The sequence below is a fragment of the Diceros bicornis genome, chromosome 8 (assembly GCF_020826845.1).
Source record: "Diceros bicornis minor isolate mBicDic1 chromosome 8, mDicBic1.mat.cur, whole genome shotgun sequence".
Lineage (NCBI taxonomy): Eukaryota > Metazoa > Chordata > Mammalia > Perissodactyla > Rhinocerotidae > Diceros > Diceros bicornis.
The window spans coordinates 12,178,851-12,323,029 of record NC_080747.1 but is presented as its reverse complement, the minus strand read 5'-3'; the positions used below and the strand labels follow the sequence as shown (position 1 = coordinate 12,323,029).

The window sequence follows — 144,179 nt, the reverse complement described above, 5'->3', positions numbered from 1 at the left end:
ACTCTCCTGGACATCTATTCCCACCTCCCTCACCCACAAGACACACCCAGGCTGATGACCCATCCTCTCATTACCTGCCCAACTCACTTGATCTTGGGGTGGGGGTAGATGAAAAGATCTGTTGCCTGTTGCAGTACATCATCAGCTGATTTAATTCTTCCTTCAACCCCAGAGGTAACTGTTTTAGTTTTTTTCCAGCTTTTTTGAGGTATGACTGACAAATAAATACGTATTTAAGGTGTACAATGTGATGTTTTGGTATTCGTATACATTGTGAAATGATGATCACAATTAAGCAAATTAACATATCCATCACTTCACATCATTACCCTTTGTGCGTGTGGTGAGATCACTTGAGATCCACTCTCTTAGCAAATTCCAAGTATGCAATACAGTATTGTTAACCATAGTCACCATGCTGTACCTGAGGTCTCCAGAACTTACCCATCTTATAACTGAAAGTTTGTACTCCTTGACCAGCATCTCCCCCACCTCCAACTCCCAGACCCTGGTAATCGCCATTCCACTCTCTCTTACTATAAGTTTGACTTTTTTAGATTCCACATACAAGTGAGATCGTGCAGTATTTGCAGAGATAACTATTTTTAAGAATAACTCCACAAAGTCCTTTATTTTTCTTTTATTGTTGTATAATACATTTATGTCTGTTATAAATACATTCCAAACTGGAGATTCACAGATATTAATGAACTTGCCCAGTTAATGAACTGTCTCTTAATTCCACAGTTTTCACAGCTTGTGCTGCTTGCACTTCGATCAGAGGATGAGAATGGTCATGTGCACCTATGTGAATCAAGTTCAAGGATAAATGCTCTGTGAGGGACCAGTTCAAAGCCGTCTGTGCTTTGTTGCTGTGAGCTGAGAGCCAGCCAACCACTGCCTCTCAGGGCGGCACCCGGGCAGCACCCAGCTACTGAGTCCCCGAGAGATTGTTATATATATATTAAAATGATGACTCTTAGTAGTATAAATAAATTAGTTCCTTCACTATTTTTAAAAGACTGGGTTAACAGGAAAATGTCTGGGTTAACACTGCACTTATAAAACGCCTTTCAAAGTTATATCATCCTCTAGGTTTACTTTCACATTTTACTTTACACAATTTTAATTTGCTGTGCAAAACATTTATCCAATGAATATAACTAGTGGCCTTTTAAAAATGCACAAAAACAGAGTCCTCCTGTGTAGCATGGATCCTACCTGAGAGCCTCATGTCACAGTCTCAGGAACTGTTTTAAGGAGGAGCGGGATGCCGAGAAGCAAGCTGATGCTGCTCCTGCTGTGTCCGTCTAGCAGGGAGTGTGCAGACCTGGGCTGAGCTTGATCCAACTAGAGCTAAAGGCCTAGAAAGCTGTCAAGCCAAAGCCAAAGAAAGAATGCATTTTGCCGAAATATTTGATATATACCTGGCTCTTTCTGCCAGGTATGTAGGAGACACTAAACACGTCAACACAGTGCTGCAGGGCTAAAGAAGGACTCATTGAATGTAGAATTACTGGGGATTGAGAGATGTGATTTTTGGATCATGAAAGGATGTGTCTATATTGTATACACACATATACATATGTGTGCACGTGTGTGTGTGTGTATCCTTTCAAGTATTCAGTCTAAAATTTCAGAACTGTATCTGAAAGTGTACCACAAACATTATATGGTCAAGAACCATTACAGGAAAAAAAATAGTGAGCCTCAGGGAGTTAGAAAAGGGAAATTAAGGCCTGTTCCCACAGCCTTTGGGTAAGTATGATGGTGGGTGCAAGTTGGGATGGTAAGAGGATTTTCAAGAGCAAACAAGAATGGAGTAGGAGACAGGAAGTAGCAAGGTTATAAGTAAAGCATGAAGTTTATAAGCAATCAGTAATTCAGTAGAGACATCACTTAAAAGAAGAGGGATATGGAGGATCTATTCCTATAAGGAGGCCAGAAAGTCCTTAGGGCTAGAGATGGCAAAGGTACAGAGTTGGAACTATAGAGAGAGATTGGGGCATCATGGTAATGAGGATACAGAGGTGGTACAGGAGAAAAGAGCACCCAGCCTGTAGCCACCTCCTCCAGGGCTCCCCAGGGCCCTCTGTGGCACAGTGTGAAACCTTGGGACCAGCCTCCTCTTAGGTCTCCACCAACTTTGAACTTGAACACTCAAATGAGTCTTCTTGGGGAAAGCCTCATACAAATTAATTTCTACTCTGTTTCATCTTTGGAAGGGGACATAAAGAACAAAATTTTTCTGACACGGGCAGCCACTCCAAGAGGTATCCTGGTGAACAAGGAAGATATATTAGAGAGTTGAGAAATCAGCAAGTGAGCCCGACAATAAGGCAGAGTCTTGAGAGAAAAATAGCCAGGTCACTCAGTGGATTAGTAGGACCCTATTTCTGAAGACATTCTGCAAGTAGAGTTAATTGAAACTTGTTGCAAATCTGAACCGGTCCCAAGCACCCATCCTCCTGTTCAGCCAAGACTAAATTCCCATGAGGACATGCCTAAGTGCAGAAGGGGCTAGTGAAGAACTTCTGGACTGATCACAGTGGCTGTAGCTGCAAGGTCTCCTGAAGAAAACTGGATTGTCAATCAGGGGCAGACAGAAAGGAGCCAACCTTGGTCGAGTGCTTGCTTCCATAGAATGCACTGCACCAGAGCGTCAATTTTTCTCACCACAATTTACTTCTCACCACACTTTAATGGGGGTAATTTTATAATCCTTATTTGAATGGCAAGGAAGCTGAAGCTCAGAGAGGTTAGGTATTTTGTTCAAGATCACAGAGTGATGCCAAAATATGAACCTAGAAATGCCTGACTCCAAAATTTATGCTGTTTTCAACAAACTAAGTGGGTTTCCCAAAGGAGTCTCAAATTAGTTCATCAATTCTTCATGTAACGCATCTATGTTTAAAAAAAGAAAACTAGAAAATCTCCAGATGTTTGAAAATTAAGCAACATCTTTCTAAACCACAATGAAATTAGAAAATATTTTTAACTGAATGATAATGAAAGACATGTATCATAACTTAAGAGCTGCAGCTAAAGCAGTGCTCAGAGGAAAATTTGTAGTACTAAATGTATGTATAAGAAAAAAAACAGGCTGAAAAATCAATGCTCTAAGCTTCCATCTCAAGAAGCTCAATAAAGAAACCCAAAGAAATTAGAAGGAATTTCTACATCTCTAATAATAAAGAGAAGAGCAAAAATCAAATTAAATAGAAAGAAAAAATCAACAAAGCTAAAGATTGGTTCTTTGAAAGAGTAATAAAATTGATAATCCCCAAGCAAGACTAATCGAGAAAAAAAGGGAGAAACATAAATTGCCAGTATCAGGAACGAACATATTTTAACTGCCTACTACATATATAAGACACTGAGCACAAGGAGGAGGGAGAGGAGGAAAAAAAATGTATCTGTTTGAAGTCATGCAGAAAAATCACATTCCAGATTCTATAGTATTCAATTTAATCCAATGTGCATTTATTAGAAGAGAACATAAGGTGCTGTAGGTTTGGTATTGAGAAATATCAAAAATATCTTGAAAGAGAGAGCACACGTACTTTGGAGTCAGACAGAGCTGAGTTCAAATTCAGCCTCTACCTTGAACTAAATGCATGACTTTAGGCAAATTATATAACCTCTCTGAGCTTCCATTTTCTCATCTAACAAATGGGACATAATAATGTCAACTTTATAGGGGTGTTGGAATGGTTAGAGATAAAGCATCAAGTACATAGGTAGCATATATTCTACAGAATACTTTTTCCAATGACCCATTACCATGGAATTTATAGTTTAACTCTCTGTATGAAGGGTACAAAAATATATCCTGAGACAAGGTCATTCAATTGGAAATGTAACATTTTCTGAACAGCTTGAGCATTTACCTTTCTTTCCTTGCCTCTGCCAATAAGAGAGGTTTGGCGTAGTCGTTTTTCAACAGAAAGAATGTTACCAACATGTAAACAACATAAAAGCATCATATAAAAGTTAAAATGAAATAAATTAATATAAAAATTTCATTCTAATTTTATACATTAATTTTTTTCTTGATTATTAGGAGATCAAAATAAAAACTAGGCCGATAACATGCTATTTTAAGACTTTGGAGGAAAAGGTTTCCATCTCTAGTGTTCACATGATGACAGACGATCCCTTCAAGTCCTCTGCTATCCACCAGAGTGTCTGCTGAGTCATACATGTTGATGTAGACTGCAAGCGCTCAAAGATCTGAAACAACCGTGAGATTGGCTCATATCTCGGATGTACAAGATGAATGCTCAGGATTTTTCACACACTGAATAAACTTGAGAGGCCTATGGCAAGAAAGCAAAAAAGGAGATCAAGCGGCAGTTGAATACATCTATGGTTCAATTCACCAGGAAAGTAGCCCCTTCATTAGCAGCAAAAGTACGCATGGAACACTTAGCACCCATGCAAGTTCCTCTCCTACAGTGACAACATGGAGAAAAGTCAAGTCCAAGAGTGAATGGCTTAAAGTATGGCTCAGTTTAGCTTCATTTCACTTGTAAAGCCATAGAAATAAATACTGAGAAGGCATGTTTGATGATAATATGTGGACATGAAAATGAATGTCTGGCTCTTGCATGTCACAGATATGTGCTATGAATGTCAGCTGATGATGAAGAAACAGCAGAAGGAATAACCCGAGATGAGGGATCCCCATACTTTCCATTGATGATTTGCTTTCTTCTCTTCAAAAGCTTCTTAAGGCAGTGTTGGCTCAAAGGCAGCCCAGAGGCTGAGAAGGCTGGAGGCCATCAGCTAGAGAACCACACCACTTTTGCACAGAACTAATCCTAGATAAATATCTAGCAGGTGAATGACTCTTATTTTCATAAATATAAGATAACAAAGTGACAGGGTCCAATGGGAGTGCCGAGCACTTGGAGGAGGGGAGTGGAGAGTGGGGAAAGTGTTCATTAAATTGGAACTGAATCTGATTTTGCTAAATGTGAGTCAAGGAAGAAAGAGATCCTTAGAAGCAGCTACCAGCACCTCTGTGCTTCTGGGATGGGCCATCTCAGGCTTGTCTCTAGCCAACTGTCATGACCAGTTGGGCACAGTGGCTCTAAGTTTAGAGTCACCCCATCCTCACCAATAAGGTAACCTAGGATCCCCCACATCAATACATCCCAGGGAGGGAGAAGTATCTTCTTCCTTAAGGAAATACAGCTATGGAAAAGGAATCTTTCTAAGATTATTTAGGATTTTTGAAGCCACCTTTGCTTTATGTTAAGTGAAGAGAATATGAATATGCTTCTTAATTAGTTTCTAGTTTATTGGGAATTCAGTTTTGGAAAAGAAGCAGCAATTATGCTGTTAAGATGATCTCTCCCATAAATATGTAAACATTAATATTCAATGTCCCAATAAAACAGACACACTTTTCATATGTTGGGTAACACATTGATGGATAGAGACAGAGCGTATTTTAAAGTAACGCAGAGGGAGAAATGTGCCCTTTAGATTTTTTCTTAATACGCCACTAGAGGGCACTAACCAGAATAAGCATGCCGACCATTTGATATTTTTATGGTAATCCAAAAGAATATTTTACCTTCTTTTCACTCCACTAGTTAAAACATATGTTAAGAAATTCTGTATGCATTTTATCAGAATTGTTAGTGTGTATATGGGAAAAAAAGGAAAAAGACTCAAAGGATATATAGCCAAATGTTAATAATGTTTGTCTGAGTGGTGGGATTTGTTAAGAGGTAACAGCGGAATCATTAGGAGGTCTAATCTATATAAATGTAATTACATTCCTGTTTGCTCATTAAACAATCGCACCAAGACAGCTGGACAAAAGTTTGCTAAAATTGGGAGGTATGTTTGGGATGGAGTGATTTAAACGACAGTCTATGTCTATGTCCCTATGGTCCACTTTGGGTTTCCCTAGAGACAAGCAGCTGTCTTGCAAAGCCACCAAACTCTTAGATACAACAAGGGGCCCTGCGGGTCTGGTAATTCAGATAGCCATGCGAATATATTATCCCCTCATGGATGGAGAAAACAAACAGTGATTTCAAATCCGATCCTCAAGTTTAAGGTCACATGAGCAGATGTTCTGAATGACAGGTGTTGGCTTACAAATCACTTCTTTCCTTTGTGGGCCACTATACAAGTCCAGATGGAAGGTTATGCTTATATATTCTTCCCAGATGGAGAAAGAGTGAGCTTATCTGGAGCCTACAGTAGGCCATCAATGAAAGAAAGGGGAATGTTTAATGCAAGAAAAAAGATAAAAGAATGTTGGAGACAAAACTCATCTACATCCCCCAATCTTCTCCTAGGTTTTAGTATTCTATTTTCCCAATGCAAAATATCTTTGAATAACTCAGACTGGTCAGATGGCTGCCACATTTCTTTCATAGCTGTTCCTTTGTTCTGTCTGTTTTCCCATCTAACTGCTGTAGAAGGCTTGTGTTATTTTCTAAAGCCAGCTGACTGATGGGGAATTTGGATCACTTGGGAGACAAAAGCTCTCAGTGAATGTTCCTTGAATCTGTCCTTCTGCCTTTCTGATATGGTCGGTGGGAGAGGGTGGTGACAGGAAGGAGAAGGGAAAAGCATTCTAGCATTTCCACTTCTACATTCTTTGAGAAAATTTCCTCTCTCCATCAGTCTTTTTCTAAGCTACCATATGCGGGAAAATCTTCAAAGATGCTTCTAGCAACGGATCCCTGCCTATATTAAGTATTGGCCACAACTACTTAAAAATGAGGGACAAGGTCCCAGTTTTGATAACAGAGTTGCAGGTGACTTTAAAAATATATACCTATCTGTAATTTTAAGCTTTTCTCCAATAAACATGTATTACTTCTAAGTTTTTAAAAAGATTTTACATTTTTTCATTAGAGAAAGATAAAGCTTGGTAAACTGCCATGTGGCAACTTACCAAGTGTTAGGCATCTACACTGAGATCCAACTAAAGAAACTTCACATGCAAAGTTACGTCGTCACAAGAATTTTACAAATACTTTACATTTGGCAAAACGCACTTCTGCTCCCAGAAAGCTTAGCAGGCCTGTCAGCCCTGGGTCAGGGGAAACCAGAAAATATGCCCTCAAAGGCTGGGTCATCTTCAGAGGAAAATCGCTGCTTGGGCCGGGTGGGGAAGGAAGAGAAGGAGGGGGAAAGGAGATCAATTGAAGGCCATTGGCTGGGAACACCTTCTGGGCTAAGCTGGGGGAAGAACAGAGATTACCACAGGTCACCAGCAAAGCCCAAGGGAAAATGCCTGCAGATGGCGAGACACCATTTCTCTTTAAGAAGAAATCAATTACCTGTAGTTATCCTGGCAGGTAAATGTAATATTCCTTTCATTTATAATCGTTTTCAGATTAAATATGGAGGAACTCGAACATGAGATGCTGGGCAAGAAAGAAGAAAGTGTTAAAATAACAAGATCTCGCAAACATTTCTTGAGTCTCTTAGTTTCTTCTAGGTAGCAGGCCCTGGGCAAGGCCCTGGGATAAAGAGGTGAAACACAGGTGGCTTCTAAGAGCTCACGGGGTAGCAGGGGAGCCAAAGGTGTGAACTAGGTAGACACCTATCATGGAGATAAAATTAAGAGGTTGTTGGGATGGGCTGAATGTAGCGTAAGGCCCCTTCATTTCCTGAGCCAGTCTTTTCTCAACGCATTCTTGTGACTGTGGATTCTTTTGTGGACTGATTCCTAAAGTAACCCTGACACTAATGGGTACAAAGCAGTAACATATACCTGGCAATTCCTCCAATGCTATGCATCACCCAAGCCTGCAGTGTATGAACCTTCTGTGGATGCAAATTACGGATTTCCACACGTCCAAAAGTGCTAAGATAGAAGAGACAAAGAACATTTAACCCCAGATTAAATTGTTCAGGCACCCATAGCCCCTGTGAAAAGCCCACAGGCAGGGCACCACTGCTTAGAACCTACCCTTTGGAATTGACCCCTGGTTTGCACTAGAAATAGCCACTTTTACTCATTTGACGTGACCCTCAATGAATAAGATTCTCAAAATGAGATTGTTTATCTGTGCCCTGATGTTGATTCTTTACGTACTTGCTATTCCAAGAGTGGGCCTTAGACCAACTTAATGAGCATCACCTGGGAGCTAGTTAGAACTACAGAACTTCAGCCCCCCACCACCTGCTGAATCAGAATGTGCAGCTGAGCAGTCCCCAGGTGACCCACATGCTCAGGGAAAGTTGAGAAGCTCTGCTTTGAAAGACCCTGATGTCCTGCCTGAACCCCAGTCCTGAACTTTCCCCGTTAGTCTCCGACAGCTTGGACCCCTAATACCAGATTATAAAATTCGAGAACGTTAACACTTTCACCCAAAAGCCCATATGGCTGAGGTCAGAAGAAGACAAGAGAACAAATGCTTCTTTGTGGAATTAAATATTAAAACAGGAGAGAAGCAAAATTAATTTGGCATACCTAGAGTGCCAGGGGCACATTAATATATGCTCCTGCCTCTCAGTCCAGCCTTATCTAGGGAAAGATTAGAGAACAAAGACTGAAAAGGTAATCAGTGGGGTAAAAACTGTAAATATAGAAGGCGGTCAGAGAAGAAAGGCATTGGTGTGGCCAGACTCGGTGGTGTGGATTAAATAAGAACAATAGCTGATACTCATTGAGCACTTCCTCTGTTGTCAGGCACAGAGCCCAGCGCTCTTCAGACATTATCTCAGCTGCTCTTCACATCACCATCACCTCTTCAGGTGCATGCTACAGGGGCTCTGTGGCCCTGCCTAAGGTCACAGAGATAATACATCATGACCTCTGGAGTCCCCGCCTTTAACCACTGCGGTAAATTGCTGATAAGGCCTGCCGAGAGATCATGAGGGCCAAGAGCCCAGCACCGCCCCTGATGTTCTCAACAGTAGCTTTACTGCTGAATTGGGACTCACATCATTCATGGAAGAGAGAGGAGTCAGGCCAGATCTTCATGGGGGTGAGGATTTAGGCAGAAGGATGGAGGGGGCAGGTCATACAGAGGAACAGCATCAGCAAAGGTGGGAAATGGGCAGGATGGAGTATATGGGAGAGAGAGCTGAGAAAATTACACCAGGCCTCAAAAAGTCAAGAGGAGGAGCTGGACACAGTGCAGGGACCATTAGGACATTTAGAGGATTTTAGGCAAAGTAGAAACCACACAAAAGCATTGACTTAGAAAGACAAACCTCTCCAGAGGATACAAAAATTTTACCTTTTTTAGCCCAGATCTTCAGTACCAACCTTAAACATGAAAAGCATATTCTTCTAGGAATGAAATATCCAATAGGAGGCTGTGCTAACACTTGTAAATAGGATGCAAAGAAATGAGTACCTTTTTTCATCAAAGGCTTTAATGAGGGAACCATTGAGCACCACATGGACCACACCACAGGCATCTTCTGCAAACTTAAAAAAAAAAAAAGCCCACCATTCTTCAGCATGCAAACTTAATCACCATGGCCCAGCAGTTCCAACCAAAACAGCTCTTAGCAGTAGCTAGAGAAGAAGGGAATAACCTGTAAGGCTCTAGCTCAGTAATGCCAGGTCTATGTAATTTTCATCCCATGCTATTGAAAGGATTATGCTTCACATGAGTGTTCTGGAAGCAGTTGCTCCAACCTGTGTTTGAACAATGAAGGTCAACATCATTGTTCATGGGGTTGCTTAATTGGTGGTTCAGAAGTGGGAAGTCCAGATGAGTAAGAAAAACATCAGTGAAGGAGGAAGATGAAAGCGCTTTTGGGGGCCATGCACTGTAGCCACTGCACATTTCATTGAGTGGGAGCAGGGTTGACAATTCAGGGGTCAGGGAAATGGGGAACATCAAGAAAGGGGAATCTGAGGAGAGAAGGTGACACTGAGGCCTGCACAGGCACAAAGAGAAACGGGGAATGAGTGAATGAATATTATTCAGCAAGGAATTTTATTTCTTCACGCAACAAACATTCAGCTGGAATCTTTGCCAGGCACTAGGAAAAACACAATGAACAAAACAAAGCAATCCACCCGGGCCCCTGGGACCAGAGCAAGCCCCCTCCTCACATTATCCATCTATGTATGGCATTGTGATGATGAGCTCAACGTAGGTTTAGCTGCTGGTACTGCGAGCTCTTTGAGAGCCATGAGCCTGGCTTGTCACTACCGCCCTGGAGCCTCATAGCTAGTGCATGGCAGAGTGGGCACCCAGTGAAAATCTGTGGAAGGAAAAGAGAGAAGGAGGAAGGGAGGGAAAGAGGAAGCAAGAAGTCCAAATACTCTGAGACGGAGATTAGGAAAGAAATAGAAAAAGCGTATCAGAGGCAACAAAAGCCAAGTCCTAAAGGAGGAATAGGATTCACCTGGTAAAGGCTGAGGCAGCTGCGAACAGAAAGGCCTGGAGCTTGAGAGAACAGCGGGGTTTGGGAGGAAACTTCAGTGGATGCTAAAGTTGGGTAGATCAGTTAGTTCATGGAGGGCCACGAATGCTCTGCCAAGGACTCTGGCCTCTATTCTACAGGTGATAAAACACCACTGAACAATTTGAAACTGAATTGTGAAGATACAATGCGGCTTCTCTTTTTCCGCTGTGTGATGAGCAGAGGACAGAGGCCCAGTTATTATCAATCTCAAGGGCTACCTCAATAGGGTGCTTACAGGGTGCCAAGCACTGACCCCACAACACATAATTCTCAACATCCCCCACGAGGTAAGTATTGGGTCAATGTTCCCCAAGGTCACGTTACTTGAAAGCTAGAAAGTGAGATGGGGTTCAAACCCCAAGCAGCACTGCCTCTATTGTCAGAAAAAGAAGGGTCTAGTCTGACCAAAGAAGGCCTTCCACATACATGTACGAGCACTTGGCCAAGATAAAGCTGTGGTCCCAGGACAGCTCACAGTGTAGGGCACCCTCCCTCACCTTCACCACCACCCAGCTTCAAGGGCAGTGTGGGGACCACTGGGAGGTGCTTGACGTATAAAATATGACTTGGCTTTAAAAGTTTTTAGCAATAGCACTGCCCCAAAATATTATAGAGTGATCAAATAAATAGAAACTTTTCTCAAAAAAGCAAACAAACAACAACAAAAAACTCTACAGTGCCTCCAATTTTTCACCACACATAGTAGGTACTCAACAAGAATCTATTAAAGGAATGCCTTCTGAGTGAGTTCATGGGATGGTGGTATCTTGTTTAAATATTGCAGTAACCTTACAGGACCGGCATTATTTTTATCCCCATTTGACAAATGAGGAATCTAAAGGTCAGAATGGTTAAAGAATCTGCCCAAGTGTAAACGTCTCCTTACTTCAAAAGCCAGGTGATTACCCTGTCTCCGCCACACCAGGGTGTACCCGAATCTCCTTCAGGTGGGTCAGGCCCTCAGCTCTGCTACTTACTAGCCCACTGACCTTGGACGAGTCACTTAACCTCTGAGTCTCAGTTTCTTTACCTGAACCGTGGAGATGTGTACCTTCCCACACCACCTATTGTGAGGACTAAATAGGACGACACAGGTAAGGCACCTGCCCAGGACTTGTCATAAATACACACTTAACAAATGTGAGTTTCCACTTGCCCAGACCCCTTAGATGTCTAAATTTAATTTTGGAGAATTATAAGTAGTAGAGTTTTACTTTCTCCCTCTTTTTTTTTCCTTCATTTCCTTCTTCCTTCCTTTCTTTCCCTTTCCTTCCTAATCCACTTGCAAAGAAGCAACTTATAAGAAAAATAAATATGCACAAACGCAGCTTAGAGTCAAGTCGGAAAAAGATAGAGAGACTGGGGAGAGGGAGGATGGGGGGTATGGCCCAGCCTAGAGTCTGGATCTGGAGTCAGACCATTTGGGATAAACTTCCAGATCTGCCACTTACTAACTTTGTACACTTAGTGGATTGCTTATTTACCCATACCTCCATTTTCTCATCTGTAAAATGAGCGTGAAACTCACAGTACCTACTTCACAGGGTTCTTGTGAGGATGAAAGGTTTTAATCCATGTAAAGAGCTGAGGACTGTGCCTGGCCACACAGTAACTGTTCTATAAATATAGATTATTAAGACTGTTCTAGGAATCTCAGATTGGCCAATACCTGGATCAGAGGATTAAACCAAGCCCGAGCTTCCTGGTAGCCAAAGCCAGAGAGCAGGAATTCTCTAACTGGAGCCCATGGGTCCTCCACGAATGCCCTAAACTTTATGTGGAAATCTTCTGGCATGTGCTTAAGAACATTTTTCTCAGGAGAGAATCCAAAACTTTTGTTCCTAAAAGGAACTGTGACCCAAAAGGAATTAAAACTAACCAGTAACTGGATGATGTCTTAAGTTCTTCGGTCTCCAAAATTCTAGAATTTCAATTTTAGTACTTACCCTTTTGGAAACCGCGTTCCAGAATACAGAAACAGAGTTGTTGAAGCATTCTTCCCTCCAGTCTGGACAAGATTTATAGTTTATTTCTAAAAGACATAGTTCATAGAAAATAATTAAAGTAGAAAAGAAAGGGTATAATTCAGCTTCACTCTCCCCGGCTAGTGGATCATAGTGGAGGCTTTTCCCAATGGCATTGCTGCCAAGTTGGAGGCTGGAGAATGGACACATCTCTACCTAATTTAACTAAGTGTCCCCTAAATTGCTTCCAAGTCGTTGCCTTACCCTCCAAATCCCAGACAGGAACACAGTGACCCACTTTGAGTCATCATTCTGGGAAATTTCAGCAAAGCTCACATGATAGAGAAAAGCCCCCAACAGTATCCCCAGATCCAGGAGGAGTTAGAGATACAACTGGGCCCTCAGGGGCTGCCTTGGCCAAGCACTCCTCCTCTCCTGCTGACAGCTTTCTTCCCCCCCCCTCAGTCCCCACCCCCTCAGGCTCAGATGGCCTCAGAGTCTTTCTACACTCTCCTGGTCAAGGCTGGATCAGCCACTGGTGAGCTACAACAGAGAGCATGAATACATAGTTCTTGTGTTACTTCTCTGAAGAATATCTGCCTAATGCACAAATATTTATTTTTATTATTTTTTATTGAGGTATAATTAACAAATAAAATAAGATATTTAGAGTGTACAATGTAACGATTTAACACATCCATCACCTCATATTCTTTTTTTCTTTTTTTTTTGGCGAGAACATTTAAGTTCTCTCTTAGCAAATTTCAATCGTTCAATACAGTATTATCAACTATAGTCACCATGTTATACACGGTATATACATAGTTATACAATAGATCCTCAGATCTTATTCATCTTACAACTGAAAGTTTGTACCCTTTGACCAACCTCTCCCTACGTCCCCCATCCCCTGTCAACCACCTTTCTACTCCCTGTTTCTATGAGTTTTACTTGTTTTTTTTAGATTCCACCTATAAGTGATACCATGCGGTATTTGTCTTTTGTCTGGCTTATTTCACTTAGCATAATGCCCTCCAAGTTCATCCATGTTGTCATATACGACAAGATTTCCTTCTTTTTTAGAGCTGAATAATATTCCATTGTATGTATGTATGTATGTATGTATATACACATCACATTTTCTTTATCCATTGCATTTGACTGCAGGAACATTTATCAAATGTTAGTTCCTGGGGATAGAGAGATGAATTAGATAGAAGCCCTGCCTTCAGAGGCCACATGATCTAGTACACATGATCTAGTCTAAATCAGAGAAAGATCAACTTGGGTTGGGGGTGCAGCACTATTAGGGAAAGTTGATGTTGAACTTGGTTTTGAAGGATGAATGGGAGTCTTCAGACAGATGAGACAGAGGAAGGTGTTCCATGCAGACAGAACACGTGCAAAGGCACAGAGTTGTGAGACAGCCTAAGGGGCTTAGATTAGTACCGCCAGAGCAGAAGGGATGAGGAAAGGGATGATGGAAGATGAGGCATATGAAAGACAGAGGCCAGGCCTTGTTAAGGAATGTAGACTTTATCCTAGAGGCAAAAGAGCTATTGAGGTTTTAGGTAAGAGACGGAAACAATTCCACTGTGGTGGCCAGTCAGAGGCTGACCTAAAGGAGTAAGGAGTGAGCAGTGAGAATCTTACAGCAGTCCAGCAAGAAAGGAGGGTATGTTAGTGTGCTGGACTCAGGCAGTGGTAATGCCGATAGAAAACAAAGGATGAATTACTAGGTACATAGATTAGGTTGGTGACTGATTGGAGATGGGTAAGGAGGGTGGAGTAAGAATGAAGGCAGAATCTGGGGATGTCTTACCTCCACTTTGCATCATCAAGCAGGTAGGGGACGTGCATGGAGAGAGGCCCTGGAACACTTTCTTGTGCCCCAGAAGTCAAGCATGTGGCAGCTGCCTGTTTCCTCTATGGGTGTGAGTACAGCTGACCCTAGAGAAACACCTGTCTCCTTCCACCTTGCTCTGGGCTGAAATGTGTCAACCCAAAAGATATGTTGACGTCTTAACCCCTGGTACCTGGAATTGTGACCTTATTTGGAAAACGGGTTTGTGGAGATGTAATCAAGTTCAGATGAAGTCATTAGGGGAACTGGGTCCTAATCCAATATGACTGGTGTCCTTATAAGAAGGGGAAGTTTGGTCACAGAGACAGACATGCACAGAGGAAAGACGCCGTGAAGACACACAGAGAGAAGACAGCCATGTGAAGATGGAGGTAGAGGTTGGAGTGATGCATCTACAAGCCCAGGACCACGAAGGATTGCCAGCAAACTAGAAGCTAGAACAGGCAAAAGATTCTCCCCTAGAGCATTCAGAGAGAGCATGGCCCAGCTGACACCTTGATCTCAGACTTCTAGCTTCCAGAACTGTGAAAAAGTAAATTTATAATGTTTTATGCCATCCAATTTATGGTACTTTATTACGACAGCCATAGGAAACTAATATACACTTGTAGACCACAGTCGTGGGCTTGACTGCCAGTGACAGGAAAGAAAGTTCTAGATTATAAATCCTTTGAGGGATGAGGAAGTAATTCTGGGAATTTTTATAATAAATAAATGCTTTAAAAAGAAAATCACACAAATAAAAAAACAAACATTTTCATGTACAGATGTAAATAATTACTGTGGAGTCAAAAGAGAAATCTGAATCATCTCCCAATAGAGGCAAAAATGCTGATGACGAGAAAATGAGCATACATCTTGTGAGGTGCTACAGAGGTGCTACCCTTCATAGGTTTTCGTGGGCATAAACCTCTTTTATCTTCACAACCACATCTGGAGAGCAGTCTCCCAGTTTGTCACCTCCCCTCTCCCCCCAAGGACATCTCCCCCTTGCTGCCTGCCATTATGCAAACACACCACTAAATAAACTTTAAAGTTAGAGGTAAAAAGAAAAGGAGGTAAATTTTACAACCAAGCAAGAGAAATTAAATTAAGCATATAAAAAAAGAAGTAAAAAGAGATTAGAATTTTATAACAGAAATTAAGACTTCCATAGTAAAACAAATAAACAAGGTACAACTAAGTCAGGTAGAAAAAAATGTGTAAGCCAGAATATATAACAATTAAAATATAAAAATCAGGAAAGACAGCAAATAAATTGGAAGAAAAGGTTAAAATCAATAAAAATTAAGGCCAAAGAAGAAGAAAGTAGGCAAAATAAAACAACCTATACAGGATTCAACTGAAAAGAGAGCAAAAATAAAGAACTCAAATATAAATACATAAGAAATAGATTTTTTTATTTGCTATAACTCCATTTTATTCTAAGAAAGAATTGAGGTGCTGAATTAAAAAATGAAACCAAAAAAGAAAAGTTTTCAGTAAACACATTTAAAAGCTGAAAGAATTAAATGAATTATCAAGAAAAGCTAACTTACAGAAAGAGAAATTAAAAAAGGGAAGCAGGAGACATGGCAAAAACTATAAAACTTAACTAAAAAGGAAGTGAATAAATGGAGAGAGATATTCGTATGCCTTTATTCCGGGTGGAAAGACTCCAGATTAAAGAATCATTTAAAAATTACAAAAATAAAAATACTAGATGAAAATACAGAAGACTCTCCACTCCTGAGTAAGGAAAATCTTTTTCTCATAAGGGGAATATGAAACCCAGAAGCCAAGTAGGAAAGGATCGACAGATTCACTGCATGTCTCTGTGGCCGACGACAGAATAGAAACAGTGTTGAAAGAAAAACATAATCTAAGGAAAATAGACTTGCCACCTCTGTGCCAGAAAACAGGCAGGATGACGGTTAAGAACACAAGTTCTCCAGCCAGTAAGCCTGGGTTCCCTCCCAGCTCTGCCACTTACTAGCTGGCAACTTACTTAACAGCCCTGTGCCTTGGACTTCCCATTTGTGAAGTGGGATCGCCATAGGACCTCATGGGGCTGTGAAGGACTGAACCAGCGACTACTCATACAGTATGTAGCACAGCAGCTGGGACTTTGTAAGGGCCCAATGAGAATTCGCTACTATTATTAATTTATATAGAGCTTCTATAAATAAGAAAATAACAGACATCCCAATAAAAATGGTGAAGATAAACGAACTGCCAGTTTACAAAAGAAATAGAGGTATTTACCATAAAATACATAAACAAGCTCAGCCTCACAATCAAAGAAACGCAAAATAAGCCAAGGTATTATTTCTTTTTCAAATTGACAAAGACATTTTGAAGTATTAATATTCAGTGTTGGTGAGAGTATAGGTAAATAAATAATCTCAGATATTTTGATGAATGTATAAATTGTTACCACCTCTTCAATGACAATTTATCAGTTTCTATCACAATTTATCCACGCCGAAATACCATTTGTAAAAATTTATCTTTCAGAAATGCTTCCACACGCATGCAGATGTACGTGTGTTGTGGTGTGCGTGTGTGTGTGTACAAAAGTGCTCCTTGCAACAGTGGTTGTGATAGCAACAACATCTAAAACAACCTAAATGTCTGTCAATAGGAGATTGGCTAAATAAATTATGATGCATCCATAGAGGAGATATGATGAGGCCTTTTTAAAAAATATGGCTGTATTTATACCTGCTCATTTTAAATAAATAAAGCAAATTACAGAACAGTATGTGTACATTTTAAATGTATATGTTTGTATGAGCATAAGGAAATGTCTGGAAGGATGTACACCAAACTGTTGACAACAGTCCTCCTTTGGGAAGTGGCATGGAAATTGAGGAGTGAGGGAAGAAGGCAGGGTGACCTTCGCTTTTTACTTTTATGCATTTCTGTAATATGCAAGTATTTTTCAAATAAGCGTGCACCATTTTTGTAATTGGAAATAACGCAAATCTGGAATGAAGAAGCTACGATAAGATAAGCTGTTAATAACAATCAAAAGCAATAACAATAACAATAAATCAATATAAAGTAAAAATATCCACAGTATAAAGGAAAAAAGAAGTGAAAACAGGCTCAGTAGGGTTTCCTGAGTAGAAAACATCTTCCCACAGCGAGGTGTTCTGGGTGTTTCTGGGCAAGATAAGATAACCTTTGAAAAATGACAGCAAAGCCACAAAGTGGCCTGAGATGCTGAGAAGCGCACCTCATGGCCACAGTGGCTGTTCTGTGGAACAAGCACTGCGGTTTGGGTCCCTCTGTGACCTCAGCCTGCTCTAGAATTCTTTGGTCCTGAATGACGCCCTTATAGAAAACAAAATGCCAACCATTCAGAAGCAGGTTCCACTTGCACTCAGAAAGGAGGGAATCAGGGAGCATGGACAGCCCCAAATTCTGAAGTCAATTTTTCTATAAAACAGGAGTTGATCTAAAGAATGCTATTTTACATCAGCTTGAGTTGTCAAGTGAGGGTATAGATGGCATCAGGACGGGCGCCTATGGCTCCTTGCTCCACACTGATTCTTCAGGGCCCCCAGCAGAGCTCGGGGCTCCTTCACCCCACACATCCCCGAGCAACCCCAACCCGCACGGCCCAGATCCTCACCAGAAGAGCCCGCGTCTCCACACCACCGGAGACCGTCGACAATGTAACCCAGCAGCGTGTTTTCCAGGGTGAACATCTCCTGCTGGATCTCCGTGTACTGATGCGCCAGCTCCTTTGTTTTGCTCCAAAAGACAGTCTAAGAAAGAATAAACACAACTTGTTATTGAGATCAATTTAGTAAGTCAAAAAAACAAACCCACATTTTTTTTAAATGAAAGAAAAACATAGAAAATAGAGTAAATCACATATAGGGAGGGTAAGTGTTGTTGAGTGCATCACTGTTTTCTGTGTGTCAGTGAGCGAGAGCGTGTGTGGAGGGTGTTCGTGTGTGTGTGTGTGTGCTTTCCACATCACAGTGTAAAATGAATTTATTATTCTGGATTGCAGTAAAAAAGTCTGAAAGGCACTGATCAAAATCTTAGAATAAACGTAGGCTTGGAACTCATCTGGAGAAGGCATTAAGAAGTTCCAACATTCCTAAAGCTATCTGCAAAACAATTTTGTCTACACGCTATTTCCTGGGAGAAGTGCTCTTTGATTCTTAAAGAGCTCCATAACCCTATTTCTTTCCTCAAATCTCCCCTATCCCCACAAAAAGAAGAAAAGAAAAGAACAAATATGGTGAGTCTTTTTCAGGATCCCTTTGTAAAGGTACAGAAAGTCAAATTTCAGAACAACGTCTGCTCCGTGGGTCTGTTCCTTCTCCAGAGGAGGCGGTGGAGGGTGTAATCTGAAACACGGGCCCTGGAGTCACGCTGCCTCCTGAAGCCCAGCATCACTACCTACTAGCTGTCCGACCTTGGGCAAACAAAGCATCACTAAGCCTCACTTTCCCCATCCGTAAAATGGTAAGATAATAACTATAAGGAACTCCTGGGATGCTGAGGAGATTAAATGAGACAATGCAAATGAACTGCTTAGTCCCACGTCTGTGGCACAGTCACTTATTCAACAAGTGTCACCCAGGGGGTTATTTACCAAGCAGCTCCTCTGTGGAAGGCTTTGTGCTTGGTGCAGCAAGCAGGAGCTCCATAATCACTCTCGCTCTCTGACGATGGGATGAGAGGCTGTGATCTGTGGCTAGTTTAAGGGCTTCACAAAGAGGATTTGGGGCACACTGAATTTTCACCTTAAATGCTGACTTTAGAAAAGATGCTCTCCATTACAGACCTTTCATGGCATCATCAATGTATCAAAATCAGGTCTCTCCAGCTCCAAATCTTGTGCCATTGACATTTCAACTGGTCACTTTCAAGACCATCAAACTTGAGTGATCACTGGTTACCTAACTCACCAAGCCTCGGTTTTCTCACTTGAAATGGGAATGTGACACCTGACCTGCCTATTCCACGGGATGGCTGTGAAGACCTAATAAGATAAAGTTTAAGAGAGTCCTTACGAAGCAAAGACAGCATTCTACAGTATTATTATTATCAGGGGGAGGGGAGAGTTTTATAGTTATGTAAGGCTGGGTTACTTTTGTTTGGGTTGGGTTTTGTGTTAGGTTTGTTTGGCCTGATTTTTGGCCAAGTATCCTTTTGTCTTTCCATGTCCCCACTTCTCTCTCTTATCTCCCCTCCCCAGGTGTCCTAAATCCTGATGATATCCTGGTCCCCAAGTAGCCCCACAAACGCCATCCCTGCCAACCGCAGCTATGCTCTAATGTCCAGATTTTCATCTTCCCTCATCCTGGTCCAAATCTGGTCCTGTGACCTCTTCTCTCCGCTCTTATCCTCAGCTTTAAAGTGAATAATGTGCCCCAATTACCTTGTCGCAGGGTACAATTTCATTCGTCAGCTCTATGAACAGTTGATAGTCTTGTTCTGTAACGTTGCAAGGGTCCTTAGAAGTAAATGACTTTATGAACGCCTCCTGTATCTTTTGGCAGTCTTTATCTCTGTGAAATAAAACGTGGAAAATAAAATAAAACAGGAATAATCAGATTTCAAACATATTTTTGGAGCATAATTACCCAAAAAATCTCATGTAGGAGGCATTTATTGAGTGCCGAGTAGTTCATATACATCAATCATCTTGGCTGATCTGTGCAATATTGTTATGAGATGAGCATTCCCCTCCCTGCCCTACAAGGTCCCTGCCCTCGTGGACCTCACTCTGGTTAGAGGCACATACAGTACACAAACAAGCAAATAAGTTAGCAAAATAAGTACAGATGATCATATGTATGCAAGAAATCAGTGGGGAGGGCCTCCAGGAGAATACTGAGGCAATGACACTTTAGGGAGGCTGGTCAGGGAGGGTCTCCCTGCCAGGTCATTTAAGCTGAGACTAAATGCTGAGAAGGAGTGAATCCAGATGAGGGTTCTGCAGTACAAAGGCCCTGAGGCAGGAAAGACCTTGTTGATTGGGGGGAAATGAGAGAAGAACAGCATGACTGCAGTGTAAAGGGACAAAGGGAATAGTGAGAAATCACGTCAGAGAAATAATCGAGAGGCAGATCACTTAGGCCTTTTGGACCAGGGAAATAATTTCAAATTTTACTCTAATGACAGTGGGAAACCATTGGATGGTTTTAAGCATGGAAGTTGCCTTGGCTGATTTTTTTTTTTTTGCTGAGGAAGATTCACCCTAGGCTAACACCTGTTTCCAATCCTCCTCTATTTTATATGTGGGTCACTACCATAGCATGGCTGCTGATGAGTGGTGTAGGTCCATGCCCGGGAACTGAACCTGGGCTGCTGAAGTGGAGTGTGCCAAACTTAACCACTAGGCCACCGGGCCAGCCCCTGATTTTTGTTTTTGAAAAATCACTCTGGAAAACTCTGAGCTGGTCCCAAAGGAGAAAAGTCTCTGAAATAGAAATTTCAGCTCCACATCCCCTCCAAACAGCCCTTGGCATTGAGAAAGCAGGCAGGCAAGGAAGAATGATGGAGGGAATGGCAAAGATGTCTAGAGAAGACAGCAGATGGAACTTTCTTTGCGTGTTTGTGTTAACAGTGCACATAGCTCATCATTTCCTCGGGGCAGAGAAGTGGGTTTCCACTGGGAGAGCTCAGTTATCATTATCAGAGTAAACTCCAGCCTTTGCAGCAGGGAGTCGAGGTACAGTACCAGGTCAGGCAGCTTGACCAGGAGAAGTAAAGACAAGACCCCTAGTTTTCTATTCTCTTCTGAGTCTGCTCTCCCATCACGGAGCACACACAGTAGGCCATTCCAGAGGATCTCCTGCCTTCCTGACTCAGACTGGCTTCTCTCCAATAAGCCAAGGAATCAGAGAATATTAGCATGGCACTGGCCCTTCCACAGAAGCCTCCCTGCCCACCTGCTCTTTTGGGGCAGGAATCAGGGGAAAGCCCTTCTGTTTAGGGCAGGGAGGGAGACCCTTGAGTTAGGCTGCCTGTCGGAACTCTGGCTCTGCCAGTTATGCTGTGTGTCCTTGGTAAAGTCACTCAATCTCTCTCTGCCTCTGTTTCCTCATCTATAAGGTATCTACCTAATACAGATGTCCTAGAATTAAGTAAAACACATGTTAAATTCTTTCAGGACAGTGCCCAGCACAGCATAACCAATATCAGCATTACATTTCCTTCCTTTCTTTCTGTGCCCCTGGCTCAGACCTTCCTGGCTGTGAGCAGTCACTCCCAGCCAGCAGAGGCGGGCATGGCCCATGCCCCATGCGCTAACCTAGAAACATGGCTCATCCTTACAAGGGCCTGAAAGACATTCCGTATGCCCCACGCCTGGGGTGGGGACAGCTGCTTGGGGTCAGATCTAGGGCACAAACACAGGCCGGAGGTTAACACCCTGCTTATCTCCTTGTCCACATGCAATATGAGTCTCACTTTGCTCTCAGTTTTGGATGGATTTAGGAAGAACCAGCCTAGAAAATGTAATAGCTTTGATGCAAAACAGCCACAGGACAAAATTCCAGATCAGCCATCTAATATCTGGGTGTGCTGGGGTGATAATAATCATAATAACAGGTAGCATTTATTGAGGGCTTAATATATGCATCACATGCATATCTCATTTAATCTTATAACACGTCTGTGAGCGTGTGTATCAGGATTTGATTTGAGTTAGTAAGACCTAAAACTACAGGGACTTAAACAAGACAGAATTTTACTTCTCACTCGTATATCAATCTGGAGGCTAGTATCTGGGACTGGTATGACATTCCACATGTCAGAGACCCATCTACTCAGTCCAAAATGGCTGCTCCAATTCCAGCCATCATGACTACATTCCAGCCAGCAGGCAAGATTAGGGGGAAAAAGAGGAAGAGAAAGAAAATGAAGTAAGAGGAGGAAAGAGCAGCAGCAGCAGTGAGCATGTGCCAGCTGCCTTTTACAGATAGGTACTAGAAGATGCTCTTACTATTTGCTCTTATCTCATTTGCTAAAATGTAGTCATATGGCCACACCTAGCTGCAAGGGAAAATGAGAAATGCAATCTTTAATTTTGATGTCCATTGCACCTCTAAAATCATGGTTTAAATCCTAGAGAAGAAGGGGTCAGCCCACAGGCTCTGTCACAGGGAGATACCACCACTGTTCCATTTTACCGAGAGGAGGAAACCTCAGGCTGTGCATTTAATCAACCTGCCTGAGGTCACACAACTAGGAAGTGGTAAAGGCGGGACTGGATCCCAAGTCTGTGAGCCTGAAGGTCAGGCTCCCACTCTGCTATTACAGCATCATTGCCTACGAGGCAGGCTATTAACTGCTCCAGCCTCGGTTTCTCCATCCATATGAGGGAGATACTGCACTCACGGGAGGCGTGCGAGGATTAAATGGGGTAACACGTGACATGCGCCTGGCTCCTGGGGGCTCTCTCCACGGGCGCCCTTCCACTTGCCCAGTCTGCACAGACATTTCAACTGCACTGACGTCAAAAGCTGTGCCAGGAAACCATCGTCAGCCTGGCGTTCTCCATATATTATATATTTAAGGAAAAAAGTTATTACATTACGTACTTCGGTGTCAGAGAAAATTTATGGGGCACCGTGACGGGGCGTTTAGGGAAAAGGCGTTTGATGTACACCTGAAATTTTTGCAATGTTATAAACCAATGTTACTGCAATAAACAAAAAATTAAAAAAAAAAAAAAAAAGAAAAGGCGTTTGGCGGCTATTTCTCTATAGAGGACCATGTTTTAATTCCATTTATTTAACACAGTGGCCCTCTCAGGAATTTCCTGTTCCAGATTCCAACTCCATGTAAAATTCTTCTACCTCTGTCCTTAGCAGCACATACAGGACTTGAGGCGGACAAAAGGTGGAGAAGAAACGTTTCCCTGAGACAGAAGAACAAGAGAATTTTCCACAACAAAAGATGTGGCAGGAAAGAGAAATTAACATGTGCTGAATATCTAGCATACACCATAAGCTTTCATAGCATATTCTTATTTAATCACAAAAACTCAACGGAGTCTCATAGAGAACTCACCAACCTCCAAAATTATTCTTATGCTTCTTAGCAATGCAGACCTCAGTTCAAGAAACATCACCCTCAGAGTTCAAGAAACCCCAGGTTAAAAATTTAAGAGACCCTGGTTTAGAAGGAGCAGAGTTAGAGGACATTAGAGTTGAAACAGACCTCGGAGGAGTTTGTAACTCAACTGTCTTCCCTCTCTCTGTCTCAGAGATCAGAGCCTCCTATGTGCCCCACAAATAAGAGAAAAGGGGGAGAGGTGACAAGAAGTCTAGGGGCAGGCTTCATGATGCTACTGTTCATCCTTAAAGTCAAAAGTAAACATCTCATCCTGGAGGTGCAAGTCAGCATTTTTGTTGGTGTATATATATATATTTTTTTTAAACTATAGATTATATAATAATTATATATTTTGTATTGATATACAGGTATAGATATATAAAGAAATTAAGACTGCAGTGTACAGAGATGTCTGCTTTACTCAATCACATATGTCATCACAGAATGGGCCTCAAGTTCAAGTGTGTGGCTGTAGAAAGATGAGTCCTTGCTTTCGTTTATTGCGGAAGTCCACTATCTTCATTTTTGTCCTCGTGAGTAGAGCACAGTTCCATCAATTCAAATCGTAGCCAAGCAATAGCTGTTTTGAGTAAGCTGGCTGGTTTAAAGAAAACAGAGGGCCTCGGGAATTCCTGAGTCCAGCAGAGACAGAAGCAGATGTCTCTGACTGAAGAGGCAGCATGGAAGGAGTAAGAGCCGTTTCTGGAAGTTTAATGTGGTTTTTTTCATTTCTTCAATGCCTCCTCTGTTCCAAAATTGGAGGCCTTAGGTGTGATACTTCCAGGGGCACCTGCTGCTTGGGACAGGGACTGGGAAGTGGCCATTGCTGGCCCAAGGGCTGTTCCCAAGAAGTGAGTCTGTGACTGTGGCCCCTCTACAGGGACCCCCTGAACCAGGAGGACTGTCAAAGTTGTCTGGTCCTGTGGTTCTCAACTCTGGCCACACCTGAGGATCACCTGGAGGGCTCTGGAAAGGATACAGCGCCTGCTCCAGACAGACCAAGTCAGAATGCGGAAAGCAGAAGAGCAGAACGTGGAGTTTTTCAAAAGCTTCCCATTCCCACCTCCTCCCAGCCCCTGGGAACTGCCCTTCTGCTTTCTGTCTCCGTGAATTTGACTACTGTAGGTACCTCACATAAGTGGAATCATACAGTATTTGTCTTTCTGTGACTGGCTCATTTCACCTAGCATAATGTCCTCATGGCTCATCCAGGCTGTAGCATGTGTCAGAATTTCTTTCCTTTGCACAGCGAATAACACTCCATTGTAGGTATATACCACATTTGGTTTATCCGTTCATCCATTGTGGACAACTGAGTGCTTCCTCCACTCATCCTTTCATTCCACAGATACTTACCTAGGCCCACTGTGGGCCTCTCAACAGGCCCAGAGCTGTAAAGAGAGACACACACCATACACTCCTATCACGGTGCAGGGCAGAGAAGAACAAAATTAATTACAATTAAAGCACTGGCGACTTGTCCAAGGCACTAAACTTGAAAACACAATAAATAGTAGAACATTTTCTAATTTTCTACTACAGAGGATAGAAATGGGATTAAAACAAAACAAGTTTGATTTAATGTTATTCAGTATCCTTATTTTGAAGATGATTTTTCTTTGTTTGCTCTCCTGGTTGTCGTGACATGCAAAATCTGTATTTATAACCACTGTGGGTTTCTATTTGACCACTTTCTGCCTTTGCTTCCTTGGTGGGTTTGGAGTGATTGGAGACGCATGGCCAACAAAAGGGGACAGTTCATAGGGCGCCTCTGCTCAGTGGACTATAAAGCAGCCTTTGAACAACATCTTTATACAGAGCTTGGAATAGCCTGAGGGATGTTTATTTTACATTAGTGAAAAAAGTGGACCTCAACTTACAGAAAACAGAAAAAGGATGCACATCACACTGGTAATGGGGTTGTCTCTGGGAAGAGGAATAAAGGGGAATTCCCACTTTTATCCCATATTTTTCTATATTGTTGGTTTACAATAAAAATGGATTCATGTATTAGCCAAGTAACTTTTTAAAAGGAGGTTACTTTTTTTTTTGAATTGAAGATATAGTGTGATCACAAAAAATTTTTTTAAACTGAAAACAAAACCCACAGTAATCAAACTATATTTTAAAAACAGTTATATCTGATTTCTAGGAGTACGAGGGTTGCTCTGTAGCCTTCTATTCCTTATATTTTGCATTTTTCTATGCTAAGCATACATTACAATGGGAGTCATAACAAAATTTTCATTTTCTTTTTAAGTTGTTTGAGAATTAGACCAAACATTTGAGAATCTTAGAAGGTCTTAGAACAGGGGAACAGCTCAAGCCCAAGCCCCTTTGGTTGCCACCTGTTATTTTGTGCCCTCCCCAACGTCTCTTGGCTACAAGGTGTCTTTTCTCTTTCCTTATCCAGTTAAAGACACCACCACAAGCCAGGTAACCCTTAGTGTTGGTACCCGAAACCCACTTCTCAAGGCCTGATGATGTGAAATATGTGCGTTATGGGGTGGGGTGGGGGGTAGGGCCGTAGACCTCTTCCAATGGAGATTTCTCTCTACTTTAAAGACTTCCTTGCATCCTTAGGTTGTCAAATCACACTCTCACTAATCAGATCACACCCAGAATCAAACTTTGTGAATAAGGTCACTGAGAGGCTCAGACAGAGCAAGGACAGGACAGCACATCCTGCAGAGCTCCCAGGTCCTGCCTGCCTTCCTGCATGGGACACACGCTTTCTGGCCCAGAATAATAGACAAGGTTACTGAGTGAAGTTTCGTAGAGTTCCTCACACAGCTGGAAGGACTGAAGTGATGACACATCTCCATTTTATTCCCCAAAGAGCTCGACAGCTTACACAATTTTCCAGGGACTCATGCCTCACAGATTCTGAATTTATTTTCTATAAGTAATCCTTTAACCAAAGACATCCTGCTGAGGGCATTCATGAGATAGGTCCTTCATTCTAGCAAATATCATTAGTCCATCTACCTGGAGGTCCAGTTGACAAGGAGATGAGAACAGTTCACTTCCTTCCTTTCTTTCCCTCAGGATCATCCCTCTTCCCAAATTAAGGAAAGCCATCACAAACCAGCTGTTTTAGCTCCTTCCTCCCAGGGACCTAGAGTGCATAAGGTTGTCTGTGGAGATGTTGATGATGAAAAAGAGACACACAGCCCATGACACTTGAGAGCTGGCCGGGCATTCACAGTGAGGCCTTGGTGTTCTTCTGCTGAACATAATTCCAGGACACTAACATCAGATAAGGCCACTGTGTGACCATGACAGACCAGATGTGAACAGAAAAAAACAATTGTTCAAACCACAAAAAAAAAAAAAATGGCCAAACATCCTCTTACCATAGCTAACATGAATGACTGCTACTGCTTTACCAATTACAACTTCAGCTTTGCTTCATTCTTCCAGCTGGATAGATACGATTTATTCAGATGCCCTATCATAGAATCAGGCCCATCCTGCAGCAACTAGGCAAAGCCAGTCTCCTTGGACCTTCCCCAAAATCTCCTAAAACAAGTCCACATCCTATGAGTCCTTTTTTTTTTTAATTTTTATTTATTTATTTTTCCCCCAAAGCCCCAGTAGATAGTTGTATGTCATAGCTGCACTTCCTTCTAGTTGCTGTATGTGGGACACGGCCTCAGCGTGGCCAGAGAAGCAGTACGTCGGTGCGCGCCCGGGATCCGAACCCGGGGCCGCCAGTAGCGGAGTGAGCGCACTTAACTGCTGAGCCATGAGGCCAGCCCTGTGAGTCCTTTCTAACATCCTCCAACTGAACCCTCCCCTACCCCCATGGGTCCCTATGATGAGCACTCACTTTTCCTGCAAAGAGTGATAAACCCATCTTATTCAACCACACTGTGTTCCTGGTGGCCTTGGGTTGGGCAGCATTGACAGTAACTGGCAATTTTGAATGAGATATTAAAGAATCAAAAGGCCTATGAAATCAGCCTGCCTGAATCAGGGTTTACGCTTGGCAAAAGCTGCAGGAGCAGCTTCTAAAAGACTTTATTTATTAATAAGAAAGTTTTCACGTTGAGCTGGAGTCTTAGTCTGATAGTTTTCTGCTTGCCTCCTCAGTGGATGACCTGGAGGCCCAATGCTGTGCAGTCTGAGCACAAATGTCAGGCTTCAAGGTCAGTGGCATGTCCTCCCCCTTCCTACCACCCTGCTCCTTCCAGCAGACTCCAGACAGGTCATCACTCACCCTATCCCCCATGAGTCATTCCCCCTGTTCACTTCTCACTCCTTCTCCCTACCTCTGACCTACCCAGGTAGGTTGTCTCCAGGTGTCCAGAGGCAGGAGGTTGCACTAGAAGAAGGTAAGGGAGAGGGCACCAACACCAGAATGCTCACCATGTGCTAGCCACTGCGCTGAGTGCTTCCCTTATACTTATCCAATTTACATCTCACACTGGCCCTGTGGAGAGGGTACTGTCATTATCCCTGTTTTAGAGCTACTGATGCTCAGAAAGTTTAGTAACTTGCCCAAAGCCAGACAGTTTAGTGAATAACAGAGCTGCCTTACATTCCAAACTTCTCTCTTTCTACTAAACAATGCTGCCTCCCACAGGAAATTTAAAATCATGGCCCTGTCCCCAGAAGGAGGATGTTCCTAATTGAAGTGGGGACCTAAGACCCCAAGAAGGGTTGTCGTTTCCCTAGATTGTGTGAGAAGCTGAAGACCAGGATAGGGCACAGTTATTCCCAGGTGATAGGATGAAGTGAGTGGGGTGAGAGGGGATGGGGCAGAAAGGGTTAAAGTCTTATGCTAAGGTGAAAAAGATATATTTGGTGGTTAAATCGATTTTGTATGTTGTCAGCCAACTTTAGGCTTCATAATTCTGTGCTGTCACCTCTCTCTAAACCTACACACTTCCTACAAAGAATTATATTTCAAAGTCCCCATCAATAAAGCAACACCACCCTTCATAAAGTTCCCCAGGGAAAGCTTTCACACCCTAAATCCTCATCCCTAACAGCACTTAGATCTCGAGGGGTAATACACTCATTCCATGAGTTTTCCTGCCCTCAAGTCAGCAGGGCATGTTGTCTTGACCCAAAGAAAACAAGCAGTTTAACTCGGCTGTTAATTCTCAGATTTGATGCTCCTGGCACCTATATTGAGGGTGAAGACTGCCATCTTGTGGGAGAAGTGAGTGATTGCTGACATTCACTGAGGCAAGTAGGATTTTTGAAACTGAATCCTAAAATCCAAAGACTCTTCAGGCCAAAGGAAAGCTCAGAGTCATTAACTCATTAATCTGATAAATATTTATTGAGCATCTACCATGTGCTAGGCACATTTATGAGCATGTAGGATATACCAGTGAACAAAACAAGCACAGGTCCCTGTCCTCACGGGAATTTACCTTCCACCAGAGCAAGACTGACCATAAAAATAGTGAATGAGTAAGTTATAGAGTATCCTAGAAATTTATAAGTTCTATGGAAAAAAACGAAAAACGGAGTAGGATAAATGCATCAGGCATCATGGGAGAGGAGGTGGCAATGTTCAGCATTAAACAGAGTGGAAAGTAGATGACATTTGAGCAAAGAATTGAAGGAAGCGAGGGACTTCATCATACAGACATGCAAGGGAAGAGCATTTGAGGCAGCAGGAACAACGATCACAAAGACCCTAATGCCTGATGTGTACAAAAAACAGCAAAGAAGCCAGTGTAGCTGGAGCAGAGTGAACAAGGTGGAGAGTAGATGGCAATAAGGTCAGAAAGATAACGATGTCTGACTGGGCAGGGCTTCACAAGCCATTGTAAGGAATCTGGCTCCTACTCATGGTGAACTGAGGAGCCATAGAGGATTTTGAGCACAGGAGGTACATGATATTACTTAACTCTCAAAGGATTCCTCTGGCTGCTTTGTCAAGTATAGTTTAAAAGAGGGAAAGGGCAGAAACAGGCAGACCAGTCATCTGGGCAAGTGCTGATGGTGATTTGGACCAGGGTGGTAGCAGTGGAGACGGTAAGAAGTGATAGATTCTGGATTCATTGTAAATTCCCTAAAAGATTGGTTGTGGAGTATTAGAGAAATGAGGAGTTGATGAGAATTCCAAGGATTGGGGCCTGAGACACTGGAAGGATGGAGTTGCAATTAACTGGGATAGAGAAGACTTTGGGTCTAGGTGACATCGATCAGTTCAGTTTTAGACACATTGACTTTAAAATGTCTATTAAACATGCAAGTGAAGCTGTGGAATAAACAGATATATGGATCTGAAGTTCAGGAGAAATAAAGCCATGAGACTATATGAGATCAGCATCCAAAAGACAAAGAAGAGAAGATGACCATGGATTGAGCCTTGAGGCAGTCCAACGTAGGAGGATGGGAGAATAAACCAGCAAAGACTGGAAAGGTGCAACCAGACGTGTAGGACAGAAAGCAGAAGGATGGGTTATGCTGGAAGCCAAGGAAAGAAAGTATATTAAGCAGAAGGAAGAGATTGCCGTGTCAGATGCTCTTGATTAGTCAAGGAAGATGAAGACTGATAATGGACCATTTGAATTATCACCGAGGAAGTCGTGTCAAGAGCTATTTTAATTTCTAAATGAAAAGGGAAGAGGATACCTATCTTTTTGTTATTGATTCCTAGTTTTTTTGCTTTTGTGTCAGATAATTTATTTTGGGGAGGATCTTGGGAAATATTGCCTGCATTTAAATATATTATAAATGTATCATTAAAAAAAGCTATATCCCAGGGCCGGCCCAGTGTCGTAGTGATTAAGTTTGGCATGCTCTGCTTCGGCAGCCCGGGTTCACAGGTTCAGATCCCAGGTGCGGACCTACACCACTCATCAAGCCAGGCTGTGGTGAGGACCCACATACAAAATAGAGGAAGGTGGGCACAGACGTTAGCTCAGGGCCACTCTTCCTCACCAAAAAAAAAAAAAAAAAAACAACTATATCCCTAAATTTATCCTTCCATGCCTCACCTTTCATTCTCATTTCAAGCCTGAGCATGTCTTCTCCTAGAATACTAAGCAAACCAGTTCCTTACTAATTATCTGTTGGAATGAAAATTTTTCTGAAACTATAAAGCAAAACGAATTAGCAAAAGAAATTTAATACTGAGGTTTGAATCATTCTGTGATAGTCACTTGTAAACCCTTACTTCAAATTCTTATACTCATTAAAACTTACTTTTCATTATTATAATATCCAAATGTCATAAATATGAACTTATAAAATATATTTATATTAAAAAATACAACTTTACCTGTTTATATTTCCATTCTTTTGTTCACTAAATACAGAGTACTTGGAGGTGCCAGGCAGAGTGTTAGGTATACTCTAAGGAAACAGCGGTTAAGAAGACATAGCCCCTACCCTCCAAAGCTTTCGGTCCTTTGGGAATTACAGCTATTAAATAAGGGATAAGAATAAAGAATTGTGTGGTTGCTAAGGGGATGTATCACATAGGGATCTGCTCTTGTGTAAGGTTGCATATTTTTGGAACTACATGCAAGAAAACAATTTAAATGCCTAAACTAGATGAGCATATGATCCCTGGCTACCTCTGACCTCAAATTGTTCTCCTCTGCCCTTCACCCGCTATGTGCCAAACTGTCCTTCTTTCCATTTCTCAAACACATCAAACTTGTCTCTGTCTAAATATTAATATATATTAATTATATATAGATATATTAATATATATTAATTATATATAGATATATTAATATCTAATATGTTATATATTATATATCCTACTGTATATAACAGCAATAAAACTATAAGAATACAAAAATAGGATATATATATATATATATTGTGTGTGTATGTGAGGAGATCAGCCCTGAGCTAACATCTGCCAATCCTCCTCTTTTCTCTGAGGAAGACTGGCCCTGGGCTAACATCCATGCCTATCTATCTCCACTTTATATGGGACGCCGCCACAGCATGGCTTGACAAGCGGTGTGTCAGTGCGCGCCTGGGATCCGAACTGGCGAACCCCGGGCCTCTGCAGCAGAAAGCGCACACTTAACTGGTTGCGCCACCGGGCCGGCCCCAAAAATAGGATATATTGAGCTATAAATTTAACAAAATATATGCAAGACGTACTCTGAAAAAAAAAACATTGTTGTGAGAAATTTTAAAATACCTCAAGAAATAGAGAGGTATACCATATTCATGGATTAGACAGCTCAATATTAAGATGGTAAATATCACTAAGATGTGTCTATAGATTTAACAGATCACAAATCAAAATTTCAACATGCTTTGTTTAAAATATTGACAAGTTGATTCTAAAATTTACATGAAAATACAAACAACCTAAGCAACCAAAGCAATTAAAAGGAAAAAAAGCTGGAGAACTTACATTACTTGACTTCAAAAGTTACTGAAGAGCTTCAGTGACCTAGAAAATGTGATAGAGGTGAAAGAATAGATACAGATCAAGGGAATAAAATAGAGAGTTCAGAAAAAAACCCATATTTATATGGTGCCATAGATTGAATGTTTGTGTCCCCCTAAATTCACATGTCGAAATCTATTCCCCAATGTGATGGTATTGGAGGTGAGGCCTTCGGAAGGTGATTAGGTCAGGAAGGCGGAGCCCTCATGAAAGAGACACCAGAGAGCTTCCTCTTCCCTTCGCCCATATGAGGACACAATAAGAAGATGGTTGTCTATGAACTAGGAAGTGGTTCTCACCAGACCCCAAAATCTGCCAGTGTCTTAATTTTGGACTTCCCAGACTCCAGAACTATAAAAAATAAATTTCTGTTGTTTATAAGCTACACAGGCTATAGTATACTGTTATAGAAGCCTGAACTGACTAAGATACACAGTCAATTGATTTTCAGCAAAGATGTCAGAGCAATTCAATGGAGAAAGGAAGTTCTTTCGATAAATAACACTATAGCAAATAGGTTTTCATATTTGAAAAAAAAACGAAGTCGACCCTTACTTCACACCCTACATAAAAATTAACTAGAAATGGATCAGTACAAGCTATATAAGAAAGTACAAGCTATATAAGAAAGCACAAGCTACATAAGAAAAAAACGTACAAATTAAACCTCATCAAGATAAAAAAAAAACTTTGCTCTTTAAAAGACTCCATTAAAGAAGATGAAAGGGCAAGTGACAAAATGAAAGAAAATATTTCCAGTAGGCATATGACAAAAGACTTTATTCAGAATACATAAACCTCCTACAACTCAATAATAAGAACAAAAACCTAATTTTTTACGATTGGCAAGAGATTTGAATACATAATTCAATAAGCCCATGAGATAACACCCAACATCATTAGTCATGAGGGAAATGCAAATTAAAACCACCATAAAAATACCACTACAAACCCTTTACAATGGCTAAAATTTAAAAGTCTGATAATATCAAGCGTTAGCAAGGATGTGGAACAACTGGAATCTTCATACACTGATGGTGGACATGTAAAACTAGACAATTACCTTGTAAAACATTTCAGTAGTTTGTTAAACAGCTAGATCATATGGCTCAGCTATTTCACTTAGTATTTATACCAGAGAAACAAAACCATACGTACACACAATAACTTGTACACTAGTGCTCTTGGCAGCTTCATTCATAATATCCAAAAAGTGAATACAAGCCAAATGTCCATCAACAGGTAAATGGATAAACAAATTGTGGTATATACACACAATGGGCTACTGTAAAGCAATAAAAAAGACCAAACTATTGAAACATACAGCAACAGGGATGAATTTCAAAAACATCATGCCGAAGCCATGAAAGAAGCCAGACACAAAAGAGTACATAGTATATGATTCCATTTATATGAACTTCTTAAAAATGGAAAGTAATTTCTAGTAACAGAAAGCAGACATACTCTACTGGATATCAAGACATTGGTAATTTAAACAATATAGCAGTGGTATAGGGATAAATGGATCATAAAAGAGGTTAGAGAGCCCAGAAACAAAGTAATAAACCTGGTATGCAAGAGAAGTGTCATTATAAAGCCCCTGGTAAAGGATGGATTATTTGATAAACAGTACTCACACAACTGACCATCTATCTGATGGAAAAAAATGAAACTGTGTTCCTACCTTACACCATGCACAAAGATAAATTCCAAATGAATAAAAGAGTTAATAATAAAAAGAAAAGTTTAAAATTTTTGGAATATATGTGGCCATTTTTGTCCCTTCTGGTAAAAGATAAGTTCTTAAATAAGATACAAAAGGCATATCCATAAAAGAAAAGATAAATATGGTTACGTTAAAATCTTCAGTAAGACAAGTGACCGATAAATAAAGGCGAGTCAAGCCACAGATTGGGAGAACATATTTGCAATCCACATAACTGACAACAAATTAGAATCTTGAATGTGTAAAGAAGACAGACAATTCAATATAAAAACAGGCAAAAGACAAAAATAGGCATTTCACAGAAGACACCAGAATAACCAATAAACACATAAGAAGATGATCAATTGTGTTAGTAATCAGGGGAATGAAAATTAAAGCTACAAAGAGATGGGCAAAATAGTTTACATTTGACAATTCCAAGTAATGGTGAGGATGTACAGCCAAAAGGACTTTCACATTGCTCTTGTGGAAGTAAATTGATACCACAATTTGGAGACCAATTTAGCCATATGGATTGTGGAAGACACTGTTAGTTCCCTACCCAAATAGATTTTCCTCACCCTTCTTCCCTATTGGCAGGCACAACTCCTATCATAGTGATTCAAAATATCAAATACTTACTTTGCAAGCCTCCTTTTTAGTTTGGGGCATCATGTGGCTCAATTCTGGCTAGTGATATTCAAGGGGAAGCACAGAGACAGTTGAGGGAGGACTTCTGGCAAAGACGTTATTCCCTGGTAAAGAGAGACTTGCAACAAGGGCATTCCTGCCCATCCTCCTGCTCTCTGCTCTTGGGTATCGTTCTCTAAGGACATATTGCCTGGAGCTGCAGCAGCCATCTTCTGATAAGAAGCTTACGGATGAAAGCCTTAGGGAGATGGAGGAGTGAAAGGAAAGATCCTGGGCCATTAGTGAGATTCTGAACCAACCCTAGGACCACCCCACTTCTGGATGTCTTGCTATGTGTGTCTATAAAAATCTCTTGCTTTAAACCACTTTCAGTTGAGTATTCTTTTACTTGAGGCCAAAAGCATCTTAACTGGTATATTCAGTGTTATGGAAAGAATTGTGTACCCCAAAAAGATGTTAAAGTCCTGGCCCCAAGCACCTCAGATTGTGACCTTATTTGGAAATAAGGTCTTTGAAGATGATCAAGTTAAGATGAGGATAAGGGTGGGCCCTAATCCAAGATGACCAAGGTCCTTATAAAACGGGGAAATTTGAAAACAGAGACAGACACACACAGAAGGAAGACAATGTGAAGACATTGAGAGAACATTATCTACAAGGCAAGGAATGCCTGAGGCTTGCAGAAGCTAGGAGAGAGGCCTGGAACAAATTGTTTCTCACAGCTCTCAGAAGGAACCAACCCTGCTGACACCTTAATTTCAGACTTCTGGCCTCCAGAACTGTGAGACGATAAATTTCTATTGTTTAAGCCACCTAGTTTGCAGTAATTCATTATGGCAGCCCTGGCAAACTAATACATCCAGTAAAGGTGACAATGGCATACTCCGTGACTTAGTAATTCTACCTCTAGTTAAACACTTAGAAAAAATCATATGCACAAGTAGACATGTATGTTTTAGCATTGTTTTTGCCAGCAATAACTGAGAATAAGGGAATAGATTGATAAATATGGGATGTGGTCACTCAATATGATACTACACAGTAGTTAAAATTAAAGAACTAGAGCTCCTCTATCAACGTGGATAAATCCCTGAAATAATGTAATTAAAATCATCAAAACATATTGCTAACTGGAAAAAGCAAAGTTTATTCAACAGGACAAAAACAGGAAGTAAATACAAATTAAAATGAAACTGCAATAACATCTTCCCTTATCAGATTGGTAAAAACCAGAAAGTTTGTAAACACCCTGTGGAGTAAAGGTATGAGGAAAAAGAAACTTGCTACTTCAAGAAGAGCACTGCCTCATAAATAGAAATTTGGCTGTTTTCAAAACTAAAAATGACATATCCTTTAAATGAGCGACGCCACTCCTAGGATTCTATCTTACACACACAAGGATTTTATTGCAGCATTGTTTGTAATATATTGCAAAAGATTTTAAACAACCTAAATGTCCATCAATACAAGTCTAGAAATAGTAAATCCATAAAATTGAATACTATGTAACTATTAGAATGAGATAGAACTACACTATAATCAGGTACATTGTTAAGTGTAAAAAAAAGTGCAACAGAAGAGAGAATGTATAGGGAAAAAGAATACATGAATATACGCTTATATATTCAGAGAACATCTCTAGAAAGATACAGGTGAAACAAGCAGCAGTGTTTGCCTCTGAGGAAGAAGAAAAAGAAATTGGGAGAGAGGCGTTTTGATTTTATCTATAACATGTTATTTCTTTAAAAACTAGAAAAAAGATCTGAAGCAAATATGATAAAAGTTTTGTTGTCTGTTAACTGTGCATGGTGAGTAAATGGAAATTTGTAATATTATTCCATGGACACTTCAGTGTGTTTAACATTTTCATAATTTAACGTGTTTAATTTTAAAAAAGAAAAAGTTCATAGGAGATATTGACTGGGGAATGAGAAAGATAGAAGAAGGAAAAAGAAGTCCTTGGAGTGGGAGGAATGAAGAAAACTAGACCCGGCTAATACAAAAAGTACAGCCTTCAGTTGTAAATTGATATGTTCACATCTTGGGCTTCAAAAGTACCTTTGAAAAAATAGGTCCCCAAAATGTGATCAATTGTCTTTGATCTAAGTCTCAAACATTCCTTTGTAGTTTTAAATCTCTCCCAGTTTCAACCGTATGTTTTCAGTCTTTCTTTACTCTTGAAGAATTCCCAAGGAGATTTCATTACTGCCAACTTTGACACTGCTCTAGATAAGTTAATTCATAAATAAACTCTTACTCCTAGGAACCAAGAAAATGAGGGAAGCAATTTTATTATGAATTTCACAATATTTAAACCATGAGGTGCCAAAGACAGAAATGACTTTATATTATTTGCTTGATAGTCATCATAAGAGAAAAGAAACATTTGAACAATATCAAGGCAAATATGGATCATGGCCAAGTAAAAATATGCCTTGAGGGAATTTCTAATGTGTCTTCAAATCAAGCTTTACTAACTGCTTCAAAGCATCCAAAGACCAGAGGCATAGATCACTTTCTACCACGTGGATGCATCATGTTTGGTCCATTCTAGTAGGAAGTGGAAAACTGAGCTTAGCAATTTTTTTAAAGGTCAGATTATAGAAGAAATTTGAATTATGTCTATAAAACTACTTATGCTGAGGCCATCCATTTCAGCAGCTCTATATCTTCCATTTGTGAGTCTCCTTACTCATTTAGATTTTGGCATTCCCCACTATTTAGAATTCCATTTTGGGGGTAAAGTGGTTTTGTATTATTTTCTATATTTTTGTATTTTTCCCAAGTGTTCTACAATGGGCATGTTTTACTTTTATAATAAGAAAAAAATAAGAATCATTGGAAGGAAAAAGAATGTTATTCTCTTGCTCCATTTATTCTTCAAATTTCTGACCTCCACTTTTACTTTCTTTTTTGTCTTCAAAAAGAAGATTCTCATCACCCCCTCCTTCCAGAGTGGATATCTACTGGTGATATTTTGTTGAAAAAAGTAATCCCCTACTCCTCACTAAGAACACCTACAAAAATCCATGAATATAATCACTCCTGCCCTTCCAAGCCCTTAGTCTTTGAAACACACACACACACACAAAACACACACACACAGAGGAAAGCAATTCTTGATTTTATCTATCATTCAGTTTCCTGTTTTGTTCTTAGCATCTTGCATCCATTCCTTCCACTATCCTTCATTTAAAGAAAACTCTGTCTTGGTATTTTTCTGACCTGATCTATTTCTAAGGGGTTCGTTTAATAGCAAGAAAAAATAACTGACCACTTCCAAATTCATTTATTGCAAAAAATCTCTTGACTGGCCCCTATTTAACTGAGTCACTGCAGTTTTAACCAACGCTATTCATTCTCTCTATGCAAGTTGTTTGTCTTCTACACAATTAATGGGCTACTCTCTAGTATACCCAAGAACTTTCATTTTTACTCACTTGGTTGTTGCTTTACCTATTCATAAAAATGTTCATGCTTGTTGTTTTGGTTTTAATATATAATTTAATTAAATTGTTTATAAATAAATTAGGTAAGTTGAAAATGAGAAAAAATTTTTTTCTATGAAAACTGAGTTGAATATCTTGGTAAAATGACCATAGGTGAGTCACTTAAAAAATGTTGTTGAGGGGCCGGCCCAGTAGTGTAGCAGTTAAGTTCATGCATTCTGCTTTGGCGGCCCGGGATTCGCCGGTTCAGATCCTGGGCACGGACCTACTGACCACTCATCAAGCCATGCTGAGGCAGCATCCCACATAGAAAAGCTACAACTCTACAACTATGATGCACAACTATGTACTGGGGCTTTGGGGAGACAAAAGAAAAAGAGGAAGATTGGAAACAGATGTTAGTGCAGGGCCAATCTTGCTAAGGGAAAAAAAATGTTGTTGAATCTGATATTGGTAGGCCAATTGTGAAAGATCATAGGAAACTGCAGAAATCTAGAAGCATTCTTTACTTAAATGGCTTCCACTTTAAAGAAGCTACCTCTCAAACAAACCCAATTTCTTCCATCTTGAACCTCTCCTTATCCATCCAGCCACTACCCCACTTCTGCTCTCCTATCCAGCAAAACCCCTTGCAAGAGTTGTCTATGTGCGGAGTTTCAATTTCTCTCTTCCCAATTTTTTCTTGACTCCATTTCAGACAGGCTTTCATCACTACCGCTCCTCCAAAACTGATCTTGTCAAAATCATCAATCTGTCGGTCAATTCTCGGTTTTCAGCCTTCCTGACCAGTCAGAATCACTTGAACGAGTTGGTTACACTTCTTCCTTCTGAAACATCTTCCCCTGAATTTGCACACCCTGTTAACTTGCACATTTATATCTCCAGCCCAGACCTCTCCCTAGTGCTGCAGACTCATATGAACCAACTTCCTATTCAACATCTCCAGTTAGATGACGATGGACATTGCAAAACTAATATGTACAAAACTGCTGATTCCTTTCCCAACTTGCTTCACCCCAGTCTTTCCCTTTTTGATAAACAGCAATTCATTTTTCCGGTAACTCAGCCCACAAATCTTGGAATCATTGTTGTTTCTTCTTTTACTTTCACTTCCCATATATACCAGTCCATAGCAAATCATATGGGATCTATTTTCAAAATGTGTCCAGAATCCATCCACTTCTCACCACCATCCATCACTATCCCAGTCACGGTCGTCTTTCATCTAAACTACTACAAGAACCTCTAAATGACTTCCCTGCTTCTGTCCTTGCCCCACTACCATCTGTTCTTAACACAGCAGCCAGAGCTATCCCTTTAATAAGGCGTCAGACACTGGTACATGTTCTATACATCACTATACATCATTAGTGGGATGTATCCTATATCCTAAGGACTAAAAGAACTGTAAAGACATTTAGACATTTTGTTAGTAATAATAATATGTAGACATATATAATCATATATATATGTCAGCAAATACATAATTATATTAATGTCATTAGGAACGAAGATTTTCAGCGTGAGAGAAACAAAATACAAACATAAAGTAGAGGCTAATCTGTTTCTCTCTGAAAAAAAAATATTAAATAAAAACCTTGTGCCTTTCACTGAATTGGAATTATCAATATCAACATTTGTTTGTCTCTTTCTTTAAAAGAATATATTTTCTAGCACTGTCAATTAAAACAGCCAAAAAAGTATGATAATCTAATGTAGTCTCTAAATTTTATTTCTACTAAAAGTAAGCAGGATTCCTTGTAGAAATGGCCAATCCCCAGTTCTAGGGGAGGACATTTACAAAATGAGCCTGGGACATCTTATTGTGACAAAAAGAAAAGAAGCTCTCACAAACAAGTGGGGGCATATCAACATGTCACAGAGCCAACTTAAAGGGGCTCCCATGGGCCAAAGACAGGACAATTTAAACAATAAATAGAACAGTGACATAAAGAATTGATACACATTAAATACATAAAAAGCCATGAGTTCATAATGATATTTTAAAAAGAACTCATTGGTCCTCTCTAGAGGGTGATAGGGCATTAACCAATTTATTATTCTGTAAACTGATAAATAAAGGACGAGAATCAAGCATCTATCCTGCCTTTCTTTTTTGGCCTCTATTTCAGGGCAACCAAATGATGAACGAGAGAAAGCCTTCTGTTTAGAAGAATGAGAGTCAATAAGTGCAGAAGCAATCTTAGAATTAGAAAATATCCATTTTACAGCCTCTACGGAAATAATCAATCTTGGCAAACAATTATCAAATGCTGCTAAACTAATTAAATGAAAAGTGGTTGTGGAATTTGATAAGGGATGAATCAGGCAGATCATACCCAAGCCTGTTAATCTCCCTAAATGTCGGGCTATGTGACGTTCTGTGCCTCCTGATGCAATGCCCGAGGAATTACACTCCCTCCTTACAGCATTTCCGCCCACCTCCAAACCTAATCTGACTCCAACCCGGCTCTCAGTTTGCAGGGAAGACAGGGAAGAGAGGAGCATGTTAAATAAAACCAGGAGCCAATTCCAACAGGTGGGAAGTTCTACAAGACAAATTTCCCAGTCTTTTCAAACAATTACTAGGTATTTCAAAACAGGGGAGGGAAAAGTGTTATGAATTGCAGGATACTTAAGAGAGCCAAATGCAATGTGTGATGCTTCATTTGAACAGATCAATTATAAAGTTACATTTCTAAGAAAATCAAGGAAAATTGAATACAGGGTAGATATTAGATAATATTAAAGAATTACTCTTAATTTTGTTAGGCATGATGATATTAGAGTTATGTTTTTTTTTTTTGTTAGAGATACACACTGAAATATTTACAGACAAATGATATGAAGTCTGGAATTTGCTTTAAAGTACTTTAGGAGAAAAAAAGTGAGGAGATAAATGAAATAAGGATAGCAGAATGTTGATAATTACTGAGGTTGGGTAAATGGGGGTTGATTATTATTTTCTCTAGTTTTACATATGTTTGAAAATTTCCATAACAAACAGCTCTGATACTCCAGGCTTCCTTGCTGGTCTTCGCCTTCGCACATCTCTTCCTCTGCCTAGGATGCTCTTCCCCAGACATTTCTAAGTTTTGCTCTCCCTCTTCCTTCAGGTATTTGCTAAAATGTCAGCTTTCAGGGAAGCCTTCCTTATTTTATTATCATACTTGAGACAAAATACTACCCCCTCAGCACTCTTTTTAGCACCTTGACCGTCTGCCACACTATATATTTGTCTGCTTTATTTATCATCTGTGCCCCCCCCCCAACAGAGTATAAGTTCTATGTGAGCAAGAATGTAGTCTGCTTTGTTTTCTGCTCTATATCTCCAGGATCTAGAAGAGTTTGTGGAACATGATAGGAGCTGGATAAATACTTATTGAATAAACATTTTACAAAATTATTTAAAACTTGGAAATAAGGCGAAAAGGTGGGCAGCATGTCCTTTCAATGTCATATTGGGACATTGCTTGACAAGTTTACCCAAGAATTATTTAGTTAGCTAGCAGAATGTATCCTTGTTTGTCTTTGCTATTTACTATCAAACCTTATGAACTTAGATGGTAACTTATGAATCTTGCCTATTAGAGATGCAAATAATTCGTCTGATAGAAAAGATATCCCCAAAGCTTATGGCTTTTTATTGTCTTGTAGATCATTAACCAGTTTTACATATAACCTATCAATCTAATTTTAATATTCCTTTTTAAATACTTATAAATACTCAGTGCCTCCATATGTTCTTTGAACTGACTTTATCGTTTCACTGGTTCCCTGATAAATGAGTAACTAAATCTTTGACATATGTTGATTCTGTATGTTACGGAAGTCATGCTCTTAATTTTTGAAACTTCTACTCTGATAAACGAATTCAAATTGTGAAGAGCTGTGCAAATGTTTGCTGTGATTCTGACTTTTTGCTATTTGAGGCTCTAATTCTGCCTTGTAGAGCTATGCAACACACACCTGATCACTTTGCAACAAGACTCCTGTTCTTCAACTACTGGAGGACACCTGGTCACCTATACTACCTCCCATCAGATCTCTCTAAGCCAAGGAGCCCAAGGCTCTTGAACTTCTTCATCCAGCTTCTCCTCCTGCAGCCCCCTACTTCTGGACCCACTCTCATCTGTTAGTCACTCTTGAACTTAAGCACCCAGAACTGAAAGGGGATGAAATGATGATAGAATATCCCCAGGTGGGATAAATAATATTTTACACTTACCTACTTAGGCTGACAAGCAACATGATTCTGATGCAGAATAACAAATAGATGTCATCTCTTAGAACAACTCCAACCAACTAGTAGTGTCTATGTGGCGTGCTGTGTAGAGGATTTTGAGGCTGGACCCAGGCTCACCCAACGTGTAGTGATCAATCGGCAGTGCCTTCCACAAGCTTGGGATCACGGATGCAGAGTATGTACTACATCCTTCCTGACTCAGCTCTAAGAGGTGATGGTCCAAGAGGTGAAATAAACCACAAAGAACATGTCCTGGCAACCAGGGAAGAGCATGGCATTCTGCTGCTTTACCTGCAGAGATTCATACTATTTCCTGAAGGACAAAGAGAAAGCACCAAACTCTAGGACCTTGCCTCCCTACAAGGAGGAGACCAGTGATCTCACACTGCAGCCTCATGACTCACGTTTGAGACAGACAGAAAAAGTACCAGATGCCTCCATCTGGAGACTACAGCAATGCTAATATAGTTGGAATGGGGCACCCCAGGCCCTCGCTTAGACCACACTCTTTTGGAAGCCATATGATGTGGTGGCTCCAAGCTGTGCAGTCAGTTCAAAAACCAGCTCTACCATTTACCAGGTCTGGACCTTGGGAAAAATCACTCCATGCCTCAGTTTTCCCATAGGTCTAATGGATCTGATGATTCCAAGGATAGAAAGAGATGAGTTTCAATCTGCACTCTGCCGTGTCCTGACTACTAGCATGGTTGCATGGACATATGACCGATGCAGTCACACAAGGCCCTAGGCTCAGAAAGACCTGCACTTGGAGTTTAATGCTCTGCAGTTGCTGTCTGGAAATTCTTAATAATTTTGTCTTTGCTTTTGTGTTTTGTGAGAGAAGTCCAATGGGACAGTGGAGCATGCACCAGGGCCTTGAAGCCTTGGTTCACACGTCCTGCTGCTTCTCCACCTCCCTGGGGCAGGTTGTCAGCCACCTAATGACCACTGCCCCCCTTTGCCTCCAGCAGGAGCCTGAGTGCAGGAGAGTAGGGGTCAAGTGTACCTTCTCCGTGTGCCCAATTGCGGATGTGGCCCCAGGCACCTGTGAGGGTCTGCTCTCTCCCTGCATGTATCCCTGTTCCCAAGGGGACTCAACATCAAAGAGCAAGTAAAAACCCCCTGGCAGGTGGTAAGAAAGACTGTAGATGAAAGGAAAAGCTTTCTCTTGCTTTCTGAACAATGAGCCCCATGTTTTCACTTTGCGAGGAGCCCCACAAATTACCTAGCCAGCCCTGACTGACTAAGAGATCGCCACACTCACCTCTCTCAGGGTCCATTTCCCCATCCATAAGACGTGTGTCCTGAGACTTTCCTGACAGGATTCTGATAAAGTTTACAAAGAACCAACTCTACCAAGTTCCTACTATATTGTAGACAACCCATAAACATTGACTCCCAACCTTTCTCCCTTCAAAACTGCTAAATAAACTTTTGACAGCTGTTTTCCAAGGATTTTCCCACCAAAAAGGAAAGAAGGAAGCAAAAAAGCCCTGAGTGTTCATTGTGATAAATGACAAAAGTCTTCTGTCCAGGCCAAACACCACCACTTCCTTCAGCTATTAATAGTGACACCAGAACAAGGAGCGTGCGTGGGACGTCAGCAGTGAACACCACTGACCTTTCCAGGGACACCACCTGAAGCAAAATGCCAGGCCAAAGAGCACAGAAGTAGCATCTCCCCTTCTCCCTCTCATCTCTGCCTTCTCTCGCTCAGTCATCTGATGTGCAACCAGGGCTTCCAACTAGCCATTCCTTCTAGAAGATTCTGTCCCTAGAGCTACATTCTCCCAGATGTCCTGGTAGCACCCCAAGCCCCACAGGCCCCAAACTCAGTTTATTTGCATATGTATTCACTCCACCCTTTCTTCCACAGATAGCCCTAGAGTCTGACTTCCCCATTTGTGACCACAAAAGCACCCAGGCCCCACACTTTGGAGCCCCATTTCACTTTCTCTAGTTCACCTTCCACATTCAGTTGGGTGCATCTAAGACTCTCTGGCCACTGGTCTCTGTCTTAGAACCCCAGATTGAAAGACCGGGTAAAGGAAGCCTGATAATCACGGTCCTAAGCATTAAGGACACATAGGTGAACATGAGGCTGTGCAACGCTTGAATGAAGCTCATGGTCTAACTGGGAATACAGACGTTGAGCAGGTGGTCATTCCATCGCTCCAAAGGGAAAACATGCCAGAATTCTGTCCTGTGTAAATATGTTCACTCTCATACTCTCTTGTGCTGAGAAAGTCTAGGTTGTGCACAGGCCAACATGAAGTCCAGATCCTCTTGCCAGTGGGATCCTCCCCAAGGTCCCACAACCTTTAAAGAGTTAGGGCCATCAATCAGTCAATCCTCCTCCTGCCGCAGCATCTTATCTGTCTCCAGGTCTTCATTCAACAAGGTAACACACGCTCTGCAGAACACGTTTTTGTTGAAATTATATTGTAGAAAGAAGACCTCAAATGCTGCTTCTTTCATGAAGTCCTTCCTGACTCTACCCCACCAGGAGAGTGATGCTCATTTCTGAATCTCTGTGGTATTGTGCTGGCACTTGATTCACAGCAATTCATGTATTTTCTTGTTTGATAGGTACCTGAGTACATCTTACACACCCCTATGGGATCTAGCAAAGGGCTAACAGCACAAAAGCAACCCCTCCCTCCTCAGGGCTCCTCTCATCCGTGTATAAACCTATTCGCTGCTACAGATCACATTGCCCTGCAGTGCTCGGTTTTCAGGCCGGTCCTCCCCAACCTCCTCTACAGGACCCTAGAGAGCAGGACTCGTGTTTTCTTCCCCTCTAATCCCCCATGTCTAGCCCCAGCACCAGGCACACAGTAAGTTTTCAATAAGTGTTTGTATGAATTTTCTCTTTTATACATTTTCTACTAAAAAATTTTACTAAGTAGAAGTTAATAAAATGCTAAAGTCATCAAAATGAGAGGCATGGGGAAGTAAAAATGAAGACTCGATCCCTGAGAAATCTTGCAAAATTTTAAAGAGGAAGGAGAAGCAAAAAGATATTGCGAAATGAACATAAAGGAATCAGAAAAGATAGTCCAAGTGGGCACAGAAGTGATCATTAGAAGATGATAGGGTAAGACGGATGAAGAATTTTCTCTGATTAAGCCTCTCACTATTAATGTTTATGTTTCAACCAGCATGATGTAGACTTACGTGAGTTGAATTTAGCAAGCGTCTATTAAGAGACTATAACGTGATGAGCAATGTGCTGGATAACGGGGGATCCAGAGGTGAATAAAACAGTCCTCCCCCTCCCAGCTTGTCTTGGGGCAGGGATGAGGAGAGCTGTCAGAGAAAGCCTGCTCCCATCCCTAGACAGCCAGCAGCTAGCACTGATGCCTGCAGTTCACAGCAAGGGCTGGTTCTCCCCAAGGTGAGAAGATTCGTGGAACTGAAGCCACAGCATCCAGGTTCCTCCCTAGAAAGCTCATGTTATTCTGGGTGCTGGCTCTCCATTCCCTCCTGCAGGATCGGCTCCACTCGTGCACGTTCCCTGGGTCCTGACTGTCGCCTGGACACTTGACACTCTGCCACAGTATCAATATCCCCAAGGTGTCAGTGCTAACAATTTGCTAACACTTTGGTGAGTCTTGGCCACATGTCTCTTGGGTTTCGTATGCCCAAGGCCATCTTGGTCAGAGGTAGCTCCCGTGTGTGAACCTTGACACAAGAGAGCCAGATATAATGTGTTCTGAAATGTTCTGCATTTAATGATCCTGGTTCAACTCAAAAAAGGCCCAGCTTGATAACCAGAGACAAGTTTAAACACTTGCCTACCCACACTAATAGACTGGCAGAAAGTGAGTTTGGGGGGAGATATTTTGGAAAAGGAAAACCAAGAAAAAGGAACAGGTGAAGAAGATAAAGTCCTACAACCTACAAAGAAGTACCAAGAAGCTCTTACATAAAAGAAAAAATAACAATCTATATTGTTTCTATTTTTATCTATATTCAATCTATGTTACAATCTATATTGTAATCTATTTCCCAAAATAGAAATTGATAGATTTGAGAGTGATGGTATTGAAAGTTTGTTGGGGAGGTGTATTTATTATGGCTTTGCTTGTTTCTATTTGTAATACACTGACTTTCATACCATTCATTTAATTCAACTAAATATTTTTGCTTATTATATTCCAGGCACTATTTTAGGTCCTCGAGATATATCACCAAGAAAATGTCCCTAGATTCAACGAGTTTATATTCCAAGAAACATGTATTAGATTTTTATCATTTTTAAATCTAATTAACAAAAGGTAATAAAGTAGAAAGACAATAGATGTAACAGAAGAACAAAAAATATGAGAAGAAAATGAAAATTAAAAAGCTAACATAAAGATACATGAAGGGTTAAAGCCGTCCACAAAATTTTCATTACTCCTCCCATCGAAGGGTGGAGTTTGTTTTCTCTCCTCTTAATTCTGGGCTGTACTCATGACTATTTTAATTAATAGAATGTGGTGGAAGTGATGCTATGTCAGTTATGGGTCTAAAGCTTTAAGAAGGCCTGCCAGGCTCCACTTCTGAGTTTAGGAACGCTGAAGAAATCGAGCTGCACCATAAAGAGACCATGTGGATAGGCCACAAGGAGGAGAAGCCCTGAGATGATACAGAGAGAAAGAGAGGCCCAGCCCTCCGAGCTGATCCCAGGCGCCATGGCTCCATCATGTAAGCGTGACATTTTGAATGTTCCAGCCAAGTCAATCCCCCCAATGACTGCAGTCCCAGCTGACGTCACATGAAGCCGACCATCCAGCTGATCCCAGACGATCCACGAAATCATGAAACATAATAAACGGTTGTTGTTTTAAGACACCACATTTTAGAGCAGTTTATGATGCAGCAATAGATAACCAAAACAGAAAGTGGCACGTGGAAGTGAGGCGCTGCATAACAGAAACCTAACATGCATATGATGGTTCATTTTCTGTGTCAACTTGGCTAGGTCATGGTACCCAGGTATTTGGTCAAACACATCTGGATGTCGCATTTAAATGGATGGACTTTGAGTAAAGCAGATGACTCTCCATCATATGGATGGGCCTCATTCAATCACCTGAGGGCCTTAAGAAAAAGACTGACCTCCCCGGAGGAAAAGGGAATTCTGCAGGTAGGCTGCCTTCAGACTTGAACTGCAACATCACCTCTTCCCTGGGTCTCCAGCTGCCTGCCTATCCTGCAGATTTTGGACTCGTCAGCCTCCACAATCACATGAGCCCATTCCTTAAAATCAATCTCCTCTCTGTCTCTTGCTCTCTCTCTTTCTCTAGAGAACCTGAATACTACAATGTGGCATTAGATTGGGGACTGGGAGGCAGGCAGAAGCGAAAAAGGCCTTAAGGAGACTGTTCGTGAAGCCTGGATGGACACAGAGGAAATCATTAGTGGAGGCTAGGAGAAAGGTGACCCACGTTAGGTAGTGGTGGAAAGCTTGTAATACTGTCACCTGCAGTAATGGAGCTAATAGAAACATACCTAAGGGACTTATGGATTTGACTAAGGAGATTTCCAGGCACAATGTTGAAAGTGCCAACTCATTTCTTTTAGCTGTGTACGATAAGGTACAGAGAGAAATGAACTAAACAAGAACTGTTTATTTTTAAGCAGAGTCAAGAGCAAATATTTCCAAGTCAGGATTTGCTGGGTTTGAAAATAAAACTGTTTGTCATTCCCTGTATTTCCTAGTAAAAGAATTTCAAAGTAAGAAATGGCCTCAAGGCCATGATCGCATCCAGAGTGCTGCCAGTAAAACATGGTCACAAGTCAAGACTTCAGGGGTGTGACTGTAAGGCTCTGAGACATCATGGAGGAAGAGAGAGACTCGGCCTTTCCAGCCTCCCAGGTGATACTAGCCTTTCAGCTGACCCCTCCATTCATGAGAATGCCATTCATGAGAATGATGTCTCATCTACTTTGGAGATTCCAGCTTAGTTGAGTCCCCAGATGACTTCAGCCCCAGCCAACATCACAAGCAGCAGAAGAACCGCCTAGCTAAGCGAGATCAATCCACAGAGTCTTGTGAAGTAATAAAATGATTTATATTTTCAGCCACTAAGTTTTGGAGTGGTTTATTATGTAGTAATAGATAAGCAAAATACCAATTATAGATAATTTGAAACTGAAGAATAATAAGGAAAGAAACCTACAATAATTCCGTTGTTAACCCAGCAGTGCCATATTTTACTTTTCTCCTTTACATTCAGTTTTAAATTGTTATAATTATTATATGTGTAATTTTTACACTGGTTTTGTTTTACTTGGTATCACATATCACATTTTTATACGTTAATACATAGTCTTAACAAAGACCTGCAAAGGTAAGAATCACTATGTCAAAGTAGAAATACCAGGTCAAGTAATTGACATAAATTGCTGCTTTGGCCAATATAGAAGACCAAGGCAGGAGAGAGTGATGTAGCAAGGGATGGATGTTAGAAGAGGATCACAGGGATGATTTCAGAATCCATCAAGGAAAAGATTGCTGATCTTAAGAGGGTATGACTACAAGGGAAACAGTCAGCACGCCAGACTTTCAACGACATAAAAAGAAGGAACAAATTATTGATCCAAAAGTCATGACCTTGAAGTTAAAGTCTGGGGAGGGGAGCAACAGACATCGGAAAGGTTATAAGGACAACAGACAGAGAAAGAAAACACCATATCTATAATCTACAGTATATAAAGAATTCCCATTTAAAGAAATAAACAAGCAATTCAGTAGAAACTAGCAAGGATCTGAACAGGAAATTCACAGAAAAAAAAATATAATGACCAATAAACGTATACAACATGCTAAGATTCACTGATAATCAGGGAACAATTAGATGTTATTTTTCTCAGGAAAAAAAAAGAGTTGATACTATTCAGCAATGAAGAGAGTGTGGGAAAGCATGTCCTCCGATAGATGGTGATGGGACTATAAAATGGTACAGTTATTTTGGAGGGAATTTAGAAACACTTATCAAAATTTAAAACATGCATAATTCTCCCGTTGATACAGCAATTCCACCACTAGAAATCTATCCTACAGAAACACCTCCATGTGTCCACAAGAATATATGTACAAAGACATCCATGGCAGCCTGTTTCTCCCAACTGGGACGAAAGCTTCATGAGAGTGGGAACTTCGTCATTCACTCCTGTATTGTCAGTAGCTAGATCACTGCCTGGAACATAGTAGATGGTCAGCAAATATTTGTTGAACAAATGAATGGGACTGAAAATTGGAAACAAATAATTTTCTGTCAATAGGAAACAATTACATCTACCCTATGGAATATTATGAACTGTTAAAAACAATGAAGTACATTTATATATACTGACATTGAAAGACCTCCAGGGCCAAGTGTTAAGTTAAAAAAAGAATAGTAAAAAACTAGAAATAACATAAATTCCATCATTGGAGGACTGATTTATTGCATTATGATTTATATAAATCTAATTCTAGGCATCCGTTTTGATGTTGCCTTGATCTATATTTATTATTGTTGAAAGATGTCTGTGATATTGCATTTCCAAAAAAAATTAACACTGAGCACTTACTATATATCAGGATTATTCCTCTTAATCCTCATAATTTCCCCCTGTGGTAGGTAGTATCATTAAGTAGGTACTACTTAATGGTAGGTACTATCATTCCATTTTATAGTTGAGAAGCCTGCAGCACAGAGAAGGTAACTCGCCAAAGTTACCATGTGACAGAGCCAAGACTTAAACCCGAGCAGCGAGACTCCAGAGTTCACGCTGCTAAACCACCCGAAGATAAAGTGACCATGTCTTCCTGTTTAAGCCTATTGACTCAGCATAATTATTAATAGCATCCCCCTTCTTTTCAAAAAGTCTCCAGACATGATCAATAAATTTTATGATCATTCTACCTACCTACGGAACACACACAGGCAGTAGTGTGTAGTGTTCAGTCTCTGGAGCCAAATTTTTGGCAATTTACTCAAACTCTCTACTTCAGTTTGCTCATATGGACAGCAATAGTAATGGCCTCATATAGCTTTTAAAGGACTAAATGATCTGATTTTTTTTTTAAACCAAACTATCAGTTGTTGTTTTTTTTTTTTTGAGGAAGATTGGCCCTGCACTAACATCTGTTGCCAGTCTTCCTCTTTTTTCTCCCCAAAGCCCCAGTACATAGTTGTGTATCATAGTTGTAGAGTTGTAGCTCTGCTATATGGGATACCGCCTCAGTACGGCTTGATGAGAGGTGAGGAGGACCATGCCCAGGGTCCAAACTCGTGAACTCAGGGCCACCTAAGCAGAGCCTGTGAACCCAACCACTATGCACCAGCTGACTGGCCCCATCTGATATTTTTTTAAGTGCTTGGTACATACTAAGTACCATATTATTACTAACCCTTTTATATAAAGTGTGTGTGTATATGCATTGTTAGATATCTGGAAGGATGTTCAAAAATTATTAACAGAAGACATCCCTGGTTAATATTTTTGAATATATCTACATACACACATATATATATGTTGAACACATGTATATATACATTTGGATACACACCTTTGTGTTTAATACTGAGCAGGCATCCTGATGAACATTAGAAAGCCAGGTGGTTTCTATGGTGCATCTTGCTTGCTATACGGATGTGCTAATCTAACCAACAGTGTGAATTTACCAAGGATGGCTGAACAACAAAAATTTTTAAACTGTTGAATTAAGGTGAAAATAAAAATATCGCTTTTGATGATTACCATCTCAAATTGGATTTCACTTGATTTAATCGATACTAAGTGTAACCTGAAGGTTTCTCTCTCAATTAAGTATTTAATTATCTGTAAACAAAAGTCTTCACGTGACCATGGCAATCTTCGGACCTGAACAATCTGCAGGTAAGACCTCCGGTATCCGCATTAGAACCGAACCGTTGAGCGCTGGCGGGGAGCGGAGATTGTGGGTGTCGTGGAGACGGAACTGTGCAATCAATCTCCAGTTCACAGCGTAAAATCCCCGCTCCGCCTCCTGCCTTTGGCAGCCTGAGAAGTAGCTTTTCACTTCCCAGCTTGTTCTACTTCACGTACAACTTCAAAAATGAGTACTCTAGGTGACACCACGCCCTGGGAATGGAAGTCAAGAAAGTGGTTCCCTTTGGGAGGAAATTAGTAGCTAGCTGGGTGTGGGCACGAGGAACCTTCCGGGAAGGTTCCATAGACTGATGTGGGTGGTGTTTCCAGGGTCTGGACAGATTCTTCGAGCTAATGCACCTTACCGTATAAGTCATATCTCAATTGTAACATGGTTATTGTTTTGTTTTTTGTTGTTAATGAGTTCTCTATCACATTCACTTCACGGTGGGCAAGAAGAATCGGGGTGCTGTTCTATACCAATGAATGAAATTCATTTCAGTGGTCTGCCCTTCTGACGCCATCCCCTTACCGCAAGCTCCTCAAGCCACTTAACCAGGTGTCATCTGTAACCGTCCGGGGCACTTTGCAGTCGGAGACGGCGAGCAGAAACCCCAAGCCAAGCAGACAATGCCAGCAACCTCCTGCCCGCCCCCTCCCGCCCCAGCACCTGCGGGTCTTTTTCCGTCCCTGCAGCAGGGCTGTGAGCGCCGAGTCCGGCTCAGGGCGCCGTGCCCAGAAGGCGGGCATCTCGGCCAAGCGGTCACCAGCTGAGTGGGCTGGGCCGGCTCAACCAGCAGCGCGCTCTCCGCCGGCCCGCTCGGGGCCAACGCCACCCGCTCCTGCGAGCGGCGCGCGGAATCGCAAGCCCGAGACTTCCTGCTCAGCACTGCCCAGCGGGCTCTCGGCTGACCCAGAACAGTCCTTGCTTTGTTTCGGTCAATCTCGACGGCTGCTCCGCGCGCGGCGCCCAGCTGTGCCCGGCTGTGCCCAGACGCGCGCAGTGACCACCGCGCGCGGTGTCCGGCCTTGCGCCACAGACGCCAACTCACCTCAACTCAGGCCGCATGATTTGAGTGTAGATGTAGCATCTCCCCAGCACGATCTCGCGCAAATGGGCAGTGGTGCCCGACCCCTTCCACTCCTTGAGCGGCCGGGGCCACATCAGGACTCCGATCACCACTGCGATGACCCCCAAGACCACGAGACAGAGAAACAAGCAGAGCCAGATCCAGGCCTTCCTGGAGATGTCGCAGCAGGGTTTCTCCTCCGACACGGGGCTGAATCGGTGGTCGGCCATAGGGTCTAAAGCCGGGTTGGCCAGGCGAAGTTGGAGGAGAGGCTGGGCAGGAAAGGAGGAGAGAACGCGAGCCCTGTTTAGAAACTGCACCTCCTTTTTATCGCTCGCTTGCCTTTTCTCGGCTTCCTTTCCCACCCCACCCCCTCCTTCAAAGTTCCGTGGCTGCCGGACCAATAAGGATTTAAAGGACTTGAAAGACTGCAACAACTTCCACAGCGTTCACTTCCAGACTCCTGAGCGGACGGCTCACACTCTCGATCTCCAGGGAGAAACAGCCAGACGAACCTTGCTCTGCAGATGCCCGAATAACAGTTTATCCTCACGCTCGTCGGCCAGCTCCCTTTATCAACCTCGCACTTCACTCTTTGCCACAGCTGCTTCCTGGAAAGTGTGAAGGTTGCCTGCCTGCCTCTGTGCCTGGGTACTAGCAATGCGTTCTGCCTGGGGAGGAATACTCTGCTTCTTTTAGCGTTGGGAAATGCCTGCTCAGCCCCCTGTAAAGGCTCCACTTAAGCCCTACCCCTTCTCTCAAGTGGCATCAGTGGTTAAGCTCTGAGTTCAAACCCAGCTCCACCATCCACTGGCTGGGTGACGTGGGACAAGTTGCTTGACCTCTCTGTGCTTCAAATGTAAAACATGGATAATAGCAGCACCCATCTCACAGGGTTGTTATGAGGACTAAGTGAGTTCATATTTACCTTGTGTTTAGCACAATGCCTGACACATGGTAAGCACTCAGTAAATGTTAGCTATTACTACCTGCTCTGTGACCTATGAAGGAGACGCAATTTACTAATCCGTGGCGTGTGCTGGGAACAGTGTCTGATATGCAGTAAACACTGTAAGTGGTGGTTCAGTGAATACTCGAGTGGCTTTTCCCAGCCTTCTGCTGCCTCTCCTCTCTCCCAGTTCCTTAGCACTAGGAGCATCTGTGACATTTCAGCAGACACCTAAGGAAGGTGAAAGATCAAGCCATAGGACTTCTTGGGGCAAAAGTTTTCCAGACAGAGGGAATAGCAGATGCAAGTACGCTGAGGCAGAAATTCCCTTGGCCTGTTCCAGGGGCAGTGAGGAGGCCATTGGAGCTGGAATGCAGCGTTGAGAGAGGCGGAATAGGAGAGAAGTTCAGAGGGCAGCAGGAGGCCAGACCACCCTTGCGAGTTTTATTTTTAACCCTTCAAAGGTCACTGAGTGACTTGATTTGGCATGACTTTTTTTTTTTTTGGTGAGGAAGATTGGCCCTGAGATAATACTTGTTGCCAGTCTTCCTCTTTTTGCTTAAGGAGGATTAGCCCTGAGCTAACATCTGTGCCAATCTTCTCTATTTTGTATATGGGTTGCTGCCACAGCATGGCTTGATGAGTGGTATAGGTCCATGCCCAGGATCCGAACCTGCGAAGCTGGGCCGCCAAAGCAGAGTGTGCCGAACTTAACCGCTATGCCACCGGGCCAGCCCCTGGCGTGACTTTTTAAAGGTTCAATTCAGCTTCTGCGTTGAGAATAAATTGTAGGAGAGTAAGGATGGAAAGATGGAGACCAGGCACTTCAATGGAGACCGGATGACTTCGACCAGGAGAGTAGTAACAAAGGTGGTAACGAAAAAAATATTTGGATTCTGGATATGGTTTGAAGGTAGAAGTGACAAGATTTGCGGGTGAATTGGATGTGGAGTTTGCGAGAAAGAGAGTAGTCAAAGATGACTCCAAGATTTTTGGTCTGAGTTTGCATTGCCATTTAGAGCAATGAGAGAATCAGGGTAAAGTACATTTGGTTTTGGGGAAAAGGCATGAAACAAGAATTTGGTTTTGGAGGTGTTAAGTTTGAGATGTCTGTTAGACCTCCAAGAGGAGACATCAAGTAGCCAATTGGGTATAACCATCTGGAATTCAGGCAAGGGGTCAGTGCTGGAGACATGAAGATGGGAGGCGTTTAGCACATGGATAGTTTTTAGAGCCAGGAGGGTAAATAAGTTCGTGTAGAGGATGGGTGCAGAAACAGAAGACAAGAGTCCCAGAGCCTCAACCATGGGGCATGCCCGTAGTGGAGGTCAGAAAGATGAGGAAAGCCCCAGCAGGGGACTGGGAGGAGTGACCTCTGAGACAAGAGGAAGGGCCCCTGGGAGTTGTTGGTGCTGTTGACAAGAGTTCTTTCAGAGGAATGTTGGGGACAGAGCCCAAGGAGAGTAGGTTTAAGAGAGTATGTGAGAAGAGAATGTGGTATCATAAGTTAGATGACTTGGGGGGGGGAGTTTTTCTGTGGAAAGGAAGACATTGTGGAGTGAGGACAGAGTATCTTGTTCTGAGACCTGCAACACTGCACTTTGTAGGATGACAGACAACCTGGTAGACAGGCAGCTATGGGTAATACAGGAGAGGGGGAGTTGTGGGAGGGAAAAGCTCGTGTGTCAGGAGAGGACTCCCAGGCACAGGTGGCTGTGGGCCGGCGCTCAGCACCCCCAGAAGGAAAGTGGAAAACATGGCCTTAGGGGCTGGAAGGTGACTTGACTTGTTGACAATGACATGTGGGCATTCTCTTCTGATGGCTTCTCAGTGACATGAGTTGGGTGCTGGTGAGGCTAGAAGAGACAGGGGACATGAGAGACATTCTCAGGGTGTCATTAAAAGTGGTCAGGAATTTAAAGAAAGGCCAGTCAGTGTGGATGTATTCTTTTGTCCAGCCACTCCCCACTGCTTAGAAGAAAGGGCAAAAGTAGGCAGAGAGCTGGATTTGATGGGGTTGGGGTTTGCTGATGTGTTAGTTTACTGGGGCTGCCATATGAATGCCACAGAATGAATTCTGTTGTGGCTTAAACAACAGAAATTTGTCTCACAGTTCTGGAGACTAGAAGTCTGAGATCAAGGTGTCGGTAGGGTTGATTTCTTCTGAGGCCTCTCTCCTTGGCTTGTAGATGGCTGCCTTCTTGTTTTGTCCTCATGTGGTCATTCCTTTGTGTGTCTGGATGTCTGTCTCCATATCTCCTCTTCTCATAAGGACACCAGTCATATTGGATGAGGGCCCACCCTAAGGACCTCATTTTAACTTAATAACCTCTTTAAAAGCCCTATCTCCAAATCCAGTCACATTCTGAGGTTCTGGGGGTTAGGACTTCAACATAGACTTTTTTGGGGGGACACCACTCAGCCCATAACACCAGGTATGTACAAGGCAATAAGAAAAAGGCAAAGAAATTGAAAGTTTAAGCAAAGATAGGGTTTTAATAATGGGCCATGGCACCCAAGTCCCACAGAAACTGAAGTGAGGGCAAAGGGAGGGTGTGAGACAGTGAAAAACTAAGGGAGCCCCTGGCTGGGAGGTCCTGTTGGGGCCAAAGCATTGGCAGAGGAGAGAACATCTCCACTTGTTTACAAATCACTCCATCCAAAAATGAACTGTTCATCTTCCTCCTTCAAACTGGTTCTTTTTCTGGTTTTTCCAATTTCAGTAAAAAGAACCCACATCCACCCAGTTGCTCAAGCTAGAAATTTCCAGGTTTTCTTCAATCCTCTCCTCTCCCTCACCTCACACATCCAACTAGAAGTTGGTTCCTTCTGCCTAAAAATTATTCGTTAAATATCCACTTTATTCATCTCCACTACCAGCAGCTTAGTCCAAAAGAAAGGCCACCTTCTCACTCGCCTAGAAAGAGCTTCCAAACCATTCTCCCGAAACCCACTCTCCCCAACCACCTCCATCTACTCTCTCCATCACAGCCAGGGTGGTGGCTTTCTTTTAAGCCACGCTTTGTAAAGATGTAACTTTTGAAACATAACTCTGATTACCTTATCCCTCCACTTGCTGTAGACACAGCAAGCGAGCACATGAGACCCTGACTACTCCTTCAGCCTCCACGGGCACCTCTGTCCCCAACCCCCAAGGCACTCCAGTCCTGCTGGCCTTCTCTCTGTCCACACAGAGAATGAAGACGTTCCCTATCAGCGCATATTGCTCTACCTGATCCTTTTAAATGAGCCCTGATATTCCATTATGTAGTATACCATGGTTTATTTAACCAGACCCGGATCAATGGGCACTCAGGTTTCCCACTCCTTTGTTACTACATTAAATACTGGAATAAATATTCAGCATATTTTTTTCATATGTCCAAATACATACACTTCCAAAAGTAGACTTTTTGGGTCAAAAGGTACAAACATTTAAAATTTCGCATATTGCGAACCAAAGAGGTTGTACCAAGTGACACTCGTACCCATAAAGTTACGCTTTCACATTCGCTGTGTCTTAATTTCTGATTATGAATCAGCAATAACTTAGGAGAACTTCAGCTTGTAGTTTCTCCTGTTAAATGTAACGAACACTTGAGAAATAAAACCCAAAAGGACCATGTAATCCTTTGCTCCTGGAAGTCACTTGGTTTGTGAAACCTCTCTCGCTTTGGATTCTATCGTTCTGCAAGTTCAGCTACAAATGTCAAACATTCTGGAATGCCCTTGGCGGAGAAAATTACAAATGCACAAAAAAGTAACCACCCTCCCTGCACACCATCTGATTGTGGTGTGATTTAGGGCAAGTTACATTTTTGAATTTCAGTTTTCTCATCTGTAAAACGGACACAGTATAATGCCTACTAATCTGGTTGAAGTGAGGATTGATTGGGATAATATACACACCAAGGACAGGCCAGGCACTCAACCCTGGTAATATTGTTATTGTGGACTTATTTGCACATAGTTACAATGCACTGAGCCTTGAAAAATGGCATTTCTGGCATTCATTCATTCAACACATATTAGGGACCCACCCAGCGCCAGGCACCCAGGCACAGTGGTAGGTCGCTGAGGGCACAGAAGTAAACTGGCCTTGAGGAATCCCCGTGTAGAGCAGTTAAGAACACAGCCTTCCTGGTCAGGTAAACCTGAGTAGGCTCTGCCACTTGGACAAGTAACAAAACTTCTCTGAAGGACTAGTTCCTCTCCTGTAGCGTAGGCTTAAAAATATCTGCTGGTGTCACTGTATTATTTGAAGGATGGGATCAGGTAGCGTCTATAGAAACTTAGCTGAGTGTCTGGCCCCTAGCAAATATTCAACAAATAAGCATTAATATTGGGACGGCTGCGTGCAGACAGGAGAGAGAGCAATAAGTCACAGTAGATTTCAGGAAGGCTTTGAAAAGACAGCGACACGACATCAGGGCAAGCGAGGTCTGCAAAAGAGGGGGAAGGCATTTAAACAGAACTGCATGGAGAACTGCAGAATGTTGGGACATCTGGGGCACTACAGAAGTGACTCCAAGCCACAAAGCTTGTGAGGGGAAGCACTGGTCTAGAAGGGGGGTTTCACGCCCTCTTCTTTCCTTGGGCAACTTCATTAGTCATTTTTAAATCATTCAAGTAATACAATCACATTTTAACAATTGGAAATAGAGAAAAGAAGAAAAACATCCTCCCCCTGTTCCAAAACGCTAGTCCAACTACTGTTAACATTTTTATATCTATCCTTCCAGTCTTTTTCCTAATCTCTGACAACTTTAAAAGTAGCTATAGGGCCGGCCCCGTGGCTTAGCTGTTAAGTGTGCGTGCTCCGCTACTGGTGGCCCGGGTTCGGATCCCGGGTGCGCACCGACGCACCGCTTCTCCCGCCATGCTGAGGCCGCGTCCCATATACAGCAACTAGAAGGATGTGCAACTATGACATGCAACTATCTACTGGGGCTTTGGGGGGAAAAAAGGAGGAGGATTGGCAATAGATGTTAGCTCAGAGCCGGTCTTCCTCAGCAAAAAGAGGAGGATTAGCACGGATGTTAGCTCAGGGCTGATCTTCCTCACAAAAAAAAAAAAAAAAGTGGCTATAATATGTACTATTTGACATTATATATGTATATATGTATATTTTTAAATTCTGCTCTTTCCACTTCACTGTGCATACATGGCCCCTGCCAGGCCATGTCTCCTCTCCCGCAACACCGAGCCCCAGCCCAAATCCCAACTGTCCACCCGTTAGTAGCTCTTTGAGCCTGAGCATCTTCTGTAACCTCCCCATGTCTCAGGCTGGCTGTTAGAACCTCAGAGTGTATGTATAAAGCAAAGAGCAGCCAACTTCCCTGGTAAAGCTCTAGAAATGGGGGTTCCACCTCTCCTCACGCCTCCCACTGGAAGGTCAGCTCCAAGAGAAGAGGGCCATTGCCCATCTTTGTTCACCATTAAGCCCCTAGAACCAGAGCAATGCCTGGTATGCAGTTGGCACTCAAGCAATTCTTCAGAATGAACAACTCCCTCTCCCACATTCAAACCCAGTGACAACAGACTGACCATACACCACGGATGGAGAGACTAATAGGTCCAGTGTCTTCATGAGATTCACCAGCTCAAACCCATCCATCAGCAGGCATCTCTTGTTCAACTGCTGAGTAGTGAAGCACGGTGCTGAAGGGAGAAAAGGAGAGAGGCTACGATTAATCACATAATTCTTCTTTTTCCCCCTCCAACAATAATGTTAACATCATTGAGTGCAAATACTTTGTGTACAATACCCTATAACATTGCCATCATGTAAACACTTTATTATTCCCATATTACAGATGAGCAGTCAGAGGCTTCGAAAGGTCAGCAATTTGGCTAAAGTTAGTAGTCAAGAAGGGCTTTGAACCCAGACAATCTCATTTCAAGCCTGTCCAGCTAACCCTACCTCTACATCACCAGGTAGCAGATAGTTAAAGGGCACCCACTACGTGCTGTGTGACTTAACAGACGATCTCTTTTTGCAGGATTTGTGGTCCATGGTGGAAACTTCTGGAAACATGTTTTTGAGCTTGGGTCCGTGGCAGCCGTGAGGCTCTGAGCATCATCAGGAACCTTGGGGTGGACATGTTTTCCTAGGATGGTGTTTATCTCCTCAACATGTTTCATATCTCCTCGGATCAGAGTACTGTCACCAGAAGAGGAGGGAACAGATGCTGGATACGAAAAACAACAGAAAAGCACTCTCACTGGTGTCAGACAGATCTCAGCCTGTGATCTGGTTTTTTTCTAGCAGTCTTGTGAAAATGAAAGCTGCATGATTTCTCCTCCCACATCCTGAAACTGAGCAAGGCCCAATCCTATATTTGCTCTTTATTCTGTATTTTCAGTAAAACAAAGACTTGGCAGAATGCCTTTAATTCACTTGGCCCATCTGCTCGTCCTCTTAGTGCACTGGCTTGCTTGTTTATGTGGTCCGGGTAGAGATCTGAGGGCATGGGAAGTCAACTTCTCAACCACTTCCCCGGTTAAGTCTAACCTCAGCCAAACAGATTCGGTGACATCTCAGCTGGCCCCACCCTTCACCCCCTTCACCTAGTTACTTGCTCTTCCTGAACTTTCCAGGTGACAGCTTAAACACCCTACATCCGGGACACCTTTTAGGAGCTTTCTCATTCCTATCGTGGGTTCTCATATACACCCTATACCTCCTGATTTTGTTCTTTTTTGGACAGTTTCCTCCTCCGCCTTTGCCCCACACTAGACTACATGGACACACCGAAACAGTCTTTTTCTCAGGTGTGATCCCAGTGACTAGCAAGTTCCGGGTACCTAGTGGGCACTGCAAAACTGTTTGTTGATGAATATCACACTTAATGCAAATTATTTTTCTTTCATTCATTTATTCATCCATTCATGCATTAAATATTTGCTGAGCACCTGCTGTGTTCCATGAACTGTTTTAGGTACTGGGTATACAGCAGTTAAAGGAATAAAGTCCTTATAGAGCTTATACTGTAAAAGGGGGCAGACATATCATAAAGAAGATAAATAAGTAAACCACAGCATAGATGAAGTGTTAACGAGGACTAAGAAGCAAAACAAGCAGGGACTGGGATAAAGACTGGAAGGAGGGTTGCAAGTTTGGTTAGAAAGCCAACAAAGGTCTCACTGAGAAGGCGGCGTTTGAGTAAGGATCTGAAGAAGCTGAGGTAGCCACATGATGTCTGGGGAAAGAGGATTCCAGGTAGAGGGAAGAAAAGAGCAAGCTCAAAGGCCCTAAGGCAGAAGCTAGCTTCGTGTGTTCAAAGAACAGCAAAGGTCAAGTAAGAGGTGCCTGGTGCAGAAAGAGCAAGGAGGAAAGAAGTAGGAGATGAGGACCGAGATGTGGCGGCAACGGCATGCGTGTTGGGGGAAGGGGGACAGATGGACACTCAGAGTGCAGAAGAGTGACATTTCCTGCTTGTTTTATCAGGCTGACTTTGGTTGCTTGTTGAGAATAAACTGAAGTGGGGCAAGGGAGAAGGAGGGAGACCATTTAGGAGGCTAGGGTGCTATAATCCAGACAAGAGAGGATGGTGGCTTAAACCAGGTTGGCATCAGTGGATGTGGTTGAATTCTGGATATATTCTGAATATAGAGCTGACAGAATTTGTCTATGGAATAAAGAGGTAGAGAGGTCAAAGACAACTCCAAGGATTTTGACTTGAGCAACTGGAAGGGTGGAGATGTCCTTAACTGAGTTGAGGAAGCCTATGAAAGGAGAATTTGTTTGGGGCATGTTAAATTTGAGATGCCATCGCATACTCAAGTGAAAATGTTGAGGAGACAAACACCATGCCAGGCTTTACAAATATTAACTCATTCAATCCCTGTAACAACCCCATGAGGTAGGCAGTATTGTTGGCCCCATTTTACAGAGGATGACCCAGAGAGGATGAGTGACTTACCCAAGGTCACCTAGCTAGTAGGTGGTAGAACTGGGGAACTGGGATTAAACCCAAGCCATGGGCTCCCAGAATGCATGCTTTTATATGCCATGCTGCCTCTCAGCTGAGCAAACACACACACACACACACACACACACACACACCCTAGCTCAGTCCAGTCACTTAAGAAAATCCTTGCCATTAGCTCTGAACCAATCACTGTGGTCAGGGGCTGGTGTGCTCTGATTAGATTAGGCCTGAGTCTCCTGCTGCCTGAATTGAGGGGTGGAGCCCCACATGGGCTGAGAGTGTTGCCAAACCCAAGCACAAGTTCCTTCACAAGTTCGTTTACCCACCCCATAGTAGGGCCAATAAAGAAAAAATTGAAACACCAGGCTTGTGGCAAGGAAAGAGGTTTACTATTATCGAAAGGCAGCCAGACAAGGAGATGGGAGTTAGAACTCAGATCCACCTCCTCAAAGGGAAAAAGGTAGGGGTTTTTATCTGGGGTTTTACGTAGAGGAGGGGAAGCATGTGGCCATGCTGGTTGGCACCTTCCCACCAACCTGTGTTTGGCCTTGAAGACTGAATTTCTTTTTCCTTGACTGTCTAGACTTTTCTGGTTAGTTTTCCTCTTCAGCCTGCTTTTGGACTTATGAGGCTGAATCTTAATTTCTGAACCTTGACTTCCTGGGAAAGACAGCTCACTCATATACTAAGGAGGGACAGAAAGACCTGGCTAGTTTTAAACAACAGTTGATTATGCTGAATATGCACAGCTGCAGTTAGCAAGGCTTATCTCAAAGTCTTTTTGCTCCAGGAAAGATTTTTTAACTTTTCATGCTTGGTTTCAAGAGTGGAGCAGGGAAAGTTCTCCAGAGGAAAATCAGGATATCATCACCAGAAGGGTGAATGGATGCTGAATTTCAAAAACAACAGAAAAGCAAGCTCATTGATGCCAAATTAAGCCCATTCATAGCAACTTGGGCAAAGTTCATATATTAGTCATTCCATATATGCATTTCAAACCACCCAGAATGCCTCGAAAATCATGCCAAAATTTTCTCAACAGATTTTCTTATGTTTACTTAATTCCCCGGGACACTGTGCTTTCCATTTTTATGGTCCAACACAGAGGCTAAAAGTCAAACATCTCAGCTGGGAGGAGGAACACAGTCTTGAATATCTAAGAGGCAGCCGTGGGATGTCTTCTCAACCAAGCATTCTTCAGAGCAGGCTAAAAACAAAACAAACCAATAAGAAACTCAAAAGAAAGCCCCAAATAGAATTCATTGAAAGCAAGGGTACTGAATATCATTCGCTGATTTTTTTTATTTTGTGTTATTTTTTTTTAAATAATTTAAGTTTTTCAGAGCAGTTTTAGGTTCACAGCAAAATTGAGCAGAAAGGACAGAGTTCCCATATGCCCCCTTCCCCCGCACTTGCATAGCCTCCCCCACTATCAACATCCCCCAGTAGACTGGTACATTTGTTACAATCGATGAAACTACATTGACACATCATCATCACCCAAAGCCCATAGTTTATATTAGAGTTCACCTCGGTGTTTGAAAAATGTATAATGACGTATGTCCACCATTATAGTATCATACAGAATAGTTCCACTGCCCTAAAAATCCTCTGCGCTCCCTCTAATCATTACTCCTTTCCCCCTAACTTCTGGCAACCACTGATATTTTTACTGTCTCCATGGTTTTGCCTTTTCCAGAATGTCATCTAGTTAGAATCATACAGTATGTGATCTTTTCAAATTGGCTTCTTTCACTTAGTAATATGCATTTAAGCTTCCTCCTTGTCTTTTCATGGCTTGACAGCTCACTTCTTTTTAGCTCTGAATAAATATTCCATTGTCTGAATGTACCACAGTTTATATGAATGTGGTACATTCCCTTGTCAGAATGTACCACACTCATCAGTGAGTGTATCCATTCACTTACTGAAGGACATTTTGGTTATTTTGTTTTGTTTTCTGAGACTAAATGTTTTTTAAACTAATAAATTTTAAAATTCTGCTTATTTAACTAGGTAACTGATAATCAAAGCAAAGTTCAAATTTATGTTTTAGAACAATATCCCTTCTTGCAAAGTAACAGCTCTACAAATAATTTTTTCAAGTCATAATAATTTTGTGCTCATATGTAATTTTGAAAATTAAAAAGAGTGCAAAGAAAGTAAAATTACTCATAACTTCATAACTCATAAATAAACATTATTAATATTAATAATTTTGTGTAATATATATATACGATTTTCCCAGAATTTATATCATAGGATTTTAACTTAACATTATATGATAGATATTTTACCTGCCTTTAAATAGTCTTCATAAATGGTATTTCTAATCATGCATAATCCTCCATAGTATTGTCATACTACAGTTTATTTGATCGTTACCCTGATTTCAAATATTTCTAATCTTTTGCTATGCTATGATAACATCCTGAAAAAATCTCCTGGGCACATCCCTTATGATTTTCTCAAAAATTTCTGAAATTTGAATGAAAATATTATTTCTTCATGTTGGAAGAAAAAGAACAAAAAACAAAAGAAACTAGAAATTAAAACATATTCTAAAGAGAAAATCATTAACACTCATGCGGGAAACAAGATAGTTCAGTTCTCAAGTTACATTAATTATCAAGAACATCATCAAGAATCTAAAAATAAGTTATTCTTTTTTACTTTTTTATTTATTTATTTTTATTTTTTATTTTTTCTTGAGGAAGATTGACCCTGAGCTAACATCTTTTGCCAATCTTCCTCTTTTTGCTTGAGGAAGATTCGCCCTGAGCTAACATCTGTGCCAATCTTCCTCTGTTTTGTATGTGGGCTGCCGACAAGTGATACTTTTCCATGCCCAGGAACCCAACCCAGGCCACAGAAGCGGAGCATGCCGAACTTAACCACTAGGCCACGGGGCCGGCACCTTTATTTTTTAAAATTATGTTTACTACATTGTTTTTTTCCTGATCAAAAGTGTGGTACACGTCTTTTGAAAATAGAATAAAAACCAGCTATAATCTCAATACCTAGAGAAAACCACATTTCTTCTTATACATACAACATGTATATAGTTGTATACATACACATGCATATATAAATGCATAATTTAGAACTAAGTTCTTCAAACCAGCCACAAAAAAGAAAACAGCCTATAAGCATCAAAATAGTGTCACAAAAGTTCACTCATTCGTTCACATACACACTTCGAAACTGTGCACTGAGCCTATGCTGTGCACTAGCTCTGGACTAGATTCCAGGAATACGAAGACCTTCAAGACAAGGTGTTTACCTCGCACAGCCCTCTAGTCTACTCTGGAGAAGGAATTCACGTTAACTAAGAGTAATTGATTGTTACCCATGCCACAGTATGAGCTCACTGACAGAAGTGTAGTGGCAGGCTTGAGGGAATGGTGAATGAACTAGAATTAGAGCTGCACTCAGAGTCTCATTCATAAATTATTTTCTCATATTTTATGTACAGTCCTAAAGCTTGGTTTTCTAGCTACTGAACTATGAACTGACTAAGAAGAGTAAAGAAAGAGTAAGTGTAAAGAAACTACTTTCTTTTTTTATTAGCACTTGAATGTGTACCTGTATTATTCTATACATGTATTATCTCATTTAAATTTCACACTCAGTCAGTTGTTTTTCCTTTTAGAGTGAGAGGGCAGCACACCAGATACCACAAAAAGACGTCTTTCTCAGAATTTCGCAAGCCAGAATGAATAACAAAATCTCATTTTTAATAGGCATCAATTACCAGTAAAAGGAAAGAAAAAAGAAAAACAATTGTATGTCATATTTAATGTTCAAACAAAAAATATTTTATGCATGTTAACATATTTTATGCACATTATATAAGGAAAAACTGTGTCTTCACCAGACAACTATTAATTCATTTTTTCAATTTGTTTAATTAATACTTATGGTGAGTTTACCATATGCCAGCACTGTATTCGAGTGAATAAACCAGATGAAAATCTCTGCCCTCAGCCACTTTGGAAAACAGCTTGGCAGTTCCTCAAAATGTTAAACAGAGTTAATACATGACCAGAAATTTCAATCCTGTGTATCTACCCAAGATGTATGAAAACATACATTCACACAAAAATGTACATGAATGCTCATCAATGTTATCATAATAACAAAAAAGTGGAAACAACCCAAATGTCATCAGTTGATGAATGGGTAAACAAAATGTGGTATACCCATAAATGGAATGTTAGTCAGCCATAAAAAGGAAAGAAGTACTGACACATGCTAGAACATGGATGAACCTTGAAAACATTATGCTAAGTGAAGGAAACCAGTCACAAAAGACCATATATTGTATGATTCCACTTATATGAAATGTCCAGAATAGGCAAATCTATAGAGACAGAAAGTAGATTAGTGGTTGCCCAGGGCTGCATGTGGGAGGAACGGGGAGCGATAGCCAATGGGTTTCTTTTTTGGTTAATTAAATGTTCTAAACTTAGATTGTGGTGATTGCAAAACTGTGAATATACTAAAAACCATTGAAATGGATATTTTAAAAGGATGAATTTTATGGTATGTGAGTTATATCACAATAAAGATGTTTAAAAAAAGTCCCTTCCCTCATGGAGTTTACATTCTCTAGTGAAGCTCCCTCCCATTTCTCTGGATCTGATATGGACAGCTCACTGCATATTTGATGCCATTGGAGAAATACTCGGGAAAAAAAAGAGAAAAGGGAAAGCAATGTATTTAGCATTTATTAGTTTATGGTACTATCCAACAGAATGGTGGCTTTTTGGCTCTGTACCCCGTAACTCCTCCTGGCCCCGGAAACAGGGAAAGTTGCTTCCGTAGCCAGAACTGTTCATACGCTGCTTCTTATCACTCTTAGGAGGAGAAGGAGGGAAAGAGGATGAAAGAGAGGAGGAGGAGGGAAAGACAAAGAAAAAAAAGAGGAGGAAAAAAGGAAGTAGAGAAGAAGCAAAGGATGAAGAAAAGGAAGGAAGAAGAGGAGGAAATGAAGAGGAAGAGGAAACATTAACTGAGCATGTACCATTTGCCAAACACTATACTGGGCTCCTAATGTATATCATGTTATTAAACTCTAAAAATAACCCCATGAGGTAGTTACTACTACTACACCCATTTCACAGATTTGGCAACTGAACATTGCGGCCATCGAATTTTCAGAGGTAACATTGGTGGAAATAGTATTCGTTGGATCTTGGGCTGAACACCTACAGTGCAGACTTCAGTTCCTTTGCCCAGAGATCTGGGCAGTAGGCTCTCTACTGGACCAGTGGTATAATTTGGATATTATTTCTGGCTTTTTCCTAATTCCTTCACCCTCCCAGAGATTCTGGAGCTTCCTAATACCCTGTATTGGGTATTGGGAGATGATAGTTCTGTTGTACGTAACCAAGAACGCTGACTGTGGCAGAGAGAGGTCAAATAACTTAACTGAAGACCCACAGGTACTGTGTTGGATATGGGATTCGATTCCCATCCACCTAATTCCAGGCATTGACTCTTAGCCACCACACCCTACAAATGGCACTGAGCTGTGTAGGCTAGGGCTCCGTGATGCCACCCGCAGGGAAGAGGGCACCAGCATGCAAGTTGTGATGAGCACATGGCTCAGATGGGAAATGTTTTGCTCTGTTTCATTATGGGAATATATAGGTATTGTCAGCAAATACTTAATACATTTAAAACTCCATTGATTGATATTAAACATTATTAATAGAAATGCTGTTATTATATTTTTTAAATTAAACATTTACTCTCTTATGAATTCCCTGTAAATTATTCTCTGTAATATTAGTGGCAAGGAGTGGTGAAGACAGGGTGAGATTGAGGCAGAGAGACATTTTCTTTAACAGAAGGACCACTGCTTGCAACAGTCCTGGAGGTGTGTGTTTGTGCTCTTATAGACAGGAGAAGCACCATCTTCTTCAGCCAAGGTCACAAGACAAGGGCATAGTGGAACTGGTGTTTGACCTTTGGCCCAGAAAGATACCCTGAAGACTGAACATCGTGGAAAGAGACCTGGCCAGCCACCACACAACCATACAGCACTCAGAAAAACTGTGAATTTCACTCCAGACCTCACCCTCCAAGGCCACTAGCAGGGTAATAGCTCTCTGCAGCCTAAGACACCTGCAGGATGCTACAATAACACAAGTTCCTGGTGATGGCCTGACTCATCCTGAAAAGATTCACTTTCCATTCAGGGTACCATCTTCACAAGGCCAGATAGTATGTAACACCTTCCAAGTCAAAATGTTTTTTTTTTTTTTTAATTGATGTTTTAATGGTTTTTAACATTGTGAAATTTTGGGTTGTGCATTTTTGTTTGTCCATCACCATATATAGGACTCCCTTCACCCCTTGTGCCCACCCCCCACACCCACTGCCCCTGGTAACCACAGTACAGTTTTCTCTGTCCATGTGTTGGTTTATATTCCACATATGAGTGAGATCATATGGTGTTTGTCTTTCTCTTTCTGGCTTATTTCACTTAACATAATACGCTCCAGGCCCATCCATGTTGTTGCAAATGGGACGATTTTGTCTTTTTTTATGGCTGAGTAGTATTCCATTGTATATATATACCACATTTTCTTAATCCAATCGTCAGACGAGGGACACTTAGGTTGCTTCCACTTCTTGGCTATGGTGAATAAGGCTGCGATGAACATAGGGGTGCATAAGCCTCTTTGGATTGTTGATTTCAGGTTCGTTGGATAGATTCCCACTAGTGGGATGGCTGGGTCATAGGGTATCTCTATTTTTAATTCTTTGAGGAATCTCCATACCGTTTTCCATAGAGGCTGCACCAGGTGGCATTCCCACCAGCTGTGTATGAGGGTTCCTGTTTCTCCACATCCTCTCCAACATTTGTTGTTTTTTGTCTTGGTGATTATAGCCATTCTAACAGGCGTGAGGTGGTATCTTAGTGTTGTTTTGATTTGCATTTCCCTGATGATTAGTGATGTTGAACATCTTTTCATGTGCCTATTGGCCATCTGTATATCTTCCTTGGAGAAGTGTCTGTTCATGTCCTCTGCCCATTTTTTGATCGGGTTATTTGTTTTTTTGTTGTTCAGTTGTGTGACTTCTTTATATATTATGGAGATCAACCCCTTGTCAGATGTATGTTTTGCAAATATTCTCTCCCAGTTGGTTGGTTGTCTGTTCATCTTGATTCTTTTTTTTTTTTTTTTAAAGATTTTATTTATTTTTTTTTCCTCCAAAGCCCCGGTAGATAGTTGTATGTCGTAGTTGCACATTCATTCTAGTTGCTGTATGTGGGACGCGGCCTCAGCATGGCCGGAGAAGCGGTGCGTCGGTGCTCGCCCGGGATCCGAACCCCGGCCACCAGCAGCGGAGCGCGCACACTTAACCGCTAAGCCACGGGGCCGGCCCCATGTTCATCTTGATTCTGGTTTCATTTGTCTTATAAAAGCTCTTTAATCTGATAAAGTCCCACTTGTTTATTTTTTCTTTAGTTTCCCTAGTCTAGGTAGGCATGTCATCCAAAAAGATTCCTTTAAAACCAATGTCAAATAATGTGTTGCCTATATTTTCTTCTATGAGTTTTATAGTTTCAGGTCTCACCTTCAGGTCTTTGATCCATTTTGAGTTAATTTTTGTGAATGGCGATAGCAGATGGTCCACTTTCATTCTTTTGCATGTGGCTGTCCAGTTTTCCCAACACCATTTATTGAAGAGACTTTCCTTTCTCCATTGTATGTTCTTAGCACCTTTGTTGAAAATTAGCTGTCCATATATGTGTGGTTTTATTTCTGGGCTTTCAATTCTGTTCCATTGATCTGTGTGTCTGTTTTCGTACCAGCACCATGCTGTTTTGATTACTATTGCTTTGTAGTATGTTTTGAAGTCAGGGATTGTGATGCCTCCTGCTTTGTTCTCAAAATGTTTCTTAATCTTTCTTAACCTGTCCAACACATTCTCATTGCATCTCCTCTGAGCTTAAGAAAAAAGTTTAGTGTCACTTCCTGGGTGTGCGTTGTACTGCAAAATATAAGTTCGATATGTTTTTTCAAACCCCAGCCCTGCCTTGTGATGTAAACCTCTAGCCACAAACTAAAATGGGTAAAACAAAAATATTGGAGATTAGAACAAAAGGCTGTCAGCTAGCTGGATCTTGCATAGGGCTAACCCATTCTTCTCCTGAGGGTCTTTCATAGCTAAGTTTTACTATACAGTCTGTTTTCACGTCTTATAATGTTTTTCTTTTATGAGCAAAGCTTCCCCCAAACCCCCTGCTCTATATTAGCAAAAACACTGAAAAGTAGTTTTTTCATGTTTGTTTGTATTAATGATGTGTTTTGTTTGGTTTTGCTTTTATATTTCTTTCAAAGTCCATGGTTATTTTAAAAATAAAGATCCATTTTATGGTGTAATTTTGAAGCTTATGCTTCTGTTGCAGGGATGAGAGAATTTTTTAGACATTTCTTTTGAACACTGGAGTATCTAAGCTGGCATAGTACTTGCCCTGCTGGAGGATTCAGAGCTCTCAGATTGCCTTACCTTTGCTCCCTGAAACCTTTGGACCACTGGAATTAAAATCTGGAGTCTTTGAAATAATTAAGAAACTGGTTTCTTAGGAAGTAGAGTGGGGTGTTTATCTGCAGTAATAACCAGATGGCCAGATGTTTTTCAACTTGGATTCTCAGAGCACGTGGAACATGCAATCAGGCATACACAAACACTCCAAGATGGTCATCTTTGGTGGGAACCAACACTCTACATTGATGAAGCTTCTATCTGGACTCAGCATTTACTTTCCTCTTTGGAGCTTTTCACCTGGAAATAATATGTGGTTGTTCAATTCATTAATAGACTATTGAGATCCAGGGAAGAATCAATATATCAATACATCAATGTTACAAAAGCGTTTACTCTTTGACCCACTGACTTCATTCTAGGAATTTATCCCACAAATATCCTGCACACATAAGAAATGATGGATATACCAGATTACTCATTGCAACATTGTTTATAAGAGAAAATGATTGCAAACCAACAAAATGATGTTCCCAACAGGGGATGGGATAATAAATTATGAAACATCTCTCCCACGGACTACTATGTAGCTGTAAAAAAAAAGTAAAGAATCTCTCTATGCATTTACACAGAATGATCTCTAGGATATATTAGCAAGCAGAAAAAAGCAAGATACAAAGTATTGTTTATTGAATGCTCTCTTTTATTTAAGAAAAGGTAGGGAATAATAATATTTATTCATATGTGCTTGTATTTCCACAAAGAAAAAAGTGGTTATCAGAGTGAAAATTAGGGGACAGAACAGATGACAGGGACGAGAGTGAGGCTTCTTATATTGTTTTTATTTTTGAACCATGTGTATGTTGCCTTTTCAGAAATAACATAAAAACCATCAAATATAATCTAAAGCAAAATAAGTACTTATATTACAAAAATGGACCACTGGGGACAGCACTTTCACATCTTATCAGGCACGCTTATCAAATCATCCTCCAGTCGAGAAATCAACAAAATTAAGTGTGTGTGCAGCGCACCCATCATTGTTTCTTCACATGATTCAAAACCACACAGAGCTGATGATAACATCCTTCCTGTGGGCACTGGCCCTTCTGCGGCCAGCCCAGGGGCATCAAGAACAGAGCCAGCGAACAGGAAGTGCAAATACGTATTATATGACCCCTAGACAGGAGCAGTCATAGATATTGCTAGCCTATGAGAAGACTATTTGGAAATTCAGAAAGGTTTCTAAGCTAAACATAATCATTTTCCTGGGTCCCTTTAGACCAGAGTTCACAGTGAGGTCACAGTAACCCCAACAACCTCTATTTCAGTGTTTTTTGAACCCTCCACTTGTTTTACAGAACATGGGCCCCTTTCAGAGAGTCTCCCCCTCTTTATTGCTGTGGGTCCTCAGGGGGAGTATTTCAGTTCTGCTCAAGAAGGCTGCCCACCGCCTTGTGGCTTCTATCAGGACATTCCTTTCCTGCTCAATCCCCACTGGTGACATACAGGCTGTGGGCTGGACATCTCCCATTTGGTCGTCCAGATTCTCCACCCTTCTCCATTGAGCTCTTTGCCCCGGATCCTGCCCCAGCAGGCTCTCCCAGAGTGAGGAAGGAGAATGAGGTCTGATTATTTATTTCCTGTCTTAGTCCATTTGGGCTGCTATAATGAAATACCACAGACTGGGCAGCTTATAAACAACAGAAATTACTTTACTTTCTCCTGGTTCTGGAGGCTGGAAGTCCAAGATCAAGGCACCAGCACAGTTGTGTTTTGGTGAGCGACCTCTTCCTGGTTCATAGCTGGTGCTTTCTCATTGTGTCCTCACATGGTAGAAGGGGTGATGGATCTCTGTGGGGTCTCTTTTATAAGGCACTAATCCCATTCATGAGGCTCCACCTGCATGATTTAAGCACCTCCTACAGGCCCCATATCCTAATACCATCACCTTTGGGGGTTAGGATTTCAACATATGAAACTGGGAGGCAAACAAACATTCAGGTCATAGCATTTTCCCAGCCGGCTCCTTCCTTGCGGGGTTGCCTTGCAGGCAGGGCAGATGCCTGCTGGATTCTTTGACAGAGGTCACTGCTCCTCTCAACGTGGCCTCTCCCTGGGACTCTTTCCTTCCATATTCCTGTAACCACTTCATCCTCTCGTCCTTTTAGGCCTTGGTACATTCCTGCACGCTATCTGTACCTTTGTAAATGGTCCTATGTTAGACCTCCCTCAAATTATCGTGATTTGCGTGTGTCATCTGTGTCCTACTGGGACCCTGACTGATATAGACTGGCCCTGCCTGCAAGGCAATTTGATTTTGTCCCATAACTGCCTTTGCTGGCCACCTTCCCTGGGAATCTTCAGCTGTGCGTGGCTAAGTCACTCATCGATAGCTGGTTCCCATGACAATGCTATTCTTGGCTCTGTGTCTCACAGTGCTCTCTCTCCCTAAGGCTCTCCCCAAGAGAGAAGGATGTTACAATAATTACACCAGGACAAAGGACACAAATTGGCAGTGTCACGAGCCAACCAGGATGTTTGGTCTCTGCACATGTGTGTGCATGTGCACACCACACACACACACACACGCAAGTCCAATCTCCACTACAGTATGATGGTGAATGTCTGATTCTTCTCCACTTTCCAGAACTCCTTTGTTATCTCACAATCCCTTCCACGAATGTACTTCCAGGAGCCGCACGCCATCAGCCCAGATAATCTGAACCCCAGAGACAGTCTGACATTTTAGAAGAAGAGTACAGTGTGGTGTATTTTGGATATGACATTATATCAAAGACATAGAGGTGGAGGGTGATGCATTGCCAGATGAAACTCCAACAGGATAACACTTTACCTTCTTAGTGATTTATACTTGATTTACATCCTCAGCCAGAGTTTGGGGGCATCAATATGCTGTGACCAGAAGGCTCTTTCCAATGGCCCTCTAGTGGCTTTCCATCTCATTCACAGAGAAGTCTGTGACATGGCCTGCAAGATCTAACCTGATTTGGACTTTTCCCTCCCTTCACAGTGATCCTGCCATCCTGGCCTCCTTACTGTTCCTCTAGTAGTTCAGACATATGGTCACCCCAGGGCCTTTGCTTCTGCTGCTCCTTCTGCCCGAAATGTTTTTTTCCACAGATATCAGCTTGGGTAGATCCCTCTCCTCCTTCAAATCTTTGTTCCAATATCATTGCAGTGAATCCTTTCCAGACCTCCCTATTTAAAACCACAGCCCCTAGCCCAACACTTTCTGTATCCTTTCCCTGCTATATTTTTCTCCACAGCATGTATCACCTTCTAAAATACAATTGTCTGCCTAAACAAGCTACTTATTGTTTGTCTCCCCACCAACTAGAATGTGCACTCCAAGAAGGCCTGGATTTTCATCTGCTCACTGAAGTAATTCCCATACTTAGAACAGAGCTTGGAACCCGTAGACACATGATAATATTTGTTGAATGAATTAGTGATTGAAGCACAAATCTGGTCATACATCATCTCCCTTGTCAAAGTTTTTCAGTCTTCAATAGTTTCCCGTTGCTCTAAAGACAAAAGTAAAGCTCCTTAGCGTATTTATAAACTGGCAGAAATTCACTTTCTGGTCTTACACAAGCCAGTTTCCCCCATTGCCGTGATTTGTTTTGAGAGAGGAACTAGCATGATATGTGAAAAATAAGACATGCTGGAATTTATGAGTTGTGATGAAAAAAGATAGACAAGGACGTACGCATAACACGACTAAGGAAATAGTGAGTATTGTGTAAGTGTATTAGTTAGTCCACCCAGCATCCCTCCCTTCCTGGACCAGCACGACCTTTCTTTTGAGAAATGGCTTTTCTTCTGCTGAACGGAAAGTAGTTGCTGAATGAGTGAGGGGAGGCGCCACAGTTGAAAATAAGAGGAGTTAAATGAGTAAATTCAGGAGAAAAAGAGACAGCAGATCTTGGGGAGAAGGAGAGAGAGTACTTCCAGATATTACTGGTGTCAGAGAAAAACAGAGTGGGACAGAAGTTAAAGTGGTGATCGCAAATTTTATTCAGGAACTATTGCAACAGGGGAAAGAGAGACTTCAGTGTAGAACTGGGCTCTAATCCAAATAAAACATGGACAGTGGGGATTTATAGCCAAAGAACAGGGTGGAGGCCAGTGGGTGGAAAATTACTAACTGGAGACATCAAGGATAAGGGGAGGTTCTGGCTCAACCAACTTGATAGGATTTTTGCTAAAGGGAGGGGTAGGGAAAGAAAAATAATTTTCCCTCTACCCTTCTGAGTTCTTGGCTGAGGTCCTATAACAAAAGACAGAAAAAAAAGAGGTTTACTGACATGTATATCTCATGTATACATGGGAGATGCCCAGGGACAAAAGGGTAACATCCTGAGGTGGCTCAGAATTCAGGATTAAATACCATCTTAATAAGGAAAGGGGAAGTGGAGAGGCCAGTTATGGGAGGTTACCAAGAAAAGCACAGTAAACAAGGGCAAAATTTATTATACAGATTTAAGTCAGTGTCTTCTCCATTGTGAGATTGTCTTGTGATTTTGTTTTCAGCTTTACTGAGATAAAATTGACAAATTATAAGATATTTAAAGTGTACAATGTGATGATTTGATATATATATATACTTGTGAAAGGATTCCCGCCTTTGAGTTAATTAACACATCCATCAACTCACATATTTATCTTTTTTTTCCAGTGAGAACATGTAAGATCTACTCTCTTAGCAAATTTCAATTATGCAATACAGTGTAATCAACTATAGTCACCATGTTGTATGTTAGATACTCAGACTTTATGCATCCTGTAACTGAAAATTTGTACCCTTTGATCAAACTTTCCATATTTATCCCACCCCTCAGCCCCTTGCAACCACTTTTCTACTTTCTGTTTCTGTTTACAAAGGTGTAATTTACCAAGTTACCGTAAGTTATAGATAGCTTAAGAGAAAAGAGAAAAATGTTCCCTTAAATCTGGAAAACATAACATTAAAGTACCAGGAATACCGTCCAGAGGTAGAAAAATACCACACATCTATAACATATACATATAGACGTACATAAACATACAGACAGATGCAGAGATCTAGACAGGTATGATAATACAAAACTCATTAGCTTATAAAAGAATAGTTGGATCCAAACTGTGTTTCTGGCAGATGGAATATGTTATGGTTATCCATTCAGATGCCAAAGCTTCTTACTAATATTTGTGGAGAGGACTTTGTCAAATGACAAAAATAGTACGATTTAGTAAGGAGTTTGATGTCCTTTATTCAAGGGAAAACAGTCCATGGATTGGGGGAGTATAGTGCCCCACAAGCAGTAGAGCACTCTTCCCGAGAGATTTTGGGCAAAAACAAGTTCTATAAAATGTTAGAATAGGCAACGTGGAAACAGGGCATGAGTGGCAAGAAAGTGGGGGATGTCCTCATGAGGCTAGCTGGTCCTATTTTCTAGGGTAAGGTGAGCTAGTGAAAGCTGAGTTAGAGGATTGTAATTGGTATATGCTAGGTTTCCATGACAAGCAGGCATTTCCCATAAGTGCAGGCTGACTTAGGTTGAGATTTACAATGTAGCCTGGGCCACTGGGGTGGCCTCCATTTTGTGGGTCCTGATATATGAATTAACCTCATCAACTTTTAAGATTTTTCACTTTTCTAGTTTCCAAATAGATCCCTTTTCCTTTTCAGCCTCAGGTAGTTGCTTTTGGGGGTCCTGAGTCCCTGGAGAGCCCCCAATGGAGGATAGGGGGCCTAAAGTTCAAGTCACTGTGATAGCTGAGGGGCTTGTAGGGGAGGAAAAATTTTACTTCTACCCTTCTAGGTTCTTTGGCTGGTCTAATAATCAAATTTACATAAGAGAGATTAACAGAAGAAAAACAAATTTAATTACATACGTACAGGGGCCCCATAAGAATGAGACTCACAGGCAGTCAGGCAATTGAGGCTTATATGCCACTCTGAGCTATGGAGAAGGGGGTAGGGATCTGGAACTTCAAAGTGGAGGAAGACAATTTACAAGCAGATGAGAAGAGCAAATGTTTGGAAAACATTTGTTTGCTCTGCCACGTGGAGACAGAGGGATACAGAGAGGACTTTGATCAAACAGGCCTTCCTAATCTCCCCCAGCTCATATCCTCTGTAGCTATCTCTGGTGATAGCTCTCTTCCTGGAACAGGACCTCTATCTAAATTCTTTTGGGCAGTTAAGAGGGAGGTAAAAAGAAAAATTTTCTGAATCTTTTGTTACTTGAAAATAATCAGCCTAAAATAATCCTCATACCAAAGAGGAACATTTTGGGGTGGCAAATTTTGCTCCCCTACAGGCTAGAGTGAGAAGAGAACAGTCTGGAATAGGTGGACAGAAGCATGGAGGAGGTAGGAGCTCGAAGGGACACATATCAAAGGATTCAAGGGAGCTGAATGGGAAGACAGAAGGTGGCACAAGGAGGAAGGAGGGGCGGAAGCAACAAGAAGGAGTCTGTCTTAGAGGAGCCACTTTGGGGAGATCTTAAGTTTCCCAAAGAAGTCAAGGAAGTTCTAAATTATCCTCAGCAAAATCGTGCCAACAAGAAGGAGCTGGACAGAGCTGACGAAGCACAGAGTCGGGCAGGAGTTTGAGAAGGGAGTTTCAGTCAGCTGAGAAGTTCCCATGGGAGGAACAGGATCAAATAGAACAGAAAGGCCTTTAAAAAACAGCTCCTATCAGGCTCTGAATATCAGCTTCCAATAGGCCAACTTCTGACCACAGAGCTCTTTTTAAAAGAAAAAATTCTTTCGAATATCTTATTATCAGGTTTCAACAAGGACCAGTAGTAAATATTCTGGTATTAAACACCTTTTTTTTTTTAATTATTTTTTATCCTTTTTCTTTTAAACAGAGGGTATACCTATCATCTTTCTCTTCCTGGTACTGAGAGGGAGACACCCTTACAAATAGAGATTTCCTTTATAAATGTAAATTTCCCTTACAAAAGGGTAACCAGGGGCCGGCCCATTGGTGCAAGTGGTTAAGTGCGTGCGCTCCGCTGCGGCGGCCTGGAGTTCTCAGGTTCGGATCCTGGGCACACACTGATGCACTGCTTGTCAAGCCATACTGTGGCGGCGTCCCATATAAAGTGGAGGAAGATGGGCACGGATGTTAGCCCAGGGCCAGTCTTCCTCAGCAAAAAAAAAAAAGAGGAAGATTGGCAGATGTTAGCTCAGGGCTGATCTTCCTCACAAAAAAAAAAAGGGTAACTAATCCTCAGTTTTCAGAGCTTCTCCTGTGTCTGCTATTTCTCAAAAATAATAGCCCAAAGTAATCTTTATGCCAAAGAGGCATATTTTCGGGTGACATATTCTGTTCCCCTTCACAGGCCAGGGTGAGGGTAGGGGATAAGGAAATTGATCATCTTTCAAGCGTAGGAGATTTTCGCTAAACTGACCCAGCAGGATTTTGCTTGAGCAAGAATCTTTGCTAAAACTGGACTAAATGGGTCAAGGACAGAGCCAAGGTCAGGATCTCATGGGCTTAGAGGAGCCTGACTAGAGTGAGGCGAAGGAGAGAGACTTTGTCACTGGTCAGATGCTTCTCACAGTCTCTGGCCAGGGCCAGCACAAGGAAATAAGCCACGTGGTTTCACGGATGAGTTATTTGTCTAGTTTAAACCAGTCTCACTGCTTGGAAGGAAGTTCCTGAAATCAGGGACCCGAGGCTAGGGCACAAGGCTGCTAGGTTTCCCGGTGCTCTGGGAGGGACTGCAGGACGCTGGGACAGTTCTCTCTGCCCCCACCCCACCCCGGTGAGCCCACATCAAGAGGGAGTCGACCAGAGCTGCAGTGCGGCACTCAAGCCCCAGTACAGGGTTCTGGAAGCTCACAGCCAGGGTTCACACTGACGGGTCAGTTATGCAAGTCTCTGACCTTTGCCCTGGAATCAACAACTGTGGGATTTACACAAGTTAATACATGTAAAAGACTTAGAGCTCCGTCTGGCACCTAGTAAGCATTCAAATATAAGCTGTGTGTGAAGAGAAACAAGTCTGGAAAAATATACATCACATTCAGACCAGTTATCTCTAGGGAATGAAATTTGGCAAAGGTACTTTCACTTAATATATTTCTTAATTCTTTGTAATTAAAGAAGATACATCAATTAGACCTTGCATACAAAAGAAGAAGAAGATGATGATGATTCTGGCAAATAGTAACTCTATGAATTGTCCAGCATAGTGGTTAAGAGTCCAAGTTTTAGAGTCACTTCTCCAGGTTTGAGTGCTGGCTGCACAATTTCTAGAGGTTGTGTCTTGGTGAGTTATTTTCCTGCTCCAAGCCTATGAATTTTCTCACCTGAAAACGGGGGTGGGATATTATTAACTCATAAATTGCATTGTGAGGCTCAAATGAGGGAATGCACGGAAAACACTTCGCACTGCTCCAGGCACATAGCAAGTACTCCATCATTGTTAGCTAATATTGTTGAGTCGTCTCTGATCTTTCAGCACATTCACAAGACCTTCAGGAGGATATAGGGCTGGGCTTTTTACAGCAATATAACTGGGGATCATAGGACTGTAACGAGTACTCAGATGGGGTTTTGTTGTTGTTTCATTTTGTTTTGGTGTTTGTTTTTTTTTGTTTGTTTGCTTCTTTTTAGTTAGTTTTTCAAACACACACAGAAGTAGAGAGACCAGGAATGAACTCCTCTGTGTCTTTTCAACTGGCTTCAACAGTTGTCAGCATGTCACCAAGCTTTGATATTGGATTTTGTCCACCTTAAATTAGGAAACAGACTCGGTGAGATTACATGACTTGCCCTAATTGGTAAATGAAATAATTTGCTGTGACAAGTACATTGGTGATGATTTTATTTTTTAATTAATCACTCCCTCTTCAAGAATTCAGAAATAACTGTCCTGAGATCTAGCACTTGTGGACTTTTGACTCATATCGTAGTTCATAGCAGATCATGTGATAATTCTTTCTAGATCAGCATTGTCCAATAGAAATATAATATGAGCCATGGATATAATTTTACATTTTTCTACTAGCCATATTTTTAAAAAAACAAGTGTAATTAATTTTAATAATATATTTTATTTAACTCAACCTATCCAAAACATCATTTCAACATATAATAAATATAAAAATTATTAATGTCATATTTTACATTTTTTTTCCTTTGTACTAAGTTTTTGCCACATGGTGTTTATTTACACTTACAGCACATCTCAGTTGGGACTAGTCACACATCAGATGCTCAGTAGTCCCAAGTGGCTGGTGGCTACCATATTGGACAGCATAGCTCTGGATAGTGGTTCCTTAAGGTTAAGATCTGTATCTTATTCATCCTGCTCTCCTTTACAGATAATTAATGAACATCTCTCCAGTTCTGAACAGAGACACATATTACAAGTCTTCCACCTGAAGGGGCAGGAATGGATTGCTAAATATTCTTTACTGTCATTTGTTAGTGAATGCCACATCTGCTAATTTCGGGCTTGGTATAGTGTTAAAGGGAGAAGCTCTTTTGTTTTAATCAAAGAAAGCATTGTCAAAGGTATTCTTTGCTTTGAAAAAAATAAGACAGTGACCAGGAGAGTGATAGGGTAGGAGGTCTGCCATGAATTTAGGCAGAACGGTAGCAAGAAGGAATTTTGAAAAGATCCCAGAAAGAAGCGCAGACTAAAATAAAAGAACTGAATAAAATCCAGTCTATAAATGGGAAGCATTTAAATCAAGTGACAAAAAACCCGATGGTAGCAGAAAACGCTGGTGCCTGATGCTTATTCCCTCGGCAATGACCATTTCTGGGCTCACCTGCCCAACTTCCAACAGGAAGCACCTATAACTCTTTGTCCAGGAGCCTTCTCTGACCTCTAATACCTGCTCTGCCCACACAGGGCAGCCTGAGAGGGCCCAGGAATTAACACCCTCCCTGGGAGCAGCAGGGAGGATGTTAATGACTGACAGGAATGAAGGGAGAAGACATCAGCTGCAAAAACCGCTCACTGGATGGATTATGTCAGATGACAGTGGGCTATTATAAATGTAACCAAGTGGTAACCCCAATTTGTAGTTGCAGTGCCAGATGGTGGTATCTTTATTACAGCAGATAATCACAGCCTTTGGCACTTGATATGCTTCAAATGCCTCATTTTCAATCTTCTTTGGAAAGAAGGATCAGAAGCGGTTCACATTCACCTGGGACATGCAGGTAACTCACCACCTTGCCCAAGGGCAATGTTAGCTCTGCTGCTCTCTGTCCCTGTGTAGTCTAGTGAGACTTTGATTACCTAAACATTCTGCATAACATCAGTCTGGCCCCTGATATTGATGACACAATGTTAATTAAAACTAGTAGTCATAAAGTGGCAAGTCTTCTAGATACCCTGGTAAAACACATGCAGGCTAGAATGTGGGGATAAACCCTACAAAGACTCAGGAGTAAAGTTACAGTGAGCCAGTGGTCTGGGACATGCCAGAACATCCTCTCCAAAATAAAAAACATATTACATCTTGCACCTCCTACTGCTATGAAAGAAGCATGGCCTTTGAAAGGCTTCATTGGATTTTGAAGAGAGCACAAGCCATACTTGGGAATATGGCTCTGATACATTAACTGTGTAGCTTAGACGGCTTTTGATTTTGAATGTCTCCAAAAACAAGAGAGGGCTATGAGGTGGAAAAATTTTCCCTTCTGCCCTTCCAGATTCTTTGGCTGGCCTAATAATTAAGTTGACATAAGATTAACAGGAAAAAAAACTAATTTAATTTCATGTGCACAGGAACCCCATAAAATTATGTGACTAAGAGAAGAGACCAGGAAGCTTTTATACCTTTTAGAGAAAGAAACAGTAAATTTATGAAGAATCAACAAGACAAAGGGATGTGGGCTTGGGGTAGTAAACTAGCGAAGAAGTAACAAAGTTTGTTTATATCGCCTTCTTGGCCCTAAATTCCCTATTTCCGGTGAGAAGGATGCCTTCTACCATCCTGGTACAGGGAGGGTACCTTTCACATGGGAGAGTTATCTGCTGCTTTCAGGGGAACAAAAAAGAGTCCGAGTGTCCTTCTTGCACCAGCTGTTTCTCAAGTAACTTTAATTCAAAACAATCAATATGCCAAAGTGGCATATTTTGGGATGGCATATTCTGCTCCCCTTCAGGACCCTGCAGAGAAGCCCCGGATCTCGTTGAAATTTCAGCCATATGACCCAGAAGAAACCATGGTTCTAGAGGACAGGCCAGCTATATAACTTGTGGGGCTCAGTGCAAAATGTTCAAAGAGCAGGAAAAAAAAGTACAGCTAAAGGTACTAAAAGAGAAATCTTTTTCTTTTAAAAATATTTTATTACCTATAAAATGTGACAATGAATGGCAACAAATTTACAAATTGTAAGAATGTAATATTTCGATGTCATAATTTTATGTAATATTTTATGTAATACAATATATAATATATAATTTTGTATAATACGACAAATAATACTTTATTAATGTGCTCTCTTGATTAATCATAAGATTTTTCTGGTTCACCTTTCTGCAAATTCATTTGTTAGGTCATCAAAGCACATACGTTTAGCAACTTCAGTTTCAATCAGTATAGTTGAAGCTTATCAGTCACTCTTGGCAAATTTAAGATCACAAATAATTTTTGATGATTTTAAGTTCTGAGAAGGATTTTCTATTGATATAACTGTTACTAGAGCTGAAATGTATTTCATAGGCTTTGACAACATTAGAATAAATATGATAAATTATTTCATAATATTAATTTTAGTATATCTAGAACCGATGATTTGCAGAATAATTGTTCTGAAAAGATTTAACTCTTCATACAAGTCAGTTCCGTGTAAGTTTGAGTTTGGTTTTAAATGTAAATTTCTGCAATGGTGTTTTGATGTTTCCTCCGATACTTTCTCTAACTTATCGACGTCACGCAACAAACCAGAAGTGGCTTTATGATTTGTATATAATTCAAAATGCTTCTTTATTCATTCTTTCACTTACCTTGTATTACAAGTAAAAATTAATTTTACAACTCTTCCTTGTTAATAATTGTTCATCCAAAACTTCATATGAACGTATCGTTTCTTTTCTGTCCATTGCGGGAATCTTTAAATTTAGTTTTATTTCTAAGCCGGTGGATATTTGCTCCTGAATGTTGCAGGAGTTTTCAAAACTACAGGTTTTAAACTCTTTGAAAAATTCCATCAACTCCCTGACATGCTTTGTTGCCGTGTCCATGTGTCTGCTTTTGTTTTGTAACAGTTTACTGACTACGTCTACTGCCTGAGTGCTGGCTATTTCTGTCACAGGTCTCAGGCCCGAGAGTTAATATTTGCGCAGTTGCCGCAAGCAGAGGCTCCGGGACCAAAGGGCAAGTGGCATCCCACTGCCGCCATCACCATCCATCTCTGCTTCCAATGCCAGTTGCCACTACAGTGCGGACCACACGTCCTCGTGGGAGCAGTCCTCAACCCCTGCCTCATGGGTAGATAAATATCTCAACCTCCTCCCGTCTCAGGTGCGACGACTCTGAAGTACGTTCTACACTGCCTGCAGGATGCAACTCTGGTTGCCCTCGCTTGGTAACCCTGGATTGGCTTCCACCCTCCTGGTCTCACTTCCCACTCCCTCACCAGTGTTTCCTGGGATTGCCCCCCAAATCAACTACCTGGACCTATTCTCTGTCACAGGGTCTGCTTTTGAGAAAAGTCACAACTTCTAAGTTGTTAAGTCAGTCGACAATTTAATCTGACAAAAGTAATGAAAGGGATTCCTTGATTCTCAAATTCTCAAGGGAAAACAGCTCAACAAAAGCCTGGGGGAAAAAAGGGCTCCTCTTTCTCCCTGAGAAACTGCTTCTCACAGCTTTTCACAGGCTTGTCACAGCTGTGACTGCAGAGCTGACGATGTCAGAAGAAAATGTAATATTTGTTTGTATCACGTGTCAGTGAAGGAAGTAGAGAGCAGAGCCATCAGACACCAACCAGACTTCCCGTGATTCTCCCAGTGTAGCAACTGGCACCTGGGACGGGGGCTACTGAGTTCTTTGGACTTTTAGGTCATAGGTCAGCAAACATTTTCTCTAAAGGGCCAGATAATAAATACTTTCAGCTTTGCTGGCCATACAATCTCTGTCGCAACTACTCAACTCTGCTGTTGTAGCTCGAATGAGTGTGGCAGGCTTCCAATAAAACTTTATTTATGGACACTGAAATTTGAACCTCACGTAATTTCCACAAGTCATGAAACATTGTTCTTCTTTTGCTTTTTTTCAACTATTTAAAAATGTAAAACTCCCTTGTGGCTTTTGGTTTGTACAAAAGTAAGTGATGGGGGCCAGCCCCGCGGCTTAGTGATTAAGTGCGCTGGCTCCGCTACTGGCGGCCCCGGGGTTCGGATCCCGGGCGGGCGCACACCGACGCGCCACTTCTCTGGCCGTGCTGAGGCCGTGTCCCACATACAGCAACTAGAAGGATGTGCAACTATGACATACAACTATCTACTGGGGCTTTGGGGGAATAAAAAGGAGGAGGATTGGCAATGCATGTTAGCTCAGAGCCGGTCTTCCTCAGCAAAAAGAGAAGAGGATTAGCGCGGATGTTAGCTCAGGGCTGATCTTCCTCACAAAAAAAAAAAGTAAGTGATGGGCCTGTTGACCTTAACAATGAAATAACAAGGTCTTTAGCTAGCCAAAATGAGTTTATTTGGGAATAGCAAAAGAATTGCAATTTGAGACAAGCAAACTATGCTGAATCTTAGGCAAGTCCAAGGAGACAAAGGGAAGTTTAGCTCTTATTAGGTTTCAGGAGGAAACCGGGGAGGGCTGTGGCAGTTTTTCATTGGCTGCAGGTGGTGGGCAGCTTGTTGCTGGGTCAGAAGGAAATCTTTCTTCCTGCTGGAGTCTGTAAGTTTCAGTGAGTGATACTTAACGTGAGAGCTGTTAACTGAAATGAGCAGCTTTAAGAGACAAAGATAAGTTTTAAAGAAAAGAGAGGCTTTACTAAAAGGTTTGCAAACTGGGGAAGTATACCTCAATCTGCAAGTTGATAGGTGAGCATAAGCGCACCCCCCCACCCCCACTCCCCAACACCCACCCCAGTCTTGGGGTGGCTGCGTTATTAAAGGCAAAAAGTGCAGAGTTTGCAAGGCTAAGGCTGAGTCCAGTTCTGATTGGTCACCCTTTCCAGCTACAGTTTATCTTGTGCCAAGGGCTTTCTAAATGTCCTAACTTCAGAGAAAGACTACTGCATTGTCTTCCAGCCATCTGGTGACAGTCAAGGTTAAAAAGTATTTTTTATTTCTGTCTATGGCTCCATAGCTCAGCCTTGAGGTGGTCATGGCAGCCATCACGTTAACTCGGGTGGTCATGGCAGCCATCACGTTAACTCGGGCCTCTTTCTTATCTCTTTCTTTTATCAGAGCCCTCCCTTCACAGCTTCCCAACTCTATTTTGATTTAGGTTTCTTTTGTGCATTTTCACAGGCCAAATTTGGCCGCTGCCATGGGCCATTGATATATGTTCTCAATAATGCTGTTAATTATGGCTCCTCCCCTCCCAAACACACACACATACTGCGTTGTAAGCCCCTTTGAAGGTTGAGAGCTTCCCAGCACCTCTCACTGTAGTTTTTCATGAAGGTCATGGAGGGTGTTTCAGCACTTCTCCCTCCTTACCTGCCTAGGCTCCTCTCTTTCCACCTCCCACCCTCCCATCATGCCCTTTCGGAAAGGAAGAGCTCCTAATATGATTGCTAAGAGCAGGAATTCTTGGGCCACATTCACTTCTGGGCAAGGTTATGAGTGTGACGTCCTCTGGGTCCTAGAACCTCAGCTTAGACAGGGTGGGCCCTAGTGGGAAATCTGACAATCTAGTGGTTGCACAATGACGGCCAATTTTCCATCTGTGCTTGTGTTTGTCTGTAGCAGCCTTGTTTGGCAACTCCATTGGAGAAGCAGGGAGCAGCAGGGCCAAATTCAGTCTCGTATCCTTGGATATGATACATCCGACTTTATTCACTACCCCTCCTGTGACTCCTAATCAAATAATGGTAACTATTGGCTGAATAGTATAAATTTGTTAAATAAACGAAGTGCAACATTTAAGACAAACTCAATAGTTGAGAATATAAATCTTTGTACATATTAGTCTCCCTGCCTGGAAATACTTCCAACCCACCCCCTCATGATCCCACCTCTCATCTGGCTAAAGAGCCCTTATCTTTTCGGTCTGCATTTAAGGGTCATTTCCTCTGGAAAGACCTCCCTGATGCTTAACTAGGTTGGATCCCCCACTTTGCAATCCCAAAGCACCCTGTGTCTCCATCATGCACATAAAAATAGAGAGCAATCAGTTTAACTATCAGTCAGTGAGGGTCAGTAGAGAGTTTCTCTCTCTCTCTCTCTCTCCCCCTCCCTCCCTCTCACCCTTCCTCCCTCCATCCCCCCTAAATTCTATTAACAACAGCAGTGGCAAACAAGAACTTCATTCTGATTACAATTCTGTACAGATCACTGTGTCACACAGAATCCAAAGGAGTTTGATGTGTACTTCTGAGAGCATTTAACTATGTGCTAGCTATTCCCAAATAGTAAAATTTTACAAGCACCATCTTAGAGTTATCATGTCACATTTCCTCAGCAAAATCATGCAGGTGCACTGGTCCAAGCCAAGTTAAACGCCTTCCACTTCTGCACGGGGCAGAAACACACACACCTGGATTGGCTTTTCAACAGGCATTTTTGTCAAATAGAAAAGTCACTTCACTGCAGAACTTGGGTAATTTTGACAGCTACCCTTTAATAGCTACATGACAACAGTACTTTCAAAAAAACCAAATTGTATAACAATAAATAAACATGCATTAGAGAACCTGCTGCATTCCATACCTTTTGGGGGAAAAAAAACTGTATTCCTAAAATGCTAAGTAGAGTGATTTAATACATACACATTTCTTATAACTGAAACATATTTTAAGATAGACTCTACGAAGAAAACACAAAAACATAAGGTTATTCAAGTAATGAATAAGTGTGTTGAAATTAGTATAGTTCAGATTCTACTATCCGCTTCATTGGTTATTAATGGGGATATTTGGAACCCTCACCAGGTCTTAAAAGGGCAGCTTCCCAGTGTCAACAATAGCTGTGCCCTGCTGGCCAGTCCAGTGTTTCAGTTTGCCCTTTTCCTTGGTGCCAAAAGTCTCCTGGGTAGTGTGAAGCCGAGCTCCGCATTTCAAAAGCCTGTTAATTAAGTTCCAGCAACTGCGAAGTCTTCGATGAAGATTCATTTTCAAGAGTTCCACTTTCCCGCACTGAGGAATTCTGGAAAGAATGAATGGAAGAAAAGCATTAGGGGCTGGTACAGCTCTGCTTTGGACTGTCCCACATGGAGTGGGCCATAAATACTTTTCAAGGTGACACTCTTTAGTTGCCCACATCTACTTGGCACCCTTATAAAACCTCAACTTTCGTTATCTCACGAAAGAAGGCATCAAGAAAGCTGGTTTTCACTTCAGCACGTCTGCCTCTACACCTTACTTTTGAAATATCCATTGTTATATTGGTTTGCTGGGTCTGCTGTAACAAAAATGAATTTGGGAGGGACACAATTCAGTCTGTAACAACTGTGTTCAAGATGAATTTCAGACATGCACTACCAGGCAGCCAATACATGATCACTCCCACTTCACATCTTTGAAGACCATCATGAGAGGATTGCCATGCTTTTTGATCAAAGTCCTGTGCCTTCCAATATATATTTTAAATCAACCAATATTCAGGAGTGCTTTTAGGATTTTTTATTCTCATTCCTTTTCTCCTTTTTTACTTACCAGCATCATCAGATGCCTCAGAATCTAGGTCCTCACTGTTTACATCTCCTCATTCTCCAAACTTTGTGAACATCCCTCCACTACATTAATATATGCCCCAGGCAGATCGGATACCTTAGCACAGAAGGGCTCATACACATCATTATACTTTTCCTCAAAGGTCTGAAATTCCTGATCAGATTGGGCTTTTATTTTATCCTGTTGCCTCTGAAGCTTTTTGGGGATACTGACATGGACCAAACTGAGCCAGGCAGGCTTATAATCGAGTCGGCTCCCGTCAGAGCCCCTGGAGACTTTGGCCTCCTCTCTGTGGGGGCCAAAGGTATCTATGTCTTCAAGACTTGCTGAGCTCTCTGGTATCTTCACCACCAGGGTTTCCACCACTTTCTCCTCAGGTTCCTAAAGTCCCTTGTGATCCAGTCTGTTGTGCTAGAGGGAAAATAACCAACTTTTAGGGTGGCTACTTTGGAGACCAGAACAAAATAGGAAAGACTGGAACTCAGTTCTGCCATGTGCCCACGCAGTTCTCTCTTGTGCTCTGTCTGGGGCTTTCCATGAGCATTTCTCCTGTGGTCAAATGCCTATCATCCTTTCACTCACTCAGCACATATGCACTAAGTCCCCACTGAGTGCCAGGCATGCTGTTGGCCCTGGATGTGTCAGTTCATGAACACGCAGGACTGGTGCATCACAGCTCCCGCTAAGGCTGGCTTCACCCTCACTGCCCAGACTGGGAGGAGCTCTCAGAGGTGTCGAAGTGGGGTGATCTTGGCCATGTAATGAAAGCTCTCTATGCCTGTGTTTTCTCCTCTATAAAATGGGATAATAACAGGACTGATCTTATGGGGTCGGGTGAGGATTAAAAAGGGGCATGTATGAAAGTACTTAACACAGTGCCTAATGCACAGCAATCTCCTGGCCTGTACTAGAAAGTCAGTATCTAGGTAATCATCAAAAAAGTTAGTGTATTAGCAGAGAGTGTTTAGATAATTATCAAACAACTCTAGTACATAGTAATAACAGCAGTACTAGCAACTAACACTTACACAGCCCTCACTTACTACAGGCCTGGCACTGCTCTGGGTTCTTGATGCACATGGACTCATTTCATTCTGAGTATTTATAATCCCTACTTACAAATGGGCAATGCGACTCAGAGACACATGTGATCTGCCCAGAGCCACACAGCTAGCAAGTGATAAAGGCAGGACTGGGGCCCTTTGAAACTGGAACAAAGTGAGGCTTCAATGAGGAGGTGAGCAAAGAACCAGATATGGAGGCTCATGTTGAGGATGGGGAACTGAGAGAGGCACCTGCAAGAGTGAGCATGAAGGGTCTCCAGGGACATGGGACTAGGAAGGCAGTTTGGGGGCAAATGGAAAGATCTTGAATGCTAAATTTAAAATATGGATTCTATTTTGCAGACCGTAGGGAGCCACTGATGATTTTGAACTAGGGGGTGAGGCCATGAGGCCCCTAGTTTAGGACGGCTGCTCTGGCAGCATCGCAGAAGTCAGGCTGGAGGAGAAATGCACCGGAAGCAGGGAGACCCGTCAGGATGCAACTATATATTTGAAATCAGCATTTTAATGTGGAAAAAGCCTAGAACCTGCAGTTTAATGATTCTGCTCTCGGTGGTATTCCTGATGTCTCATGTGTTCAAAAATATGAATATGCATATTAATATACGTAGAGAAAAGTCTGCCACTTTGCATGTAGTATGACAGGATATTTATGGACATCCTAATTTTTCTCTGTTGTTTAAATATTTTCAAGCGAGCAGGTGTTATTACTGTTACATTCAGAAAAAAGTATTTTTTCTTTTTTAAAAAATAAACCATTTTCTTTTCCACAGAACTCAATATGGTGGAATCTAATGAGTCACAGGCCAGGGCGCTGTCAGTGACTGTGTGAGCCGACTGGTAACCCGGCAACCCAAAGGCAGTGGACACTGTGTTCTCCAAGCCTGGCCTAGAGATGCCCTTGGGATTAGCCTGAGGAGCCAGCTGGCCCGGAGACAAACTGTGAATGGGAATCAGTTGGGGCCTTTTTTCTTCCACTCTAGGTGCCCCAAGGTCTGTGCCATTTGTCATCCTCCATCCCTGCTCCCCTCACCCACACTAGTAATATACCACTCACTTCAAGTGTTTTATTGAAGTATAGCATAAATACAGAAAAGAGGAACACGCAATGCCTTTAATCTTCTCTCGTACCATCCCTGACCTCCTCCAACAAAACTTACATTAAAAGAAAATTAAAGAATCACCTACCCTGTGTTTTCTTCTTTCACGAAAACCACATGTGGAATCTCCACTTTATCCAGGCATGGCTAGGCCAGGGATGCAAAGATGGGTAAGTCTGCAAAGAAGCCATTGTCCCAGGGTGAAGTCAGGCAAGGACCCAAACAATAAGACAATGTCCTAACATGGGCCACGTTAGGGGAATTCACAAGGGCCTGGAGAAGCAAGGAGCCAAGAACAAGCAAGGCCCTGGCGAGGAAGGTGCCAGCAGGATTCAGTGAGGAGATGATGCTTAAGGTGGGCCTTAAAGTCTGTCAAATGGATGGCAGAGCAGGAAGGGAAATCAAGGCAGAGAGACCAGCATGTTCAAGACCCCAAAGAGTGAGACAGTAGGCACGTGTGGGTCATGGCAAGCTACTTGGTTTGATGGTGCCCAGCTAGGTACAGCTTCTCTAAGAAGCTGACCCCACTCTTACAATCCATACCAGTGGCCACACCAACGAACATTCTATCACAGGCCAGGTCTTCTTGGGTTTTCTTTCTTCTCAAGTCTGTTTACCTAAACCATTCTGAGCTTGACCTGGTTCCCAACCCTGCCCACTCCCTATGTAGGCAGTGTCCTACTCTGGCCCCCAGAGTGTCCCGGCTTCAAGGGAGGAATCCACTGTTCCACCAGGTGCCTGGGTGTCTGCTGGGCATGGAAGCTGAAAGGCATGACAAGTAGCCTCAGGGAGCAAGGCTAACTGTGTCCATATCCTGGGTAAGGCCATGCTAGGAAGTCTCAGAAGGTCCAACACATTAGGTCCAAGAAAGCTGTGGGGCAAATCTAGGATCTAAAGAAAAGGGTCAACAACAGAGAACAATCATTTATTCACCAGATATTTATTAAGCATCTTTTACGCGACAAGCAGTGGGCCAGGGACTGAAGATACAACAATGAGCAGTTAGTCCCATCCCTGCTGTGGCTGCTGTTGGTACCCACACATGGCTGGCCAACTGTTAAGGTTAGTGGTTTTCCTGATTCGGCCATTGGGTGTCTGCTCTGATTGATGAGGGCTGTGCCACAATGATGGTTAAAAATTTTTAATTCCACCCTGGTCCCTGGCCTTGTTTTTAGTGGGTCGATATAGATATTAATTAATATTCACATGGACAAATGTATAATTACAAACTGAAATAAGGAAAAGAACTTCCAACCTGACCTAGACTGGGAGAGGTGGTCAGGGAAAGCTTCCTGGAGGAAGAGACCCTTGACCTGAGATCCTAATGATAGGCAGGAGATAATTGGTTAAGACATAGGACTAGAGCAGAAAGGTAGAGCATCCTGAGCCCAGAGAGAGAGCCAGATGATTTTGTAGATAGAGTTTGGTTGAATCCTCTAAGATGAAGGGGTGGAGTGGAGATTGAGCTGTGAAGAGTTCTGAGTTGGTTTGGGCGTCAGCGCCTGCTATGGTCTGAATGTCTGTGTCCCCCCCTCAAAATTCATACATTGAAATCCTAATGGCTGATGTGGTGGTATTGGTAGGTGGGGCCTCAGGGGGGCGCTTAAGCCGTGAAGCTGGAGCCCTCATGAATGGGATTAGTGCCTCATAAAAGAAGATCCAGAGAGCTCCCTAGCCCCTGCCACCACATCAGGACACAGCAAGAGGCGCTGCCTTGTGACCAGAAAGAGGGTCCTCACTAGAACACAGTCATGCTCGTGCCTTGATCTTGAACTTCTCACCTCCAGAACTGTGAGAAATAAATTTCTGATTTTTATAAGCTACCCAGTCTGTGGTATTTTGTTATAGCAGCCCGAATGGACTAAGACAGTGCCCTTTTTGGGGGAGCAGCGGGGAGTGGAGGGGGAACTGGTGGGATTTATATAAGAGGCGGTGGCTCAAACCACTAGCAGCTGAAGTGCAAAATGATTCACATTCAGCACTGCTGTCTACACTGCAGGTTAGAAAGAAGGCGCACAGCAAACGGGAACAACCCCTCGGAAGTTGACAACCCAGAGACTGCTAGTCCATCCAGCTCTGTCCACACCGGCAAAAACTGCCATTTCACATGGGGACGCCCCCCTTCATCAATGAAAAACCCCATGACTACCAAAATGTGGAGACATGGCTGAGCCAAGTCATCTCTTCCCTTCACATTTGACAGGGGAGGGCTTCAATTAGTACTCAAGTTTATCAGTCATGACGCTCAGTTGCAAACAAAAGAATCCAATCCAGCCAGTTTAAGCAGAAAGCACTCACAGAATTTCCAGGAGAACCAAGGAATGAAGCTTCAACCCTGTGCAACCTGGAACCGTGCCCAAATCACAGTGTCCCACCACCCAGCAGAGACCCTGAGCCCACCGCTGGGCACAGTCACCTCAGCCTGCACCACCCATGCCACCACTAGGACCTTGCCACCACTGCCTTTTCCCTGTGGCCAGGCTAAATCCTCCACCGCATCTCCATCTTCACCTCTCTCTCCCCTGAAGGGAAGTCTCCTGCACGCACACTTGACTAGTCAAGTTTAGGTCACGTGTGTGCACCTTGGCTTTAAGGTAGACTGGGAAGGCACTGCTAGCTTCTTTCTTAGGGAAGTGGGACTTAGAAGGTAAGAAATTCCCCAGGCATATGAAATGTGCTAAAGAGGAGCCAATAGGCGTCTTTTCTGCTCCTATTAAGCACTAGAGGTCTGTGGCTAAGCCTGCATTGTTTTCCAAGATTGGGCACAGTCAGAGCCCCCATCGTCCTGTTTCTGATATGTTAAACAGGGCCATCTAGGACAAAATAAAACCCCCTTTGTCTTGGAATGCTTTACTTCCACACAGGACCAGCTACGTAATTTGCAGAGCTCAATGAAAATGCTGAGTTCCTTGTTCAGAAATTAAGAGTTTAAAGACAGAGACAGAGAGCATTAGACCAAGCTGGGCCCCTCCGAGCACGGGTCCCTGCACTCCTGCACAGATCACACACCTCTGAAGCCAGCTCTCTTCCTCTTTCCTCTGGTTGACCAGTAGGATTTATGTTGTTTGGATACTTGTCTAAAATGCTGTTGCTAGACATGGCAGGAAGAGGTGGGAACTCAAGTGATATCCTCGACAACAAGATACCTGGTAAGGTCTGGATCCATCTGGAAACCTATTAGAGCTCATTGGATGGGTATCATGCTGGAACCTACACAAAGAAGAAGAAACAATAAAACTCCAAGGCTGAATTGAGAATAAAGTTGCTTTGGCAAGCTTGCTCATCCTGCCTCTTCTTATAATGCCCTACTGTTTGTCATGGGATATAGTTGTTATGGTGAGTGAACTGGGACAGATTGTGAAATGTTACAGAGGAGCTCTTTCTTTCTTTCTTTCTTTCTTTCTTTCTTTCTTTCTTTCTTTCTTTCTTTCTTTCTTTCTTTCTTTCTTTCTTTCTTTCTTTCTCTCTCTCTCTCTTCTTTCTTTCTCTCTTTCTTTTTTCTTTTTCTTTCTCTCTTTCTCTCTCTCTCTTTTCTCTCTCTCTTTTTCTCTCTCCTTCTCTCCCTCCTTCTCTTTCTCTCTCTCTTTCTTTTCCTTCTTCTATAAACCTTGGTTAAATGTATCCTTTGAAGAGAAGGTAAGACATCCATACCCTGATATTGCACACCAAAGGATACACATGCCCCACATTTATGTAAAAAGAAGAAACATCCCAAGACTCAATCATCCATACTAGGCTTCTTCAAAGATCTATGGGGCCTCAGCTACCAAAAGAGAAATCTTGAAACTGGTAATACCTCATACTCATCTGCACACCTGGAAGGATTCCAGTTGTCCATATAACCGTAAGTCTAATTCCCACCTGCAGTGGTCAGGTGGTTTGAGTTGTGGTATGAAAATGTCGGCCCTTGGAAGGTGAAAGGCAAAGCATGTCCTTAAACGTGCTGAGGCAAGGAAGAATAATGCAAATGTAGACAAGAGGAAAGCCCAGTTTGGGGACAAGAGAGACTATTTCTTGCATCAAAGTGCAAAGGAAAAGCAAAATCATAAATAGTATGTGGATAGCAGAGTTGGAAATCTAAGAAGATTAAGAAAATGGAAAGAGGAAGGAGGAAGTGAGTACAGATGCTTCTGGAACAAAACCCAAGGATTCTGATTTGCGGGGCTTATTTAGTACAGCAGATGCTAAAGCACCCCAACTCTGGAGTCAGTCTCCCGGATTGTAAAAGCTCCCCTCCGTTTACTAGCTGTGTGACCTTGAAGAAGTGACTTAATCTTATCAAGCCTCAGTTTTCTCATCTACAAAATGAAGATAGTAATGATAAGTATATGAATGATTAAATCATTTATTAAACATTTATAACAGTGCTGGTTCATGGTAAGAATTCAATAAATACTAGCCAAGGTCATGATGATGGTGATGATGATGAAGGTGACTGATGAAAACAGTCAAGGATGCTGGCCTCTCCTGCCAGAGCAGAGAACCCTGGAATGAGCACCATGGGGTGAGGCTGATGAACATACAGACCCCAAAAGTGAGGGGTAATAATGGGAGACGAGGAAGAACCAGGAGAGAAAAAGACAAAAGTCACAGGGAGCTGGTTAGGAGGCCTTTGCATCATTCCCAGTGAGAGACTGAGCCCTGCCCAGGGCAGTGTCTGGGGTGATCTCTAGACATTCACAAGGCTGAATTGTAAATACATGTTATACACAATGATCATCAAGCTGTGTGGTTTCCCAGCTTTATAGCGAATATTTGGGCAGTGTCCACAAAAACTGAGTGGAGGCACAGTCAGTAGGGCCTCACTTGGAGATGAAGGGCAGTGGAGTGAGGAAGAGCGAGCTCTGCACTCAGAGCTGCACGTCTGAGCAATGGCTCTGCGCTGATGGGAATTCTTTTTCCCACTGCGGAGATTTACAGGACCCTACAGGAAGTCAAAGAGCTCCCCTGCCCACTTGCTGGCTGCTGGGGCATCAGAATCGGTGAGTTCTCCTGTCTGAACCACTCCCTCTTGCTTTAGGTAAGAAAAGGAGTAAGGAGAAAAGAGAAGTGTCTGACAAGCTTTTGGTTTTGTTTTTCTCTTCTGGAAATGTTCTGTGTTGGGTCAAATTACCACACATATGATACGTGCATATGTGTTTGTGGGTATTTCCTTTTTCTGATTACAAAAGTAACGAATACTCATTACAGAAAACCTGGAAAATACAAAAAGCCAAAAGTTAAAAATAGAAATCACTGATAAGACCATTATCCCGAGATAATTGATTTATTACCTTTCCTTTCATTCAATCACAATATGTATATCACACAAACACACATATATATTTATTACATTTATATTATACATTTATATTATATTTAGACAGTTGGGTCATATGATAAACAGTTTTATATCCCATCTCTTGCACTTATTGTTGACATTTTCCTATGTGATTAAATGTTCTTTGAAAACATTTCATTTACATACAGTGAAATTGACTCCTTTTGATGTTCAGTTCTGTGAGTGTTGACAAATACGTAGATTCACAATGTACAAAGTTTCATCACTCCCCCCAAATTCCCTCACACTGCTCCTTTTTAGTCAGCCCTCCCCCTAGTCTTAACCCCTGGCAACCACCAATCTGTTCTCCGTTCCTATAGTTTTGCATTTTCCAGAATGTCATGTAAATAGAATCATACATTATGTAGTCTCTTGCTCTGGCTTCTTCCACTTAGCACAAATGCCAACAGCTGGTTACTTTTTATTGCTGAGTAATATTCCATGTAGAGATGTATCAGAGTTAGTTTATCCATTCACCAGCTGAAGGACATCTGGGTTGGTAAACATGACTTTTACTATTTGAATAATATTCCATCCTACAGATATACCAACCCATATGTAAACAGTTTCCTATTATTAGACATTTTGGGTTTTTTCCCCCATTATAAATAACCATTAAATGAACATCTTTATACATAAATCTTTGCCTACCAAATATATATGTATACATTTATATAGTGTACATAGATCATAAGCTATCAATAAGCATGCAGTGTGCCCTACTGGGGATATAGAAAAAATATAAAATACAGTTCTATTAGAATTTTCTAAAAATGTTTGACTGTATAATGAACAGTCTGGGTCTCAATGCTTTGTATCAATATGAAAATAAGAAAATAATTTATTTTAATTCTAATGCAGCAGTTTTAACCTGTTAAATAAGACTAATCTCTTGTTTTTGAAATCCTGGGCATGTGTGTCATTAAAAACCCATTTCAGGACATTGTTTTCCCAGCAGGAAGCTTCTTTAGACAATGGAATCACTGAGTGTACACAGAACAAGAAGGATGAGTGTGCAAGGGCAGGTGTCAGGGGTGGCGGCTGGTTAGGGCAGCAGAGCTGAGTTTCTAGCTACTTTTGAGCAACTGAAGCCACAGCCACTAAGAGAGGAATGATGAGGCTGGCACTTTGTTCTGCATAGAGGGATGGGACTTCTTCTTGAGTAGGTGCTGCTGCCCTGCAAATTAAATAGCAAATAGAGAAAATGTCAGTATTGGTGTATGGCACCTACTTTTGAAAATATACAAGCACGCTGCAGAAAAATTCAAAAAGTACAGAAGCTTATAAAGGAAAAAATAAAAGTCCCTTAGTCTCCCCATTCCCACTTTTCACAGAGACTCAATCTTGGTACTTTGAGTTATCCTTCCAGGAATGAGATACGTGCACACGTACGTGCACATACATACATACACATTCACATATTCTTTTATCTAAGAACAAATGGAACCTGCAACTGCTTTCTTCACCTAACACCATTTTTTAGACATAGTTCCATGTTATACTTACAGAGTTAATTCATTCTTCCTCATGGAAGAATTCCTATTGTGTGGATGTACTATAAAGTCAGTCAAGTTCCCTACTGATGGACATTTCATCATCAGAGTTTAATTGGTGAGGAAAAACCTGTCCCGACATAAAGACATCGAGAGAGGACCTGGCCAAAATATGGACTCTGGTCATAACAAACAGGGTCTGACCACTGGATTTTTAAAAAACAGAAATTACTGAATTCTTTGAAACCAATTAAAAGAGAAATTTTTAAAGCCAGGAAATGATCTGATGTTGGCTTGGAAATGTAGCCCATGGCTCTCGACTAGTGGCCAGGGTCCTTGAAACTTCCTTACTCCATTTGAGGGCTGGTCGCTCCTTTTTCGCTAAAGGAATCTCCAGCAGCCCACAAATCTGTACTAGTGCTCCATCTGCTGGACATTTTCTACAATTGCACCTCTGATTCATTAACGTCCCAGACTTGATTCATTCAAAATTGATGAACTTTCTTTTTTGCTTTTAAATAATTAATGAATTAATACAAAGATACATTTATTTTTATTTTATTTAAATAAAATAATACAGAACGAAACAGAGTAATAATGAGTCTCTCTTCATCTTTTTCCGGTTCTCACTCCCTTCCCTAGAAGTAACCACTGTTGGCAATTTGGAGTTTGTCTTCTCAGACTTATTTCTATCATTTACGTCCACTATCATGCACAAATAGAAACAGTTTTGTTTTCCTTTGCTTTATATGTCTGGGTCCACGTTCTACGCATTGATTTGTCACATTTTAGCTTAAGCTTTTCATGTGGATGTGAGGTTGGGCTTGAGGGCAGCTTTTTCATGCACAGAAAAAACCACTGTTTGCAGTCACTTTGGTTTTAAAAATTAGTTCTAGCTATTAGATTTATAAATTCAAAACCCTGATTTTCCCATACACTTTTCTATTTAATTTATGAATTGTATTGTTCTATTTAAAAACCTAGTGAACTCTGATAATAATTTTTAAGAGGGCTTCACACATTGAAATTCCCTTGAATATTTTATAGTCAAATTACTTTAGGTTAAATTATTTTAAACATAAGTTTAAAAATATTACCTTTTCTTTTTTAAATACTTTAATACTTTAAATGACTTTAAATGAGCAAAACCTTCTCAAATACTTGATTCTAGTAAATCTAATAAATGTATAAAATTTAATCTTAATTCTCTTGAACATTCTAACAACGATTAAAAACTTAGTAAAATTCTCAAACATAGTTAAAATGTCTATGTTACCTAAAGCAATCTACAGATTCAATGCAATCCCAATCAGAATCCCAATGACATTCTTTACGGAAATAGAAAAAAGAATACTAAAATTCATATGGGGCAACAAAAGACCCCAAATAGCTAAAGCAATCCTAAGAAAAAAGAACAAAGCTGGAGGCATCACAATCCCTGACTTCAAAACATACTACAAACGGGCCGGCCCCGTGGCTTAGAGGTTAAGTGCACGCACTCCGCTGCTGGCGGCCCGGGGTTCGGATCCCCGGCGCACACTGACGCACCGCTTCTCCAGCCATGCCAAGGCCGCGTCCCACATACAGCAACTAGAAGGATGTGCAGCTATGACATACAACTATCTACTGGGGCTTTGGGGGGAAAATAAATAAATAAATAAAATTAAAATAACTGTTTAAAAAAAACATACTACAAAGCAATAGAAATCAAAACAGCATGGTACTGGTACAAAAACAGACACACAGATCAATGGAACAGAACTGAAAGCCCAGAAATAAAACCACACATATACGGTCAGCTAATTTTCGACAAAGGAGCTAAGAACATACAATGGAGAAAGGAAAGTCTTTTCAGTAAATGGTGTTGGGAAAACTGGACAGCCACATGCAAAGGAATGAAAGTGGACCATCTGCTATCGCCATTCATAAAAATTAACTCAAAATGGATCAAAGACCTGAAGGTGAGACCTGAAACTGTAAAACTCATAGAAGAAAATATAGGCAACACACTATATTACATTGGTCATAAAGGAATCTTTTTGGATGCCATGCCTATTCAGACTAGGGAAACTAAAGAAAAAATAAGCAAGTGGGACTTTATCAGATTAAAGAGTTTCTACAAGACAAATGAAACCAGGATCAAAATGAACAGACAACCCACCAGCTGGGAGAAAATATTTGCAAAACATATATCTGACAAGGGGTTAATCTCCATAATACATAAAGAACTCACACAACTGAACAACAAAAAAACAAACCACCCAGTCAAAAAATGGGCAGAGGCAATGAACAGACACTTCTCCAAAGAAGATACACAGATGGCCAACAGGCACATGAAAATATTACTAATCATCAGGGAAATGCAAATCAAAACTACACTAAGATATTACCTCACGCCCATTAGAATGGCTATAACCACCAAGACAAAAAAACAACAAATGTTGGAGAGGATGTGGAGAAACAGGAACCCTCATACACAGCTGGTGGGAATGCAAACTGGTGCAGTCTCTATGGAAAACGGTATGGAGATTCCTCAAAGAATTAAAAATAGAAATACCCTATGATCCAGCTATCCCACTACTGGGAATCTATCCAATGAACCTGAAATCAACAATCCAAAGTTTGAGGCCTATGCACCCCTATGTTCACTGCAGCATTATTCACTATAGCCAAGACGTGGAAGCAACACAAGTGTTCCTTGACTGACGACTGGATCAAGAAGATGTGGTATACACATACAATGGAATACTACTCAGCCATAAAAAAAGACAAAATCGCCCCATTTGCAACAAGATGGATGGACCTGGAGGGTATTATGTTAAGTGAAATAAGCCAGAAAGAGAAAGACAAACACCATATGATCTCACTCATATGTGGAATATAAACCAACACATGGACAGAGAAAACCGTATCGTGGTTACCAGGGGCAATGGGGGTAAGGGTTGGGCACAAGGGGTGAAGGGAGACATGTATATGGTGACGGACAAACAAAAATGTACAACCAAAAATTTCACAATGTTATAAACTATTAAAACATCAAAAAAAAAAAAAACTTAGTAAAATTCTCTTATAACTTTCAATTAAAAATCCCAAGTCTAAAATCAGTTATTTAATAATTACACATATACTGGAATCACAGGACTATTCCAACAACTATTGTTATATGCTAAATTTTCTAAAATGTTGCAAATACATTAAATCCAAACAATACAAATTGTTCCTAAACTTACCACAAAACTACTGCTAATAATAATATGAGCTGTTTATTCCATTCTAAACCTTTGCAGATTCACAGTCCTTTACCCCATTACTCCTAAGCAAGTAGAATTTGGTATTCCCACTTCTGTGGCCTAGGGCCTGGGCAGCTGAGGGATGGAGGGGCACGTGGGGAGGGGGAACCGGACACACTTTGGACAGAGAATTTGGGCCAAGATGAGAGCTCTGATGTTTTCCCTTGACCCTTACCAACACAGCAAGTCCTTATTTCTGTAACGTATGTCTGTTTTCTCTTATCCTCACCAATCCTGTAGATTATCAGTCTACTGAATTTTTGGCCAATATTATAACCTATAAGGGTATAAGGTTGTTTTCTACATGTTTTTTCACTTTAATTGTTCATGCGAATTTTTCCATATTGCTGTGTGATCATCCATTGGTTTTTTTTTCCCCCAGCTTTACGGAGATATGATTGACATATAATATCTACCATTGTTTTTACTGGTTACATTCTATTCCATCCAGAAAGTGTAACCCTTTGAGGTAACCACTCACTAGTCGTCGGATATTTAGGTCCAGCTCCCAGTGTTTGCACTCCTGATTCAGTATTATAAAGAACGCTTTGGTGAACATCTTTGAGCATATTAGGCTGTGTCCACATTTTGAATCACTTCTTTAGAATAGGCTACCAGAAATACCCTAAGGTCTAACATAGGTCAAAGATGACGAATATTTTTATAATTCTTGATACATCTTGTCAAATTGTTCTCCCAAAGCATTTTATCAATTTAAAATGCCCTCAAGCATTGAATAACATCTTTAAAGTATTTTTCTGCTATTTTTTTGTTAAGACATGTCAAAAAAGTTGAGGTGTAAATTGCACCTTATTAAATTTGTATTTCATTATTGATGAAATAATTTTCCATATTTGCTATTGGTGGTTCCTCTTTTGTAAATTATCTACCAATATTCTTTGCTAAGTTGTTTAAAAAAGAGATTAGTAAAATTGCTTTCAGGGCAATGAAAGCGGAGACAAACTTGGCAAAGAGTGAAAAAGGGTTTTATTCTTGACATTCACAGGAATTGAGAAAGAACCATCATAAACAAATCTATTCAACAATCCCTGAAAGAATGCCCAAAGGAAGAAGAACAAGTCAGGAACTATAAACCCCTTACTTAGCTGCTGTAAGTAGCGACACACTGAGGCGGTGTGGTTCAGTGGGAAGAACAAGGACTTTACACCCAGACAAACCTGGCTTCGGCTTCTGGCTCTAGCCAGTCCTGAGTACTTTAAGTGATTGCTTAACCTCTCTGAACCTCAGCATCATTGATGAGGATCAAATTGCCCACCTTCCAGGAATGTGGTTGGACGAAATGAGATGATGACTCCAGAATGCCAGGCTGGAAGCCTGACACATCCAAAGCTCAGCAACACCTGAGCACAGGTGAGGACAGCCACCCTCATTCACCTTACACATCCTGCAGCAGGAAAGGTAAACCAAGACACTGGTGCCAGGGTGGCACCACTTGCCTATTTCAGGAATGGCAGTGTAGGGTGCAATGGGTTTTACAAAAAGGAATTTTACATGATCTGTATCTGCATAAAGTTTACAGTCTGCTTAAGGAGACAAGGAGTAAAACCAGAAAGACCTAAATTACACTGTAACACTGACGACATCTACCTCTCCAGGCCTTATGAGGTCCCCAGCTCACTGGATCATCTATCCTATTAAATCCTCCCAACAACCTTGTGCCCTTTTTTCTTACCTAAGTGAGCCACAGCTGGTTTCTGTTTCTTGCAATCAAAATCTGGAACTTACACATATGCTGACACCTCTCCACCTCTTGTAGGACACGTGCCATTCCTTTCAGTTGCCTGGCACCTTTGAACACTCTTTGTCTCAAATCTATTCCTACGCATGGTAGAAACCAATCTTTTGTTCATTCATTCATTCATTCATTCATTCATTCCTAAGCACCTATCAGGCTGCAGGTTCCATTCTAGGTTCTGGGGACACAAGTATCAGTGAACAAAACAGGCAAAGGCCTCTGCATCCCATGGAGCTTATGTTCTAACAGGTGAGAGACAGGCAATGAAGAACAAACTCAGTAAGTAAAGAAACCAGAAGATGATAAACACTACAAGAAAGAAAACTACAGCAACGTAATGGTTTCACAGAGCCAGAGTTTACGGCACGGGCTGTAATTTTAAACAGTGAGGTCAAGGTAACCTCATGTACGTGAGATACAAGCAAATACTTACAGTAAGTGAGAAAGATAGCCACCTAGGGGAAGGGCTTCCAGGCAGAGAGGGCAGCAAGGGCAAAGGCCCTGAGGTGGGAATGTGCCTGGCATGTTCCAGGAGGCCACTGTGGCTGAGGCTTGGTGAGGGAAGGGGAGGGAGAGAAGAAATTGGAGAGACATGGGGCCAGGGCAGCCTGTCTGGTTCCTACTCTGAGCAACGTGGGAGCAATTGCAGAGTTTTGAGCAGATGAGTGACATGACTAAAATTTTAAAGGACTATTCTCTATACTTTGTATATGTTTGAAAATTTCCCTAATAAACAATAAAAATAAAAGGCTGACTCCAGCAGCTGGGTTTCAAAGAGGCCATGGGGGTACCAGGGCAAGGTGGAAGCAGGGATACTCATGAGGGTCTATCCCCAGAATCCAGGTGAGCGATGACAGTGGCTCAGACCAGGCTGGTCACAGGAGATCACTGGATTTTCCACCAATTTGGTAGGTCAAACCTATAGGATTTTCTGGTGGAGGGTGAGAGAAGGGAAGGAGTCAAGGATGGCTTCGAGATTTTTGGAATGGGCATTGGGGATTTTTGGAAAGGTGGGTGTTACCGTCAGTTGAGACAGGGACGACTACGAGTTTAGGGGTGTATTAGTTTCCTGTTGCTGCTGTAATAGATTTAGTGGCTTCAAACAACACAAATTTATTTTCTTACAGTCCTGGAGGACAGAAGTCAGAAACCAGTTTCACTGGGCTAAAGTCAAGGTGTCAGTGGGGCTGGTTCTTTCTAGAGAATCTCCTGAGGGGAGAATCTGTTTCCTTGCCCTTTCTCTACCTTCAAAGCATCACTTCGATCTCTGCTTCCATTATCACATCGCCTTCTCCTCTTCTGTGTCAAATCTCCCTCCGCCTCCCTTTTATGAGGACACTTTCAATTACATTTAGGGCCTGCCTGGATAACCCAGAATAATCTCATCTCAAGATCCTTAACTTAATCACACCTGCAAAGTTCCTTTTGTAATATGAAGTAAAATTCACTGGTTCCAGGAATTAGGACCTGGACATCTTTGGGTGCCATGACTCAGCCACCACAGCGGGTAAGTTCAGGAGCTCAGTTTTGGATGTGTTGAGTTTGAAATATCTATTAGACATCGAGGGGAAATATTGAGTAGACTGCCGAGTACACAAGTGTGGCATTCAGTGAGGGCCTGGACTACAGATACTCATGTTGGAGCCACCAGCATGTAGATGAGATTTAAAGCCACGACACTGGGTTTAAAACAGATACTCACTTCCCCAGCCTTCCTCGCAGTTAGAGCACAAACATGTGACCAAAACTCTGCCAACTAGATGTGCCCGTGTGAGCACAATGGATTAAAGCAGCAGTTGCCACACAGGGTCCATTCTAGCCATGGGGGTGCCCAAGGCGCCAGCTTTCCAAGGCAGCAGTGGCAGAGATTCAGAAAGCAGCATCCAGGCGCATCACAGGTACTCTCTGAGGCATCTGTGCCCAGACAGGCTGCACTGAGGTCTCCTCGGGACAGTTCTGGGTGGGACTTTGGTGTGGCTTCCAGTCCTGCTTCTCTGGATCTCCCAGGAAGATGCTGTGAGTGACCTAAAACCCTTGAATACATCCCATTTCTGCTGAACTACCTGGACCTGGTGTGTGACACTTGCATTTAAGAATTTTGACTGATGCGCTCTCTACATGAACTTTAGGAACCTGAACCCTGCGCTCTGCCCAGGCTCTGGGGCATCTTTCTAGTGTCCTGTCTAAAAAGGAGGTTGGGCACTTATACACACGTTGTTTTATTCAATCTTCACAACAAACCTGTGAGATGGTTTTCATTATTTTTAGTTTTGTAGATGAGGAAACTGCCAAATTCAGGTCAACTGTCTCCAACTGCAATGCTTTTACCATCACCAAAGGGCCGGCGTCCACAGTCTCATAGGCACAGGGGTTCTTCAGGGAAGTGGATCAAAACTAGCATGAAACGAACGTTCCCAATGAGGAGCAGCGGGCGGTGTGTTGAGAAAGAGTATGAAGAAGCCGGAAAGACAGGCTAGAATAGGACTTGGTGGTAGGAACCTGGATGGGCTTTGAGCAGCAGGGATGGGGGAGGGTGGATTTCATTTTCAGGTGAGGAAAGTGAAGACCCAGGTCCATAGGTCTTTACCTCCCAGGAAAGAACTCAAAAAAACGCATGCCAAATTCACAGGAAATGAAGAGCACAGCATGAGAGAGGATTTAAACCCATCACCCACCCCGGGATGTTAGCTCCAAGTACACATGTGGGTGATGGTGGATCTGTTGTCCCAATTTCCAGTCAAAAGAGCACAACGGTTGCTGGAGTGAATTCTGAAAACCTCACAGACTCGCTTCAGACCCACTCACCAGCTGCATGGTCTTGGGAGAGTCCTTCATTAGCTTCCCTGAGCCAGAGTTTCTTTACCTCTGAAATGAGGATAATAGAACCCAGCCACATTGGTTCAGATACAGGTTTGGTTGCCGTCGAAATGACCCCAAATCCCAGTGGCTTAGACAAGACAGATGTTTATTTCTCATTCAGTAACTGTCCAGGCTGATATGGTGACCCCATGGTATGGGAGCACCCAGCGTCCCTCTGTCGTGTGGCCCTGACATGCCCCACTGAAGATGTCTCAGCACCATACCTTATGGGTCCACACACCAGCCAGAAGGAGAGGGGAAAGGGAATGCACGTTCCTTCCTGTCAAGGGCTTAATCCAAAAGTTGCACACATCACTGAGCACAGTGGGTTGGAAGGCTAGGAAGTACACTCGTTATTCTTGGTAACCACGTGCCCAACTGAAATCAAGCATTCTATTACTAAACGAGGAAGAGAAGAAGAGCTATATGGGCGTGATGAGCAGTCCCTCTGTCTCTTTCTCTTTCTCTGTCTCTGTCTCTCTGTCTATCCAATGGACTAGTTACAAGGATGTACAAAATATTCTCTGTAATGCACACAACAGAACACCACAGAGCTACTAAAAAGAATGAGGCAGCTTTATCTACAGATAGGGAAACAGCACCAAGATACACTATTATGTGAAAAAAGCAAGTTGCAGAATCCTATATATACTACCCTTTATATGAATAGGATAAGAGAAATATGCTTCTGTGTGTGCGTGTTGTCACAGGCACAGAATATTCTAGAAGGATACACAAGAAACCAGAAATAGTGGTTGCCTCGCGGTAAGGGTATTGGGTGATTAGGAATAGAGGAAGAAAGATTATTCACTTTTTCTACCCTTTTATATCTCTGAATTTCATCCCATGCATATGTACTACCATTTCAAAAAATTTAATATGATTTTAAAATATATTAGGATTAAGAAACAAATTTTAAAAGGCCCTCCTGCAACCTCACTCCTAGAATTTCTGCTGAAGCAAGTGCAGTTGGAGCAGAGGCCACATCAGGGCAGGAGTTCAGCTCAGCTGGGCAGATGTTCGTCAAATCTGTACCAACCTAGTAGCTCAGACAGACTGAGAGAAGTGCAGAAGTACACAACTTACTCTGCAGCCTGGCATTTTAGGGGGTGAGTGTAAAGTCACATTGCAATTCACCAGTGTTCTGTAAATAGTAAGGACTGGTTATCTTAGGGAAGCAAGGAGGTGGGGTTAAGACATGTACTTACGACTTTAAGGCACAGTCAGGATGAGTGCTGTGGTCCACGCACTTTAACAGCTTCACTGGTCTATAGAATGAAAAGAAATATTTAAGAGATGATTTAAGTGACTTTCATTCATCAAACATTTATGATGTGCCTGCAAGGTACTGGGGATACAAGGTCTCTGACCTCGAAGAACACATAATTTCTTTCTTAAAATATTAGCCAACATTTATTGAGCACTTACTATGTACCAAAAAATTTGATTATGTATTTTACATAGATTATACCATTTAATCTTCACAACAACCAAATGGAGCAGGTACTACTATCATCTCCAATTTACAGTTAAGAAAGCTGTCCAGAGGACCTTGCCCAAGTTCTCACAGTAGTGAGCGGTGGAGCTGAACCTGAACCTTGCAGGCTTGCTCTAGAGCCCAAGCACGGAACCACTTCTGTATGGATGCACGATTTTGCTCGGAAAAACCTCTTGATAGGTACCTAGGCAGAAAGTTGGACCTGAAGCACATGGTGATGGCTGGTACCCAGGCTGCAGCAAAGAAAGCGAAATTGCTCTGCACATTAGTGGGAGAAGATGTGGAGTTCCAGGGCAGCCAGGAGGGCAGGGAAAGCCACAGTGAAGAGAGGAGCCAGGTAACAGTGGACACTGGGCATTGGGTGGGAGCCCGACCAACAGAGGATCCCTCGTGGCAGGGTGACCAGAGGGGACTTTGAAAGAACAGAAGATACACTGTTCCTCTACGGCATGCTACATGACCCCTCCCTAGGACTCGCCTACTTTTCAGTAAAGTCTACACTAAACAGACATTTTTTAGGAGAATAGTTTGTTATTGTTGTCTTATGCTCCTCCAAAACGCACTGAGTTTCAGAGTCTGGTTCAATACAGTGCTAAGCAAAAAAACAACCAGAAGGCAAGAGAGGCTGTGAAAAGATAAGACTTCGCCAAAATTGGCAAGAACCCTGTGGAGAACTTTCAACTGACGCAGGACAGAGGCAAACGTCCCCTGAATTTTGAGGGGCAGGAGGTTCTCACTTACACCCAGCTTGCAGTTTGATTTGTTAACCTTCGTCGCCCTCCGACATTAAGCCTTTTGTTAACTCCTCTGTGCTCCCAGGAACAACACAAACCCCTACCTTTTTTTTTTTTTTTTTTTTTTTTTGGTGAGGGAGATCAGCCCTGAGCTAACATCCATGCTAATCCTCCTCTTTTTGCTGAGGAAGACCAGCTCTGAGCTAACATCTATTGCCAATGCTCCTCCTTTTTTTCTTCCCCAAAGCTCCAGTAGATATTTGTATGTCATAGTTGCACATCCTTCTAGTTGCTGTATGTGGGACGCGGCCTCAGCATGGCCGGAAAAGTGGTGCGCCGGTGTGCGCCCGGGACAAAACCTGGGCCGCCAGCAGCGGAGCGCGCGCACTTAACCGCTAAGCCATGGGGCCGGCCCCACACAAACCCCTACCTTAACACAGAAAGAGCCCACAGGCAGTAAAGAAATGGGAGCTGGGGAAGCTGAGCGGGGCTCACGAGGGCCATGCCGAGGGCCAGCTTAGGTGGGGACAACACTAGAGCAAGTAGAAGCAGGCTGAGACCCTGAGGACAGCAATGGGCTGGTAAGGAGACCAGGGGCTCTGGCCTGATGACTTAGCGGGAGGCCAAGGGAGACTCTGGGGTGCTGGTTACCTTCTGTTTCTTGGTCTGGGTGCTGGTTCAGGTATATGCTGAACTTGTGAAAATTCATCCAACTGCATACTTATGGTTTGTGCATTTTTCTGTACATAGGTTCTATTTCTACAAAAAAGTATTTGCTTTGTTTTGTTTTTAAAAAGAGATTGATAACAGCACCTGACTTTTGAGTTTCCTGAGAGCATTAGCAATATGAGATGAGTAAAATGGTGCAGCTTCAAGCTGTGGGAAAGGACAACAGCTTCGAGGGGCTCGTTCTTTTGGGGAGGCATGAGTATGAGGAGACCCACACTTCCAAGGGGCTAGGGTCAGATGGGAGGATTACTCGGCCCATGCAACTATTGAGAAGGCAGAGGGCGGCAGAGCAAGCCAGATGGTCATGGGTGCTGGACAAGCCTGCAGATGTAATTTGCACCCTGCCATACCCACAAATGTTCAGGAAGGCCACTAAGTCCTTACAGTGTTGGACTCTGGCCTCTGAGGAATTAAACAGGCCTGCAGACTTAGGTGCTGACGCAGAGAGAAGCAGGAAGCAGCAAGGTGAGAAATTCCCAGTCCAGGGCTTTCAACTGTCCCAGGGTGGGAGCCAAACTTACCTCCGTTTCCAAGAATCAGGAACGCCCTCAAATCAGGATAACTGATTACAAGTATATCAAGTGTCCGAACCATAACGGGTTCAATACATGGTAGCTATTACTATTTTCCTATTGGTCTGCAGTCAGGAGGTACCTACCTGGAAGTACCACAAACAAACTCCACCTTAGCACTTATCCTGGGCAAGGATCCCACAGGCATCCAAAGATGCCAGGACCACAGTCCCTGTTCTCAGGTTACTCACCCTGTGTGAGCAAGTGAGGAGGAAACCGGACAAGCACAAACGATCAAGGGCTGCTCTGTCGGTCCTTTAAACGTCCTCTGTCCAGGACTTTGGACAGAAGTGGGTGGGGGCCAGCCAGAACCCCGGCCAGAAGGCACTCCCAGTCCCCCCACCCAGCGACAACCCAGCAGGCACAGTCTCCTGGCCTTTAGAACTGTTCCTGCAAAACCCTTTCAACAGCCCCATACCCTGGAAGACCACCGCTCCATCTTTGAATATACGCACTGATTATAATATGCCACATTCAGGGCCTGGCCCCGTGGCTTAGTGGTTAAGTGCACGTGCACCGCTGCTGGTGGCCCAGGTTTCGTCCCGGGCACACACCGACGCACCACTTCTCTGGCCATGCTGAGGCCGCGTCCCACATACAGCAACTAGAAGGATGTGCAACTATGACATACAACTATCTACTGGGGCTTTGGGGGAAAAAATAAATAAATAAAAAATTGTTAAAAAAAAAATATATATGCCACATACAGGTAATCATTAATGCAGCTGTACTGAAAACCCATTTCCTCCAGTCTCTCTTCCAGGACTTTCACACTGCCTTCTCCACAGGATTCCCTAAAACATAAAAACGTAAGTATAAAAATAAAATAAAAGGAGAAGAGGATAGAGGAAGTTGTTTCTGGGTTAATTAAAATTTCTTTTAACCATGTGCTCCCCGGATATTCTCCCCTCTGGAAAAGTATCTGGGAAAATCTCTGGACCCAAAACCGCTGCTTACGGTAAACCCGCAGCGCTCCAGGAGCGAGCGCTCTGAGTCCCAACACCCAGTCTGAGACTCGAGAGTCACGTGCACTAGGAGGGCCTATGCCAGCGCATGCGCAGTGTGCCACAGGGCGCATCCTAGCCCCACCCATCAACACCCCTCCGAGATGTGCCCCGGGCCAGCACAATGCTCACTGCTAACTTGCTCAACCTGCAGTATATTAAGTTAAGCTTTAAATGGAAACAAAAACATACAAATCAAAAAATATTAGAAAATGCAAATAAGCAAAAGGAAAAAAAATTACCCCAAACCCCACATCACTAGAGATAACTGCTGCTAACATTTTGGTGCGCATCATTCTAGACTTTTTAAATATATTTATTCCCACGAGACTTTTAAAATATAACAATGGGATTCTGCTGTCCAATGCATTTTGTATTCTGCTTTTGCCCATGTCTGTGTATACCTTTCTGCCATTATTTTTAATTCCTGCATACCCTCGCTTACATAATCAGAACATAATTCATAAAACCAGCCGCCTCTTGTTTAAAGATCAAGATTCATTCCTATATTTCGATGTCATTGGCACTACAATGAACTTTGTTGAAGCTTCGTTTTCATACACCTCCTTAATTATTTGTTTCCTTAGCATAAATTCTTGAAAGTAGATTTTCTGGCACCAAGGTTTTGAATGCATTTTAAGGCTCTTGAGAAGCCAAATTGAACCCCATGGTGACCACTCGAACAGAGTGTGAAATGTCTGTTACACCGTCATCAACAGGAATTCTTGCCCTCTCGATGGTAGTAATTAAGCAGGGGGGATTTATAAAGACAGACAGGTGGATACAGCACTGCCAGCTGTGGTTAGTGGGCATGGTATTCACATCGCACGCAGGCAGGGCCCCACTTCAGCGTAGGTAGAATGGGAAGGTAAACAGCCTCTCTGCTATAAAATTAATAGAGAGGGAGTATAGTGGGAGGAAATGAGCCATTGGAGGAAGTTTTCACAGAAGAAGTGGAATTCCAGGCATTACAGGAATGAAGAGGGCAAGGTGTTGAATAACATCATGTTTCAGAACCTTGACAAAATCTGGGATGATGTCCTTCTCTGGGCCAAGCTCACTACTTAGAATTTTTGAGTAAACAATGACATGGATGTTTCAGGACACCTAGACACAGAGCTCAGTCGATGGGTTATTTTACTAGTTTTTTAAATAAAGGCAGCTAAAGTAGTGCTGAACACAATCAGGTATTAGCCGTGTTGTTTTTAGCTCTCTGCCTCTGACTTTTTTTCCCTAAAATCTGAGCAGTTCAGGATCTCCACTTTCTTAGCTCACAACCTGCAACTCCACTCTGTGGCACAAATGTACAAGCAGGTATTCTGACTCCCTGTTACCAGCTCTCCTGCAGCAGAGATGATGGCCTGAGATGACCTTCAACTGCAATTTCTGTATCTCATGAAAGGTAAGTTCAAAGGACAAGCTTTCTCTGATAAATACATTAAAACAACAAGCAAGCATAATTTCTAGACAAAGAGCAGCTTCTCACAGAAATAAGAAAAACAATATGCATTTTTCTTCATGCAACGAAAAGTATAATTTGTCTTCTGGGAAGAGGAATGTAGATCCTGATATAACTATGTAATAAGTCATTTGCAAATTTAATCTATTGTCCAAGAGACAGGAAAAAATATCACTCATTATATAGTGAGTCTTAGAGGGTCCTGGGGGCCTGAAATGGGGAATTTGCTAAGATTCTCCCAGAATATACTTTCAATAACACATCTGTTCATTGGGGTTGGCAATACTTTCCTCCATGTAGCATCAATGCTCTAAAGAACAAGGCCCCAGCCTGCCTCCAAAGCACCATCATGACTGCACAGCTTTAACTGGCTTAGCCTCGCTGGTTTGTCTCTGAACCAACTGGGTTTAAGTTTTTTATCTTCAGTGTTGCCAGCAGTGCCTTTCATTGATGAGAAGGATGTGTTCAGGCTTGCATTTATACAAACTCGAGAGGTTTCCCACAAAATCTGGATCTTAAAAGATTTTTTGCCAGTTTGAGAGGCAGTTGTGGAAGAGGTTGTTCTCTCTAGAATAAAGTCTTCATTACATAGTCCTTGGGTCAATTCTGAGAACTCCTAGTGAGGATTTTTGGGCTTCAAATGACCAGAAAGAGAAACTGGAATTGACCTACACAAGTGCATGAGGAAGTCTCCTATCCAGTGCTGCCCACGTCACTCAGAAAGGAACATGATTTTCCTTGGCTGAGAGGAGTACCTGGATAGAGGAGGTTTTCTCTCTGTGCTCAGGACTGGTGGTAGTGGCATTTCCAGAAAGTCAAGCCTTTGACTTTCTCTACCCACCACATTAGAAACAAAGCAGGCTATTGTTTCCCCAAAAATGAAAATGTAAAACAGACTTGATGATATCACACCCAAGAAAGGCATGTTTGCACAATCACCATCATCAATAGCACCATAACTTACACATTGGGTCCCCCAATTTCATGCATGACCCAGATCTCAATTCGTGTGATTTTATCCTTCTGGAAGTGGGGAATTTCAAAATCTGCAAAAAAACTGAGAAACAGGAAAGATATTTCTTAAAGTCCTAAAGCAATATGATACTTTTCCTATTTCATTGTTAGTTGATTTACACTTTGTTTTTTAGCTTTTATTTGTAGGTCACTTATTTCATTCATGCATTCATCAGCTGTCAGTGGTATAAATGTATAGACATGACTCTGACCTCCAAGTCATTGGACTGTTTTGCTCCACCTGAACTTACAGAAATGAGTATTAGATTGGGAATTAGGAGGATTCTCTTAGGCCTCCATTCAAAAGAACTAAAGAAACATTTTGGCATCTTGGTTGTGTTTGTTGGTGCTGGCATTCTTACCCTTTAACCGGATAGGCTCCTGTTGGCTCTGAACCATTCAGCATGACATAGATCACCCCAGAACTATCCTTTGAATACTGCAAGAAGAAGCAAGTATTTTGAGTAAATTGAGACGTCATTTTTCAGCTATAAAATGGGCGATTTTTTTTCCAGTTGACAATTCTCATCTTGTCCAGAATGTGATAAATTTTGATATTTCATATGGGTGGTAGGGATGCAACTGGTATATCTTGGAAAGCAAATCGCTTTGTAATGTCAAAAACTCACAGACTCAGTAATTCCATGTCTGGGAATCTACTCTAAGAAAATAATGTGAAATAGATTCCAGCATTGTATCAGCTGGAATAGACTAAACTATGCTGCCATTACAAACAACCTTAAATCACCAGGGCTTTAAACAACAAGGACTATTTCATGCTCACACTACATATTTATCACAGGTCCATTGTCCTCACTCTGGGACCCAAGCTGATAAAGCCTCCACATCCGCAAAGTCCATGACTGTCAGGGAAGGAAGAAGGGAAAAGTGGCAAATCACAGACCAGTTTCTTAGAGGCTTCCACCCAGAAGTCACACAGTCACTCCCACTCACATCTCATTGGGCAGTGCAAGTCACACGTAAGTAACTTCAAGAGGCAGAGGAGTGCAAACCATGTGCTCAGAAGATGAGCCAGAAATCTTTGGTAAACAGCATGAAGGGCCACCACAAGCATTGTGCACAAAGATATGTACTGCAGCATTGTTCATAACCGATCTCAAAGAGTCAGCAATAAGGGAGTGGACAGTAACCCATGGTCCTTACATGTCTGAACTATTAGCCAGCCATTAATGAAAGTCTACAAACGATTTGCTATAGCACAGGAAGTGCTTACATTTAAAGCAAAGTGCAAGATTAGGTGGATGGAGCATGAGCTCTACTATGTGAAAAATAAATGGGCAAAAGTCTGGGAATATTAGTCAACCCCTGAAATTCCCAAGGGAGAGATAGGTCCAGAGAAGTTCCCCAATCTCCAGTTCAGTTACTACTGGAACGTTTAATTTCCCTCATACAATGTTTACACTAGAATGAGATATGTGGCTGGGCTTCCTCTCGTAGTCTCTGGCAAAGTGATGCCCAGTACCAGCTGCAGCAAAACAACAATGTACTCCATGCCATCCAGGTGTCAGATTGCTTCCAAACAGCGCCAAGAGTCATGGTTAAATCCTCACATGCCAAGGTCTGATGACTACTATGCTAAAGAGATTGCCTTTAGGTGGTAGGAATATAGATGATGAATTTTTTCATTTATATTTTCCGTAATTTGTCACTTTCTATCATAAGCAGCTATTACATTGATGATAAGAAATAAAATTAATTTAAAATATGCATGCAGATACAATGAGGCTGTATGAGGTAGTGGTTGAAAATTTGTTCTCTGGAACCAGACTGCCTGGTTTCAAATTCTGCCCCCAGCCCCCCGTCCTGCTCATTTGCTCTGTAAGTTTAAGTTACACTTAAGACTTCGGTTCTTGACCTCTTCGTGCTGCATTTTTCCCATCTGGAAAACAAGGGCAGTGAGAGTCCCTACCTCATAGGATTGTTGTAAAGATCAAATCATTTAAAATAATAATTATTAACATTTACTGAATACTTCTCTGCTACGGTTCAGACCTTCTTCTCATCACCATACTAACCTACCTCTCCCATGCTTAGACTACCCAGCCTATTCTAAGGGCTCATAAAACGTGGGCACGATTATTATATTCCCATTATAGAACTGGAGGAAGCAGAAGATGGTGGTTTGGAGCACACACTCTGAAATCGGGCAGATCCGCTGGGTGGGACGTATGGTTCCTCTACGTATAATGTTGAGATCACCCCGACTTGCCATTACGACCCCACGTTCAGGTGATGACGCATCTGCAGCCTCCCAGTCCTCAATGAGGGGCTCGGGCAGCCCACTGCCAACTCACGGGAACCTGCACTTAAAACGGAACGCAGGGGTAGTGGGTTCCCACTGGAACTGGCAGGAGAGCACAGGCAGGAACAGAACGTCCTCTGCCTGGAGCAAGCCCTCTGCTTAGCTCCAAACTGCAGCCGTGGTAGAGGATCTGACCAAAGCCCCTCTCATCCTCGTTAGCCATGGACCCAGTGGACACCTGGGCACCCAGATGAGAAAATGGGACCAAAAGAGACACGAATAGCCCTGCAGGGGCTTGTTGGCAGTGGGTGGAAGGACCTGAAGTCCACTCCTAGTCAATAGAGCTAACTTTTAGTAGTTGACAGCTCTTTGTCAGGCATTCAGCTAAGGAACTAACTCTCTTGATTTCTCATCTTTGGTCTAACCCTGGTGACAGAAAATGAAAGCTGCAGTCACTGGTATTTTATAGCTACTGATAATATCATCAGCTCTGGTGACAATATTCTCTGACGTATAGACCTACCTTAAAGGGACCATTTCTATATCTCCAGTTTATCTTCAGTCCCCTATCACCTCCTCTCCCATTAATATCAGTCTTGTGGACATTTCTGACCCCCACATCTAGCTCTCAGGTGACCCAGGGTCTCCCATAAAGCAGGGGTTACCTCATTTTATATAGCAATCAAAATCACATTGATTTGAAGTACTAACAACCACCACAATATAATAGTAATAATAACGACTATTTAATGTCCTCATCTATAGCCAGCATTCACTGAATGTTTTCTCTGTGCCAGGCATTACATTAAGTATTTTAGCTCCTTAAATTCTCACACCTTTACGGAGCAAAGAGAATGAATCAGAATGTTCCAAAGGCTCAGAGAAGTTAAGTAATGACCCAATGACCCAGTTTCTGAAGTTCTCTGTCCCATGTTCACGGGTCCCACACTTGCTCAGCCACCCAGGTGTCCATCCCAGGATTACCTGGATGGATGCCCTTTTCCAATAAGAATCCACAGGATTGTTTTCACAATCTTCTGCTGTGGGGCAGGATTGGTAATCGAGTCCTACGGGGAAAATGGAAAAACATGTTCCATTTCAAAGATTATATCAGGGAAGAATTAATTTAAAATATTTACTGGCTCCACAAAATATATTTAGCCTGCATTTTGCACAGCGTACAGGAATTTAGCATTTACCCACTCAACCCACAAGGAGCCTGGTGAGTGACCCCTCAGTCCGTGACAGGAAGACATTTGTCATTTTGCTCATCACAAATGTGAGGAAGGTGGAGAACTAAGCTGCTGGGTTATTTCTCTACTGGAGCTCTAATAAAGTGATTTAAAAAAAAAAATCTTTGCTTTATTGGGAGAAGTGCCTTCTTCAATTAGCCCTGGTCTTGATAGTAAATACAAAAAAAAAAGACAGACTTAAAACGTGATAGTCCTTAGCCAGAAAACAGAAATTTTATACCATCTAAAATATATAAAATATTAAGATGCATTAAATTTAAAAAATTTTAAGAACAAAATTCAGCAGATATATAATGGAATTTGTTTTCCATTTACTCTATAAAAAAAGGAGAAAGTGCTAATTGACAAGTCCTTCCAGGGAGAACCAAACAAGGCAAAATGTGTCCTTCCTGAAGGACGTGCATGGAGCTTCCATAACCCTCTGGGTGCACTACCCTCCCAGCACCTCGATGTGTCACCAACTCGGAGGCTCTCGAATCCTATCATTTAGGGGTTTTTATGAAGATTTCATTATGTAGGCATGATTTATTAAATCATTGGCTGTTGGTGATTAATCTCCAGCCCCTCGCTCCTTCCCTGAGGAAGGGGATGGGGCTGAAAGTTCCAACTCTTTAATCATACCTTGGTCTTTCTGGTGACTAGCCCCCATCCTGAAGCTATCTAGGGGCCCTCAACCACCAGTCATCTCACTACCATATGAAAGACACTCTCATCACTCCTCAGATTCCAGGGGTTTTAGGAGCTGTGTACCAAGAATCGAGGGACAAAGACAAAATATTTATTTTGTATTATACCACATTCTCTCTCTTCATACTCTTTCCATCACATCCTCCCTCATTCTCCCCATTCTCCACGCGATAATCAAACTGAGGCTTCCTGGTGACTGTCTGTTGGAAGAATGGCCATGTCCATTTGACCCATACCCTGCAATGCTTCCCATCTCACCCATAGTGGAAGACGGAGTCCTCACAATGTCCTGTGCCATCTGGCCCTCCTTTATTCCTCTAACCTCATAGCCTGCTATATTTCTCTTTACTTACTGCCCTCCTTGCTGTTCCTTAAATATGCCAGCCACACTTCCACTTCAGGACCTTTGCACTTGCTGTTCCCTCTGACAAGAAATGTTCTTCCCCATCTCCTTCATGTCACTGTTCAAATATCAGCTTCTCAGCGAGGTTTTCCCTGGACACCAAGGTAAAATTGCAACACTTTGCTCTCACCTCTCCAGCACTTCCTACTCTCTTTCTCTGTCTTCTTTGTCTTGGTACCCCTCATAATTTTACAGCAGACAATGTATTTTACTGGCTGTTCATTGTCTTACCTCCTCCCTCTATAGTGTAAGGATGGGGTATGATTTTCCTGTTTTATTCTCTGCTGTGTTCTCAGTGCCTGGAAGAGGAGGGCCTGGCACACAGTAGGCACTCTGTGAATTGTAGTTGGATGGATGAATGAATGAATGGAGGAGAATAAACAGAACTGAGCTTAGGTTAATTCTTAGAGTGACTCGATACCCAGGGAGGAACAATCTCTAGCCTTCACAAAAGGAACACCTCCTCCCACCTTTTTTCCTGGCAGGCCACCTCTCGCTCATCCTTCAAGATCATCATGGGCGAAGAGCCGCTGGAAGCTTCCCTGATGCCCTGGTCCAGGCTGGTGTCTCACATGCTACTCCTTAGCTCCCAGTTCCTCTCGCATCAGAACACACGCCCCCACAAGGCTACAAGCTCCCTGAGCGGGGCCCGCTGTATTGCCAGCTCCCAGTGTGGGAGTTGGATGAATGAGGAGAGGTTTCACTGCCATCAGGCCAGTCCTTGTGACTTTAACTTTCATTGTGACTTTGATCTGGAAATAGCTGCTGGCTGCCAGGAGTGCCATTTAAGAGCACAGGTTTCAGAATCCGGCAGAAGAGGGTTGAATCCTGGCCCTGCTTCTTCAAGTTATTAACCTCCCTAAGCCTCAGTTTCCCCCTCTGGAAAATGAGGATGGAGCGGTAGAGTTGTGCAGGGTGGAAGCATGGGTTCTGGCTTCAGACTGTCTGACTCTGCTGCTTACTAGCCGTGTGCCCCTGAGCAAATTTCTTAACTTTGCTGTGCCTCAGTTTTCTCATTTGTCAAAATAGGAATTAGGATAGGACTTATCCCATGGGGCTGTTGCAGAGATTAACTTAGTTAATATTTAGAAAGTACCTAGCAAAAGCTAAGTGCTCTCTATCTATTATTGCTATTATTAATTAGTATTATCACCACCTACCTCAGAGGATTTGGGGCGATCAAATGAGATAAATGCATATGAAAGAATTTAGCATAAATGGCAAATGCATAGTAAACAGGAACTCTTACTTTTCTTGTGATTTCTGCAGGAGTCTTACCAGAGGCATTTGTCTGTCGACACCAGCTCAAGAAATCTCCAACCCGGCCATACAGAACATCGCATAGAGGTGTAAAGCGACGGGTGTTCTCTGCATAGCTAGTGACAAGGAGCTGGTTATTTTCCCAGAACAGAGACTAAGGAAAAACAAACACAAAATTAAAATATAAAATAAAATCACAACAGATTTTTTTCAGGCACAATATTATCAAGTCAGGCAACCATTTCTCCTTCAACTCTGACTTGCCTCACAACAACTTGATCTTTCCTTACCCATTCAGAGAGTGCTATCACCTCTCTTCTCTTTATTACAAGGGGATGATGCAAATGTTAATGAAATATTTTCCCAGTAGCACAATATATAGTATATATATTTTATATATATTCCTGGATTTAAAAAAAGATCAAGGCACTTGGGTTCAAATCTTGACTCTGTCATACACTAGACAAGTGATCTTGACCAAGGCATGTAATCTCCTTGTGCCTCAGTTTCCATCTGAAAAATGGGGAACATGAGCCCTTTCTCTTCTTCCACAGCTGTGAGTAGGATGCTATGTGATCACAGAAAGCACTTCCTAAAGTGTAAATTGCCTCAAAAGTACATGACTTTTATATTATACTTGATAATTTCCACTATAAAGGTATAGCGTTTTCACATAACAATAATGCAAATAACAATATCCCGTTTGCCCATTATCTCATCAGATCCTCAGGAGTCCAATCAGTCCGTGTCTAGACTGGGCGCTCTCCAAGGGCAGGGCTGTTTTGTTCCCTGATACATCCTCAACCCTTGGCACAATGCCCGGCATGTGGAAGTAGCTCAGTAAGTATTTACTGAGTTCATCAACTAGCACCAAAATCTATGAGAGAGGAGAACAAAATTTATGGCTCCCTTTTTACTGACACGGAGGCAGCAAGGTTCAAAAATGCAACATATACCTAAAAACCATGTTTTCAGTCTATTATATCTCTGACCCTCCCAGCTTCATTTACTTGCTTTTACAAATGAAAACATCAATGTTAAGATTTTTTTATTTGTCAGAGTCAATATTACCTGATTTTACAATGAAAAAATCACGTTAAGAATTGTGATGTCAGGAAAAGAAATACTGTGTGATCTCACTCATATGTGGAACATAAAAACGAAACAACGGGGCCAGCCCCATGGCTTAGCGTTTAAGTGCGTGCACTCCGCTACTGGCGGCCCGAGTTCGGATCCCAGGCACGCACCGACGCACCACTTCTCCCGCCATGCTGAGGCCGCGTCCCACATACAGCACCTAGAAGGATGTGCAACTATGACATACAACTATCTACTGGGGCTTTGGTGGAAAAAAAAAAAAAAAGGAGGAGGATTGGCAATAGATGTTAGCTCAGAGCCAGTCTTCCTCAGCAAAAAGAGGAGGATTAGCATGGATGTTAGCTCAGGGCTGATCTTCCTCTCAAAAAAATAAATAAATAAATAAAACTGTTTAAAAAAAAAAAAAACAACGAACAAACAAACAAAAAAAACAAACTCATGGAAGAAGAGATCAGACTTGTGGTTACCAGAGGTGGGGGTAGGGGTGGGAAAACTGGAGGAAGTAGTCAAATGGTACAAGCTTCCAGTTATAAGATAAATGAGTACTAGAGATGTAATGTACAACCTGATGACTATAGTTAACACTGCTGTATGATATATAGGAAAGGTGTTAAAACAGTAAATCCTAAGAGTTCTCATCACAAGGAAAAATTTTTGTTTTCTTTTTCTTTTTTTGTATCTATATGAGATGATGGATGTTAACTGAAGTTATTGTGGTAATCATTTCACGATATATAAGTCAAATCATCATGCTGTACACTGTAAACTTACACAATGCTGAATAAAACTGGAGAAGAAAAGAATTGTCAGAGAAATAAAAATGATATCAAACTTTCTTTAAACTCAAGGTATTGTTCTAAGCAAGCATTTTACATAGATTTTCTCATTTATTTTCATTTTCTTAGAATTTTGAGAGCAAACAGAATACAGATGTGGTTTTCTTAAAGAAAGTGGTACTGAATAGATATAATCTTAAGGCATGTTAAAAGGAGGGATTGGTTTTCTGGAAGGATACTGAGGTTGAGGGTTTTCTGAATAACTCAAGGTTCAGTCCTCCGGGGCCAGTTAGGACGGAGGTTATTCAGAATTGGCTAGGGGCAGAGGCCAGGTGGAAAGGTGTGGCAACATCCTAACATCCTTGAGATTCCTGCACTGACTTATTGACTTAGGTAAGTCTCTCCTGCCCACAGCAGGCAGGAGACCCAGGGTCACTGTGAAAACAGAGCCATCTTCCCACCACTGAGGTCCACGTGCATATTGTGAGTTTGTTGCTTGACGTTTCGATGACACTGCAGGGTCGCTGAGGGCAGCTAATCTCACACCTGGCCCGTGCTCCGTCTATCTCTATAGAGACAGAGAGCCAGGTTTTACCTTGTCTCTGGGAATAGAGTGCCTGGAGAGGTTGATAAAAAGGTCATAGTCCGAGGGAAACACAGAGCAGGGATCCTTGTCCAGCACCACTTTAAAGGCTTCCCAGATGGCTGTGCAGTTCTTGTTCCTGTGCAAAACGAAAAAAAATTACAATGTGATGGCTTTCCATTTCTGTCAAAGTATTCCAAGAGTTTTACAAGCCATTTTGTCATATATCAACTCTGCAGAACTAGGCATATAAAAAAGACAGGAAAATGTCATGGCACATGCATTAACCTCAATTCAGAAGAGGGAAAAAACTAACTTAGGTGATGGATTTAGAAATCTGACAGCGCGAGTGTCTCTCAGAAGGTGCTACACAAATTTCTTAGAGCCAAGGAATACAGTCTTGCCCCAGGCTCACAGAGAGAGCAGAAGGCACTGAGGTAGAAGGTGACAATTCCTATAAACCACACAGCCTCCCAGCTTCAGGGGCCTCTTCCTTTAGACATGAAGTACACTGTGCGGCTGGGGGCCAGGTGAGGTCAGGAGGATGCGCAGCATCTTGTAAAATCAGGAGTGAGCGCCAAGTGTTGCGAAAGGTGTTCCACTTCCAGCGCCGGCCATGACTCTTAAAGTCCATTTCAGCTTTCCAAAAACATTTCCCAGCGCATTTGTAACTTTTTATTTCTCATGTGGGATACTGAGTAACATGGGTGTTCCTTATATTATTCTCTGCTCTTTTTTATTTGCCTTAAATGTGTCACAGTAAAAACTGGCACAGGAAAGGGACGTTTTGAAAACAGAAAAAGTGGGTACAGAGAAGGAACAAACATTTCTAAGAAGCCAGTGCTGGCAAGCAAGAGAGACTCAAACTTAAAAAGTCTTCTAGATTAGAAGATTTGAAATTTGAGTTCCCCGGAAATACCTAGACTCATGGAATTCCAGCTGGAGATCATATTCCTGGGTCTGACGGTTCTAGCTAAGCACAGGCTGGCTGTCACCCAAACTCACTTCTACTTAATACTCACCTCTAACGCACCCCCCACACCCTCCTTCATGTATATACACACACACACATGAGCACACCTCTCACCTCCAGACCCCACACACTGCACTCCTCACCCGTAGGTTCACCACCCCCCGGCCCCTCCCACCTCTAGACTCCCCACCCTCCACACTCGGCTCCCTTAATCCTTAGAACCCGCCCACCCCACGCACAACCCTCATGTTAAGACCCTCTACTTGCCCCTACTCCCCCGACCTTCAGACCCCATTTTCTCCTCCCCACACCCTCCTCACCTCTAGACTGCCACTTTCCCCTGCCCTTGTGTTTTTCTTCCCTGCCTTTATTTCCCCTCCTCTCCCTCTCAGTCCTCTCCCCCTGCCCGCCCCCCGCTCCCGCCGGCCGCGCTCACCGCTCCTCCGTGCTCAGCAGCGAGCTGTACTCGGCACAGCGGCCCAGAAAGATGCTCTGCAGGTGCGGGCTGGTGCCCTCCCCGCTCCACCGCGCGCCTGCAGCGCCCGCGGCCGGCAGCGGCAGCAGCAGCAGCAGCAGCAGTACCGGCAGCGGCAGCCGTGAAGGTTCGCATCCCCGTGCAGCCATCGCGGGGACTTCGGAGTGCCACCTGGACTCGCTTCCTCTCCACGCACTAAGGCGGCCCCCCCGAGCTGACGCTGGGCACGACTCGAGCCCTGACACCACCCTCGCTGACTTTCTGCTTCAGTCCTGGAACATCACCGGGGACAAGACTATTGCTCTTGGCTAATCTTGGCCGGAGTCCGGGAGGAGGGAACCCCAAAGAAGCAGCCAGGTTGGAGAATAGGTGAGGAGAGTTCAGGCGTCAGAAGGAAGACTTTTCTGTCCCCAAACTATGAGAACTTGGACAGACGCCTTCTTTCCCACTGGCCAATGATGAGTAGGTTTTGTATTATTTTGTTGAAATAATAACCACAAAAACTAATATTTATTGAGCTGTTACTATGTGCCAAGCACTCTGCAAACATAATTTTCATTTACTTTTCACACATCTCTCTGAGCTAAGTTTATCAGCCTTATTTTACAGATGAGGAAACTCAGGGAAGTTAAGTAACTTGTCGGAGGTCACAATCTCACTTCCTGATAGGTGCAAAACCCTAGAGACAATTTGTTTAGAGAGCCAGGATTAACAGAATTCTGCAGGGAGGGCCAAGCCTTCAATATTTACCGTAATTTAGCCCCTATGGCATCTTCTCAAGAAGCTGTTGGAAGATGTATTCCATAAAACAAGAAAGAGGAACACGTAGGATCTAGGAAACAAGACATCAACCCAGGAGAGATGGGAAGGAGGCTACCAGGATGACAACTGTACAGCAAGTCAAGAGAGCAGCAAGCTCGAACTGGGACAGTAAACTGGACAGCTCTAGGAAGGACGTTTCCATGAAACAAAGAAAAAAAGAGAGAGAGAAAGAAATCACACACACACCACCTGAAATATTGATTGATGCTTTTGAATGCACTGAGAGATTTACATATCTTGCAGAGAGTTTGACCATAATCCTAAGTGTACATAGAATACCAAGCAAACAACAAAATAAGCTGGGCGATAGGAGAAGGGAGACAATTATTACCTCTAGGGTAAGCAAGAAGTTTACAAGAAAGGAAACATAATCATAAAATACGGTAAGCTCAGCCATGAATATTCACAAGTTGTAAAAATGTAAATGCTGATTACTGATTTAAAGCTTGTATCCAGAAGACAGAAAGCACTCAACAACTCCAAAATAAGAGGAAAAACCCAAATTTTAAAATGGGCAAAATAGTTGAACAGATACCTCACCAAAGAAGATATTCATACCAGGTATTTACCAAAGAAAAAATAAAAATGTCTACCCAAAAACTTATACATGAAATGCTCATGGCAGCTTAATTCGTAATAGCCCTAAACAACATAAATGTCCAACAAGAGAAGAATAAATAATCAAATTGCCATATAGTCATACAATGCAATACTACTCAGCAATACAAAGGAACAAAGTACTGGTATAGTGAAGAATCTAAAAAATGTATATACTGAATGAAAGAAGCTAGACATAAAAGAACACATACTTTATTATTCCCATTATATGTAGTTCTAGAAGAATTAGAGCATGCTGACATATAGAGTTGGGGGAAAAGAGATTTCAGATGGAACCAACTGCCTGAGCAAAGGCAGAATAATGAGCAAGCATGGAGTTTCTCCTGAAAAGGGTCAAAAACTTAGTTTGGCTGGTTAATAGATTGCAGGCTGAAACTTGCCAGGAAAGTTAAATCATATAAGACCTTGAACACAATTCTAATTTGGACTTTGATTTCTTGAACATTAAGAGCTTTCAATAATTCTTGAACTTCCTTATTGAAAACTTTGTCTCTTTTGTTGGTTGGAATTCTTGGTTGCTAGAGGATGAAGTAAGAGAGATCATGCATTTAAAGTTCTTAGAACAGTGTGTTTCATAGTGTCCTCTCAATGAACGTTTTGAATACTTACCATCATCTTATTTATTCCTTGGCTTTACTTTCTGTTCTGGTAGGCTGAGTAATGGCCCCACAAAGATGTCCTAGTTCCCTGGAACCTGTAAATATGTTACCTTACATAGTAAGAGGGACTTTGTAAATGTGGTTAAGTTAAGGATCTTGAGATGGAGAGATTATAATGGATTGTCTGGATGGGTCCAATTAATCATAAGGGTCCTTATAAAAGGCAGACAGCAGGATCAGAGACACAGAGAAAGCAATGTGATGATGGAAGCAGAGAGCTATTTGAAGGTGCTAGGCTGCTGGCTTTGAAGATTCAGGAAGGGGCCATGAGACAGAGAATGCAGGAAGACTCTAGAAGCTTGAAAAGGTAAGGAAACAGATTCTTCCCTGGAGTCTCCAAAAGGAACAAGCCATGCTGACACCTTGACTTTAATCCAGCGTGACTATCATTGGACTTCTGACTTCGAAAAGATAATAAATTAGGTGTCGTTTTAAGCCACTAAGTTTGTGGTAATTTGTTACAGCAGCAATAGGAAACTAATATAGATTTTGGTATCTGGAAGTATTCCCCTTTCTGCCTCCCTTTTTTCTTCAGTTCCAAGACTGAGCTTGGGGCATCAGGAACAAGACTATTACTCTTGGCTAAATCTTGGCCAGAGTCTGCAAGGAGGGTGTCTCAAAGAAGAGGTGAGATTGGAGAACAGGTGAGGTGAGTTCAGTCATTGAAGAAAGAAGTTTTTCTGGCTCCAATCTATGGCATATCTACTATAACAAATGCTAAAAACATGGAAGTCGCTTGGAAGTGGGTAATGGGTTGAGGCTGGAAGAATTTTGAGGAACATGATAGAAAAGGCCTAGATTGCTTTGAACAGACTGTTAGCAGAAATATGGGTGTTAAGACTCTGCTGGTAAGGTCTCAGAAGGTAGTGAAGAGCATGGTAGAGAAAACATACATGGTATTAAAGAATACCTAAATCATAAGCAAACTGTTTGTAGAAAAATAGATGTTAAAAGCCCTGCTGGTGAGGGCTCAGAAGGAAACGAAGAATATGTTTTTGGAAACTGGAGGAAAGGGGATTTTCTTATACACATGATGGTAGAAAGCTTAGATGAATTGTGTCCTATAATTAAACAGAAAATAGAACTTGTAAGTAATAAACTTGGATATTTAGTTGATATTTTCAAGCAAAGTATTGAAGGTGTGACCTGGTTTCTTCTTGTAGCTTTTAGTAAAATGTGAAAGAGATAAAATGAGAGAACTGCTACAAAAAGAAACCAGAATTCGATGATTTGGGAAACTCTCAGCCTATCCAGATTGCAGAAGATGCTCAAGTTAAGAGATCCACTGTCAGAAAAGCATGCTCTCTAAAGAAAGCCAATGACGTGGTTAGACTTTTTCTTTTTTTTTTTTAATTAAATAATATTTTTAAATTGTGGTAAAATATACATACAATTTTCATCTTAACCACTTTTCAGTGTGGATAGCCTTTTGCTAGTGCTTGGAAAGTACAAAATGTTAGAGCATTCAAGCACACAGAGGGCTCTTTGAGGGATGTGTGACTCATGAGTACTTTCAGCTGTCTCAGCAGAAGCTAAAAAGAGATTATTCAGGAAACATCTATAGAGGAGTCTCTTTTCTAGTGGAGTGAGTCCCTGTGACCCACAACGTTTTTGAGAATGTTATACCAATAGAAACATTGTCCAGTCGGGCTAAAAGGGACAGAGGACAAAATGAAAGAAGGATGTCAGACTCCCCAAATTCTGCAGGCAGAAGACAGGCTGATAAAAACTGCTCGGTGGCAGACAGGTGCTACTCTTCATGGAAAAGGATGACTTCATGGAAAAGGGTGGAGGCACAGCTCCAGAGTGGAGTCATGGGTCCAGAGGGCAAAGGCACAAGCCACATAAGAGTTATTCCCTGGCTTTGAAACTTAGTGGAGTTTGCCCAGATGGACTTTGAAAGTGATTGGCTCGTGACTCCTTTTTGCCTTGCATTTTCTCCCTTTTTGAATGGGAATGGCTGTAACTTTTAGCCTATGTTTGTCTCACCACTGTATTTTTGGAGCAGAGAACTTGCTTTCTAGTTTCATAGGTCAACAGAAAGATTTTTCCCGAGAATGGATTATACCAAGAACTGCACCCATACGAATTTAGATGATTTAGATATGAGATTTGGGACTTTTGAGCTGATGAGACTTAGATGACATTTTGGAGTTGATGCTGTAATGGGCTAAGACTTTTGGGGAACTTGGGATGAATGAATTTCCCATGTCGGGTGGATATGAGTCTTTGAGGACCAGGGGGTGGACTGTCATAGGCTGAATAATAATCCCCCTCCAAAGATGCCCAAGTCCTAAACTCTGAGACCTGTGAATATGTTGCCTTATATGATAAGAGGGATTTTGCAGAAATGACATATACTGACAGAAAGACACAAGACCTCTTGTAAGTGAGCATAAGTGAGGCCATCTTGTTACACTAAATGGCCCCAGCCCCTCCTCTGCATGACTACTCATTGCTCTGCACGTACTCTAAAAAATTCACATGTTCCCATAGGGCTGGCCTGGTGGCGTAGCGGTTCAGCTCATGTGCTCTGCTTTGGTGGCCCGGGATTTGCGGGTTTGGATCCCGGGCACGGACTGATGCACCGCTTATCAAGCCATGCTGTGGTGGTGTCCCATATAAATTAGAGGAGGATGGGCATCAATGTTAGCCCAGGGCCAATCTTCCTCAGCAAAAAAGAGAAGGATTGGCAACAGATGTTAGCTCAGGGCTAATCTTCCTCACACACACACACAAAATTCACATGCTCCCTGATTTATGGCCTCCACTTATGTATGTACTCCCCAATAGCTTGATAAATTAAAAACTTTGTTCTATGAGTTTCTCTCCAGGAACAGGTTGACCACAGGCGGGAAACACGCCTACAAGGTACCCAGCACAAAAAGCTGACAGAAAAATGGAACAATGTGATGCCTGGAGCTCGTCATGCCTGGAGACCAACATCCTTGGACCCCCTCCTCACTGCCCATTTTCCCTCTATAACTGCCTCAAGATTCTGTAATCCTGGAAGATGGATTTTTTGAGACCTTGGTCACCTATCTTCCTATTGGCTGGCTAATCTAATCTAATTAAACTTCCTTTCTGGATCTCTAACTCCTTGTGATTAATTGGCTTAGATCACAGCAAGCAGAGCAAGCCTATTGCTCGATAACACTCTGGGTCAGAGACACAATTTATTAGTCATAGCGAAAAAAGAAAGCAGCCAGATCAGTATTGTGTGTCAGTTCCCCATGCCCCAATTCCCACACCATATCATGATATGGGCCAGGTGTTACCTCTGCATCCAGTGGGTTGCACCACAAGAGACTCTAGGGTTTTATGGGGCTGCTGTTACATCTTCCCATCCTCGCCTACAGACAGATTACTCATTACTCCTGGAATGCAAGCAAATGTCTCTGGGAGGGGAAGGAAAGGGCTTTATCTTTACTTCCCTGGGATGTCTCTAGGGAAGATGTGTCTAGCCTTACTATCCTGGAATGTCTCCTTATACAAGTATTCTTAACTTGGATGCTAATTCTTTCATTCAGAGGATCCAAACATAGTGCAGAAATATGAGTTATTCATGGAGAATTGCCTTCCAATGCTTTATTTCAAGCACAAAAAAGGGGAAAACCTATTACCTTTAATAGAATAGAAAATCTGAAAAATCAAATATTACAATAACGCTAGGCATGGCTGATGGAAAGGAATCTCTAACCCATATTTTAGAGAAAGACCACGCCAAAAGAAACCTCATCCAGTGCAGTCAGAAAATACGTAGAGAAGCAGAAGTTGAAATTAGTTTGAGGAAGCTATACTAAGCAATATAAGTTGCTTAATTATCTGTGGCAATGTGAGGAAGTAACATCAATCAATGCCATTTTTGGATGTTTATAGAGATTATCTGACAAAATCCGATTTTAAAATATAATAAAGGCAAAGAAATTTGGTACACACAATAATTATTCCTGGGAATATGACCTCAAGTTACAGATATTAGGTATCATTGATTCATTTGTTCTTCATCAAATGTATATTAAATACCCACTTACTACATATCATGCAAGATGGACATGATCTCTACTTCTGTGGAGCATTTATTCCAGGGTGTCAGCTTGACAAAACTAGTAATCAAATAAAAATATTTTAAATTATATACTACAAAGAAATAAAAGGAAGAATAATGGAGGATGTACCAAGTAAGGTGGTTAGAAAAGACTTCTTTAGGGAAGTAACATTTAATTCAATCTATTCTCAAAATAGCAGAGTGAGTCTTTTAATACCTGCTTCAGATCCTGTCTCTCCTCTGCATAACCCTTCAATTGCTCTCCATTTCTCTGACAAAATCCCAGAGGCCCTATAACGGTCTACAGAACCCTTCATGATTTGATTCCCAAATAGTCCCCCATCTCCTTTCTTATGACTCTTTCTATAGCACTTATTATCTTCTAATTATTATAAAGCTTATTTATTATGTTTATTGTCTCTCTCTCCTTGCCAGAACATAAGCTCCACTAGAGAATCTTTGTTTTCTTCATTTTGTATCCCAAATGTCTCTAGAACAGTTCCTGGCCTCTAACAGAAGTTCATTACATTTTTGTTCAACGGACATAAAACTACATTATGATTTTATTAATATTTAAAGATAACAAAAACATAGCAAAATTATCACATTACAATGTCATATTTACATTTACACACAACATACAAAAACATCACAAAAGAAACACAAAAACAAAAACCAGGTAAGATTTATTTAATGTGATGGGTGTGCTTGCCTGTTTATAAGTTCATTCCAGTCTGGAACACAGGAGGATAATGCTACTCGCATATCTGCTGCACTATTCAATCCATTTCTTTCCTTTGTTTTTAACTGAGTTAAAACTGAAAACCCTAGTTCGCACAAACTAGTTGTTGTGAATGGTAATAATAGCAGGACACTCTTTCTACTTAGCAAAGGAAAGTCTTCCTTTATTTTAATCCAAAATGCTGATAAACTTAATGTTTCATAATCATTCTTCAATGTATATGAAGAACTAAGCTGCAATAACTCATTCTCTTCTTCAGGCACCAAGTTTAACTCAATTATTGATTCTGGGTTTCGAAAAGCAAATGGATCTTTTACCCAACTGTTTTCCCTTAATGTTTCAAATTGCTCTTCTGGAAAGAAATGGTTAAAAGTTTTAGATAGAGAAGTGAGATGCAACAATATCTCTAATTTTATTTCTTTCAAAATGTTTTCATTAATAGTATTCTCTTCAATATGTTGCAAAAATCTTGGAAACATGTAGTAGCTAGGATGATTGCTCTTAAGTCTTGCTTGCCATAACAACAATGACTTTTGGAATCCTTGGATACGTTCGACATGTTGGAATATATCACTGTTTTTCCCCCGCAGTTTTAAACTCAGTTCATTCAGAATGCCAAAAATATCAGTTAAATATGCCAATTTTGTTACCCAGATGTCATTTTCAAAAATACTTGCCAAATGAGATTTTTTTTCAATGAGAAAAATGTGAATTTCATTCCTGAGTTCGTAAACCCTGCTTAGTATTTTCCCTTGAGACAACCAACGAACTTTGGTATGATACAGTAAGTGAGTATGGTTAGTTCCAATCTCTGAACAAAATGTTTCAAGAAGTCGGCTATTTAGTGAGCTTCCTTTAATAAAATTAACAACTTTTACTGCAGTTTTCAATACTTCCATGAGATTCTGTGGAATTTCTCTGGATGCTAACGCTTCACGATGTATAAAACAATGATTTCACACAGCACCATTATTAGTAACTTCTAGCAATTTTTTAATTACTCTGCTATGTTTTCCAGTTGTTTGCTGTTCCATCACTTGTAATTCCTTTGCAGTTTTTCCAGTTTAATTTATATTGACCAACAATGCACTTTTCTAATTCTGTAAAGATATCTAACCCACTTAGGCGTGAGGTCAAATTTAAACAACACAAAAAATCCTCCATAAACTCATTTTGCCAGGCATATCTGACATAAACTAAAAGTGTTAAGCAGCTTCCAATATCAGTACTTTCATCAAGCTGGATTGCAAAATCTATACCAGACTGTAAGCGATTAATAAGCATTGTTTCTAAATGTTCTGCAATAGTACAAATTCTAAGAGATATTGTGTTATCACTAGCTATAGTTTTTAATTTATCAGCTGATTTATCATCAAAAATTGTACGCACCATATCCAAACATGCTGGAAGAATAATTTTTTCAGCAGCTGAGTGAGCCATTTTCTCTTTCGCCACACGATACGCAACTAAATATGATGATAATAAGGCTTTCTCACTAACAGTAGTAGAACAACTAAGAAATTGTGTTGATAACTTTACATCTTCCTTTCTTTGAAAATATTCAAGAGGCTTATCAATAAGCTCAGCATGCTGAGTTTCTAAATGCCTTTTTAATTTTGAAGGTTTTAAGCTTTCATTTGCAAGAATATTATTACAAATAATACACTGAGGTCTGTCATTTTCAAAGGGTTTTTCACATTTGATAAAACCATATTTTAAATAATCTTCATTATAACGTCTTGCACTTACTTTTTTCTTTTTGAAATGTGGCTCAAACAAAGTTGAATTATGCAGATTAGCGTCAATATTTTTCTGAATATCGTCACTATTCACTCTTCCAGATCCAATAGTTGAACTTGAACATGTTTCTGCATATTTCACTTCATTAATCCTCTTTCTTTTAAAAAAGAAATGATCCATTTTAAAAGCAATTTTGATTAAAATGTTATAATTGCAACTAACTCATTTATATATTTATAGTCTAGATAACATCTTTCCAAAAAATGCAGTTTGCAACTGAATCTCAGTTGAACGTCTCAGACTTCACGTCTAGTTGCAAGTCATGGTAATATAAACTAGACTGCTCATCAACCTTGTTGTTATGAAAACCACAGAAGATACCAGTGGACAAATGATTGAAAAGCCACTTCTTGGCCAATATACATCCTATTCATCATGTTCCCTCCATGAAATATCTTTTCATATATTCAAACTGACTTTAGTATTCCTAGAATGTGCAAAATTCTGGCAAAGGATTCACGCAAAGTACTCTGATATTTTATATTTTATTTCACTTTTAAAAAAATGTTCATTGTGACTCACAGAATTGATTTCATGACCTACAACTGTGTCACATCTAATGTGAAAAACATTGATATAGAAACATTTTCCTCTGTTGTGTTGGTAGCTTGAGTATGTCTGCTTGATGATCAAAGAAACTAGCTGATCTGCTAGACTGTTGTCTCGTGCAGGAACTTTCTTGAAGTAGTAGGTATATATCTCAGATTTTCATTCCTGATAGCTTTTGATGGGAAGAGTTTTTAAAAGTGCCAGTTATGGTGTGATCTAGTGAGGATCCAATGAAGTTTTCCACGGCTAGGTCAACTATCAGGTTGGAGCTGGTAATGTATTTTTAGAACTTTCTTGGAATGCATCCTTGACCTGGGAATAAGACAAGAGACTTGACATTAAAGCATCACAATACAGAGCAATATTATTGCCAGCTACGGGGACATTTATGATATCCAAAGTGATGGATGCTTAAGCAAAAAGTCTGTAGCTCATCTCATCACTATGTTATATGGGGTTAGGCCTATTTCTACAAGGCAAACCACCTCAAACAAGACTGGTAAATAGGAAAAATGATGTCAGTAAAACCTGCAAGTTGGCATTGGGAGTTGCAAAGTACATTGACACAGCTGAATACAGCCAGCATGGAGGAGTAGCTCATTCACCACATATGCTTCCTTTTAGTTCAATTTGGCCATGTCCATCTTGGAAGTACTTACTGCACTGCCCTCTTTAATCTTAGTGTATCCAGGTCTTATCACTGTTAACACAGCACTTCCTTACATGCATTTCCATTATCTTATGTCACTTTTTGGAGGGAGGGGTAAAGTCATATTTACTGTAGTGTTTTTTTATTAGAAATTCAATGTTTTGGGGCCAGTCCAGTGGCATAGTGGTTAAGTCTGTGTGCTCCACTTCGGGGTCTCGGGGTTCATAGGTTCGGATCCTGGGCACAGACCTATGCACCACTCATCAAGCCATGCTGTGGCGGTGTCCTACATACAAAATAGAGGCAGACTGCCACAGATGTTAGCTCAGGGCCAATCTTCCTCACCAAAAAAAAAAAAAAAAAAAGAATGTTTAAAAGAAAAGTCTTAAGAAAAAAAAAGAAATTCAACATCTTAACAGTGTTAATACTTTTATCAGGATTGTTTGGGGCTGGCCCAGTGGCGCAGTGGTTAAGTGCATGCACTCCGCTTCAGCAGCCTGGGGTTCGCAGGTTTGGAACCTGGGTGGGCACTGACACACCTCTTGTCAAGCCATGCTGTGGTGGTGTCCCACATAAAAGCACAGGAAGATGGGCACCGTTGTTAGCCCAGGGCCAATCTTCGTCAGCAAAAAAAAGGAAGATTGGCATCAGATGTTAGCTCAGCGCTAAACTTCCTCACCAAAAAAAAAAAAAAAAAAGATTGCTTGCATTAACTATATTTTCTTATTTTCTGTATTCTTGGTGCTCTGGCATCTGGGTTCTCACTAATCAGGGAGGGACTGATCCTCCCAGGGTTAGCTAATTCCTAGAGATAGCAAACAATTCAACTGACAGCAAACCGCTCAACCCAGGAGCACAACTTTCATGTGCAAACTAACCAATTCAGAGCCCACCCTATTGGTACGCCCCACTTCCATCAGGCTCTTACACTCCACCAATATTCTCCTGCTCTAATCATCCCAGGGCCAGGTACCAGGCAACTAGGGACAGCCCCCATGCTTTAGAACCTGCTGAAATTATTCAAAAAGCCAATCCTAAACCTGCTTACCCTGCCTCACCCAGTCCTTCCCTAGAAAACCACAATACAGGTTTTTCTACAGCCCCCCTTCCACTCCCTCTGCCTCAGGACCAATCCTGATGCTCCCCTGCGTGGCCCACCTGTGTGGAATAGCATGCTCTACCTCCAATTTCTAGGGATCTGTGAGCATAACAACTTCCTACTTTATGATGGCCATTTCTGTGTCTGTGTATCTCATCATATCTGATTAAGACAAATTCCCGGTATATTTTAAATCATTTTTATTTTGTTATTGCCTTGTTACAAAGTAGTACAGTTTGGCCCTATCCTACTTTCCCCATAAGGTCTGTTATTTTTTAGTATAAATTTTGCATTCCATGAGTTCTTCTAAGAAGTCATAGCATTAAAGCTGAAACACCTGTATCTTGAGATTAGTTTTATTACTTGCCTGGTGAATAGGCTCCCCTTATCACTTGAGAGGAAGATTGGAATCCCCCAGTTTTGGGCACAGACAAAATATTTTTCATTCTAGCTATCACCCATCCTTCACCTGAGTGAAACAGAGTATAGTACAGTATGCAAGCAAGGTATAGGTTTCAGGAATACCAGACAGCACGCAAAAATGTGCTACAAGTTATCTGAATACCACCAATCTTCATCAGCCTGTTGACATTGTATTTATGTGGGTGCCTAATCTTTTAATAATAAAGCCAGCTTTGAAAGAGGTATCATAAGGGATGGTGACCTTGAAACAAAAAAGGTGTTGCCAGAAGGGAGAAGGCCATAGCCTTGGTGATATTCTTCTATGAGACTTCATTAATTATATCTACATGGACTTTATTCTTAACAATAGTAAACTTGAAGGGGAGTTACAGTATATCATGTGTAACGCATTTTTAAAAAAATTTAATAGACTTTATTTTTCTAAGAGCAATTTTAGGTTCACAGCAAAATGAGCAGAAGGTGGAAATTTCTCACGTACTCCTTGCCCCCACATATGCATGGTCTTCCCCATTATCAAGATCCACCACCAGAGCAGTACATTTGTTACCATTGATAAACCTACACTGACGCATCATAATCACCCAAAGTCCATAATTTACACTAGGGTTCACTCTTGTGTTGCACATTCTATGGGTTTTGACAAATATATAATGACATGTATCCACCATTATGGTACCATACAGAGTATTTTCAGTCCCCTAAAAATCCTGTGCTCCGCCTCTTCATCCCTCCCTCTCTCCCCCCAATCCCTGGCAATCACTGTTTTTTTTTTTTTTACTGTCTCCAGTTTTGCCTTTTCCAGAATGTCATATAGTTGGAATCATACAGTATGTAGCCTTTTCAGATTGGCTTCTTTCACTTGGCAACATGCATTTAAGGTTCTTCCATATATTTTCATGGCTTGATAGTTCATTTCTTTTTAGCACTGAATAACATTCCATTGTCTGGATATAACAGTTTATTTATCCATTCACCTAATGAAAGACACTTTGGTTGCTTCCAAAGTTTGGCAATTAGAACAAAGTTGCTATAAACATCGGTTGCAGGTTTTTGTGCACACACAGGTTTTCAACTCTTTTGGGTGAATACTAAGGAACCAGACAGGTGGATTGTACGTACAGTGCATTTTTAATGAGGATCCCAACAAAGGTTATGTACCTTTTTGTTGTTGGAGCATGCCAAAATTGGGAGCACAGATGATGCTTTATAGACAAAGTATAAATGTTGATTTTGTTTTTTGCAATGGGGCCAACTCTCATTCATACTGACAGACTTCAAATAATGCCAAAGGGACTGCTCTAGGATCTCAGGAGTTGTGATAGCCTAGCCTGCTACTGACCTACCCTGTTGGTCTCTGATATGAACCGTCAGAAAACAAAACCAAGTCAGAACTGAGGAGGGTATAGACCTGAAGGTATAGGCAGGGGTAAAGGTGGCTGCTGAGATGGGTCACGTGATTTGGTATAATTCAGTGAGAGTGATGTGGAGAGCTGTCAAGAGAAGACTCTTCTATTTGGTAACCTTAGCATTGGACAAATGTTACATTTTGAATTTAAGGGATGAACCTTTATACAGACTGAAAGCTTTAAAGGGCATCTTAGAACAATGTTGTTGGAATGCAGCTTCAGGAAGGTGCCAGGAAGGTGGTAGCAGGAGCCACCTGAGAAAAGAGCTATTGCTACAGCGAGTAGGATTAAGATGTAACATGCAATAAAGCAAAATGTATCACCTTGTCTCCAGGCTAGCTCTCTGTTGGCACGTTTTTCTATTTATAGTAATATAAATGGTTGGTGTCATCCAGAAGATCTATAAACAGGGGCACAGGTCAGGGTTTATTTACTAGGGCAGTGGCAATATTAAAGGTTGTTTGCCTTAGGAATGCCTTGAAAATATCAACTTAGTTATTATAAATTCTTTAACTATTGCCAAGTAGCTAGAGATCTACCGTATATGGTACCTGGTTACACTTAAAAAGGCGTGCCTCATAGAGAATTCAGGGCCTGGTAGATGCCTTTGACTTAATCTTGGTTAGACGTTTCCTTGAAAGATGACATGTTCCAAATATTTTACCTTGGTCTGAATGAGGCAAAAAGCTTTTCTTTGGAGGTCTATGTCCTGTCTGCCAAGGTAGTTAATAGGACTAAAGAGTTTATGGCAGATGCCTCTTGGATGCCAGAGCATGGTATACATAATGAACATATTAAACCAGAGCTAAATTGCTGGAAAAACAACTGCATCTAGCTCTTTTATTGCTTCAAGGAAATTGGAGGGCAATTCACAGTAGCCTTGAAGCAATCTGACTCAAATATCTAGCTGCCCTTAACACGTCAATGAGAACAATTATTGACTCTCTTCCTCTCAAAGTTATAAGTTCCAATAAGGATTATCGATTGTTTTTAACGCTCCTCCTCACCCTAAAGAAATCTCAGACCACTACAATTTTATCCTGTATGACCTCTCTCCAGATATTTCATAGATATTTACCTTATATAGCAAAATAAAAATGATGCTAACCAAAACATGCTCCAAAGTCTTGTTTGTCCTTTCTTTTCTTTACTTATGTCTCTGAAAGGTGCCATAATGGGAAGTCGCAGGAGTTTGGGGGGATAGGTTCAAACCTGAGGTTTTTGGTCTAACTGTAAGTTTTGGAACTTTAATATAAACAGAGATATTCTCAATTAGAACTCAATGTAAATAAGAGCATATAGATATCATAACAAGAGCAAGAACACCAGTGTGATTCCACAACCCAGATGAGTTCTGCTGGCACAAGTCCCTTCTGGACAAAACTTCAGAGATCTATAAATGTGTGTACTGATGCTAAGGATGTGTGCATTGAGGTTGACTGTTGGGGATATATAACCACATTTCAGAGCAATAATGCTCTTTAGTCAGCTGTGCATCTAGCTTAGCAATCCTTTAGGAGAGAATTCCAATTAAGGTGACCAAACACTTGTAGTTGAAAGTTTCTTATATACCAAGATACATTAATATAGGCATGTGATATGGTTTCAGGTTAGCAATTTTCCACTAATGAGTCTTTTTATCTACCTGTTCCTAGAGGTTGGTACTCAATAAATGTATCTGAAAGAATGAGAGAAAGAATGACACCTGTAGTCAACTGTACAATGTACATTCTATTTTTATCAGTCAATAAAAAATAAATTACCAAACTATACTTGGACAATTTGGTAATACGTAAGACAAAGGCTAGGAAAATATTCTTTAAAATAGGATTATCAAAAACATCCTATTTCAAAATAAACTGTTTATAATGTTAAGCAGTAGAAACAACGGTCCCATAAAAACATAAATGTAAACTATATTCAGACGTAGCTTATAAAACTTAACACCTAAATCTACCTGAAAATAAGAAATTCACACAAAAAAACTATATCTCATTTATATTACTATAGGTATGGGTTATTATTTATTCTTTTAGACAAAAACAATTGGCTTTTAATCCTTCCTTTCTTTTATATTTTCACTATTTCCATTTCAACCCAGTCTTCCTTGGGAGTTTGTAATTGGCTATGCTTTAGACTGTTGTATTCAAAAAGCATTCTTAAAGGGCTTACTCTCTCTCCTTAATCAGACAATTCACCTACAGTAATAGTAGAGGTAGTGTATTAGGGTACAGAGCCGGTAGATGTGGGGATGAAAGAATGGGGAAGTCCTTTTCCAATTGAAATAGGATGCAAAGTATCAGCAAAATGGGAGGCAGAAGTAGAAAATGTTGCAAGTTTGACAGAAGAAGGTATGTAATGGTTGTGTAGAAAGTGGTAGCTGAATGGACTAGGAAAATGATTCAGGATTTTAAGCAAGTCTGCGTGATTGTCTTACATGCTTAATGTAATGATCATTATCATTATGATGCTTGATAGGTGGTCTTTAATTCCCTGCCACTAATTCTTACTTCTTAGACATATCTCCATGGTGCTATGAATATTATCTTATAAAAATACAGCTCTGATCAGTTTCCTTATAATTCAAAAACCTCTAATGGCTCTGAGCTAGTGTAATCCCTTCAGGATAATATCCTTTAAATCTAAGCCTCAAACCTATCTTTCTAGGTTTCTCCTTCATCACATATCTCCATACAACTCTACCCATTAAGCTCTAAGACCGTGGAAGTTCTTGAAATATCTCATGCACTTTCACGCTTTTGCTTTTGTTCTGACTAGTATTTCCTTTGCCTGGACTACTTACTCTTCTTGCCTTCTTAAGTCACTTGAAATCCTATTCATTCTTTATGATTTAGCTCAAGTGCTGCAGCATTCATCCATTCAACTAATGTTTAAATGTGTCTGACACTGGGGATACAAAGTAAGAAAACAGATAAATAGTAATATATTCATATAAAGGAATACCTAGGCAGCTGTTATAATGAATGAACTAGTTACATAACACTGACACATCTTAAAAAGCTTTAAGAAACCTGCAAAAGGACATATACAGTACTGACTGTTAAAGTTATGCCAAATAGCACTATATATGTAACTAAAAATTAAAACATAAAGGTGCTTGGCAGAGTGGTTACCTTGGGCAAGAGGGAACAGAATGGGATTGAGTGGTCCAGACAGACAACTTCAATTACTTATATAATAATTTATTTCTCCGGTTGGGTAGCGAGTACACATGTATTATAGTCTTATTTCTACCTTTTGTCTGTCTAAAATATTCAAGTTTTAAAAAGGATGTATAAGGCTTGATTCCTTCCTGAAGGCATTCCAAATCCGTCTCATAACTAATAACTTAAAATTACCTTCCATCTCCCACACTCCCCTTTGTTTCCCGTATTGTCGTTATGCACACATTAATGCACTAGGCCTTAAGAGTGGGAACTTCCACATAGGAGCCTTAGGTAGATAAAAATGTAATCTGCTTCCCAGGAGATCCCTAACTGATCCCTCCAGTCCTCTCGGACCCAGCTAGGCCTTTTAAGAACTTCAGCCTGACCCTTTCAGCCGACGCTAGAATATCTCCCCTCACATCCCGGATTGCTGCCCCCTTCCGCCCATAGACCTCAATTCGTCCCCCGAGCAAAATCAGAATGTGCCCCGCCCCCCCCGAACCCCGGAATGTCTCCCTTTAGCGGACTCTGGTCCACTCCCATCAGAGGTTGCCTTTCTTCCTTCTCACCTCTAGCCCAGCGCCACGAACCTGGTGCCTCGCCGGTGAAGCGGCGGTTCTACCCGCCCCCCATTCTCTACGCAACACCACTTCCGGCCTAACCTCCTCACCCACTGAAACCCCACTTTCCACCGGAAAAGGGCTGGCTCGGCCCTGTGCGCATGCGCGAAACCAGGGGCCCGTGCCACTTTTTCGCCTCCCGATGCTCTCCGGGCAGTCTCGCGGTATTTCCGTCTCCCGCGGGAGTAATTTAAACAGTCTGGCGGTAACCGCGCCGTGGGCTCTCCGCGGCCGGCTGACTGTAGCTTGAGGCGATTCCGTGGAGACTCGGCCCGTGGTCGGTCCGGCAGCTGCAGCCGAGCGCGGACAGGGCTCGTCCCAGCGGGGTCCCGGCGCCATGGGGGTGGAGAAGAGGCTGCTGTCGGTGAAGGAGGCCTTTCAGCTGGCGCAGCAGCCGCACCAGAACCGGGCGAAGCTGGTGAGGGCGCTGAGCCGCACCTACGGCCTGGTAAGCGCGGCCGGCCCGCGGCCCCGGGCGCCCCGCCGCCCCGCCCTCCCCGGCCAGCCGGTCCACCTGTGCGCGCGGACGTAGTCTTCAGTCTGTGTGACAGAATTACAATTTTGACCTTTACTATCATTTTACCTCGTTTACTTATTTAGGGAACCGTTTTGTATTTAATCATAGGAGTCTTGTGTCTCTTTGGGTTAGCAGTTCACTGATTTTTAACATAAATCTGCATCTCATTAAATAGATTAAGATATATTAAATGTATATATTGTATTTCTGTTAAAATCTGTAGTGATTTTAACAAAACAATTATTAACAAAATAAGTCAGTGTCAGTAAGTGCATCTTTGTTACAAACCGACTGTTTTTCTTGCCTTTGATTGTAGTGCCTTTGATTATAATTTAAAGAAATAGATGAAAGTTAGAGACAAGTTTTCATTTCAACTCGCAGAGGTCACAGGACTGTGTCAGCATTTCTTTACCTTAGGCTACGACTTTTTTTACCTGCAGGATTACACACAGATGCATTTCTTAAAACATTTTGCTGGTCCCACTGGCTTTCTTAAACTATGTTTTGATTAGTAAATATTTATTTTACACGGCTCAGTCAAACTACGTAAAAGGAAACGCGCTGAGAAGACTCGCTCCCTGCAGTCTCCATCCAGTCCTGTTCCTCTCCGTCTTCTACAGGGAATCGTGTTTCAGTCGTTTCTTCTTTATCCTTCCAATCTTCATGCAGATACCAGCAAATGCAAAAACGTATTCTTATTTCCCCCCATTCCTCCTTCACTATTCTCTGCATTGTTCTGCACTTTTCTTTTTTCACTTAACAGTATATTCTGGATATTCCTTCTTATCACTATTTAATTAAACTTCCTCATTCTTTTTAAGCTGTCACATAGCCCATTTTGTGGATATACTCCAATTTATAGCCAATACCCTATAGATGGACACTTGTGTCATTTCCAGTCTTTAGATATGAGGAGCAGTACTTTAATGAATACAGGTCATTTCCTACATTTTCAAGGTTAACTGTCAGATTCTCTGCAGAGAACTGCCAGATCAAAGAGGAAATGTATTTGTAAATGTGATAAATATTGATAGTTGCCCTTCATAGAGTGGTCCCTTCTACGCTTCCATCAGCAGAGTATGAGAGAGACTGCTTTTTTTTTGAGGGGAGTTGGGAAGAACTAGAACTAGAATATCATTTTGTTGTTCGTGTCGTTGAGTAGATTCCGACTCCTAGCTACCCTGTGGACAGCAGAGCTGAACCCTCGCACCTTCAGGTGCTGTATCAGACAGTGCTCCCCTGCCATTCATAGGGTCTTCATGTCCAATTTTCTCAGAAGTGGGTGGGCAGGTCTTTCTTCTTAGTGTTGGTCTGGAATCTCCACTGAAATCTGTCCACCATGGGTGACCCTGCTGGTATTTGACATTCCGGTTGCTTAGCTTTCAGCATCACAGCAACATGCAGCCACCACAGTATGACAACCGACAGACGGGTGGTATGGTTCCCTGCCTAGGAGACAAACCCCAGGCTGAAGCGGTGAGAGCGCCGAATCTTAACCACTGGATCACCAGGGCTGGCTAGAATATAATTGGGAGGATGTTTTTTGATAGATAAAATTTGTAAGTAAAATTTTGAGCAATTTGAGAATATGAGTTAGAATGGTAACATACCTATCGAAAAGAAATTGCTGTGTGATAGGAAGGCTTAATTATAAAAGGCAGTGTTGAATTGAGACCAGTGGGGGTTTTTTGTTTGTCTTTTTTTTAACTGAACAGTACCTTTGTTACATTTTTCTAAATAGATTCAAGAATATGTGGAAGAAGCAAAAGAATCTTTTGTGATCAAAATCTATGCTGCCTTGCTCCACGACAGAAGTCAAAAACAAGAGACACATAGGTAAATGATTACTCAAAAAGTCTACTTTCCTCAATTATTTCTTCTTCTGGATGGATAATTAAGAGTTATAAAAGAGTAAAGATTTTAGTTTGATGAGCAATTGCTAATATTTCTGAGAATTTTAGGTTAGTGCTGGGGATAAAGACTTTTATCAATGTAGTTTGTGAAGGATTTGTTTTGTATTTCTGGTGGTCAATAAAACATTTTTTCAAGAGACATTTGTTTGTGCTTTTAATATGCTAGGATGGTCTGTAAATATGAACCTGCAGCAGAGTGAGAAATAGAATTTGCAGTAGTTTGTTACTTCTTTTAACCAAACAGAAGAAAGATGAAGACAGTGACATTTCAAATTATTTTAATTATTGTACTTTGTTCTTGGAAGTATTTTGGAAGTTTTGTCAATTTTTGTTAACATTCGTAGTGAGTGTTTGCATCACTTAAAAATTTACTGGATTGAGGACTTAAGGACTTGTATAATTTAGAGAAAAAACAGCTAGGTGTCTAAATATAAATAAATTTATAGTATATATATATATATATATATACACACACACACACACATGTATTTATGTCATATCAAAGTGACCTTATAAATATTATCTTTTTCTGTGGGATAAAATGATTACGATTAAAAGCTGATTTATTAGATAATGCTAGCTTCAATTAAAAAAATTTAAGAACCGGGCCGGCCCCGTGGCTTAGCGGTTAAGTGCGCGTGCTCCGCTACTGGCGGCCTGGGTTCGGATCCTGGGCGTGCACCGACGCACTGCTTCTCCGGCCATGCTGAGGCCGCGTCCCACATACAGCAACTAGAAGGATGTGCAACTACGACATACAACTATCTACTGGGGCTTTGGGGAAAAAAAAAAAAAAGGAGGAGAATTGGCAATAGATGTTAGCTCAGAGCCGGTCTTCCTCAGCAAAAAGAGGAGGATTAGCATGGATGTTAGCTCAGGGCTGATCTTCCTCACAAAAAAAAAAAAAAAAAATTAAGAACCAGCTTCAGGGAGGCCGGCCCCGTGGCTTAGCGGTTAAGTGCGCACGCTCCGCTGCTGGCATCCTGGGTTCGGATCCCGGGTGTGCACCGAAGCATTGCTTCTCTGGCCACGCTGAGACCGCGTCCCACATACAGCAACTAGAAGGATGTGCAGCTATGAAATACAACTATCTACTGGGGCTTTGGGGGGAAAAATAAATAAAATAAAATTAAAAAAAAAAAAAAAAAGAACGAGCTTCAGGTAAATATATTTAAATGAGTGCTTTACTTAGGAAGGAAGTTAAAAGACCATTTTTTTGGTACAAAAATTATTGCATTCTTGTTATTTGGCAAATATTTCAGACAAGGATTATTTTGAGACTATATTAAATGTATATTTAGCATACCTATGTATGAAATTATCATTATAGCTTCTCTTTTTTGCATGAATTGTATCTTCCTTATGAATTATTAAAGTCTTGAATTCTGAACTTAGGGAAATCAGATGGTTGTGATTACAATGCAACCTGGGAATATGTTTGATTTTTCTTTTTTTCAGGACTGAGGCAAATAGCAATGAAGTTCAATTTTTAGTGTACCAGATTCTAAATAAGTTCTTGGGAAATATGCTGGAAAATGCCTGGATTGATATTTTGTATATAAAATTAATGAAGCTCTTATTATACCAAAAGATAAAATTCCAGATATGTGAATACAGGTAGTCCTGGCTCTTTCGAGACTTAAGACCTATTGGTAGTGACTGCCCCATGGTTAAAGGTATGTGCAACTTCATAGTTTTTTTTCTTTGATTTTTAAATGCACAGTAGTTGAATTTTCCTTATTGAATATATAATAGTGAGAGAAGAGATATGATACACACACATACCCCCCATTCAAAAATATGTAGTTCCAACAGCAATTCTCTGACACCAACTGGGTGTCCCATAATTCAACTACTCAGAGTTAGAGCAGACCCATAGGTCAAGGAGGGCTCAGTCCCACAAGACTGCCCCCCTCTTCAGATGCCAACCACAAGATTTGGGTATCCCCAAGCAACCTGTACTTCTACCCAGCTGACTACAAATTCAGGGATTCCCCTCTGGGGTGATAATTCTCTAGACTGACTCTTGACAGAACTCAGTAAAGTGCTACACTTACTATTACAGTTTTATTGTAGAGGATACAACTGAGGAACAGCCAAATGGAAGAGATACATATGGCAAAATATGGGAAGAAGGGAGTGCAGAGCATCCATGGCCTGTCTGGGCATGTCACCCTCCCAGCACATTGGTGTATTCACCAACCTGAAAGCTTCCTGAGCCTGGTTGTTTCAGGGATTTTTATGGGATTTCATTGAGTAGGCATGATTGATTAAGTCACTGGCTATTTGATTGAACTCAGTCTCTAATACTTTTCCCCTCCCTGGAAATCAGGATGAGCCTGAAAGTTTCAGCCCTATAGTCACCTGGCTAGTTTTTATAGCCTCCATCCTGAAGCTATCTAGGGCTCCCAACCCTGTAGGAGTCACCTCATTAGCATAAACTCAGGTGTGGTTGAAAGGGACTCTTGAAAAAAAGTATATGTTTACTGTTATAAACTAAACTGTTATCACCTTTCTCAAACATGTGCAAAAGTTTCTCTGGCTAATATGCCTAGAGGTAATGTTATGGGCTGAATTGTGTTTCCTCAAAATTCATGTCGAAGCCCTAACTCTTGATGCCTCAGAATGTGACTGCATTTGGAGATAGGGCCTTTAAAGAAGTAATTAAGTTAAAATGAGGCCTTTGGGGGAGGCCCTAATTCAGTGTGACTAGTGTCTTTATAAGAAGAGAAAATCAGGACATACAGAGACACACTGGACACGTGCATGCAGAGAGGAAAGGCCACATGAGGACGTCTACAAGAGGACATCTGCAGGCCAAGGGCAGGGGCCTCAGAAGAAACCAGACCTGCCCACACCTTGCTCTTGGACTTCTAGCCTCCAAAACTGAGAAAATAAATTTCTGTTGTTTAAGCCACCTAGTCTATAGTGTTTTTGTTATGGCAGCCCTAGCAAACTAATACAGTTAGAATTGCTAGATGGTAGAATTATGCACATGTTCAACTTAATTAGTATTGCTGATATTTTTCTAAAGTGGTTGGACCGATTTACAATCCTACTGGCAGTGTATGAGAATTCTTGTTCTGCATCCTTGCCCAAACCTGATACTGTGAGACTTGACTTTTTCCAGTCTGATTGGAGAGGAATGGAATCTTGTCATTTTAGTTGTATTTTCCTGATAACTGAGAGTTGCATATCTTCATATGTTTCTTGTTTCTGTATCAATAAAATGCCTGTTATATCTTTGTCTACTATATCAATAAAATGCCTATTATATCTTTGTCTACTTTTCTGTTGTGCTATTTGTTTTTTTTCTTACTGATGGATAGGAGTTAACTTTAATGAAAGTACGATTTATCCTGTAATGGCCTGTCCTCTTTTATGTTTAAGAAGTTCTTCCCAACCTCCAGAGTAAAAAAAGATATACTCATATTTTTTTCTGAATGTTTTATATTTGCATCCTTAATCTACCTGGAATTGATTTTTTTTTAATGTTTGGTTTGAGGTAGATGTATAATCTCATTTCCCCATATTAATAACAGTTGTCTCAGCCTATTTATTGAATAGTCTTTTTTTCCCAGCTGATCAACAATGGCAGCTGTCATACATCAATTCTGCATACTGTGTGGTTCTCTTTCTGGTCACTATTCTGTTGTAACTATGATTTTTGTCTACCTCTAAATCAACATCACATTGTCTTAATTACTGTGGTTTTCTGACAAATCTTGATATTTGGTAATAATTGAAAATTTTTTGTTTTAAATGATATATATAATTTATCAATCATTATGTGCATGATCTTGAATCTGTCAATGGTGGAGAGTAGAGCTAAGTGTTTTCAAGCATATTTAAGCATAGGAAATGGTTGCTCCAAAGACTATAATAAAATTCCTTTCAAGGCAACTCAGTAAAAACCAAAGTCTAAAGGCTCACTAGAGCCTTTTTAAAAAGCCATTTCTAGGGTGGGACCGGGGCTTTTGGGGTATCTTGGATGGGGTTTTAGATGAAAAAAGATGGGCCATGAACTGATAATTGTTGAAGCTGACTGAGTGTATTAATTTTAAAGTTTCCGTGGTTTCTTTTCTTTTTTTTTTTTTTTTTATTTTTGTGAGGAAGATCAGCCCTGAGCTAACATCCATGCCAATCCTCCTCTTTTTGCTGAGGAAGACTGGCCCTGGGCTAACATCAGTGCCTATCTTCCTCCACTTTATATGGGACACTGCCACAGGATGGCCTGACAAGCGGTGCATTGGTGCGCGCCCGGGATCTGAACCTGGGCCGCCACAGCGGAGCATGCGCACTTAACCGCTACGCCACGGGGCCAGCCCCCGTGGTTTATTTTCTTAACAGATATAGAATGCATCACTTGTGCAGGGATGGTTTAACATTCACAAATCAATCAACGTAATACACCACATTAATAAAATGAAGAATAAAAATCACATGATCATCTCAATAGATGCAGAGAAAGCATTTGACAAGATACAGCATCCATTTATGATAAAAACTCTGAATAAAATGGGTATAGAAGGAAAGTACCTCAACATAATAAAGACCATATATGAGAAACCCACAGCTAATATCATCCTCAATGGTGAAAAACTGAAAGCCATCCCTCTAAGAACAGGAACCAGACAAGGATGCCCACTGTCACCACTCCTATTTAACATAGTACTGGAAGTCCTAGCCAGAGCAATCAGGCAAGAGAAAGAAATAAAAGGGATCCAAATTGGAAGGGAAGAAGTGAAACTGTCACTATTTGCAGATGACATGATTTTATATATAGAAAACCCCAAAGAATCCACCAGAAAACTTTTAGAAGTAATAAACGAATATGGTAAAGTTGCAGGATACAAAATCAACATACAAAAATCAGTTGCATTTCTGTACACTAACAACGAAGTAGCAGAATGAGGAATTAATACCATCCCATTTACAATTGCAACAAAAAGAATAAAATACCTAGGAATAAACTTAACCAAAGAGGTGAAAGATCTGTACACCGAAAACTATAAAACATTTCTGAAAGAAATTGAAGAAGACACAAAGAAATGGAAAGATATTCCGTGCTCTTGGATTGGAAGAATTAACATAGTTAAGATGTCCATACTTCCTAAAGCCATCTATAGATTCAATGCAATCCCTATCAAAGTTCCAACAACATTTTTCACAGAAATAGAACAAAGAATCCTAAAATTTATATGGAACAACAAAAGACCCCGAATAGCTAAAGGAATCCTGAGAAAAAGAACAAAGCTGGAGGTATCACACTCCCTGATTTCAAAATATACTACAAAGCTGTAGTAACCAAAACAGCATGGTACTGGCACAAAAACAGACACACAGTTCAATGGAATAGAATCGAAAGCCCAGAAATAAACCCACACATCTATGGACAGCTAATCTTTGACAAAGGAGCCAAGAACATACAATGGGGAAACGAAAGTCTCTTCAACAAATGGTGTTGGGAAAACTGGATAGCCATATGAAAAAAAATGAAAGTAGACCCTTACCTTACACCATACACAAAAATTAACTCCAAATGGA

At 41.6% G+C, this 144,179-nt stretch overlaps 3 protein-coding genes and 1 long non-coding RNA gene across 6 annotated transcripts; 1 reads left to right on the top strand and 3 right to left on the bottom strand.

The window, feature by feature from the left end:
- Nucleotides 1-628: 628 nt before the first annotated feature.
- CD38 (CD38 molecule) lies at nt 629-52,261 on the bottom strand. The gene is made up of 8 exons (XM_058546771.1): nt 51,689-52,261; nt 19,625-19,754; nt 17,858-17,993; nt 12,357-12,442; nt 9,345-9,418; nt 7,751-7,843; nt 7,314-7,400; nt 629-4,319 (listed from the first exon to the last, which is right to left on the bottom strand). The coding sequence occupies exons 1-8, from the start codon at nt 51,934-51,936 to the stop codon at nt 4,256-4,258; spliced, it is 918 nt and encodes a 305-aa protein (XP_058402754.1). The 5' UTR covers nt 51,937-52,261; the 3' UTR covers nt 629-4,255.
- A 41,087-nt stretch (nt 52,262-93,348) lies between these two features.
- On the bottom strand, nt 93,349-119,830 carry BST1 (bone marrow stromal cell antigen 1). 2 transcript variants are annotated; one of them, XM_058546768.1, is made up of 10 exons: nt 119,562-119,830; nt 118,165-118,291; nt 115,714-115,849; nt 113,077-113,159; nt 110,192-110,268; nt 109,780-109,872; nt 107,060-107,146; nt 105,703-105,810; nt 104,028-104,087; nt 93,349-94,598 (listed from the first exon to the last, which is right to left on the bottom strand). In XM_058546768.1, the coding sequence occupies exons 1-10, from the start codon at nt 119,747-119,749 to the stop codon at nt 94,493-94,495; spliced, it is 1,065 nt and encodes a 354-aa protein (XP_058402751.1). In that variant the 5' UTR covers nt 119,750-119,830; the 3' UTR covers nt 93,349-94,492. The 2 variants fall into 2 exon arrangements, with proteins under 2 accessions (XP_058402751.1, XP_058402752.1); XM_058546769.1 differs by lacking the exon at nt 105,703-105,810 and having other exon boundaries at nt 119,562-119,764.
- A 6,462-nt stretch (nt 119,831-126,292) lies between these two features.
- Nucleotides 126,293-136,303, bottom strand: FAM200B (family with sequence similarity 200 member B). Its single transcript, XM_058546767.1, is given in 3 exon segments — nt 126,293-127,509; nt 127,511-129,150; nt 136,152-136,303. Coding segments are annotated over 2 exon segments (1,971 nt in total). The 5' UTR covers nt 128,410-129,150; nt 136,152-136,303; the 3' UTR covers nt 126,293-126,437.
- Nucleotides 136,304-136,342: 39 nt separating this feature from the next.
- On the top strand, nt 136,343-141,920 carry LOC131409487 (uncharacterized). Of its 2 annotated transcripts, XR_009220936.1 has the most exons (3): nt 136,355-136,650; nt 138,461-138,533; nt 140,091-141,920. It is a non-coding gene; the product is annotated as an uncharacterized LOC131409487 (long non-coding RNA). The 2 variants fall into 2 exon arrangements; XR_009220935.1 differs by having other exon boundaries at nt 136,343-136,650; nt 138,461-141,920.
- Nucleotides 141,921-144,179: the final 2,259 nt, after the last annotated feature.

Coding starts and splice junctions, on each gene's coding strand:
- CD38 (XM_058546771.1), bottom strand. CDS start 51,936: ATGGCCGACCACCGATTCAGCCCCGTGTCGGAGGAGAAACCCTGCTGC. Junction 7,844..9,344: donor AAAGCCTTTGATGAAAAAAG/GTACTCATTTCT, acceptor CTTCTATCTTAG/CACTTTTGGACGTGTGGAAA. Junction 4,320..7,313: donor ACCTGCCAGGATAACTACAG/GTAATTGATTTC, acceptor TTCTTGCCATAG/GCCTCTCAAGTTTATTCAGT.
- BST1 (XM_058546768.1), bottom strand. CDS start 119,749: ATGGCTGCACGGGGATGCGAACCTTCACGGCTGCCGCTGCCGGTACTG. Junction 110,269..113,076: donor GGAAAAGGGCATCCATCCAG/GTAATCCTGGGA, acceptor TTCTTCTTGCAG/TATTCAAAGGATAGTTCTGG. Junction 107,147..109,779: donor GAAATTGGGGGACCCAATGT/GTAAGTTATGGT, acceptor TTTATGTTTTAG/GGAATCCTGTGGAGAAGGCA.